This window comes from Ovis aries, chromosome 4 (genome assembly GCF_016772045.2).
Source record: "Ovis aries strain OAR_USU_Benz2616 breed Rambouillet chromosome 4, ARS-UI_Ramb_v3.0, whole genome shotgun sequence".
Classification (NCBI taxonomy): Eukaryota; Metazoa; Chordata; class Mammalia; order Artiodactyla; family Bovidae; genus Ovis; species Ovis aries.
The window spans coordinates 100,824,163-100,935,645 of record NC_056057.1 but is presented as its reverse complement, the minus strand read 5'-3'; the positions used below and the strand labels follow the sequence as shown (position 1 = coordinate 100,935,645).

At 39.5% G+C, this 111,483-nt stretch overlaps 2 protein-coding genes across 2 annotated transcripts; both read right to left on the bottom strand.

Annotated features, from left to right (window-relative positions):
- Positions 1-3,007: 3,007 nt before the first annotated feature.
- Positions 3,008-19,096, bottom strand: STMP1 (short transmembrane mitochondrial protein 1). The gene is made up of 3 exons (XM_027968844.2): positions 18,996-19,096; positions 6,235-6,288; positions 3,008-4,874 (listed from the first exon to the last, which is right to left on the bottom strand). Exons 1-3 carry the CDS (start codon positions 19,008-19,010, stop codon positions 4,800-4,802), a joined length of 144 nt encoding a protein of 47 aa, XP_027824645.1. The 5' UTR covers positions 19,011-19,096; the 3' UTR covers positions 3,008-4,799.
- Positions 19,097-21,794: 2,698 nt separating this feature from the next.
- NUP205 (nucleoporin 205) lies at positions 21,795-100,245 on the bottom strand. Its single transcript, XM_004008088.6, has 43 exons — positions 100,201-100,245; positions 92,913-93,055; positions 91,511-91,682; positions 88,854-88,998; positions 88,309-88,468; positions 87,671-87,899; positions 85,300-85,464; positions 81,610-81,785; positions 78,943-79,059; positions 78,601-78,738; positions 76,908-77,058; positions 75,230-75,435; positions 74,055-74,237; positions 73,041-73,091; positions 72,309-72,518; positions 68,679-68,778; positions 68,105-68,242; positions 66,857-67,046; positions 65,763-65,883; positions 63,391-63,472; positions 62,964-63,128; positions 62,511-62,635; positions 58,830-58,944; positions 54,307-54,456; positions 53,655-53,726; positions 52,926-53,083; positions 52,401-52,481; positions 50,934-51,125; positions 50,156-50,423; positions 49,956-50,054; positions 42,595-42,743; positions 41,451-41,642; positions 40,107-40,228; positions 38,136-38,274; positions 36,502-36,628; positions 32,254-32,330; positions 29,949-30,077; positions 29,597-29,723; positions 25,907-26,073; positions 23,911-24,034; positions 23,331-23,459; positions 22,709-22,782; positions 21,795-22,151 (listed from the first exon to the last, which is right to left on the bottom strand). Exons 1-43 carry the CDS (start codon positions 100,226-100,228, stop codon positions 21,999-22,001), a joined length of 6,039 nt encoding a protein of 2,012 aa, XP_004008137.2. The 5' UTR covers positions 100,229-100,245; the 3' UTR covers positions 21,795-21,998.
- Between the last annotated feature and the right edge of the window lie 11,238 nt (positions 100,246-111,483).

Here is a 111,483-nt window from a genome sequence, read left to right as displayed (position 1 = left end):
CTTTAAGTCAGACAACAAGGCGATGCACAGATAATTAATAAGATGCTGGCAGTACAAACAAGCAAAAGGAGAAAGAAAAGGTGACAGAGAATTAAGTTGACTTCAGACTTTCTTGGTGGCCCAGTGGTTAAGAATCCACCTGCCAATTCAGGGGACACGGATTCAATCCCTGGTCTGGGAAGATTCCCCATCCTACAGGGCAACTAGGCCCACAAGTCCTAGGCCCGTGCTCAGTAACAAGAGAAGCCACTACAATGAGAAGCTCTCACACAGCAACTAGAGAGAAAGCCTGCACATAGCAACAAAGACCAAGTGCAGCCAAAAATAAATTAAAAAAAAAAAAGAATTCAGTTGACTTAGAATGATTGGCCCCTGTTCAGCTATTTGAGACCCTGACTCACTCTGAAACAGAAAGCAGAGCAGCTCCAAGAAGCTGCTACCATGTCCATCAGGCGGCTAACACTCTCGAGCAGTCAGTTCAGAAAGGGTGTTTATTTTGGTCTGGTCAGTAGACCGAACAGCACCGTTCTGTCCCCAGACCACAGACTCAGTCCAAAGAAGCCTGCTCATTCCAGATATGACTCACGAGCGTCAGCTGTGACTCACAACTGCTTGTCTTCTAAAATCGCTCTGCTGCTGGACAGGACCTAACAGCTCTGCTTAGTCGTGCTGTCTTTTGCAAATACGTTAAATTTGATCCTTCTCTTCTCATATCACAACTCTACATGGGTGGAAAAGCTGTAAACGATCATCTTATACAGCTCCTTTTATAGCTGATGAAACTGAGAAACAAAAACACCAAGTAGAGTTGCATCTTATTCTTGATTATACATCAAATTCTGCTTAAAGTTGCCTCGGAAATTCCTTTAAGTCACCCATGAAGTACACAGTATACAACCTTTTATGTTAGAATTCACATGAAACAAAGACTCGTGGGCCATTTTAGTAAGTAAAAAAGAGCTAATTTTTTCCTCCGTTGTCAGAGTAGATCTCTTATTTAGCTGAACCCAAATAAAGCAGGTGGCTTCATATTTAGACACCTGTGTGAAAAGTGCATCTCAACACTAGGATCACTCTCAGGCGAGAGAGATAACTGAACCACTGTTAAGACAGGGAGCTGAGAGCACCCAAGAGCTCAGGCAGCTGTCCTGGGGCCGCCGTCACTGAACAAATCTGAGCACACCGCCTGCTCTATTTAACAGGGCGCCTTCCGCTTGGCCCAGTCTGGTACAGCTGTACGTGTAAGAGATGCGCTTTCCATATGCGGGCACAGGACTCAGGTTTTGCAATGTCCCACCACACCCAAGGCACTTTCCACAAAACTTCACTATTGGCCTGTTTCTCTCCCATGCCATCTGCTAGGTCTTCAGTGCTTGACTATGTGGCATCCAGATTTAGGAAAGGTATAAATAGAACATGTGAAAATCCAAGTTTCACAGACTCCCTATTAAGACCAGGCAACATCTCAAAGTATTTCCCCTTCACTGTCCTGCTCCTTTCCACGAGGCAAGGCGTTAACAGACAGTGGGGAAAAAAAGAACTCACTCATCTGAGTAAGGCTGGGAAATGCTATGTGCAAAGTTCAGGCCGGGGAGCTGAAGAAAAGTCTCCTTTGCTTCAGCACAGTACAGAGTGTTCCGTCAGGAGGAGTAACAGGGAAAGTATTTAAAACGTGGGAGAGTTTAGCAGAAAAGCAAACACAAGTACAGTATCTAGGGAGTGAACCACTCGGAGGAAATGAAAACATCATGCATGTTACACATGCTCCATGGACCCGTTAAGTACAGACAACTGGAAAACCCACATATCCTAACTTTTCTCGAGTCGCAGAAATGAAAATTAAGTAAATGAGTTAGAAAGAAGCAAATAAAACTGTCCCTTTAAACCCAAAACTGCTTAATTATCACTTAATTAACACTAAACCAGAAGAGAGGTCTACAGACATCAGCTGGTAACTTCAATTCATAAAATACAGTGCCAAGTAAGGTTCTTTTGGTTTTTTCTTTCTTTGGGTATTTTGTTTAGGAGGTTACAGTTTAAGGATAAGGTTTCTAGTTCAATGTATTTTTTAGGTTCCCAACATCAACCTGAAGTCTTACTTTTCACACATGAGTAACTTTAGTAGTATTTTATGTAATCCTCCTTTTAAGGTCAGGAGTAGCAGAAAGTCTCCTTAAATCACAACAGTGATTTTCAAACTTTTTAATAAGAAAACAAAGCCTGTCTCTCAGTGGTTCTTCCCATCCCTCCACTGCTTTGCGAGGCAAGGCTCTCGACACAACACCCAGGGAGCGCACCAGCCAGTGCCGTCATTACCGCCACAACATCCCCTAAAATCCGTGGTGGTTCTGGGCTCCTCCAACACTGTATCTCAGTGAAGACAACCCTGCCTGAGAACTCAAAGCTCCTTTTCACTCCTGCAAGGACCTAAAACTAGGAGAGGGGCTCTGAAGGGTGACCAGGAAGTCAGCCTGTGTTCACTGTGGAGCAGTTTACATGGTGAAGGTTATTTCCCGGATGGCTCCCACTGGAAGAAATGATCCCCCTCATCAAGGTTACGTGTCACTTCTGATGGGAAGCTCTAAGTCCAAATGAGTTTCACTTACAACATATAATTATAGAGACCTAATACTACAACATCTAAGTGACCCTCGCCCCCAAAGAAGCTGGTCTGGGAGAACACATCCACAAGTAACAATGTTCCATAGGTGATTAAAAAAAAAGAATCTGTCTTTGAAAATGGTTCTCTAAGTTTGTGGCATTTTGAATATTCTCAAGGATGGTAAATCTCTCTCCTTCAAGATTGCAGTTCACTCTGCTAAGAATTCAGTCATTCAAGAGCAAACCTTGTAAGCCAGGTGGTATGATCAATGTGGATACTATAGATTTTCATCAACAAAGCGAGTGACCAAAGAATAGTAACAAATTTTGCACAATTCATAGACTTTTGCTCCAAAAGTGAGTGCAGGGGGAAAAAAAAAAAAGTATTCGGACCCAAAGCAACATGTTTGGAGTAGTATCTGCTATTTATTGGATAATTTGCAAAGCACTGCACTACACATCACACACATTATTTCAGCTGTTTCTCATGAAAGCCCGCTGAGGTAGGTACAGAGAATACAACAGTTTCAGAAAAATAAGCTGCTTGCCCCTGATCACACTTCAAGGGAGAAGTCAGTCCATAATACGATCCTAATCTGTCTCACACACCAGCGCAACTCAACAGGGACAAAACTCATCTCCATATATGAAAGATCCATGTTTCCCAAGAGAAGCAGAATCACTTCATTTTATCATCACAGTAACAGTGGCATCACTGTCTGAAAAAAAGGTCCCTAAGCCATTCTTCCAGTTTACTGACTCTGCTAAAATGTCTTCAGAAATGGCATTATCAGTGAAGCTGCTCAAAAAGCTCTCTGAAACAAAACGCCCAGTGAGATGGGACTTTATTTATATTTAGTGCAAATTACCCTTCTAGGACTTCAGGATGGAGCTATCCCCTGCATTGACAAGTATAAAAACATCAGGTTTAACGTCACCACTGTAGTAGCAAGACAGGGAAAAATTTAGCATTTCTCAGGAGTGGATTAAATACATTATAGTATATTTGCTCAATACAACCTTATGCAGCCAAAAAAAGAAAGCAGTTCTTTGTCCCTTCCAGACTGCCATGTAGTGATCCCCACCGGGGAAGACTGTATACAGCTTTTTATCATTTGTATAAAAACCCCCATGTATGTGTGTGTATTTAAGCACAAAATCTTTCTCAAAAGGACACAAGAAACTAACGACAGTGTCTGACTCCAATGAGAGGAACTAGGAGCTGGAGGATAATACAAATCACTTTCGTATTGACCCAGAGGAAAGTTATGTATTTAAACATTTTTTCACAACTAAAAAATTTTATGGACTGATTATGTGTTTGAAAAATTATAAAACTAATGTCTGATTGCAGGAGAAAAACACCAAGTCTTATGAGAATCACTCTAAAGTTATAATGTACACACTTTTTAAATGTAAAAATGCAGAAAATTTCCTTTATAGACAATTTCTCATAGATCTACCATGTGATGTCAAAGGTACCTGTAATCCCATTAACTATGATTCTCATGACTGAAAAGAGATAGATCAAATACATCTAGAAAAAACAGGCACACTAGATTATGAATTCTACTGAAGACAAAGACCATTATTTTAAATACTTTTAAATTCCCCAATTCCTGATAGGATTCTCAGAACACAGTTTCTTGGTTAATGAATAGTAAATTGATTTATTGGTGAAATTAGCAGCTATGGAGCTTCCTGACGATATAAAATCAGTGGATAATTCACAGAAACTAGCTTCCAGATTTTCATTTTAATTACTACTGTGAAACATCATTATTCAGTACCAAATGTTTAAAAACCCATTATAATTACCAGACTCTGAAATACGCATCATTTGGATCTCATCAACTACACAAAACTCATCCATTTTTCTTTTGAAAAAGGTAGTAGAAATCCCAAAGAATAAGGGAAAGACTACTAATTAAAGGTATGATAACTAATCGAGCACCATGATTTCATTCTCAGGACCTCCCAAGAGGCTGGAAGGAGGAAGGGAAGAAGTGAGGATGTTGGAGAAATAAGGGTTGCTCTTAACTTCTGACCCCTTTTGTGCTGTGAGGCAATGCAAGGTCTAGCGAAAAAGAAAACTGCGGAGGCTAGAGATTAAAACAAAAGCTTTTGGTTCAGACGGTAAAGGAGGCCCTGGAGAACAGTAGACTCAGTTTATCCAGAAGGCAGTGCTGCAGTTGGTTTCAGCAACTAGGGGGTTTCTTCTTGGCGTCCACGTCCTTTTTAATTTCTTCAAGTTTTTTAGCCAGGTTTGGTATCTTTAAAGAGAAAAGAGAATATCATCATTTTATGTCTACCTAGTCAGTATTTTTTCATTTCTCTTCCTCTAAAGAGAAATGGTTTAACTTTCCTCTAAAAGAAACCTGAAAAACAGTGGTGTTTCTTAGCCTCATAACTGCCTAAGAAAGATCCCAAAAGTGCTAAGTTAAAGCAGGCTCCCTCCCCAAAAGTCAGACCCTGAGTTCTACTTTTATATACCCACTGAACTCCCTCAATCCAGTGCCAAGCAAAGTTGTTCAGTTCAGTCACTCAGTCGTGTCCAAGTCTTTGCAACCCCATGGACTGCAGCACGCCAGGCCTCCCTGTCCATCACCAACTCCCAGAGTTCACTCAAACTCATGTCCATTCAGTTGGTGATGCCATCCAACCATCTCATCCTCTGTCGTTTCCTTCTCCTCCTGCCTTCAATCTTTCCCAGCATCAGGGTCTTTTCAAATGAGTTAGCTCTTCCCATGAGGTGGCCAAAATATTGGAGTTTCAGCGTCAACATCAGTCCTTCCAGCGAACACTTAGGACTGATTTCCTTTAGGATGGACTGGCTGGATCTCCTTGAAGTCCAAGGGACTCTCAAGAGTCTTCTCCAACACCACAGTTCAAAAGCATCAATTCTTTGGTGCTTAGCTTTATGGTCCAAATTTTCTTTATAGTCCAACAGGTTGTACATGTAAACAATAAATGTGATGTAACTTAATAAGCACCTGCCTAGAAAACCACATGACTCAAGTTTAAGGATGACAAAGCTAATTCCCTTTGTCACACTAAAAACTTCACTACAAATCAAGTTCAAATCGTGTCTTCTTTCCTTGTCTCCTTAAAACAAACATTACATTTCAGGGTTCCCATTCATGGACAGCTGTGTCACCCGATTTTCAACTGACACATCTGTAAGGTGAAGCTAACGCAACTCCCTACTGCACGGAATTCTGTCCTTACATGTGTAGCACTAAATGGATCCACCTCCAAACTACTCAGTCACCTCTACAACCGGGCAGCAGGGACTGGAAAGACTGTCCAGCGAAGTCTCACTCCACGTGATTTCCCACAGAACTGTAAGAGCCCAACAATGTTACTCTGTGCTAACAAACATAGCACACAGTCACCATGAGGCCACCTGAACTGATGGGATTTTGTTCTCTTAGGGTGAAATGTAGGTCAGGTGCTTCTGTGAGTTCTAGTATTTTCTCAGACAATGGAAAATCTTTCTATAACATTCAGGACTTTCCTCTCAGACCTATGGACCATCTTGTTTATGCTAGAAGGCATACTTTACTTCAACAAACACAAGTCACTATACACTAGGTGCGTGGAATCAAGGAAGACATGAATATGGTCACTTACGTCATAGTTTTGAGCCAGATACATTCCCACCACGTTGCCAAGAGTAAATCCAAGCTGTAAGAATAGAATAGGAGAGTCACACTGGAGACTGAGTTCTGTGCCAACCAGACGACACAGACAGTATTCTTACCAAACCAGATGACATGGAGAGTATTCTCCTAAGGAACTCAGGACAGTTAGAGACCTCAGTGCCCAGTCCAGAGGAGTGCATAGCATGAAATTCACATCTTTCTTCTATAAAATAGGCATGGAAATATCCTCCCACAAGGTTAAATAGTATATGGTAGAACTATATAGACCTTACAAAGACTTGGCTGTAAGTTCTAGAAACTCAAGCCAAAATCTGATTTTTGTTAAGAGCCACAGTTTGGTATTTTTTTATTGGGGGGGGGGGGAGTGATTATGAGATTTGTTATTTCTTGCTACATCAAGTAAAAAGTATGCAATTTTTAAAAGTACCCAGCTAAATCATAGAATTTTAGAAAATGAAGGGATGTTCACAGTTCAAGCTCTTCACATTTTAAGAGGCACCTGGTCTAAGACATGAAGTAACTTGTTCAGGGTCTTTTATCACAGGAGCACAGGGCAACCTAAAGCAGATTCACACTCAAAAACTAAAATATACAATGACAGAAAGCAAGACTGTCACACAACTAAGAGAGCATATGGCTTAGCTCTCTGGCATGGGTGGAGTCTGATGGGCAGGGCACTTAAGACCTGCAGAGACCACAGGTCCCCTAACCAGCTCTGAATCCGTGGCAAGAGACATGCACAACCTTTAGAGAACTCTAGTGTTTATCTCACTGGGTGACTATCTTCCTCAACAATAACTGCTTCATGAAAATCCCTTCACACCAAAAGAGCTTCAAAGTTCCTTCAGCTTGGAGTTTTAATGATGATCTATAATTTCCTGGGATCCACACCCCCACCCTGACCCCCGCGCCACCTCACTGGGCTTCCTTGGTGGCTCAGATGGTAAAAAATCTGCCTGCAATTCAGGAGAGCCAGGTTCAATCCCTGGATCAGGAAGATCTCCTGGAGATGGGAACAACAACCCACTACAGCATTCTTGCCTGGAGAATCCCATGAACAGAGGGGCCTGGTGGGCAACAGTCATGGGGTAGCAGAGAGCTGGACACGACTGAGCATCTAACACTTTCACCCAAAAATTTAAAATGTCCAACTGAACACCTAACTTCTAATTTTATAAATTTGAACTTGCAACTGATTTTTAATTATTTTCTTTAGTCACTGTTGCTCCTAATAAATACACAGCTGAGGTTAACATAGAAAAATAAAGCATCGTACTTAGCACCAGTGGTCATATACGGCATAGTGGAATTGTCTTCAAGGTGGAGACGCATATGGGAGAGAGAACACAGCTGGATCCTTACTAAGCCTTAAGCTTACTAAGCTTTAAACACCCATAATTTAAATGCGTTTGTTAGTAGGAAGCAGAAAAGAGACTATCAAGTCTAAACACAAGACTGTTTTCTGAACATTTGATTATTCAAACATAGCTTGTGAAATACTTTTACCAACGTGGCACCAAGAAGCCAAATGATTTTTTTCCACACCTATGGGTTGAAACCAGGTAGTAAGAGGTTTTCCAAATCCAGAAAGAAACAGTATTAAGTTTGCTTTAAAAGGGGCGGAAATCACCTAAGAATGTTAGCTCTAACACCAAACAGAAAGAAGGTTGAAAAATTTCAAGAAAAATAAATTTTGGTTCTACCACTGATCTAGCTGTGTACCTTCAGGCAAGACACTTAACTTCCTTGGTGCTATGCTGATTTGAGGCTCCTGACTTATAAAAAATTATACTAACAATCTTCCTTCCAGCTTCAAATTTCTAGGGTTCTTGGTTCTTACCAAGTGTGTCTCAAAATAAATAAAGCAAATCTAAATATGATTTCATTTTGGCAATTTCACTAGCACCAGGGCGATTAACAAACAAAACAGTTATTTGAAACACAAAACAAAAATCATGGGTCTCTAGACCAGTCATGAGTCTCTGGACAAGTCATCCAACTCCAGTTTCCAAATACTGCTGTGTCTACCAATGGGATATGGTAAAACTACATACACAATGTAAGAGAGATGGAGCACATGAAGAGCAGCTGCAGGAAAATGCATGACAGTAGAAAAGCATTTGTATGTTGTTCATGGAATACTCGATAGGCAAGTTTAGAGAGGTAAGAAATTTTAATCGGAATAAATAAAGGATTAAAAAAAATAACATCTGTATCTGAGTAACGGTGACTGAGAAGTTAAGACCAGAGTCAGAGCTCAGGTCACGAATGAGCCAGAAGCCTCTCCACTGCGCAGGAATGCTTAACTTCCTCCAGGTCAAGACCTGGAGGCCTCCTCAGGGGTCCATCTGGATGGCTGGATGCTATCACCACAGCCCACTCCCCGCTCCCCCGGAGCACCCCTGCAGAGGTGTGCCTTCCTCCCAAGCTCAACACTAAATACATCATGATTATGTCCTTTCTGCAATGATTCTGAGACTCTAGGAATATGTAGCTGCTTCTCACAAACATATTGGGCACAATAAATGGTAAAACACCAGAAGTTTGGGGACTGAGGCGTGCCATGAGCAAAGCTGCACAGAGGACAAATGGGTGAGAAGAAATCTGAAAAAACATCCTCCCAAATACATCTGGCCTCTAAAGGTTTTGATTGAAGGATTGCAGTCCCTTATATACCAAAAATCAGTTTCATATCCAGCCCTGTGAAAAGATTTCAAAATGGTCTCTTTTCTTAAAGAATTTATATGATGTACAGAAAGAAAAGCTACACACTAAGTACAATAGTTATAACAACAGACAGGAGGCTGCACAGGACCTTGAATGTAACAGATGCATGAAAAACCAGAACTGGGTCATGCATTAAGTAACAAAATGAATGATACAGAAGTGCTTCTTTTAAGAAACCATACCTGAAAGAGATCAGTGTACCTCAACTTGTTATTAAAGGCTCTACAGATGCTAAGGAAGTGTTAAAATTTACACTGGCAAGGGAAGTGACTCTGGAGAATCAAGGTACAAGACAGGAATGACAATGCGATGACCTGAATAAAAGAAATAGGCCCGATGAGATAAGAAGATTTGAACAAAAAATGGAGAGAAATACCAGTATAGAGAGCTGGGTGGAGCTAACTGATGGACTTCAAAAAACAAGCAAGCACGTTTAGTTCTCATGTAAAACAGCAGGAAACGACTGACTGCTCTTTACCAGCAGCAACATGATGAAAGCACCATTCTGTCATTCACCTGACAGCTGTACCCAAAAACAGCTGAATAAATAGAAAGCAGAGAAGGCAAGCAAACATGAATGGTTTTCCTTCTTAAAAATCAAGATCAATAGAATAAAGGGTCCAAGAATAAACCTTTACATTTATGGTCATGTGATTTTCAACAAGGGTGCTAAGCAGCCAATGGGAGAAAGATGGTCTTTGCAAGGAATGATGTTGGGCCAACTGCATATCCACATACAAAGGAACAAAGCTGACACCTACTTAACATCACAAACAAAACTTAACTCAAAAGGGATCAAAGACCTAAATATAAGAGCTTAAACTATAAATCTCTTTTAAAAATGGATAAATCTTACTTTATCAAAATTTCAAGTGTTTGTATTTCAAAGAATACCAAGACGGTGAAGACAACCACAGAATGAAATATGCGCACATCATATATCTGATAAAGGACCTGTACTCAGAATATATAAGGAGCTCTTGACTGAATGATAAAAAGACAACCCAGTTTTAAAATGAGCAAAGGATTCGAAGAGACAGTTCTCCAAAGAAGAAATACAAATAAACAGCCAACAAACACATGGAAAGATGCTCAATGTCATTAGTCATTAAGGAAATGCAAATCAAACCCACAACAAGGTGCCTCATTACATCCACCAGGATGACTTGAATGAAAAAGAGGAGCAAGTGTTGGCAAGGAAATGGAGAAACTGGAACATACGCTGCTGGTGGGAATGTAACATGATACAGACACTATGGAAAAGTCTTGCAAATCCTCCGAAAGCTGAGCACAGTTACCATTTGATCCACCAATTTCACTTTACGGTATATAAGCAATAAAACTGAAACATGTATCTACACAAAACCTTGTACATGAATGTTTACAGCAGGAGTATTCATAATAGCCAAAAGCTGGGAACAACCCAAATGTCCATCAACTGGTGAATGAATTGACAAAATGTGGTGTATTCGCACGATGCAGTATAGCCATGAAAAGGAATGAAGTATGATCCATGCTAAAACATGGATGGACCTTGAAAACACAATGCCAAGTGAGAGGCGGTCAGACAAGACCACATATTATATGATTTCACTACAAGAAAAGTCCAGGACAGGCAGATCCAGAGAGACACAAAATGAGTGCTTGTCCAGGGTTGGGTATGAGGGGAATGAGAAATGAATGCTAATGGTATGGAGTTTCTTTGGGAGGCAATGAAACATAGTTGTTGTTTAATCACTAAGTCATGTCTGACTCTTTGTGACCCCATGGAATGAAGTGTGCTAGACTTCCCTGTCCTTCACTATCTCCCAGAGTTTGCGCAAACTCACGTCCATTGAGTCAGTGAGGCCATCCCACCATCTCATCCTCTGTCACCCCTTCTCCTCCTGCCTTCAATCTTTCCCAGCATCAGGGACTTTTCCAATGAGTCAGCTCTTCACATCAGCTGGCCAAGGTATTGGAGCTTCAGCATTAGTCCTTCTAATGAATATTCAGAGCTGATTTCCTTTAAGACTGACTGATCTTGCTGTCCAAGGGATTCTCAAGAGTCTTCTCCAGCACTACAGCTCAAAAGCATCATTTATTTTTCGATGCTCAGTCTTTAGTCTGCCACATCCATACATGACTACTGGAAAAACCATAACTTTGATATATACAGACCTTTGTCAGCAAAGTGACGTCTCTGCTTTTTAACACTCTCTAGGTTTGCCAGGGCTTCCCTTGTGGCTCAGCTGGTAAAGCATCCGCCTGCAGTGCAGGAGACCTGGGTTCAATCCCTGGGTTGGGAGGATCCCCTGGTGAAAGGAAAGGCTACCCACTCCAGTATTCTGGCCTGGAGAATTCCATGGACTGTATAATCCATGGGGTCACAAACAGTAGGACACAACTGAACAACTGTCACTTTCACAGGTTTGCCATAAATATCCTTGCAAGGAGCAAGTGTGTTTTAACTTCATGTGGAGCCCACGGAAATAAAATGTCACTACGTCCATGTTCTCCCCTTCTATTTACCATGAAGTGACAGAATCGAATGCCATGACCATAGTTTTTTTTTGAATGTTGAGTTTTAAGCCAGCTTTTTTCACTCTCCTCTTTCACTCTTATCAAGAGGCTTTTTTCAGTTCCTTGATTCCTGCAATTAGTGGTATCACCTGCATGTCTGAGGTTGTTGATATTTCTCCCAGCAATTTTGATTCCAGCTTGTGATTGATCCAGCCTGGCATTTCGCATGATGTATCCTGAATAAAAGTTAAATAAGCAGAGTGACAATATACAGCCTTAACTTACTCCTTTCCCAATTTGGAACCAGTCCATTGTTCCATGTCTGGTTTTAACTGTTGCTTCTTGACCTGCATACAGGTTTCTCAGGAGATAAGTAAGGTTAGATATAAAAATCAGATGGCGGTGATTCTTGCACAAGTCTGTGAACATATCACTAAATCCTACACTTTCAATGGGTGAACTGTATGGTTTGGGAACTAGATTTCAAAACTATTAAAAAATAAATAAAGTAAGATTTGGGACTTTCCCGGCGGTCTAGCGGTTAGGACTCCACCCTTCCCTTACAGGGAGGCAAGGGTTCAATCCCTGGTTGGGGGACTAAGATCCTGCATGCACCACAACCCAGCCAAAACAAACAGTAAGAATGGGTAGAATATCAGCTCTATGGGATAAAACAGAGGACACCAAAGACAACTTTGAGGTTTCCAGATTGGACAAAAGTTTAAAAAGAATGGAAATGTCAGATGAAAAAATGAGGACCATTAGACTAAGGCTTTGTTTTGTATATGACAGGTCTATTGAAAATGTTGTCTTGTCAATTTTTTTTTAATATATAGACACATGAAGGGCTTAGTTACAACACTGTATCTCTTAACATAAAGAAGCACCAAGTCTTAAAAAGTAGAGCCATAACTTTGATGCAATGTGACTCCTCTCAATGCTGCTCAACTCCTGCCCCCAACAAAAAGTTGCTATGTGTGTAGCTCCATAAATAAAGCTACAATTTTTATCTGGAAATGGTTACTGGCAATAATCCAGAATGAATACTACCTGACATGTCTGAAATAAGACCTATTAAATTACATTTTCAAAAAGTACACACCTAAACCAAGTTACAACATAGAATCTGAACCATCTTATATTTGCCGAGAAGGATTTACAAAATCTAAAAATAATCTGATTGTGTTTAGCAAATATAACTAGCATTCAAAGGGAAGGGAAAGTTGCTCAGTTGTGTCCGACTCTTTGCGACCCCATGGACTGTAGCCTACCAGGCTTCTCAGTCCATGGGATCTTCCAGGCAAGAGTACTGGAGTGGGTTGCCATTTCCTTCTCCAGGGGATCTTCCTGACCCAGGGATCGAACCCAGGTCTCCCACATTGGAGGCAGATGCTTACCATCAGGGAAGCCCATAAACCTAAAAATGTTTCACAGTCTCAGATGAAAAAAACTACACACTGACAAGAAAACCAAAAGTATACATTTATCTTACATTAATAAAAAAGTAAACTGACAATTGTACTTCTCAAGCTTAGTCTCAGCTACAGAAGCTATCAGAGGATCTCTCCGTTCCAAGGAAGCAGGGAAAAAAGTTACCTTTTTTGTGCCTTAGTCTTTTAAACACTCAACACTTGGTGAAGAGATAATCATCAATTATGTTTAACAACTGCTTCAGTAATAATAAAACTCAAATTCTATCCCCCTCTACTAACACTACATAGAAGTACATTTTTAAGGTGTAAGCTAGGTTTTATATTCAATACTTTTCCTTAAAGAATGAATAAAGAAAAACAACCCCCAAGAAAAGCTATTAATTCTTGAATTGAACCAGTAAATTAAACAGGGACGTTCATGGAAATTAGCCAGTAACACTCTGAAAAGCAGGGCATCAGGTAGAACTGGTCTGCCTATTCTCAAAGAAGCTAATTCAAATATTCAAATATCTTTTGAATATCTGACAAGAGTAATCAAGCAAAAAAGGAATATCTAATTATGAATAAATGAAATCAATCCCAAAGTACTAAGTGCCATTTGCTTGGGAGATCTAACTATAAAGTATGTTTCCTCTTCCTGTGAACTTTATGATCTAGTCTAGAAAGACAAGACAAAATAAAACAGTGTACATCAAGATGCAGTAAACAAAACACAGCACATTAGCAAATGATCTGAATGGGCCACACAGACTAAATGCCTTGCGTTAGAAATCTAATCATATTAACATATTAAAGGAGAAAAGTCATGATCACTAGATGAGGAAAAAGCACAATAAAGTTTTATTGCCTATCTCAATAAAAACGCCTAAGAAATAGAAGTGAGTGAGTGAGTGAAAGTCGCTCAGTCGTGTCTGACTCTTTGTGATCCCACGGACTACACAGTCCATGGAATTCTCCAGGCCAGAATACCGGAGTGGGTAGCCTTTCCCTTCTCCAGGGGATCTTCCCAACCCAGGGATCAAACCTAGGTCTCCTGCACTGCAGGCGGATTCTTTACCAGCTGAGCAACAAGGGAAGCCCAAGGACACTGGAGTGGGTAGCCTCTCCCTTCTCCAGTGGCTCTTCTTGACCCAGGAATCAAACTGGGGTCTCCTGCACTGCAGGTGGATTCTTTACCAACTGAGCTATCAAAAGAGTTCCATGAATCCGTTAGAAAATATCAGAAATACAAACATCCTACTAAAACCTGAGAAGCATTTCCACTCAAAGCAGAAACAAAACTAGGATATTCACTCTACTTCTGCTCCAAGTCCTGACTTGAGAGTGAGAACAGGAGAGCGGGAAGGAAGAACTGGAAGAGAACACAGAACTGTCGTATTTGTCTTCCCTGGAAATGTGAGCGCCTTCATAGTACTGCCTTCCCCAAGTCACTGCGAAGTGAATCTACAAACTACTGGAGCTAAAAGGCAGACAAGGGTGCTAGATACAAAATCAATATACCAGAATCATTAGCATTTCTATACATCAGCAACAACTAATTCAACAATGGTGAAATTGGGTCATCCTAAAACTAACTACCCTTGCCTAGTTTATGATTAACCAACCTCTTTATCCAAAACTTCATTCCTGGCAACTCAAGACTCTCACTCTGAGTTTGCCCATGTGTCTATCCACACATACTGTACTCTTTTTCCTCCTAATCAACACTTGACTTGTTTCACTACAAAAAACAAATGAAAACTTCATCCCATTTTCTTGTCCCCTCTGACCTCAACCCTGTGCTAAATGAACACTAATCAACCAGTGTTAGATGACTAAAGTTGCTGCTAATGCTATCATTAATAAAACATGGCCCTACTGTATATTACAGGGAACTACAGTCAGTACCTTGTGACAAACCATAATGGAAAAGAGTATGAAAAGGAATGTTTATGTGTGTATATGTATGGCTGAATCACTTTGCTGTACAGCAGAAATTAACACATTATAAATCAACTGTACTTCAATAAATTTTTTTAAAATAGTATTAATGTACTAAAAGTGCTACTGCCAATAACATCATTAATGTACCAAAATTGTTGTTGTGCATAACATCACTAATATACAAACTCAGGTTCCTTCTCCAGGATAAGATGAGCTAACAGACTCCTGAGTCACAGGCCACAGAACTGTAAACCAGGACAACCCTGATGCCAAAACTACCACTGAGAAAGGTCACAGAAACATCACAAGACAATGACCCCAGCTTCTTTGTTCTTCCCCTTTTAAAAGCCTCAATCTCAAAGACCAAGCTGGAGCAGATGTGAGCCTTGTCTCCCACTCCCTTGCTTGGCGCCTTGCAATACAATCCTTACTTTGCAGCAAACACTCTGTCAGAGTTTATTTTTCTGTACAGCAGGCACACAAGCCCTCTGCTCAGTTATAATGTAATGATAAAAAGGATGTCACATGAACCAACAACAAAACTAAAAAGCACCTAGGCATACTAGGCAAGACTAAACACAGTAAAAGTGAAAAAAAAAACCAACAACACTAGGCAGAACTAAAAAGTACCTAGGAAAAGCAAGACTATCACTAAGAAATTAAAAACAAAACAAACAAAAAAAGCCCTGATGAAAGACCCTAAATAAATGGCAAGATGGAGCACAACAACGTAAGCTTTCAAGAGTAAAGTCATCAGGATGGCTTGTGGAAAAGGGCGGGAGTTGGGCCACCAAGAGGAGCTGTGAAGGCAAAAAGGAGGATAAAGGGGAAGCGGGACGACGTGACAGCAGGAAGGGGGGAGGGCAGTGAGATTAGCCCAGCGACCCTCAGAGGACGCATGCTGCAGGGCGGTGGGAAAGGAAACCTCAAAAGTCAAGTGAAAGTGGTTATGACTTGATGGGGAAGGACACGGGGACCAGCCACAGGTTCTGAGCACGTGAATAAGACCATCCTGGCTGACTACTCTGGCAGCTGCGAGACAGGAGAAGACCAAGGGTGTCAAGGGAAACACAACGAACCAGAGGCAACAGCCTTGCTATTCTACAGCTGATCAGATTATACTGGGAGTGCTATGTTTAAAAAAAAAATTCAAAAACCAGAATATTCAAAGAAGGATGACCACGAAGAAAGAGTGGAGGAAATAGACACAGACAGCCTAAAGACAAGACTGGTGGGAGAAGGGAGTTAGAGAGCAGCACCAAGGTAATGCTCTTACACAGGTAAAAAAGGTCGTCATGTGGACTAGAACTGCTTTTTAACATCAAAGAGTAGAACCACGTAAGAAGACACTGACCAAAAGTGAAAGAGAACCTGAGAAAACGGAGAGCCTGCTGTAACTGGAGGTGACTGAATATGAACTGGATGCTTCCTCAGAAGCAGACACTTAAGCACTTAAGTCTTAAGACTTATTCAACTAGAGAATCTAAAATAACTTCTCTAACTCATACCTACTAGGCTAGTGCAGCCAGTCCAAGGATGGAAGGAAGAAGACCTGCTCTACCAACCTGGCAATGGAAACACGAGACAGAACTTGTCCTAAGGTAAGTAATGAAGACTTGATGGCTTAAAGCAAAAATAACTCTTACTGAGTGCTTACTATGTGCAAGGCAGCATTTTAACTCCTTTTCAGGAATTAATTCATGTTCTTCACAACCCTGCTAAAGCAAGTACTATTACTGTCCACTTTATGTTGGGGAAACTGAGGCACAGAGCAGTTAAGTAACCTGCCCAAAAAATACACAGCACATAAATGTGCCAGACACAGCAAGTAAATGAGATGAAGAATGAAGGAGAGAACTAAGTCGAGATTATGTCAATATTTCAAGTTAATGAAAGCCAGGGCTAGGGGAGAAAGAAGTTAGGTGTGGAGTGCGAGGTGGGGAGGGAAAGAGGTAAAGGGTCCTCCACGTGTTGGGTCTAAGAGGATTGGACAAGAGATGTTCAGGAGGCAGCTGATGACGGGGAACTGAACTCAGAGCAAAGGACTCAAGGTAGTTTTGGAAGCGGTCAACGGAGTGAAGACAACAGCGTGACAAGGAACATGCCCCTAAGGGTGTTGAAAAAAAGAAAGTCAAGGTCTGAGACCTGAGAAACACCCAGAAACCAAAAGAAGGGAACAGCAGCCAGTACAAACCGGAGAGCTTAGATAAGGCAATTTCCCAACTGGTGCGCCGAGATACTGCTCCTCCGGGCCCTTGGAGCAGCCAGGACCCGGGGCTTGCCACCTGTACTCTATGCAGTTTCTTCCAGAAAAACAAGTCCCCGGGTGGTACACTGGGTAAGAATACTGAAAAGCGCTGAGACGCGGGATCCAAAAGCTGGGGCAGGACGGATTAAAGAGGAGGAGTAAGAGGAACAGAGGCTGCTCCTGCGAGAGAGAAGAGAACCAACGCATCACCCCATGAAAGTACAGAAGGCAGCACACACAAACCACCAGCAGAGCCCGTCACACCAGGCTTCCCTCGAAAGGCTTCCAAAGTTTCCTTAAACCAAACCGTGGTGACACCATGCTGCAAGGCAGGAGGCCACTGCAGTGAAATCAAGGCGGAAAGAGGCGCCAGGACCACAGGAGTAAGTTTCAACATGTGAGGGATGGATAATGGGCAAATACTGTAATTCAAAGAGAAAGGAAGAATGAAGAGAACATATTAATATAAGCAACACAATCAGGTGCAGTGGTTCTCAAATGGTGTTCCAGGAAATGACAACTGCTGGAAACATCTTGGAGGGTTCCAAAATGGGTGGTGACAATACGCCCTCAAAGATACTTACTTGTGACTATCCCATCACTTTCCAAACCTGTTCCAGCACCATCTTTCTGAATCCATGTCCTTCCAGTTACCAGTGAGCTACCACTGAAGTAGGAGACTCAATGACACCATCTTACACTTTGGGGCCCATACTGTTTTTAACCTGAGAGCTTCCTACAACTATAAGGCAGTAATTATTTCTACTGACTCCTAGTCAGGGCACTGGAGAAACTTCCAGAGGTGTAGCCATGTCCTGGTTAGGCAGTTTACTGTCAGGGATACCCTCTTTCAGTCTATAAGACTGAAAAATCAACTGCCATCTCAAAAAGGACAGAGGGACACTTTTTCTTCTTTAATCCCTTTGATAATATAACAACTGGAACGAACACAACATTGTAATTATTCTCCAATAAAAATTGAAAAAATTAAAAAAAAAATTATCCCAAACTTGGAAATAAAACAAAAGGACAGCATCTCGTTTCAGCATGCTGGGGGAAAAAAAAAGAATGTAACATTTGGGAAAGTATCTCATCCCAAGAGTACTCAGTTTCCATGAGCCACCTGGAAGGTTTTCAGAATACTCCACTCTTATCATTCAGAGTTTAAGAATCAAGTTTTGAAGGCACAAAAGCCTGGGAAGAAAGACTTTCAGGCTGAAAATTGGCAAGTCCTCCTGAAACCTTCAACAAGGCAATCTTTGCCAGAAAACCTGTTTCTGACTTAAGGAGAGCCATGAAAAATAATTTGCTTACTCACGGTAACACTCATTTTTCCCCAGAATGAGCATTCTGGAAAAATTACTTGTTCACCAAGGCCTGACTCACGTATGTCAGCAACCAGCCATCCTCAGTCTGGAAGCTATAAAAGGTCTGAGGAGGGCTCCCTCGGTCTCTTAACTCCGGCGGCTCACGAATTTCGAGTTCATTCCTGGCCCTCCTGTGTTCTCAAAGATGGCAACCAGCAGGGCTGCAAGCCGCGGACAGGGTACGTGTTTAAGTCGGGGGTGGGAGGGCCGAAAAGTCATTAAGGAGCCTGAACACGAGGAACGCACACAAAGCACGCGTGGCCCATCACACAACAGCTTGAAAAAACACCTATGCTCTGACTCCTCAAAAGTTTTAGGGACTTGAACGGCGTCAGAAAAATGTTGGTGAAAGGATATGAGTGAGGCAGAGCAAAAACACCCACAGCCCACCCGGACAGGCGATGGGCAGGCGCCGAGGTTTTCGGGACCCACGCCCAGGACCCCCCAGGCCGGCACGAGGCGGGGGGCGTCCGGAGCCCCCGAGAGCTCTGGGCCAAGCTCCGGCTCGCTCCTCGGCAGCTCCACTCACCAAGAACTGGAGCATAGTGTCGGCAAATAGGGCGCGAACAGCGGCTGCAGCTCCGAGGGCCGTCGGGACCTGCCTCCCCCGGCGCGATGGGCGGCGCCCTCAGCCAACTTCCGGTTCACGCCCCGCTCCGCGCCTCCCGCCTTGCTTCACCCGGAAGCTATCCTGGCCCCCTAGTGGAGCGCCTGGGGATCACCTCCTGAACTGCCTGTCTGGCGAGAGCGCGCTGTGGCCTGGTAGGAGCAAGTCCCGAGGGCCAAGCCAGGCTGGAAGCTTTGAACATTCAGATTCTAGAGCCCAGTCCTCAAATATCGCTTCTATGGACCTGGGTCGGGGCCCAGTAGTCTGTATGATTACCGGCATCCCAAAGACCAGTCTGAATTCCCTGACCTAGAAGGACCACAGGAGGTCTTTGTTCCCATCCGCACAGGCAAAGCAAAAAATCACCGGTGGAGTTTTTGCGGCATACTCCACTGGGACTTCCCAAGTGGCGCTAGTGATAAAGAAACTGCCTGCCAATACAGGAGCCTCGAGCTTGATCCCTGGGTGGGAAGAAATGACAAGCTGCCCCAGTATTCTTGCCTGAGAAATCCCATGGACAGAGGACCCTGGCAGGCTACAGTCCATGGGGTCTGTAAAGAGTCAAACCAATTTACTGACTAAACAACCACAGTTTATCAAAACTAAAACCCTAATAACTAGGAAGAACGTACTCACCTCTTTTTGATTTTCTAATTCCAGCAAACGAACACAGTAAGAGCAACACATTAAGATCCTATATTTGTCTAGTATTGTTGAGAAATGGGCTTCCCTGATAGCTCAGCTGGTAAAGAATCTGCCTGCAATGCAGGATAACCCAGTTCAATTGCTGTAGGGAAGATCCCCTGGAGAAGGGATAGGCTGCTGCTGCTAAGTCACTTCAGTCGTGTCCGACTCTGTGTGACCCCATAGACGGCAGCCCACCAGGCTCCCCCATCCCTGGGATTCTCTAGGCAAGAATACTGGAGTGGGTTGCCATTTCCTTCTCCAATGGATGAAAGTGAAAAGTGAAAGTGAAGTTGCTCAGTCGTGTCCCTGACTCTTAGCGACCCCATGGACTGCAGCCCACCAGCCTCCCTCCATGGGATTTTCCAGGCAAGAGTACTGGAGTGGGGTGCCACTGCCTTCTCCGAGGGATAGGCTACCCACTCCAGTATTCTTGGGCTTCCCTTGTGACTCAGCTGGTAAAGAATTGAAGAATAGATCATCTGTGCTCCAAAAAAGGATTGAGGAATAGGTGACCTACACTCCAAATGCTTAAAAAAAAAAAACCACCATCTAAAATCTTCTCTCCTTCGCTTTGCTGAAGAGCACAGGCAACATCCACCAGCCTCTCTCCCAGTGCCCCAGGGAACAATGCTGAGTCAGACGTGCGCCCTAAGTGTTAGCCTCTCCCTGTTATATTTATTACACAAACTGCATTTCTCGTCAGCCTTTAAAGCAATATACAGTGCAGCGGCAGTTCTTCCAGCTTCTCTTTTCCACACACTTCTCCACTGCCCCAACTTCTGATCCCCATTCTGCTATTAATTTTGGAAGAAGTGGTGGTAAAACAAAATAATGAAGCTCAGTAAATCCCAATCTGTCCAATGGAATGCTTCACATATCAGAGGTTTATAAAATGCTTTGATTCTGTGCCTCAGGCTCTTTCCTGATATTTCTGTGTTCATGCCTGTGTGCAACATGATAAAGCTTACCATATGCCTGATTAGTGGAGCAACAGTCAGGTTTACTGGAAAAGGAAATGGCAACCCACTCCAGTATTCTTGCCTAGAAAATCCTGTGGACAAAGCAACCTAGTGGGATGCTGTCCATACGGTTGCACAGTTGGACACAACTGAAGCGACTTAGCATGCATGCATGCACTGGAAAAGGAAATGGCAACCCACTTCAGTATTCTTGCCTGGAGAATCCCAGGGACAGAGGAGCCTGGTGGGCTGTCGTCTATGGGGTAGCACAGAGTTGGACATGACTGAAGCAACTTAGCAGCAGCAGCAGCAGTCAGGCTTACTATGTCTTGGACCAGTTACTTATTCATTCACATCCCTCTAAAAATGCTCTTTATTAACAGGATGCTTTGCAGTTAAAGATTGATGTTTGTCAGTGTTAGGCAGTATATTAATTTCAAAATATAAGAATGACAAAGTCTTTTAAAAATGCCTAAAATGTCATGGACATTTTATTAAGGAAAAAAATTACAGAATTAAGTATTAATTTTCTGCCACTACTTGAGGGTCAAGACTCTTTCCCCTCTCAGCAGTCTCTTCTATATACTGGGCTGAAATTACTGGTGACTGGAAAGTGGGTCATGGACTTTCAGATCATGTAGTCACATGCACATAAATACTACCAAGCAAGGAATAAGAATGCTAACAGCAGTCACCCTATTAACCATGTGTAAAATACAGGTAGATGATTAATTTGAAAAATTCCATAATTATTTTAGGGAATAAATGCAAGTGATTATTTCATCATTTACATGCAGGAAAGAAAAAAATACCTTTAGTAAAGTGATGCCTTGACCCTGAAACATTTCTGTAACACACTGTATTGAGTATACTTTTCTATTAAAAAAGCATTATCATAAAATGTGTAATATGGCTACAAAGGAAGGAAAAATGGAGGTTTTTTAGACTATGCCTTTAATTTGGCATTCAGAATAATACACCTGGGAAAAAACCAGCACTGGGGAAGGACTGTTTGTTGAATTCCTGATAATGCTGACCATTTTCTAGATAAAATTTCAAGAGACTGACCACGTGGTTTGTTTTTTTAAAAAGTTTTTTTTTTTTTTTTTTTTTTAAACTAGTGAGCACGGCACCAGGCAAAGAAGTTTACAGAAAAGAAGTCCATATATAAAGAAAGAAATAGCAAAATATCTTCTGGTCATAATTTAGAAGGAAACTATAAAAAGGAGACAGGTTTCCCCAATTTGTCTCTTCCTCAGGAGAGTATAAGCACAGGCTCTCAGTTCCGTGATATCCTCAGCAGGCCTCGGATGCGTCTGACAAGAGCTTGTATGAAACTATATCGAGATCGCACTTTTGAATACAATCCTTCAATGTCCAGAAGTTTCTTCTGTAGTGATTCTCCAAAAGCGCTGATAGCGTCAGCTTGAAGCTAGAGGTAACATGGGTAACATTTCATGATTAAGAAATCTAAAATATTTCTTTTTCTTTGTTTTCCTATTTAAAATACCTTTGAATTTTTGTAATGTGATCCTTTCTCAGATGCCAGATTAACTCAACATTCACATTTTCCACCTTGAAGTTTATTGGTATGATAGTAACATTTTCCCTTCTTGTGTAAGTATATACAGTTTTAAATTTGCTTTAAATTGCAGTAACTATTGATATATGGAGTTTCCAGATCATAACACCTATTAATTACTGAACTCTTACTACTTTCTAGGCACTGCCCTGGTGTCTCACACATGAAGCCCTCATTTAATTCTGACAAAACACTTCAAGGTTGAATTATCACTTCCATTCTGAGCTGAGGAAATGGAGGCTCAGAGGCTAAGTAAGTTGCTCTGAGTCACATAGCTATTAGGTTGCTATCCCAGAATTCAAATCAGCTCTTTGCATGCAACTGTGAAGACTATTATCTTACTCACATACCAGGCTTTCCCTTTGTACTTGCAAAAAAAGAACAAGAGTATGAGAACAGAATGTTACCTGGTCTATATCATGCTGGCTCACTGTAGTTAGCCCACTTCTAAAATCCAGATTGCTTTCCGAAGCGAAGGAATCTAGAGATAAAAGACACGGTCAAACTAGGTTTGCAGGTGTGTCTCCTCCACAGAACAGAAGAACCCAATGACAATGAACCACAGTGTCTGTGACCAGCATAGGTCAAAGCTGAGGACTCTCTTTTAGCTTTCAATAAATGGAAGCCCCTAGGAAGCATTTTGATGTTCCAAGCCAGGGTTCTCAAGCTTTCCTTCTGCTTCCTGCCACTTAAGGGATCCAATACATGCTCATCAGTCACAAAAGACCCCTTTAGCCAAGGCTGACCCATTTCCACTCCTCTCGACCAGAGGACTCTAGACCTGCGTCAGCCATGCGAGAAGCTGAGGAGCAGCTGAAGACAGCCTCTAAGATGCTCTTGTGCTCTGCACAATCTCCCATGGACAGGAGGGAAATAAAAAAGCTAGCTATGCTTAGTAACTAAGTAGTTACTTAGTTACCTAGTCCATACTTTGTAACCAGAGCAGGCATCCGTTAAGTGTAACTAGTTTTGGAAGGTGCTGAAGTCTGTAGGCATCTGTGGTTCACTAATTTTCAGAATGAAGTTTACCTTGTAGCCTTCTGCTTTTAAATAAGGACCTGGAGGCAAATAAGGAATCCTGAGAATCGGTGGGTGTGCAGTGTAACAAGTAGTACTCCAGATGGCGCCAGAGAATAAACAGGCAGGTCTCTATGATGACTACAGGGGAGAGGCCAGATTCAAGGAAAACAATCTCATCACATGACTTTCAAACCAGTTTCTGAGACTGCACCATTCCGTGATGTACCCACAGCTTCAGTCTAACAAGCTGGTTGTAAGGTCTCTCCAGAAAGCAGCAAGCTGTGCTGAGAGGAAGGAGATCAGACCCTCGGGCGCAGTATAGTAGAGCCTTCAGTGTCCTTATCTCCTGTCTGGACACAAAGTATCTGCATATATTATGAGGATTACTAGTTACTCTAAAGAATAAGAAAATTTTTTCCATTTAGAAATATGTCAGGCATTTAACTAGAAAAAAATAATGGTAATAATGTCCCTTTCCATTTGGTTCTGATACCCAAATAATATGAGAATAAGAGTTCCTACATTTGAAGATTCCCTTAGAGGTCACCCTTCAAGCACCCTGCAGTCTCGATGACTGCATTAAGGATACAAGAACAAAGGGAAAGCAGTTTAGCTCGATTGTTGATCAGCTTCACCAAACGCCGTCTTGCTAGAACATATTTCTGGGCAGTGGAGATTTTATCAACACCAGCAGGCATCACTGACTGACACAACTTAAAAAAAAAAAATCAAACACAGTATTAAGAATGACACATACTGTAACAAAAATTTAACGGAAATCTACTATAAGCAGTCATTTGTGATAAGTTCTGTGAAAAACATTCAAGTGAATTTAAACAGCCTTGCAGACAAGAGTTTAGCATCTAGTTAGGAAGCTAGTAATTTAAAACAAGAGCCAAAGAAGCAGTTGAATTCATAAACGAATGTTCATCTGTGGCTTTTTGAAAAAGTCCAGTCCCTCAAATAGATGTTTCCAATCTGTTGATGGGCCAACCAACCCTGAATTTCTTGTCAAATTAAAACAAAACAAAACGAAACAGTGCATTTTCAAGCAGCAAATGCCACACTGCCGTGGAGAATATCTGTAACAGCCATTGGGTACCTTCTGAAGAAACTACAGATGAGACTTGTAGAGCGTAACAAATGTACCATCATAAACCAGAAGCTCCCCTGGTCCCTCCCCGATCTGGCATACCTTCAAGCACAACAGGTCAATTTAACCTGCAGGCCCTGGGTGTGGCGGCAGGCGTGCTGCGGAGGGGCTGGGGAAGTGCCACGTGCTCTGTTGTGACAACGCAGCTCCTTCTTGCGAGTGCCAGAGTCACCCGTAAGCCACACACGAAGGGGAAGGGCTGCTGGGGGTAAACCACTCACCTTCGGAGATCACCTGAGCCCACTCAGTAACACCTGCTCCCATCTGTACTTGCTGGCTGTGTGGCTTTGAGTCAACTATACCCTCTTTTCGGAGAAGGCAATGACACCCCACTATAGTTCTCTTGCCTGGAAAATCCCATGGAGGAGGAGCATGGTAGGCTGCAGTCCATGGGGTCGCTAAGAGTTGGGCACGACTGAGCGACTTCACTTTTGCTTTTCACTTTCATGCATTGGAGAAGGAAATGGCAACCCACTCCAGTATTCTTGCCTGGAGAATCCCAGAGACAGAGGAGCCTACTGGGCTGCCGTCTGTGGGGTTGCAGAGTCGGACACGACTGAAGAGACTTAGCAGCAGCAGCAGCAGCAGCATACCCTCTTTCAGTGCCTCAGTTTCCACATCTCGGAAAGAGGAGCAGCAACAGTATCTGCCTCATGTATTCAGGTGGCACGTGGAGCTCAGGGCTGGGCACATCATGAACTCTGATGCTCCCTAGAGTTATCAGAAGGATGCAAAGAGGGAGTGGGCTCTGACTAGTCCGGTGGGTGACATGCTATAATTTAGAAAACCTGGTGTGAACCAGGAATGGCAAAACGGATCAACAACCAGGCTGCCACACAGGACGCCAGGAGGCTTCAGCACTGGCCACAGATGTTTTACAGTTCAGCTGTGCCAAATGGAAAGGAAGGCGGGCTGCTTAGGGAGCAAGCCCAGTAACTCAGCCTCTTCAGTTACAGTAAGTGCCAGGGAATAGTTCTGGGTCGTTGAGAGAAGGTGGTCAAGTCTGACAGGCCATCCCATTTGTCTGAAAAATTCACTTAACAGATACTGAAGTTGTTGGAGGGACAGAGACATCTTACCTAAGGAAATCACTTCTAACTGAAAAAGCATCTGCAATAGAAACCTAAGTTTCTCAGCACAGATGTTTACAGTATAAATTACCAAATTTTATTCAAAGGCCAACTGCTTTTAAGCAGGTGGTTTTCTTGAACAGGTGCAACTTTCGGTTGGTCACTCAGTCAAGTTTCTACCCTTATGAAGTGTGGAACTTAGGTGAGGGACTCTTCTTCAAGCCACCAGAGAAGAGTCACTGGAGTTCCTTTTGTCTCACTGGATGCAGCATCTTTACCTATCGTCTGACACTGGTCTCCTGCCTTATCAGGAAAAGCAATGGTTTCTCAGAAGTCTCCATTGCCCATTATAAGATTCGTACCTCTTTTATCTCATCTGGGGGAAGCTGCTCGACGTTCTGTAGCTTGTTGACACTCCGTCGATGACTGTCGTAATAGCTGAAGAAATCATTAGCGCTCTGTCTTAGCAGGTAGACGATAATGCCCAAACCAGGCAGGTGCCAGTATGGAACCACTGGAGCTTGGGTATCTAATGGAGTTGATAAGAAAAAGAAAAACCAATGTTCTACCTACAGCCATTTTATATGAATTTCAAATGACCTGTTTTTTTTTTTTTTTTTTTTTAAAAAAGGAAGGCCCAGGAATTTAAAGGCATGTAAACTATTATTAAAAACAATCCAGGAGTACTTTTAAACACCACTAACAGTTCAAAGATGTGGTTAGGAGCTACTGTAATGAGGTAGGTACATAAGGCTAGAGCCTTGAGACAATAAGTAAGTCTGGCTGATGGACACTGAGAAGACTTACCCTTTACTGGGTGAAGACCTCTTTGAGAACTCTATGGAAGCTATAAGCCTATACACCCATCTCTCTACCACCCCACCACCCCATTTGCACAGATACAGCTTTGTTTCCTGACCCCAGGTGAGTAAGTCCTGCTTCACCCTATGGCTTTACTTATATGGATTCATTTCCAGTCTGCATCTTTCTGGCTGCTGAGTTCCCAGCTCAAAATCATTCTTCCAAACAGACAAGCAGAATACTAACACACAGCTAAAAAACAGATGACAGAATTTTTAAAGTTTAATTCTTCCACCACAATAGTTCCATTTGGCTAGCAAAACAAAATGATCTGCCTTTTACGGGACCACTTTCTGATGAAAGTGGAAAGGAACAATGTGATGCTGGAAAAACTGTCTGTAGAAGGAAGAAAAACTAGAGAGCAGAAACGTTATTCTAGACATGCTTTGCGTGGTACAAATAAAGCAATTTCCTCTTGCAACGAAGGGATTTCTTTGAGAAACACCTTAGTAATTTCAAGTTTAATTTGGAGACAAACTTTGCTTAATGGCCCCAACTGCCATTGGGTACATGAGTACTGAGGGAGAGATCTACACTTGCTTCCTTCACTGCCATCTCCCTGAACTTTGCTCCAAAGTCGGATCTCACAGACCGTCTTCACATGGAGGGAAAAAGAAGAGTCCTTTGTCAACGGATTTTGCCTAGACTCATCTGATTTGCCAGGTCTCCTCTCCCAGTCTTCAGTAAGGATGTGACCATCTCTATGACCCAGGTCATCACAAAAAGCCTTCTCCTAGTGAAATTAGGAATGCTGGTCCCTGGATAACATTTGTGAGACCTCGACTTGGTAGGAAACTATCCACAAATGCGATGGTCTAATGCTGAGCATGTTTCAGATTTCTTCAGGAATTCTTATACAATAATTTGCTCCAGTCTAGAAAATATTCAGAGGCACCAGACTTAGACATCAGGTGAGGATGGCTCATGAGATATTTAATTACAGAAATAGATTCTGCACGAAAGAGAATGAGGTCAAGGAAATAGAATTGCTACAGGAAAGGGTCCCTCGATCACAAGGAACAGTAAATATACCAGAGGATAACAATACTAGAGCAATAATAAAAATAACAATAGCTAACACTGATATTGTGCTGTCAGGCACTGTTCTAAAGCACTTTATACTCATTAACACATTTAATTCTTACAATAATTCACTAGAGGAGACCTTGTTATTACTTCTACTTTATAGACAAAGAAACTGAGTCACAAAGAGCTAAGTCATTTTTCTTAAGTCACTTGTAGAACTGGGATTCAAATCCAGGCAGTTCATCAGCAGGCTGTGCTCTTAACCCTAGGTTAACCACTAGGTTAAACTGTATCTCTGTTACTATTCTAGAACCTACTGAATACCTACCCATTTATATGTCTAGAATTGGCAGAGAAGAATATGCTTATCAGTCCTTAAAAAAGTCTGAAGAAAAATAAATCCAAATTTATGTGGTCAATTGATTTCTGACAAAAGCTATCAAAGTAATCAAATAAAAAGATAAATATTTTCAGCAAATGGTACTAGACCTAGACACAGGCTCATCATTAGTCATCAAGGAAATGCAAATTAAAACCATAATGAGATACCACAACACACCCAGTACAACAGCTGAAACTTAAAAAGTTGGATGTGGATCAACTAGAACTCTTTACACGGCTGGTAGAAATACAAAATGATTTTCACTTTGTAAAACAGAATGGCAGTATCTTACTTAGTTAAACATATCACACAAGCCAGCAATTGCGTTCCTAGGCATCTAATCAAGGGGTATGAAAACACATCCACATTAAGATCTATATCCAAATATTCATAGCAGCATTATTCACAACAGTGAAACATCTGGAAATAACCCAAAAGTCTATCAACTAGTGGATAGATAAATTCATATGGAATACCAGCCAGAAATAAAAAGAACAAAATAGTAATGCACACACGAGTGGATTTCAAAAACACTGAGCTAAATGAATGTCAAAACACAAAAAAGACTACATGTTGTAAGATTCTATTTATATGAAATTCTGGAAAAGGCAAAATAATAGACACCTTGACCAAAGGGTCAAAGGAAACAATCAAATGCAAAGGACAAGAAGAAACGTCAAAGGATGAGGGAATTATTCTCTAGTTTAGCTGTGACAGTAGTTCCACACTGCATAAAATTACAAAAATTACTCAAACGGTCCACCTAAGATGGGTGAACTTTGTTGTATTTAAATAATACTTTTTTTTTTTTTTAATCTTTAATTCTTACATGCGTTCCCAAACATGACCCCCACCTCCCCTCCTACAACATTTTATACCACAAGCATGCTGCACCCTACGTCAGACATGGACTGGCGATTCAATTCTTACATGATAGTATTCATGTTAGAATTCCCATTCTCCCAAATCATCCCACCTCTCTCCTCTGAGTCCAAAAGTCCATTATACACATCTGTGTCTTTTTCCTGTCTTGCATACAGGGTCGTCATTGCCATCTTCCTAAATTCCATAATACTTTAATAAAATTCTCTTAATCCTACTACCTAGGACATTTATAACAGAGTAAGACAAACCCTAAAATGATTCTCAGAAATCTCAAATAGAATGTTTCTTGAAATTACCACCAGTCCATCACAAACAACCACCAAGATCCAAAAGGGCTTTTGGCCTTTGAATGTCCCATAGAAAACGGCTTTAACCAATCCATAATCCTTCCTTAGATTCCTAATCTTCCCTACTGGGTCATAGGGAAATCACAGGCTACATGAGCCTACTAAGTATCTAAATTTTACTGTGCGATGGTATGGCACATACCATACATTGGTATCACACAAAATCCAACTGAGATACTAAAAGTTCAGTTTAACATGATTTAACATATAAACTATCTGCAATATTTTCATACTTCTCACCTAGCTAGCTTAGTCTCCAATCCCAGACTCTATGGGATCTCACACACTATATAAAACTATACTCTCCCTGCATGGCTCTTCCAGATTCATTCTCAGAAAATCTAAAATTTCTCTATTCTTTCAAGCTCTCCAGTTGCATCCACAGGTCTGACAACAGTACCTCCTTATAACTTCTTCTTAAAGAATTTGATTTAAAAATTCCCATTACTGGTTTAAAAAAAAAAAAAGGTGCACCCTACTGGAGCCAAATAAAGGTTCTCATAATCCTAGCAACTTAATTCCTCAAATACAGAAAGAAAGCAGCAGCTCACCTTGTCGGGGCCCATCTCTGTTAATGGTTTCTGAAAGGCTAGGGGTGAAGAGACACACAGCATGCTGGAAGGTAGGGGAACTCTGTAACATGAGGGACTGGCAGTATTCCATGACATTGGCACAAATCTGCAAAGCGAGAAGAGCAGTAACAAAAATATTAGCTCCCCAAATGCCTCATCCAGAGATGTGAAGGAGAACAGATGTGAAGGAGAACAAAATTAAGAGCAATTTGTAAAATTACAACAAAGTCACAAATCAGTTTTAAAATTATCCACGTGTATTGTTTTTCTCAAATATTTCCAGAAACGTAAAAGCCTTAAAGAATAGCTACATGACTGCCACTCCTCTTACCTGCTGCATAGCCAGTTCAACTTCATCTTTCCTGCTCACTCTATCTCCCTCCACATTATCATCTTGAAATTTAAACTGACGCAGTTTGTCGGAGCCACCAAAGCGACTTAGTAGTCCTAAGCACTGGCGCTGAGGAAGGAAAAGACAAAACATGAGCAAAAGTTCACATCTAGCTGGATGTGTTTAAAGTTAGTGACCTCTCTTTCTTGAGGGAGATAAAGAAAAACTCAGCTCAGAGGAGAGTTAAATCCTCTTTAATGTTTATGATTTCTGACTTCCAACTATGTCAACTATAAGTTAATAATACTAAAATTCATCTTTTTGCAAATGTATTTACTTGGCAGACAACTCATTAAAAGAATATTAATTTTTTAGCAGTTAACTGTCACTAAAGTCTAAGTGTTTGCCCTAAATTTTTTGTATCATACCAAATAATTCCTTAGTAGACACCCATTAAATAAACACCAATCAAGAAACACTGAGAAGCAAAATGAGATGGTGAACAGAAGCAGATCTGTGATCATTTTGTCTACCAAGGCTCAAATTTAAAGGCTCTGACTCCTGTGGCTTCTTCTGGAGATGTCATCAAGGAGGTGGGAAAACAGAGGTGACCTTAGCAGATAAAATGCAAAGGTCATTTTGTTTGACATGTTGGTACTTTTCACCTGAGAATACAATTGTTCCTACAGTTCTCAGCAGGAAAGGACAAGCTTCACAAAATTGGCAGTATGTCCAGAATCAGAGATGTGGGTTCCAATTGCAGGCACATGACTTTTTGCTATTTGTCCTGGGACTAGTTACTTAACTTCTTCAAGCCTCTGTGCTCACATTTCTAGAGTGATAATAGCAATTTTTCACCTTGAAAATTATTATTTGGATTACCTGAGACACTGAATTATATTTAAAGTGCTTAGTATAGTGTTTTGCACACAGGATGTGCCCAGTCGCTCAGTCGTGTCTGACTCTTATGACCCCATGGACTGTAGCCCACCAGGATCCCCGGTCCATGGGATTCTCCAGGCAAGAATACTGGAGTGGGATGCCATTCCTTCTCCACTGCACGTAGTAAGTGCACAATAAAAATATGTTTGAAACACTGGTATTATATATACACACACACCTATATACACATATATACCTACATATTATATAATATCTACTTTAAACTCACGTTAGAGTAAGTTTGGATAAGGCAAAACAGACTAAGGAGACTGTAATATAAATTCATTTTGTCAAAACAGCTGTATCTATTTTTAAAACTTACAACTGGCTGTTTGCTACACTGATAGATAAAACAGACGCAGCAACACACTTCCAGAGGCCACCTTACGAAAGATGCATCAGAAATATTTTCATCCCCATCAATTAATATTTTAGAAGACTGAGGGAAAAAACCCAGAGTATTCTGGTCTGGTTACAGAGAACACAAGCCCTTCTGGAGTGCTATCTTGACAATGACTCAAAATGTAGTACTTACATACCCTGGGTCCCAGAGATAACAGTAATATTACATAAAAAGGTATACACTAAAAAGCTGATGACAGCATTTTTCTTTTGGAAACTTGAAAAACAGTTCATGAAAAGAGGACTGGTTATGACAATTACTGTATAAAAACAATGGAATATAAATTCTATTATATAAATATAATTCCTCTGCGGCCCCCAAAAGTGAAGATGTCTAGATCAAAGCAGGCCAGGAGGCTCCCAGAAGGACTGTGATAAAATACTGAATTGATAAGCTATCTACTATGTTTAAATATATTAAAAGGAGATTAAACAACTGGAGGAGAGTTTGACAATAAATCAGAAGTACAAAAACCAAGCAAATAAAAAAAGCAACAATTATTTACTCTAAGGAAAACATAATGTTTAGAAAAGTAACATATGGTCCATCCATGGCTTATTTATAAATGACATTTACACAGTAATAACAGTATAACACTAAATGTTAATCTAATCAAAATTATGACATGATTTGTTGAGTTGGGGGTAGGGGCATGTTATGAGAGATACACATATCATATGGAAGGAGTAAAGAGATCTAAATTCTTATCCTCTTTGATGGAAGGTCAATAGATGATTCTTAAAATTGGAAAATCAAATAGTAGCAACTTGAACAAAATTATTTAGAGATATGAGAGACTCAATTAAAACCATTGCTGGGTTTACCCAAATTAAGGAAGCTGTATAAGGAGGATCAGAGAGGATTGTTGTATTTTATTACAAGTTTTACTACTGCTCTTTAAAGATGTAAGAATCAATTTTTTTTATTTAAAAAATAAAAAAGAAGTAAAGAATCAGCTACCTGGAATCTTCCAATATGTCCCTGTAGCTCCATCAGTGATCCTTCATTTACATCAACATCAAGTTCACTTAGTATACCTACAAAATTTAGAATGTTTTTAAATGTAGCTTTGTAACTGACAAGATATAGACATTAAAAAACTAGGAAGAGTAGTTTTACTCTTTCACATTCTTTAATGCATAAATAGACAGACTCTGCCATGAAGGAGGTTTGAGAAATACCTTACAACTTTACAGATTGTTAAGTGTACCACCACACGTTCAGTCATATGCAAAATAAATCTAGATTGGATCAGAGATTCAAAAGTGCATTTTAAAAAGTCTTTTGAGAAAAATCTATTCTTATTTATAAATATAAAACAAAATTTTCTAAACTCCACGGTAAATTACTTTCTCATAAAACAGTTCAGAATAAAAAACACTAAGAATGAAATGCATTCCTTTTTTAACTCTTCTATGCATCATTTGATTTTTTTCCTCTTCCCTTAAGCAAAGTATAACTTACACATACAGAAAAAAAGCTTCCATTCAATTTTTCAGTTTGGGCCCACTACAAAATCCTTACATTAAGCTGATCAACCTTTTATAGTACCATGGATTTCCCTTATTTCTAATGAGCCCTCCAAGTAAACCCATGGGTCATTATTCCCATTGGTTTATTTCTTTGTTCCATTACTGCAGCCATACAGAGAACCCAGGTGACCCTGTCCTAGCCACCCTAACTTTCCATGTGTTTTCACAATCCTTTTAACCCATTTCCTACTTCCAAGCATATGCTCCATAGCACGTACCCCAGAACCTTATCCTTTGTTCCTCATAATGACAAGCTCTCCTCTTTTCAGATTTCCAAGCCCATCACAAACTGCAGAGGACACTCGCATCCCCTGGCAGGTGCTGTCATGCTACCTCAGCTGCCCTCCACTGCTCCACTAGATCCAATCCCTTCCCACCCTCCACCTCTACTTGGAGTCTGCTCCCAAATCACTTTATTTAATTACTTTCTAACATTACTCTGCCATAGAGGATTTTTCCTCACTATTTGAAAATGTGTTCAGGTCTCCCTTGTATGCCAAAACAAAGCAAAATCAAGCAAAAACTTCATTAATATCAAATTCTTGAAATATTTTTTCTATATTTGTTGTTTCTGATTCTTATGCCATCCTTTTCCATTTTAATTCCTTGAGAGTCAGAGTTTGCACTTAACACTATCATGGAACTTTGGCTTTTTCCTGTTTCTCTTTAATTTTTCTTATCTCTTCAACCTGCCTTGCTGTTCCTCAGTTCTTTCATTCCTCCTGCTGCCTCTATTTAAAGACAAGCAATTTTTACATTCCTTTTTTTTACTGCACCACGAGGTATGCAAAACTTCCCCAACCGGGGATCAAACCCGTGTCCCTGTAGTGGAAACACAGTCTTAACCACTGGACCACTGCGGAAGTCCAATTCTCAGATTCTTAAGACTTCTGCTACAGGGGACCTCAGTACTGTGGACCATATGTATCACCCTCAACTCTAAAACACTTTACAGAATATCCATGGGTCACAGATAAAAAATTAACCTCCTGATAAGTAGTTGAGAAGGTACAACGTATCTGGTACTGGACTAGCATTTTAAACAAAAACATAGGATGAAATTGTAGGATAATACAAAACCATATATGTAACCAAGGGCTGAACTGGGAGTAGGGTTAACAGGAGCATAAATTCTTTTCAAAAATGATTTCGAAAAAATAGGAGGTACTTGGCATTATCTTTTAAAATTATTTTAAATAGTATATACCAAGTCTACCAGCTCAAATATACAAAAATGTATATGTAAACACACACATACAAAGTTATTAAATGCCACACTATTTGAAAATTTTAAAAAGACTAGAAACAGTCAACATGTCATAGAGCTCTGGATAAATACCTCAGAACCGGAAAATTGTTCTGCCAATTAAGGAGTGAGGTGGGAACTGTATATGTTGATGAAAAAAGATCTCCAAGACATAATGCGCACAGGGGGTGAGTTATAGAGCAGTGTGTATAGTATGATTTCATTTTGTAGGGAGGAAAAAATTTTTACACCACATACAGAGAAACTGCCACAAAAATAAAGTACAAATTGATAACTGGTTCCTTTCAGGAAGCAGGGTTACGTCAGAGTGCTTTTACTCTATTTTATTTGTTTGAATTTATCATGAGCATGTTAAAATGCACTGAGCTTTTCTGAGTGTAATTTTAATATGGTGACAGGGTCAAATGCCACTATCAGCAAAATTCAGAATGTTTCAAGTATTTTTAAAAAGTAATGAAAGGCAAATTCATCCAAAAAATCACCTTGCCAGAGTATCTGATAAAAGGCTCATGGCTTCTGGATTAAGATGGCAGAATGAAGTAGTATCACAGAATGTCCCTTCTACAATCAACCTACGAATAAATGAAACTCACCAAAAAAAGGAAAGAAGCCACCTTATACCACAAATACTGAAGAATAGTGGTGGTTAAGGGAAAAAAAAAAGATTGAAAAAATTCCAGGTGAATAAGTAACATGATTCATCGCACGACCCGCATCCCAGCCCTCAGAAGCAGTACGGGGGAAAGAGGATAAGCCAACACTCTTGCAATCTACAAAGAAACATATTAGACTGATGATGTAAATTAAGTAATCAGGAGAAATCCAAGTAAAAGCCATTAGGAAGAGAACCACTATACAGCACTATGGGACCACAGTAAAGGCAAGAAGGGTGGCCTGCCTTTGCATCATTCAAGGCCACCGGAATGAACTGGGGAAATGACCATAATAAGCACACAGGACTAAAACACGACAAGGTGAGGCAGAGTTGACCCTTGGATCTCCTCAGAATGTGCACAGGCTCTGAGTACCTTAACAAACACTGCTCTCGGCCCTGCCAAATTCTCCTCCTCCCAACATAAAGGGTTTAGGCACAGATGAATGTCCAGAGAGGAAAAATCTTTGCGGGGTCATTGCAGCAGAATCAGGGGTTGGCCTCAGGCTTCTCCACAGCAACGTAAAATTGGAGGTAGAACAGCTGAGTAGTTAAGTGCACAGGCTCAGAGGCCACGGTTCCTGGAAAGCCCTACAGCGTTATCCATGGGACTTGGGAGAAGCAAACCTCTCTGTGCCTCAGTTTCCTCACCTATAAAAGGTGGATAATAAAGGTTCTAATTCTCAAGACTGTTGTGATGATTAAATCAATTGACATGCTAAGTGTCTAAAATACTACCCAGCATATAAATGCTTAAAAATATGAGTTATTGTCATTAATATTAGGCCATGCTGTCATTCAATAAGGCAGTCTTCAGATGCTCACAAACATTAGAGAATTCAAGGAATATTGTATATTTTTTCTTGGGGGAGAGGACCTGAATACAAATTAAAAATTCCAAGAGATAAATTAAAAGAAAGAACTCAGAAATGGTGAAGTTGTAAGAGGGGAAAAAAAAACAAAACTGGTGCATTTCTATGAGTCCACGTAAATAAACAAGTAAAATTAACTAGCTGAAGGTATTATGGTTCCAGAACTGAATGAAAATTATGTTTACTTCACTAAGTAAAAATACAAATAAACATAACATGAGGGTAGAAGAAGTGTAAAATAACTCACACTTAATCTTTCACAGAGTTAGTTGATTCTGTCTAAAATTCATATGCATTAAAACAAATTTTTTAAATGACCAAATTATCTTACTAATTTATCATAATCTTTTCTTAATCATAGCAATCTTTTAAGAACTAATATCTCTTGTAAGAACTAACATCTCTTGTACACCTGTATTAAAAGAAAAGTCTGTCTAGAATTCATCAGTGTCTTCAGCTTCTTGTCAACTAGTTTTTCATCTGTAAAGTTTATGTAAAATTAAATAGCTGCTTTCTAAAACTGCATACAAAAGGCATCCCATTTTCATATATTATCTCTATATGTCTGTTTCTTTCCACCATGCCCCCTCACCCACCAATACATACATACACATAGGACACTGGTTAAAAAGCTACTTACCAAAAGTTAACATCTGGCAATTTCTAGATAGTGGGATTTGAGTGTTAATTATTTTCTTTAAGTTTCTGAATTTTTTATACTGACCATAAACCATTTTTACAAACATATGACTTCACAAAAGGTAGTTAACTTTGTTAGTTCCAATCTCAAATAAATCATATATAGCTGCAAAGTAATAACAACCTCATTCTACTAAGTGTATGTCTATAAAGCCATTGTTTAAAAATTCAACATAATCAACTCACCAGGAAGTGCTGCTTTACTTATAATTCCCGTCAGCAGAGCCAATTCCTGCAAAGACCCTGCGCTAATGTCCTGACAGCGCAGAATTGCTTGTATGGTATCTGAATGAGAAATGAGAAACTGCAACACCTACCAAGGAAAAAAGAGAGGGAAAGGAAAAAACAGAGGTGGAAGAGTAGAAAAGTATATTATAAATTTATACCCATCAGTTTAATAACACTGACGCAAATAATTTAACGTAATGAAGAATATTAGATGAACAGTTATCCTTTGCATTTACACAGTTTATTTTTCCAAGAAGCCAACATTCATAAGAAAGCTCAAAATAAGGATTATTTCAAAGTTTAGAAATTTAACACACTTAAGAGCTATTGCAGAACAGTATAAAATAACTTGGAATGACTGCATGAAAACTATTATCTGACCCATATTTTATTTTTAAATTTTTGTCTAAATGGATCTAGAACATGAATTTAAAATGAGTGTGTATAAAAATGACTTCCTGAACTCAAGCTGGCGCTATGACACGGGGACAATCACATAAAAGCTTTTGTCTAACTCTCCTTTCGATAAGGTGAAAATAAAGGCGAAACAAACCTTGACCTCCAAACTCTGCCCTTCCAGCTTAGCGTTCAACAGTGTCCCATCACAGAGGACTCTACTCTTTTCACACCCAAACATCTTCTCAACTAGATTACAAATGCCTCAAAGGCAGGGACTACACCACAACAGGTTGAACATTTGAATCTCTCAGGAATTATGCCCCTTTATTTCAATATAGATTCCTGGCCTCAGCCCATCATTGTTGGACATGTAACTCAGTAATCTGTATTTTTTAAAGAAGCTATTCAGGTAATTCTGCTATGCTCAGGGTTAAGTCTGGTCTTATTTCACATCTACTAAAAAATATTAATGTCAATAAAGTAGAAGACAGAGTCTTTGCATGTTAAAGAACTAACTCAAAGGCCGCATATGAAAGGGACAGAATGTCACCAAGACCAATGCAGTATAAAATCAGGTGCCACACTAGAAACAGCAGCATTCTACCTTGGTGAGGCAAGCCTAAAGACTGATGGCAGGGAAAGCAGATAAAATCACCATAAATCATTAAATGGACACAGTTTCTGAGAGTATCGTAAGAACAGAGCAATACAATAAAAAAAGCAGACTCATGAATGATAAGCCTAACTAACCAGTGAAACGCTAAATTGTATATTGCATTATTAAATAAATAAAGAAACATATTTTTGAAGATTTCCCTGAAAAGCACTGAAAATAATATCACAACTAAATGTAGCATTACCATCTATCTTTTGTATTTTCTGTAAGGCCTAATAAAGTGTATAGCATTCTCTAATAAATACGCGGTTAAATTACATTTTAGAAGTCAGCTTATTTCTATCACAGTAACTGCATCCTTCTATAAAAACAACTGATTTAGACCCCTTGCTTCCCATCTCATTATTCTATTAATTAGCTATAACATTTCATTCAAACAAGAGTACAAAAAAACCCCAATGACGTTAGGAGCAAAGTACATGGGGCCTAAGGAAATTCATGTGAGTGGTCCATCTTCTGCATTGGTAAAACAAAGCTTTTGTACCTGATGATTTTCTGCACTAAGGGCTCCTCTTACCTGCCCTGCTGCCTGCAAGTGCTGAGCCATGCTGGACGTAAGGATGACTTGGCACAAGCGAAGGGCCGGAAGGAGAATCTGGCGGTATCGGTCTCCTGGGGTAGGGATGAACACTGGGGGGTCCCTCATGCCAAACACGCTTGATTCATATCCAGTCAAGGAGACAGCAACAGTCCAAGAGTTAAGGCACATCCCAACAGTCCCTGACCGACCCATGGCAAATAACCACAGTGACTGATTAAGATGAGACGCTACTAACGAGGACTCTGTATCCCACATGTACAGTGAAGACAGTTATGTGAATCTTGAAAAAAATCTTAGAAGACAAAATTCCCCAAACATACTTATTCTACTCTAAATGTTCCCTTAAGCCATAGAAACTATGAGTGAGAAACAGTCACAAAAGTTGCTTTCCCCAAATTTCCCTCTCATGTACACAAAGCCAAAAAGGAATCTACATTGTCTATTATATAAAATAAAACAAGATTTTAAAACCTAAAATGAAGTTGTAAAATAACTTAACCTTTAAGTTTAGGTCTCAGAACCACTGTATTAATAAACTATTTGCTTACTGTGAATACTTCTATTTAAAATTTTGGACCCAAAAAAAATGATCGCCTGTTGAGAAGGGAACGAAAGCAGAATATGGAAATAAAAAGAGATAACAGAAAGGCTTTCCAAAGATGGGCAATAATGACACATCATGAAGGGAGGAATATAATGTAATCCCCTTCACCTAAGGTGAAAGTAAAAACTCACATGTTTAAAACTTCAGAAAGTGATGTTAATTTTTCTCGAAGTAAAATATGTCTATAGCTAAACCTGAAAAACTCAAAACATGCAATTTGGTAATGGATCTTTTGAAAAAAATTACTAAAACTGAAATAATGTTATTTGATAGTAGGTGGGTAGGCTATATATAGGCTTAACAATGTTGGAGCCACGTAGACAAAAAAGAAAAAAACATCCACATTCAAACCCGACTGAGAAATCTGCTAGTTTGGAACTTAAAATAATTTCATTTGAAGCTTTCAAATTAGCAAGCAGCTGGCAAAATGTTAAAATGAGAAAAACATAAAATATTACTCAAGTCATCAAGAAAAGAAAATCCACCACAAATTATAATTTCATTACAGGACTTTAAAAGACAAATGGAAAATATATACTTCCACTAAACAGAACAATAAAGTTTGGGAAAGTAACATCTACTAACAAAATGCTCTCCCATCTTCCTCTTACATCACTGCCCTAACATAAAAAGCACTCGCCTCCCAGGCGATGCTAGTGGTAAAGAACCTGCTTGTCGGGAATGTAAGATACACATGTTCAATCCTTGGGTCAGGAAGATCCCCTGGAGGAGCGCATGGCAACCCACTCCAGTATTCTTGCCTGGGGAATCCCGTGGACAGCAGAGCCTCGGGGCTACAGCCTATGGGGTCACAAAGAGTCAGACACGACTGAGCACGCAGACATGTCTCTACTCACTTTCACCCTGACCAGGAACTTCCATTTATTAGCATCAAATGGCAGGGGGGTATGACCAAACAAAACCATCAAGATGAGAGTGCTAATCAAACAGAATTATAAAGGGCAAAATTATGTTTGAAAATCTTTTTCCAATCCATGAACATGGTATATTTCTCCATCTATTAGTGTCCTCTTTAATTTCTTTCATCAGTGTTTTATAGTTTTCTATATATAGGTGCCAGTCTATGTCTGATGCAGGATGCAGCATGCTTGGGGCTGGTGCATGGGGATGACCCAGAAAGATGTTATGGGGAGGGAGGTGGGAGGGGGGTTCATGTTTGGGAATGCATGTAAGAATTAAAGATTTTAAAATTTAAAAAATAAAAAACTAAAAAAAAATAAAATAAAAAAAAATAAAAGACCCCCCCCCAAAAAAAAAAAAAAATCTTTTTCCTTAATAAACCTTTACTGGTAACTTAAAAGCCAAATGATACAGACACTTACCCCTGTGGGTCCATTTCTGGGCGCATGTCATAGACTTGGCACTGTGCCAGCCTCACAATCACGCCAGACCTCAGCAGCTCTAAAGCACCCTGCTGAATCTTGGCCACTCTTGTGAGAAATGCCTAAGAAGTTACAGAACAAAATTCATCAGTACAGAGATTGCAGTCACGGGTCTCATATAAAAATGAGGCTTTCTCATAGCACATTTCTTAAGCTGAAGTATAGTTGATTTACAATGTTGTTTTTATTTAATTATTGGCCACACCCTGAGACATGTGGGATCTTAGTTCCCCACACCCCCTGCGCTAGAAGGGAAACTCTCAACCACTGGACCACCAGACATGTCCCCATGATAGCACATTTCTAATCTGTAATCACTGGTGACTAGCTAGGAAGGGGCACATTATACCCCTATGGCTTCCCTTGTGGCTCAGCTGGTAAAGAACCCGCCTGCAATGCAGGAGACCTGGGTTCGATCCCTGGGTTGGGAAGATCCCCTGGAAAAGGGAAAGGCTACCCATTCCAGTATTCTGGCCTGGAGAATTCCATAGACTGTACAGTCCATAGGTTTACAAAGAGTTGCACATGCGCGAGCGACTTTCACTTTCACCATAAGATCTTCGTGAGGAATAAATGGTACAGCGTATCTGAAGTGCCACACAGGCCTTGCATGGGTTACGCAGTCAAGTAAAATCATCACATGGGCTTATGGAGGGCAGGAAAGGCTGTTTTGCTCACAGATGTATCTCTACTACCTCACACAATACCTGGCACATAACAGATATTTACCAAATAATTGTTGAATAAATGAAGGAGGGAGGGAAAACAGAATTAATGAACAATCTAAGATTTTAGTGCTTCTCTTATTGCGACATTTGTGGTATTCTTAAGCAGGAGGAAACAGAAACTAAAACAAGATTTGGAGGAAAGGAAATTAAATATATACAGGAGATTGAAAAATCCTGTGCTTAAAGTAGAGCCAGCACATGTACAGTGGAACTTCATCAGGCAACAGGCACAGGCTGACTTTCTTCGGGAAGGACATGCATGCTCACTGGCCTCCTCAGGGAGCACTGAGTGTCACACGGCTCTGGCATCACCAGCAACAGTGAGTGAGCAGCAGTCTCAGCACCCAGCCAGCCTTCATAGGACCGTTTCAACTCAACTCTGCACGCTCAGAAGACGCATTCCTAGCACATGTACCCAAACTTAAAACTCCTCAGAAATTACGCATGTATGATAAAAATATTAGAAACGTAGGCCACATTCATTTTCTTTAATATAGCTTTAACTTCAACAGGAAATGACCTGCTGATCTAACCTCAAGTGAACATAAAGCCTTACCATTTTGGATTCATAAGTATAAAGGGCTTTTAAAAGGGGAGGCTGTGGAGTGAGCAGGCTTTGCAAAGTACGGTCATCTTCTACCAAGCTGTCTACAAGCACCTTCAGATAGCCACTGTTAGACAGATATAGGAGCCACTGCTGCTGCTTATCCACAGAGACAATTCGATCAAGGAGAGCCAGCGCCAGCATCTGAAGGAAGAATAAATCAAAGTCCAAAATGTGGAGATGGCTACCAAGTCAACAGCAGTAACTCCCTTTACCTGGAAACATTTAAAAGTTTTCTTACAAGGAGAACTGTTGCATGTAATACAACCCTCTCCTTCTTTTTTGAGAAGTTGAAAGCTATGTATCCAGAATCTTGATTTATTAATAAAACGAAAATGTTCAGGGTAAAGCTACATTTCTGAAACAAAATCTAACATTAAAATAATAGCATTAAACATATTTTAACAGAATCTAAACATTACTTGTTGGAGGAAAGGAGGAAATTGATTTTTAAAAATAGCATTTTTCCCCTGCTGTGAAGTGTTACATGCTCACTATAGAACACACACACAAACAAACAAACAAACAAAAATATGGAAAATACAGTATCTGATAAACAAGACCACTTTGGCCTATTTCTTCCCAAATACTGTTTTTTTAACATAATTAAGAGCACACTACATGATTCAAATGCTACGTGATTTTCCATCAGTAGGCAATTATCTTCTCAATATATTATCACCAGTATGACAAAACATTTTAAAGATACATAAATGTAAGTAAATATAAATACTTCTCAAAAAAGCAGAGAAAGATATATTCAATATAAAAGCTATTTATCCCCATTATATTCAAGGATCTTTATTAACCAGCACCTCTGCTGTTTCTACCAGTGTAAGGCAAATCTCAAAATCAGCAAAAAGATTATTCTGAGGGCCCAGTCTGAACTAATAAGGATTATGAATGTAAGTGAATGAAACATATGAATAAACAAAATATAAATTCCAAATTAGAGTAAATAAGAAAATTCACTAAAATATATTATAAAAAATAATTCCCAGTATATAATATCCACCTGAAAAGTTGATCCAATTTATGCCTTAATACAAAGTCAAAATATCTGTCCAAGTACAATACTGAGCAGGAGTTACTGTACCCTTCCAATCTCATGACCATCACAAGCATCTCGACAGACCACTTCCATGAGGGCGGCACCATAGCTCTCGATGATGGCTATGTTTTCTCGCTGTAATTTACTAAACACATCTTCAGGGGCAGTCAGCCTTTCCCACATGGTTTTCTTGGCTAAAGGGTTACAAGAGAAGACATATGACACACTCCAGCAAAAAAATAGCTTGCTAACTGAATAATTACACCTTACACATTTCCATTAATGCCTGCGCACAAAGGCCCATCAACCAATGAGTCTGGGCAGGTAAATTTCAAGAACACAATGCACTATTCCATGCACGTACACTGAGATAACAATGCTATTAGGAAAAGGAGAAACTATCCTTAAAGAAATCAAAACGAATTAGAGGCTCCAGGAGAACCAATTCCTGTATTTGTTCTGCTAATTGATCTGGTTTTATTTTTTACTGAGATCTATGAGAATTTGGCTACAAAGGATTAGGTACAAAGTAGACAAAGATCTACTTCCAAAAAGCAGGTATTTTATTCTTTTATACTTTTTAATTGAAATACTTACTAAAAAGGAAAAGGTATATTCATTATGAAGACAACTCAAATTTAATTCAAAGTACAATGATAATTAAAGATAGGATTATAAACTTTACATAGATTTCTGAAAATCTTTTAGAAAAAAGTTTCATAAATATACTACATAAAGCAATATAGCCGAAACTAATCTTATGATTTTCCCCAACTAGGATGATGGCATCAGTTTTCAAACTGAGGAAAAATTCTTAAGACAGGGTGCTCAGAATGGAGAATAAAACAAAGCAGACACAATCATGAAAAATAAATAATGCCTCAATGCGGTCTATATTTCACTATAAAGTCTGCAGCAGGCAAATCTTCAGAGTTTTAATGATACTTTTTCCCTAGAATATTTTAATCACTACTTTAGTTTTATTTTAGTCATATTTCATTTCCAATAGTGCCAAAGGAGGGTATGAGATTATAAATCTTCTCAATCATGTCACTTCCTTAGGTCATCTGATCCCATCTAGTTTTCTATTTCACCTCCTTCCATTCTCCACTTCTACACTACCACCACACTAGCCGTTCTGTCCCTCAAACTCAGCACTTACTTCAGTCTCAGGATCTCTGCACTAACTGTTCTCCATATTCTTCCCCAGATCGTAGCTTGGCTACCTCCTGTCTTCACCATTCCAGCCTCTATTCAATATCACTTCCCCAGATACACCCAATACTCCCTCCTCCCCCAACCCCCACACAACATATCACAGTACTATTTTATTTTCTCCACAGTACTTATTTGCTAGATTTACTAAAATGTTATTTGAGGGGGAGATGGATTTCCATGCTTGTTCCCTGTCTCCCCACATCAACCACATCGAACATAAGCTTATTAACAACGGGATTGTGTCTTGTCTACTTAGCACATGAGTAGAAGCTCAAATATTAATCATTGACTGATCGATGGCTTAAAGGAAAGTTTAGAAACTCTGCTCCAGAGAGGCCATCAGATGCCCTCAGGGGGTTTGTTCCATGGTGAGTGGGTTCTCAGGAACCTAGTCTGAGGAGATACAGCTTCTCCTGTTCTACACACAGAACTGCCACAAAATTATGTGAGTCAAGAATTTGGGCAAGTCTGAAAGCCATCGCTTTACAGGTGTAATGCTTTTTAGCCATGAATTCTTTAGTTCAAACATTCTGATTGAAATGAGGATAAAGAGATGCTGGCATATCACTCTAGAGATTCTTCCCCAAAACCCCTGAGGAACCCCTGCAAGAACCTTGGGGCCTCACAGTGAAATCTGAAAAACAAGGGATTGAAGAAGACCAGTTAAGTATCCAAGAAATATTTGATTTCAAACTGTGAACAGATCTCAGAGTTCCAATATTACTTATTGACAGCACTACCTAGAAATTAAAAAAATCTGGTAACAACAAAGTCCTACTGTATAACTCAGAGAATTATATTCAATATCCTGTGATAAATCATAATGGAACATCGTTCTTTTAAAAAGGCCTTTCTTTAAAATCCTTATCTTTTAAGAGGATAAATTAATTCATTAGAAATCACCAAAATGATTTCTTCTACTCAATCTGTCCCTTCTTCCAACATACCATATAAATCACTGTCACACATATTTTCCTAAACTACGAACTTCTTATCAAGTTACTCAAAAATGTTAAATGTCTATTGCTTAATTCTACTAGCTCTAACACTATAGTTTCATTTTCAAGGTCGTTAATAATATGGTCCTACCATCTCAGATTGGCTTAATCTGCTATCAACCCTCTCCCCTGCTTATGGCCTGATTCTTTACTCCCTCCTAGTTTGGGCCTTACTGAAAAGCCCCCCATTTCTTCTTATGTAAATGCAACCCGACCAGAAAAGTCCAGCAAAATCCTTGATTTCCTTTCTCCTCTTAAATCCTGTAAAACTTATAATTTATAATTGGGGTTGGCAAACTAAGGCCTGTGGGCGAAATGTGATCTCCCACCTGTTTTTGTAAATAAAATTTCAATGTAACATAGCATATGTCTCTGGTTGCTTTTGTACTATAATGGCAGAGTTAAGGATTTGCAGCAGAGAGCATATGGCTTGCAAAGCCTAAAATAGTTACTATCTGGTCCTTTACAGAAAAAGTTTGCAGGCATCCACTTTATATCATCCAATTTAAGACTTACTGTTTCATAAGCACATATACTGCCATTTCTACTAGGATATAAGATTTTATGAAAGCAAGAACCCAATTCATGCTTTCTGGAACAACTTAAAATAATAAACCACCAAATGATTACTAATTTTTGTTTGTATTGTGAAAACTAGAAATAAGCTAAGGGCCTAAAAATGGGTAGGGCATTTGCTACATACCCGTAAGTGGCAAAATCTATAGAGGCATTAAAATGTTATTAACCGAGAGAGGGAAAGCTCATAATATACTAAGTAGAAAGAAAAAGGAAGATACAAACCAATACAAAAAGACGGTTGGCTATAACCAAAATGTCCTGATAGCTATCTTAGAAGGGTGGAGTGTGTGACTTTCCTCTTCCTTTCATTTATTGGCATGTCCTAAATTTCCTTCAATCAACACTTATTTTTAAATAAAAAAGAAAAGCTAAATGCTATTTTTTAAATACCTGATTATTTTTAGTCAGGTTCTAAGGTCCTAAGATCTGACTCCGGTTGTAAAACAAAAGGACTGGTGAGAAATGTACATCTAAATTCACATTAAGCAAAAAGTTTGCACCTACTACACAACAGCTGTAGTAGGTATTTTTAAGTCACTTATTGGAGTTGGATGCAAAAGAACAGAGTCAACAACAGGCAAGATGCTCTATGAAATCCTTTCAGTCCCACTACTTCATGACTAAAATCACAGGTGTACTTGTACTATGATTCTAGATCATATTAACACCTAGACCATAAAAACTGAAAATCTCATGATACGATTCTCAAAAATTTAGTAACAGCAATAGATCATCTTTTCTAGTCTCCTTTAAAAAGATGACTGGATACTACAATTTCATAAACAAAGAACAACAAGAAAAATCTGATCAAAAGTCACAATAGCCCCAAAGAATTATGAGCAGAGCAGAAAATTCATCATTCTTATTATAATTTTTCATTCTTATTTACTGAATACTATCAACTTGTCAAAACTAAAGAAAAAGAAAAGCCAATTTAGAAGAAAATAGAACATATGAGAAAAACATAATAGAACTACTTAAAATTGCGAAAACAATTTTAAAATAAAAAATTCAAACTGACATCTTCCCTACAGCTCATCAATCAATTATAAATTAAAGTTGAATGATAAGCTCCTAGAAAATAGAAAGTTAAAAACGAATCTGGTTTAAAGCAATAAAATCCATTTTATGGAAATTAGAACAAAACAGTCAAACAGGGCTAATCTCAGAGATGAAACTAAAGAGGATGCACCTCCACACTGAGCTGTCAACATAACTTTATAGGTTGGCTTTATCAACTTCTAGTGAAAACATTAATCTGATTAAAAATATGCTGAAAATATATATCTTTGTCATTATCAATCTATTTTTAAATGTGAAATATTTTTACAATACTAGAATATAAGAAACAGTTCAATTAAAAAATCAAGAATATAATAATTGTGGTTTATATTAAACATTTAAGCTCTGGTCAGATTATCCACTTTTTGTTTCTAGTGGTCACTGGTAGAAAAGAGAGAAAATAAAAAGTGAAAAGAATGCAGAGAGATATTTATGACAATAATAGCTGTCAGCTAACCCCCAGGAATTACATATGCAAAAGCAATGTCAGATTTCAACTACACTGTTCTTAATTAGGGAAACATGTAACATTCTCCAAATAATTGTCAAAAAACATATACTTTGGTTCCTCCCCAGACGTACAGCATTGGCAGCTCAAGGCGATAGGATCCACCCATAAGGATTTTCAAAAAATTAACTGTAAGTTTAAGAGACCTTTGAATTTCCTTTTCCTTAAACAGTCTGCTCATATCTTCTGCTCATTTTTCTGTTGGGTTATTGATTTGTACATGTTCTTTACTTATTAGAAATTATTCACGCATGATATAAGTTACAAATATATTGGTGACATTTTCTACCAAATAGAGTAAGGAAAAACTACAGATTATAAAAAGATAAAATAAAAAGATGAAGATGTGATGTCCCAAGGTCAGGAGAATTCTGTTACAAATTGAGAAAACTGAATTCTAATTCTCAGATGTCACATACAACTAAGTCACTTAACCTCTCTAAGTCAGATTCCTATTTTACCAAACAGGGAAAATGTCTGCCCAGTATTCAATATATATGGTTATGTAAAAATAAAGTAAAAGTGGTATGAAAAACTAAGTATGTAAACATTAAAATTCACTTTTGGTTTTAAAACAACAGCAGGTATGTACAGTATCTTTCACAACAATGTGTGCTAACAGTTTTCAAATTTAATATTTCTAATTTGAAAATTAAAAGTAACAGTATCTAGAAAATACTTTGCTACCTAAAGCAAGTCAAAATAAGCAGTAATTATGACTAAGAAAAAAACTAATTAAGGGATAAAACTGCTCCAAAAATAGATCATTTGAAAATTAAAAACAAAGGAGAATTTTCTTTTATGGTCACACTGCTTTTACCACATCTTGGTAATAACTTCTTATAAAGCATGTTATAAAGCTCCACCTAGTGGTTCAGTGATGATTTTTGCCAATTCAACTAAATCCAATGTTAAAATTTTTGTAAGTCAAGAGGAAAATGGGGGAGGTATGCTGGCAGATTATCACTCTTAAAAAGCTCCTATTTGTTCAAAAACTTTCTCTGAAGTATCATTTTTAATGACCTAAAACTACTTTTGTGCATTATTTATGCCAGTAGGACATTCCCATAAATGCACGATTTGGCTATTACTACCTTTTAAGGATATTATACAAAAAATATAGCCAGTAAAGAATAATATGAGATAATCTGAGTCTTATACACAGACCGTATAAGAATAAAAGTGTTTTTAAGAATCTGTATACAAAATAAATATTTATGAAGGTTATAAGAAGGTGCCTATGACAAGTTCTTAAATATCACTGTTAAGTCTGGCAGAGTATAAAATCTTTTGAACAGTTAAAAACATTTTCCAAACATGGCAATCAAAGAATATATATAATTACTCTTACTTTAAAATGCTAATTATATGGGAATTCTGTGGTGCTCTAGTGGTTAGGAATCCATGTTCTCACTGTCAAAGGCCCAGGTTCAATCCCTGGTCAGGGGACTAAGATGCCACAAGTGAGCAGCATGGTCAAAAAAGAAAAAAATAAACACACACACATACACACACACACACACACACACTATAGTTTACAAAGCCTCTATCATTATTTCAAATACGTAGACCTTCTGACCAAGAAATTCTACTCCGTGACATTTACTCAAGAAAACCTTCACCTTAAGTACAAGAAGACTTATGTATGCTATTGATGAGAGTTTAAACTGGTAGAAAGCCATTCGGTAGAATCTGTTGAAATAAAAATGTGCATCCTCTTTCATATGGAAATTCCACTATCAAGTATCCTTCTTGAGAAATATATAGTCATATAAAAGAATATTCAATGCAGCATTTTTGTAACAGTAAAAAATTAGAAACAATTTAACTACTTATGAATGAGGCAAATGATTAAATAAATGTTACTTCTATACTAAACTAAAGAGCCTCTTGATGAAAGTGAAAGAGGAGAGTGAAAAAGTTGCCTTAAAACTCAACATTCAGAAAACTAAGATCATGGCATCTGGTCCCACCACTTCATGGCAAATAGATAGGGAAACAGTGGAAACAGTGAGGCTTTATTTTTGGGGGCTCCGAAATCATTGCAGATGGTGACTGTAGCCATGAAATTAAAAGACACTTGCTCCTTGGAGGAAAAAGCTATGACCAATCTAGACAGCATATGGTTTTTCCTGTGGTCATGTATGGATGTGAGAGCTGGACTATAAAGAAAGCTCAGCACTGAAGAATTGATGCTTTTGAACTGTGGTGTTGGAGAAGACTCTTGAGAATCCCTTGGACTGCAAGGAGATCCAACCAGTCCATCCTAAAGGAAATCAGTCGTGAATATTCATTGGAAGGACTGATGCTGAAGCTGAAAGTCCAATACTCTGGCCACCTGATGCGAAGAACTGACTCACTGGAAAAGCCCTTGATGCTGGGAAAGATTGAAGGCGGGAGGAGAAGGGGACGACAGAGGATGAGATGGTTGGATGGCATCACTGACTCAATGGAGATGAGTTTGGGTGAACTCCAGGAGTCGGTAATAGACAGGGAGGCCTGGTGTGCTGCAGTCCATGGGGTCACAAAGATTCAGACACGACTGAGCGATTGAACTGACTTGACTTCTATACTGCGGAATGACAGCTATTTTAAAAGACATGTACTGTTAATGGGACCAGAAGTGAGCAGGAGTTACAAAAATATGTAAGCTAAAGTCGTATTTGAAGGTTTGTGCTTACACTACTTTTGTACTCCTGTCACTTTTTTTCCTTCTTTTCTAACTTGGCTGCCCCAGGTCTTGGCTGCAGCGCACAGGCCCTTTAGCTGCAGCATGTGGGCTCTAGTTCCCTGACCAGGGATCAAACCTGGGCCCCCTATATTGGCAGTGCAGAGTCTTAGCCACTAGACCAACAGGGAAGCTCCTATTGCCACAATTTTACAAAACTAAACATTTTCCTTTGACTTTATAGTAAGTACTTTAATGATTCTGTAAAGACTCATTTATTATAGCTTTGCTTAGCCAAAAGGTGAAAAGGTGATTAAAAAAAAAAAAAATTTGAAGTAACCAATCTCTAAACACAGAAAAGATTAGCACTTACCCACTTCTAAGGTATCTGGCTCATCCGGCCTCTGGGCAATCTGCAAGTAATAAAGCAGGGAGCCATACAGGTGTGTCCTTACTCGCTGGAATCCACCACCTAGGAAGATACAGCAGAGTAAAAATCTTTTTTCAAATTAAAGTTAAAACAAATACGGAAGTTGTAATTTGTAGAAAATTTAAACAACAACAAAAAAAAACCTGTCTTCAAAATGAAGTCTAACAGTTTCTTCAATATGATGTGAAGCGAAGAATCTCCAATAGAAGCAAACCCCACCACTGGGTTCTCTGTGGGCGGAGGCGAGGTGAAAGAGCCATCAAGAGTGAAAGCACAATGGACCTCTCCAGGTCCCAAGACTAAGGGTTGCTTCTGCTCTGTGCGAACGGCTTGGCTTAGGTGAGCGGTCAGGGTGAACACAGCACCTGCTACCACGGGCATTAATTCCTGCGCTGCTTCATCATCCAGGATCTTAAAGCAGAAAGACAAACCACAGTGAGGGCCCTGCTTTCAGCTACAGTCATTAACATGTCTCACACACAGCTTTTCAACTACCACAAGATTTTTAAAACGGAATTGTCCTATTCAAAGATAAAAGCTAATACATAGAAAGAAATTTAAATAGGATGCTGAGTAAAATGTTCTTAACCAGAAGGGAGCCCTAGCAGAATTCGCTAGAGGTTTTTAATGGAAATTAACATAATGGCCTCCCCACTAGAACCTCCCATTTAATAGGTCTAGGGTAGGGATCTGCAATGTAGATTTTTTAAAAAGCTCCCTAGGGAATTCTGACACACACTCTGGTTGAGAGCCATTATTGTACAGTTATAATAAAACTTTCCTCAAGGAAAGTTTTAACACTGGCGTTGCTCAACTCTATTGACTCCACATCTAAAATGGAAAAACAGGTGGGGCAAACTATATATTTAAATGGGATCAAAACTTGTTCAGCAGCATACAGTAATTTAGGAAACATGTCACCTTATCATGCACATCTTGTAAAAGATCACGAATAATCAGTTGGCGATCCTCTGCTTGGATGAGGTCCTGGGGACAGGCTGTCAGGATAATTTCTACCAGCTGCCGCCATGACTCCAGAGCATGCCGTTTTGCATGAAGACACTGCAACAATTTGTTTCTTCCTACCACGTACTGGAGTATGGTGCTGATTTCCTACAGCCGCAGAAATTGAAGTGCAAGGTTAACACTTAGACAAATAAAGTCTTACCAATAGACCACTATTTTTAACCCTGTCAGTTAATCTGAAAACATTTACAGTATCCTCTGGAAAGCTTCCACATGCTTGCTAAACAGCAGATTAACTTTTTATGTTACACTGGTGGCCAGAATATTATTATTTTTCATAAAAAAATAATAAAGCTCTGTGTGTGTGCATGTATGTTTAAGATGGGTGGCAGAGGTGATGTGGGTGGAAATGAGTTTTTCACCCCATCTTCTTTCTTCTTTCAACTGTCTATTATACTTACTCTGTAACACTGCTGCTGCTGCTGCTAAGTTGCTTCAGTCGTGTCCGACTCTGTGCGACCCAATAGATGGCAGCCTACCAGGCTCCCCCGTCCCTGGGATTCTCCAGGCAAGAACACTGGAGTGGGTTGCCATTTCCTTCTCCAATGCATGAAAGTGAAAAGTGAAAATGAAGTCGCTCAGTTGTATCTGACTTGTAGCAACCCCATGAAATGTAGCCCACCAGGCTCCTCCATCCATGGGATTTTCCAGGCAAGAGTACTGGAGTGGGTTGCCATTGCCTTCTCCGACTCTGTTATACTAGAGCTCCCTAAAACCCAAGTTTGACATCACATTTTCTCGATGTGTCTTCTATTTGTTTGCCTCTGGCTTTGGCCTAGCCAGCTGTGTTTCCACATATGTGGTCCTTCCCACTCAATCTCTGACCCATATCTCCCCATTTGTGATGACTCTTCCCTCACTGACTGGGAACAAGTAAAATCTATTACACAATATGAAAAGGTTGTAAATCCTCAACTAGCTTAGCAGAAAGGATATGATTTTTATTCAGGCATCCAGACATTAACTTCAGTTCAGCTTTTAACATTACAAAGTCAAAAGTGAAAGACTCCATTCCTATCAGATCCACTTCTCAATTGTAAAAAGCATAATCAGAACTCTAAAAGAGGCAGGATCCAATCATGCCTGTGAGATGATTAGAAAAGTTTGTGCTTAATTTGCATGTAAAACACATATTAGAATATCTTGGGTCATGCTGGCTCAGTGTGACAAACTCCACTGTGTATTTGTGTATATGAATAGAGCAAAATGTGAATGCTTTTAACAATAATAAAATGGCAATGACGAGTGACTTTTAATTTTTAAGTTGTTTCCTAATAATGAATTAGAAGTCAGTTCGCTGTTTTATCATCTAACTGGTGATTTAAGTAGCTTAAGGAGTTAAAAGGTGTCAGCAGGGCTTACATCCATCAGGAGAGGTCTTTGTCCTATGGCTGCCATACCCTGAAGGGCGTTCACTTCGGCCACAAGAACTCTGTGAAGCAGCTACATAATTGAGAGAAGGGAGAAAAATAAGATCATTCCCGACACTGGTACAACAATAACTTAGCAGTTACTTTAAACTGCCCTAGAGGGGAAAGTTTCAGAGAGTAGTACCAAAGAGCCTCTGTGGCAGGAAACTTGGTCCAAATGCACAGGATATCTTCTTCCTACTAGTCAGGTCATTACCACCTACCTGGTAGAGAGTTAAATAATTAAAACCACCCTGAGTGACAGCTGGGTGGCATGATTACTAACACGAAGGAGATGGGAAACCTAACAGATAAAATTAGTGCGGGCTATTCAGTTTTCTTTCACTGCTGCTTGAAAAGTGTAAACCACAGTCTAATAAACCAACACCTCTATTAGAAAAAAAAAAAGTTATTTTTTCCTAATGACTCAAAGACTGTGAACCACTTGATACTTCACACACTCTAAAGCAATGCTCACCTTGACATTGCAGACTGTCTGTCCCCGTAAATTCTTGTGTTCACAGTTAGCAATAACTTGTTCAATCTGGGCCCGATCAAAGAAATCCAACTGCAAAGGCTCAGGAATCTCCTGACTGAAGTCAATGGAGTCGAGAATATTGAGAATTTTGCGACGTACTAGAAAAAATGAAAAGTCGTTTTACTTTAGCTGGGACATTGAAGAGAAAAGCAAAGCACAGTACTCAGCTCACTCTCAAAGACAGTACTATATCTATGTTCAGAAAGGGCCTCAGTCTGGAAATTGAAAATTGTATTGAAATCTAAATTGGATTTTATTTCTAACACATTCATTTGCAAAAATGTTTTTCCCATGCTATCATCTTGCTATAAAAAGATTTTTTTGTTGACAAATAATTTTCACATAGCTTTTCAACATCAGTCCAGAATTTGCAGATACAGGCATTAATTACCTCCTAAAATTTTAAGCAATTTAATATATACATATCTAGCTTCCCTTGTAGCTCAGTCGGTAAAGAATTTGCCTGCAGTGCGGGAGACCTGGGTTCGATCCCTGGGTTGGGAAGATCCCCTGGAGAAGGAAATGGCAACCCACTCCAGTATCCTTGCCTGGAAAATCTCATGGACAGAGGAGCCTGGTGGGCTGCAGTCCACGGGGTCGCAAAGAGTCAGGCACTACTGAGCGACTAACACTTACTTACAAATTTATTACAGATTCAAAGAGCTTTACCTTTTGTAGAAGTGTCAAAGTGCAGGAACCCAGAGACAGACCTATTTTCATCTTCCATGCCTCCTTCCCCATCTGTTGGAGCATCAGGAATAAAAGATCAGAAAAGAACACATTCACAAAATTTATTCAGAAATAACAAATATCAGGTTATTATATTTCTATGTCATTGTTTCTAGGTCAAAGAGCCCCTTGCAAATGGATAATTAAAATGCACAGATGATGAGAACTTATCAACAACATTCATCTAATTCTTTCTGTTTCTATCAGATCCACTTCACAATTGTAAAAAGCATAATCAGAACTCTAAAAGAGGCAGGATCCAATCACACCTGTGAGATGATTAGAAAAGTCTGTGCTTAATTTGCATGTAAAACACATATTAGAATATCTTGGGTCATGCTGGCTCAGTGTGACAAACTCCACTGTGTATTTGTGTATATGAATAGAGCAAAATGTGAATGCTTTTAACAATAATAAAATGGCAATGATGGGTGACTTTTAATTTCGTGTTCTGAAGGGAAAAAATCCTAAAGGCAGAAAGAACATGCTTGGCCTACAATCACAGACTAACCATAAGATTCAGATTTGCACTTGCATTCACACAGCCCAGTCAGCAGCACGGCAACACAAATGCCAACATGCAGATGTTCACCTGAGTAGGGTTTCACTGGCATGTCATCCAGCAGGAGGTGGAGGAGCCTCTGGGTGTGTGAGCGCTGGCGATTCAAAGAAGTTACCCTTAGTTCTATTGAGGCAGTCTTCATCAGCCATGACATCTGGTTCAGCATAGATATTTCATATTCTGGAATTTAAATATATATGTTTAGTTTCCCAGTATACGACACAAAATCAGAACAGACATAGTCTGTAACTTGTCAGTATTTTCCCATGCAACATAGTCAATAATTTATGAAACTATGCACCATAATAATTTGCCACTCTATAAGATTAAAAAAGAAAAAACCAGATGCCAAGAGAAAAAATAAGCCAGTGTATGTCTATGAAAGCTAAGCAAAAGCAACTGAAGAACAAAAGAGAATCAAGTTTCTGTTGCTAGAATAACTTCACACAGATCTAGAGAATTCTGGATCTATCATAGTTTGACATTAATAGGGAATTTAATACTTAAAAAGATAATCCAAGTACTTTTCAACTATTTATCTTGACAAAAAAAGACTATCATAAAATCTGATTTTTATTTCAGAAAAAAATACATTTTAAAAACTAAAATAAATACATAATTTGCATAACTTTAAAATGCATAATTTTCTGCTATCTTGAGATGATCAATGCCGTTTTGGTCTAACATATAGTTAGGACTGGGAATCACTTATACAATAAAAGTTTTTGAATCCAATATTATTATAATATGCCTGGCTTTGAAGTCTTAAATTATGAGTTTTATAAACATACAAACACTGCTACTACTGCTAATAATAATAATTACAAGCAAAGCTACATCAATATTTAAAAAGTAGACAGCAAGATAGGCAAGATAGAAATTCTTTTTTCCTATTAGGAATAAAAAAGGGTTTCTTAAAAATCTTGTTATAAACAATATCTTGGGGTTAAAAATAACATATACTGATTATGAAAATGAAGTCAAACTCTTCTGCCATTAGGTAATTCCCAATCTCTCACACCATACCCTAAGAAGTAAAGCAGGGGCTTCCCTAGTGACTCGGTGGTAAAGAATCCTGCTGCCAATGCAGGAGACACAGGTTCCACCCCTGATCTGGGAAGGTCCCACATGCTGAGGAGCAACAATGCCTGTGCGCCACAGCTACTGAGCCTGTGCTCTAGAGCCCTGGAGCTGCAACTACTGAAGTCCTGGCACCCTAAAGCCCTTGTTCCACAAGAGAAGCCACCTAGTGAGAAGGCCCCACTCACCGCAACTAGAGAGAAAAAAGCCCTCCCAGCAATGAAGACTCAGCACAGTCGAAAATAAACAAGTGGAAGCTTTCTAAAAAGTCCTTAAGAAGCAGAGTTGACAATTACCAGTAAAGGCAACTTATTATGAAATCTGTGAGCCTAGACTTCCTAAAACATAAAGATGATACAAAATAAACTTTTAAAAAACCTCAATAAAATGATCACTGGCTAGATATAATATAAACTAAGAAAACTGTTATAAATTGATCAAAAAGAAAATTACATAAAATAGAACCCTATAAAACACAGGAAGCCTGGATAACTGTGCGACCAGGTCAATAAACTAAAGGTATAGTTTCTATCATAATTAGCTTCCTATTTTTCATTTCAAGACCTGATCATACACAAGAAACAAAGCAAAACACAGATTTTTACAAAACAATTTCACTCAAAAAAAAAAATCTCTGAAATCTTACATAAGTATTTTCTTATCCCTTAAACACAATTTTAAAACTCTGATAGTAAAAATTCCATCCTTAACAGGCTATTTGAAAATAATTTTATGCTGACAGTTAAAACATCAAGTTTCTCAAGCACAAATTACAAAAACAAAACAAAGGAACACAGAAACAAAGTAATAAAATGAGGACAGAATTCCACAAATGCTAAAACTGCTATCCCAGTTCAGATCAGTTCAGTTGCTCAGTCGAGTCCAACTCTTTGCGACCCCATGGCCTGGCAGCACGCCAGGCCTCCCTGTCCCTCACCAACTCCAGGAATTTACCCAAACTCATGTCCACTGAGTTGGTGATACCATTCAACCATCTCATCCTCTATTGTCCCCTTCTCCTCCCACTTTCAATCTTTCCCAGAATCAGGGTCTTTCCCAATGAGTCAGTTCTTTGCATCAGGTAACCAAAGTATTGGAGCTTCAGCTTCAGCATCAGTTCTTCCAATGAATATTCAGGACTGATTTCCTTTAGTATGGACTGTCTGAATCTCCTTACAGTCCAAGGGACTATCAAGAGTCTTCTCCAACACCACAGTTCAAAAGCATCAATTCTTTGGCACTCAGTTTCCTTTATAGTCGAACTCTCACATCCATACATGACTATTGGAAAAACCATAGCTTTGACTAGACAGACCTTTGCCGGCAAAGTAATGTCTCTGCTTTTTAATATGCTGTCTAGGTTGGTCATAACTTTTCTTCCAAGGAGTAAAAGTCTTTTAATTTCATGGCTGCAGTCACCATCTGCAGTGATTGTGGAGCCCCCCCAAAAAAGTCTGTCACTGTTTCCACTCTTTCCCCATCTATTTGCCATGAAGTGACGGGACCAGATGCCATTATCTTAGTTTTCTGAATGTTGAGTCTTAAGCCAACTTTTTCACTCTCCTCTTGATACTGTCATCAAGAGGCTCCTTAGTTCTTCTTTGGTTTCTGCCATAAAGGTGGTGTCATCTGCATATCTGAGGTTACCAATATTCCTCCCAGCAATCTTAATTCTAGCTTGTGCTTCATCCAGCCCAGCATTCCACATGATGTACTCTGCATATAAGTTAAATAAGTAGGGTGACAGTATACAGCCTTGATGAACTCCTTTTCTGATTTGGAACCAGTGTGTTGTTCCATGTCCAATTCTAACTGTTGCTTCCTGACCTGCATATAGGTTTCTCAAGAGGCAGGTCAGAAAGTCTGGTATTCCCATCTCTTTCAGAATTTTCCATAGTTTTTTGTACTCCACACTGTCAAAGGCTTTGGCATAGTCAATAAAGCAGAAGTAGATGTTTTTCTAGGACTCTCTTGCTTTTTCCATGATCCAATCGAAATTTAATCTCTGGTTCTTCTGCCTTTTCTAAAACCAGCTTGAATATCTGGGAGTTCACGGTTCACACATTGGTGAAGCCTGGCTTGGAGAATTTTGAGCATTACTTTGCTAGCATGTGAGTGAGATGAGTGTAATTGTGTAGTAGTTTGAGCATTCTTTGGTATTGCCTTTCTTCGGGATTGGAATGAAAACTGACCTTTTCCAGTCCTGTGGCCACTGCTGAGTTTTCCAAATTTGCTGGCATATGGAGTGCAGCACTTTCACAGCATCATCTTTCAGGAATTGAAATAGTTCAACGGGAATTCCATCACCTCCACTAGCTTTGTTCGTAGTGATGCTTTCTAAGGCCCACTTGACTTCACATTCCAGGATCTGGCTCTAGGTGAGTGATCACACCATCGTTATTATCTGGGTCGTAAAGATCTTTTTTGTATAATTCTTCTGTGTATTCTTGTTACCTCTTCTTAATATCTTCTGCTTCTGTTAGGTCCATACCAGATGTCCTTTATTGAGCCCATCTTTGCATGAAATGTTCCCTTGGTATCTCTAATTTTCTTAAAGAGATCTCTAGTCTTTCCCCTTCTATTGTTTTCCTCTATTTCTTTGCACTGATCACTGTGGAAGGCTATTCTTATTCAAATGGGTATCTTTCCTTTTCTCCTTTGCCTTTAGCTTATCTTCTTTTATCAGCTATTTGTGAGGCCTCCTCAGACAACCATTTTGCCTTTTTGCATTTCTTTTTCTTGGGGATGGTCTTGATCCCCTCCTCCTGTACAATGTCACGAACCTCAGTACATAGTTCTTCAGGCACTCTGTTTATCATATCTAGTCCCTTAAATCTATTTCTCACTTCCACTGTATAATAGCAAGGGATTTGATTTAGGTCATACCTGAATGGTCTAGTGGTTTTCCCTACTTTCTTCAAGCTAAGTCTGAATTTGGCAATAAGGAGTTCATGATCTGAGCAAGTTAGCTCCCAGCCTTGTTTTTGCTGACTGTATAGAGCTTCTCCACCTTTGACTGCATAGAATATAATCAATCTGATTTCAGTGTTGACCATCTGGTGATGTCCATTTGTAGAGTCTACTCTTGTGTTGTTGGAAGAGGGTGTTGACCAGCGTGTTCTCTTGGCAAAATTCTATTAGCCTTTGCCGTGCTTCATTCTGTACTCCAAATGTGCCTGTTACTCCAGGTGTTTCTTGACTTCCTACTTTTGCATTCCAGTCCCCTATAATGAAAAGGACATCTTTTTTGGGTGTTAGTTCTAGAAGGTCTTGTAGGTCTTCTTAGAACTGTTCAACTTCAGCTTCTTCAGCATTACTGGTCGGGGCATAGGCTTGGATTAACTTCTTTATCATTACTGGTTTGAGCATAGACTTGGACTTGTCAAATGCTACCCCAAAATGTTATAAAATTAAAATCACTCAACATAGACTTTATATATTTGTTTTAATAGTAAGGGAGAAACATGTCCTACCTTTGTTAGAAAATGGCAAATGCTGCAATTGAGAAAATAAGAAGTCCTGGCTGGTTCTCAAGTACCTCATAGTAGGACCAGACGTATCAGAGCATGCACATAACTGGTAAATCACCTACAGAATTACAGTAACATAAGAAAATCCCCAAATCAGCTTTTTATATTACAGATTTTAATAAAAAGGTTGAACTTAAATCTATTAAGTGGAAACTAAGAACCATAAACAACTAAAGCAAAAAGGATAAACATATGTATACATAAAACAAAAATGCAGAGTAACAAGCAGTTCTTAGCATCCTAACTCAAAATATACAAAAATGCAACTGGAGAATGCTAAAAACATTCTTATAGGACTAATCTTAAAATCACCCTAAATATATTAACATATATACATGTAGTTTAAAAATAAGTTTTAGTATTTTAACTATTATTAGCAGCAAATTTCTCAGAAGTAACTTCTAAAAACCAAGGTTATATGTTAATTAGTTGCTATAATTGTTGGGATCTAAGACTATGCCAAAGCTTTTGACTGTGTGGATCACAATAAGTTGTGGAAAATTCTTCAAGAGATGGGAATACCAGACCACCTGACCTGCCTCTTGAGAAATCTGTATGCAGGTCAGGAGGCAACAGTTAGAACTGGACATGGAACAACAGACTGGTTCCAAATAGGAGAAGGGGTGCGTCAAGGCTGTATACTGTCACCCTGCTTATTTAACTTATATGCAGAGTACATCATGAGAAACGCTGGGCTGGAAGAAGCACAAGCTGGAATCAAGATTGCTGGGAGAAATATCAATAACCTCAGATCTGCAGATGACACCACCTTTATGGCAGAAAGTGAAGAAGAACTAAAAAGCCTCTTGATGAAAGTGAAAGAGGAGAGTGAAAAAGTCTGCTTAAAGCTCAACATTCAGAAAACAAAGATCATGGCATCTGGTCTCATCACTTCATGGGAAATAGATGGGGAAACAGTGGAAACAGTGTTAGACTTTTTTTGGGCTCCACAATCACTGCAGATGGTGACTGCAGCCGTGAAATTAAAAGGCGCTTACTCCTTGGAAGGAAAGTTATGACCAACCTAGATAGCATACTGAAAAGCAGAGACATTACTTTGCCAACAAAGGTCCGTCTAGTCAAGGCTATGGTTTTTCCAGTGGTCATGTATGGATGTGAGAGTCGGACTGTTAAGAAAGGTAAGTGCCAAAGAATTGATGCTTTTGAACTGTGGTGTTGGAGAAGACTCTTGCGAGTCCCTTGGACTGCAAGGAGATCCAACCAGTCCATTCTAAAGGAGATCAGTCCTGGGTGTTCTTTGGAAGGAATGATGCTAAAGCTGAAACTCCAGTACTTTGGCCACCTCATGCGAAGAGTTGACTCACTGGAAAAGACTCTGATGCTGGGAGGGATTGGGGGCAGGAGGAGAAGGGGATGACAGAGGATGAGATGGCTGGATGGCATCACCAACTCGATGGATGTGAGCTGGGAGTTGGTAATGGACAGGGAGGCCTGGTGTGCTGCGATTCATGGGATCGCAAAGAGCCGGACACGACTGAGCAAGTGAACTGAACTGAACTGAAGAATCCCCTGTGAGAATTTAATCCTATGTATTTCCAAAGAGCAATGGTTCAGTATTCACCAATTCAGCGTTCTCGTGACTTTATAAAATTAGTAATAACTGAATGTAAATTCAATATAGATCTAGAAACACAGTCTTAAGAAAATACAAAACAACAAAGCATAACTAAAGACACTGAGTAAAGCAGAGTAAAAAAACTGGCAACAACCTAAGTGTAATTTATATTGTAGCACATAGAAAGTTTCTCCCCTCCCTCGGGGGGAGGGAAGGACGCAAAATTGTAAATATATATTTAATATATACAAGGAAAAGACAGGAAGGGAACACAAGGTAAAGCTCAAATACTTGTAGACATATGCTTGTCTTTCAAACAGCTTTGATATATTCTTTTTGACACTATAAATACTGAACTTCTCAAAATAAAATCAAGTTATTCATATTAGATGGTAAGTTAAGAAGATAGAAGAACAGATGCTCCAAGATATGGGGGAGGTAATACTGCTCGAGGGAGAAGGACAAAAAAAGTGAATTCCAAAAGCATGACAAGCTACTCTACAGGGGTTTGCCTGACACCCTTCCTAGTTTCCAAGACCAAGTAGGAAAACTCTCCACTGTTCAAGAAAAGACAGCAAAGACACAAGGCTCGGGGTCAGCTCTTCCCTCAGACGGCCCTGTGCTGCTGGATGATGAAGACGTCAGTAAGGCCCAGAGTGTTTCCCTTTCACATCATTAGATTTATTTTTAAACAAGCTCTTCTTAGAGGTTCAATTTTTTTCTGAAACACAGTGAAGTATAAACCTAGAGGTAAAGGATGCCTCTTTCGTTAACAACAGAGAAGTGCTTCTTGTTAAAAATGCAGATTCTGACCCAGAAGGGCTGGAGTGGGGCCTGAAATCCTGCATTAATAAGCTCCCAGGAGGTGACGCTGCTAATGTGGTGCACATTTTGAGTCACAGAACGTATGTATTAAACTGACAAATCTGTTGGTTTAGACATGATTTGTTTGGCTGGTATAGTGTTTAGGAAAGCAGAGGATCTGACAAACCAGGGTCTGCAATCCAACAGGGGAGAAATGAGCAGGGGCTGAGTAGCAGGGTAGATGGTCTCCAGTCTGCTGGATTCTCCTCTCCCCCAGATCCTCTCCCCACCTATTTGTCTTAAATCTGGTTTTATTCACTTCTTACACCTGCCTAACTCCTTTAACCCAGATGATTAACCTTACCAATTTCTTCTACCTAAGTACATCAAAGTCAGTAACACTATGCTAAAATATACATCAAGTTTGTTCCCTCATTAAGGGAGTCACAGGAAGACTGAGCTGTAGTACTGAGAAGTGAAGTTTGGAGAGACAGAGGATAGAAGAAGACAGTAAAGAATAACAAAAAGAAAAATAGAAGAATAACTAAAATCTCAGGTTACTAGAAGTTAATGATACATTTCTTACCATGAAAATGAGAATCAGGGTGTCACTTAAATTGAGAAATTAGTTGTATCTTATAAAGTCTAGTTCCTAAAATACTTATGATATAAAGAAAACAAGAAATAAAAGAATAAAACACAAGTGAAACAACAGTTCTCACTAAAGTTAAACTTACATTTATTTGACTATCTACCACCTTACATATAGCTGTATGTATAATGCTCATGGTTCTTAAAAAGTACTTTCACTTACATTCTTGCATTCTCATTAAAGTCTCACAATAGCCCATTTCACAAATTTAAAAACTTGAGAGAAGTTTCCTGGCAGACCCAAGGTGACTTAGCTAGTTAAGGGGCAGAGATAGGAACCAGAGGTCTTCTGACCCTAATCCACTACTCTCTCCACCAAACAGAAACAACTTGAAACACAGCATCCTTGGAAAATTTCTGTATCAGTGCGTCTAAATCCATCCCTTATTTTTCAAGAGATCAATGTACAGGATCTTGTAGATCTATAAGATTTTGAGTTTGTGCTTTTTGGATTTTATCCATAAATGAAAGACTGGCCAAACCGCTAGATGAACTCATTTCAACTTAGTCCTACTGTGGTACTTGCATATCTGCGAAGGATTCGCGCATAAGCTTCTGCTCACGGGTGCTACAAAGTCCAGCCCTCTGCATACCTGGTAACACAGCTCAGCGAGTTGAGGGGATTCCTTCACTGCCAGTGGGCCGGTTCTCCCTTCAGTTCCCTTCTCCAAGATGTTCAAGATGGCGTGAAGGCAAGTCCGAGGACAACCTAACACTCCTGCATGAAACCAAAAGAAAATTTAGCTTCTCTTTTCAAATTTTGGCATTAAAAACCTTAGAATACATTTTATAAAACTTAAAGTTTTGTACACATACACTCTACTGTAAATATCATTTCAAACACTGATACAGAAAATTTGTTACATACTAATTTTCCAAGGCTTAATTTGTCCAGACTTCATCTAAATCCCCCCAAAATCAACCTGTCACATAATTTTTCATACATTATTTCTTTCAGTGAATTATCCCATGAGCTTAGAATTCAATACATAACCATTTAGTGACAAATATGAAAAAAAAAATGGCTGTGTGTCTTGTGGCGATACCTGGGTCTTGCAGGTTTGTGGTACTGACAGGTTTCTTTAATTCAAAGCCCAGCAGATAGAGAGCGAGATTGGGTGGATTGCGTTCCAGAGAGGTAATGAGAAGATTCAAGATGTGGATTCTTGTTTCATGACGGATTCCAGCTAATTTCTTTTCAAGTTCTGAGCCTAAATGTGGAAATAACAAAGCAATAAAAAGTTACCATGGGTCAAACTGAAAAATATAAAACTTGTATCTCAAACCTCAGATGTTTTCTTTAGCTTTAGTTTACTTGATTAGCTATTACATTAAGTTCAGATTTAAGAGGTTCCCCAAAAATCTTATTTACTGTTACGCTAGCAAATTCTCAAAATTCCCTTGTCACCACTAGACATTCAACAGTGTTTTTATTTACATAAAATAAAAAATACACGTTAATCTAAGACATACCCTCTTCTAGACGTACAAATTCTTCTGTATCTTCACTATCCAAACACTCTACAAAACCAGCCATCAGCTTCTGACTTACACTCTGAAATCATATAAAGATTTTAAAATGACAATTTATTAAAAGGTCCTCAGTATTAGAGAAACTATGATAAATATGATATATAATTATAAATGCTTGGCTATAAAGACAAAAGGCAAATCTGCTCCAAGGAAAGTATTAGGTTTTAGCCACATTTTTAATTAATATAAAACTCAGTTCCTTAACTGAGTGCCATTTAGCTTGCTATAGAAGTAACTAAAGAGGACTTCACTGGTAGAACAGTGGGTAAGAATCTGTCTGCCAATGCCGGGCACACAGGTTCGATTCCTGGCCCAGGAAGATCCCACAGGCCATGGAGCAACTGAGCCTGTGTGCCACAGCTACTGAACCCGCTCTAAGGCCCATGAGTGGGAACTACTGGAGCCTGTACACCACAACTCCTGAGCCCACATGCTGCGACTACTGAAGTCTGTGCACCCACAGCCAGTGCTCCACACCAAGAGAAGCCACCGCAATGAGAAGCCTGTGCATCACAATGAAGAGTAGCCCCTACTCTCCACAACTAGAGAAAGCCCACACAAAGCAGAGAAAACCCAGCAAAGCCAAAAATAAGTAGAGACAAATGATTTAAGAAACAAAAACTTAAAGTTTACTGCCTTTAAAACTTGCTTCATTAATTTTCTTTCCCAAAGAATGAAACTAGTTTTTAAAAACAATAACATTAAATTGCTATTTCATAACCTCTTCATTATATACTCTATGCTATTGATCTTAACTAAAATATAAAATAAATTCTCATTTTTTCTCTTTAGAAATGTATTACTTACACCAGTTTTATATTTCTGGGCTGAGAGATTAGATACTACTCTATCTCCTTTAAGAACTCTATGTATGTGTGTGTGTGTGTACGCTAAGTCATGCCCAACTCTTTGCAGTCTCATAGACTATAGCCCTCCAGGCTTCTCTGTCCAAGGGATTCTCCCCAGGGATTGAACCCATGTCTCCTGCTTGGCAGGCATATTCCTTACCACTGAGCCACCTGGGAAGCCCTTAAGAACTCTAGCAGGATACTAAAACTGGTAATAATTCAAACTCGAACACCAATGAACTGAAAATCTGCATCCAAAATCTTCTAATTAATTATGTGGCTTCATGAACTTCCTCCAAAAACCAGACTAGACATCTAAAATTTACTATAAATAGTGGTTCTCAACCTGGATGGTACTGCCACTCTAAAAGGCCCTTAGAATTATATGAGAGCATTTGAGTCTTCAGGCCAGGGACTGCTACTCAAAGACAGTGGCAGGGGACCAGGGATGCTAAAAGTCCTGCAATTTGAGAGACAGTTACACTAAAATGAAGATATGTCCACCCAAAATGCCAGAAGAATCCCTGTTTCCAAATACCAAAACCCAGTAATATTCTTCAACTAGCTAGTGCAGTGATTTCAGCATGAAATATGTAAGGGGAGGAATGTCTATAAAGAGAAAGAAAAATAACAGATTCTCCAATTATAGCTATTCAGTGCATAGAAAGAGAACTAGACTGAAAGAAGAAAACATCTACAACACTCTGCTGCTGCTGCTGCTGCTATGGGGTCGCACAAAGTCGGTGAAGCAATTTAGCAGCAGCAGCAAAACACTCTGCAGTGTATCACATGAAGTGACAAAATTGTGGGTCACCAAAAAGCCACAGAGGCTTCCCTGGTAGCCCAGTGGTAATGAATCTGACTGCCAATGCAGGAGACACAGGTTCCACCCCTGTGTAGTGGGAAATCCCCTGGAGAAAGAAATGGCAACTCACTCCAATATTCTTGCCTGGGAAATCCTATGTACAGAGGAGTCAGGCATGCTACAGTCCACAGGGTCACAAAGACTTGGACATGAGTTAGCAACTAAACAACAGCAGCAAAGAACAACAACAAAACCACAGAAGCAGACAACTCACAGCAGTGAAATCAAAATCGCAGAGGCTCACTCAGCACAGAGGCCACTGAGGAGGAGTGAAACAAAGGATGCAAAAAACAAACAGAAGTGCACTTACAAACCCATCAGCCCTTTAACGTGCTTCTGGAAGCTCATTAAACGGTCTCAGTAGGCCATACAGTTACACACTATAATAAAGAGTATAACTGCACACTACACTATACATATTAAGAGTATCCCTGGGAATGGTATCATCGCCAAACACAAATCACAGCCCAGTACATGGGTAGGCTTTCATCCATCATATACAAATATACTTACTCTCAGAATCTTCCCACATACAAGAATAAGATGTATTCTGGATGTACCAAAAAAATAATAAGAAAAGCAATAACAAAATCAGTTACCTGGTCATGTGTGAAATCTCCAACCAATTTTATCTGAATATTGGAATTGCAAGAGATACAGCAGAGGATCTTGGCACTTTCAAAAGCCAATTCTGGATTAGTATTGCCATGATACAGGTATCTTTAAAACAAGAAAACATTTGAGGAACAATGTGATGAAATTTTTGCTTCTTACTATATACATACTCAATACAGAACATTCACAACCAGGGCTCTCCTACCCATACTGCACTTTTGGTAAGTTAGACAAAGGTTTCCCCTTCTATCAATAACTAGATGTAACCTGTTATGGGGGCTTCACCGGTGGCTCAGTGGTAAAGAATCTGCCTGCAATGCAGGAGACACAGGAGACCTGGGTTCAATCCCTGGGTTGGGAAGAACCCCTGGAGGAGGGCATGGCAGCCCACTCCAATATTCTTGCCTGGAGAATCCCATGGACAGAGGAGCCTCGCAGGCTACAGTTCAGAGTCACAAAGGGTCAGACACGACTGAAGTGACTGAGCAACCTTGTTATGGATTGAATCGTGCTTCCCCAAAATTCACATGTTGATAGCCAAACCCAAAATGATCTTATTTGGAAACAGAGTCTTTGAAGATATAATTAATCAAGTAAAGATGAGACCATTGAGGAGAGCCCTAATTCAATGACTGATAGCCTTATAAAAAAGGGAAAAGTAGACACAGCCACACACACAGGGAGAATGCCATGATGTAAAGCTGAAGGCAGAGACTGGATGATGTGCCCACCATTTACAGAACACTGCCTTGCCAGCAAATGACCAGAGGCTCAAACACAAACAAGGAAAAGTTTGCTCCCCAGCCCTATATTCCCCAAACATCCAACTTCCCTACAGGAGACAATATTAAGATGTCATTTTATACTTGGAAATATTTAGGGCACAAAATATATTAGAAGAAAAAAGAAATTACAAGGTTCAGAGTCATTAAAATCAGAGACACAAAAGAAGACAATAATAAAATGAGACCAAAAAAATGCTTACGTGATGCCTTACGGATCTGATCAGATTTGGACATCAAAGTTAGAATGCCATCTGATTCACATCACCATTTCTCTACCTACACACGGAACTCACCTGGCGATGTTCACCACGTTATCCGCCTTCTTGGTTCTGGGATTGATTCCTTGCAATAGCTGTTCTAAAGGAGAGACGATCAGAGCCAGCTGACTCTCTCTTAGCAGATCCATGAAGAGGTTTTCCTTCTGCAGAGTAAGATTGAGAAGTGCAAGGCAATGCTGCACTGCTTTCTCGAGGTGCTTCTTCCCTACAGAGCAAAATCAAAGTTAGGGAGTTCTACATGAATCTTAGAAACTCAGAATCAGTTCTCAGGAAAACAAGAAAAAGGGTAAGTTCCAGATTCGAAAAGTCCTCAAGTTTTCAAACCTTTAGCAGTTAACGTCATAGAACTGCTCACTCAGACAAGTCACTGTTAACTTTTGTGACTCAGATTAGTTTAATGCAATGGTTTCTCAGTAATTTTTCCTGCATTCTTTCCTTAATTATTTAGAGCAGAGTTCTCAGATGGGAGTGAGTCTGGCCCCAGAGGACATCTGGCAATATCTGGAGACTTTTGATTGTCACAGCAAGGGATGTAGTACAGGCATCTAGCGGGTAGAGGTCTACAACACACAGGACAGCCTCCACATCAAAGAATTATTCTGCCAAAAATGCCGGTGGTGCTGAGGCTGAGAAGCTGATTTAGAATAATACATAACCACAGTGGAAAATCTGGACAATAAAGAGGCAAAAAATATAAACAAGGGCTACATATAGTGCCACCTCTCAACTTACAACTCATGGGCTCTGGAGTCAAATCACCTAAGCTCAAATCATAGCCTTGACCCTGGAGAAAGATGTGAAGCCCCTTCATGCATCAATTTCCTTATTCATTAAATGGAAATAATATCATCTACCACACAGGCCTTTCATACAGGTTAAATATATTAATACATGTAATGAGCTTTTAAAATTGCCAAGTGCATAGTAAGCACTTAATAAATAAATAATAATAAGTTATAGTAATAGTAAATGAAATTTATTGATCATATACCACGCCTATAGTAAGTGCTTTTACAAACACAATGGAGAAAACAAAACAAAAAGTACTGTAAATTTAGAGATGTTACAGTTGTAGGAGAGAACTATGATTACCTGCTCTCACTTTTAATTTACTTTCATGGTATGACTCACTAAAACACTGTGGATACAGAGAAAATCTTATGGTGAAAAGAAGTTCAGAGGTCATCTACTTCAAAGCTTCAATTTATACACGACAAAAACAGCAGAACTGTTTTCAAGCTATAAAGACATTCAGGCACATACCAGGGAAAGGAGCATAGGTATCAAGCTGTTTAACACCTTCCTCCAGTAAACTAAGGGCAAGCTCCAACATCGGTGACTCATTCAGAAGGTGATACATCAGACTAAATCCTGGCGGCTTATAGGCTATTATTTCTTCTCCTAAATAGAACATAACATAGTCCAAGAGATGGTGAATTAGTGTTTTTGTCACACCCTTTTTTATGATACATGAGATTTGTAAATTAAACAGTATCTAAACAAGTGGAGCAAGCTTCAATTTAGAGACAGTAACACAAACTATATACAATGGTTATTTCCAAAAGGGCTGATCTGCACATAGTTGGTTCACATGGTACACTGATATGTAACTCATTAATCTGTAGGCAATGTCCTTACTCTTACATTCAGTGAAATTTTACTTTATTTTCTCTTGCTTAGAACAATCAAAATGACTAAAACAATGTAACAAAACATATAAAATTATAATTTAGTTTATAACCAGAAGTAATTTACATCTTATGTATAGTAATTTATAAATTATAAACAGGTGTATAAACAGCTGACACCTTGTTTGAAAGTGACAGAATTAAATTACCTTGTAGTTCCACAAACTGATCCACAAAATCTTCAAGTTGAGGTTCATAATCTCTGAGCAATTTATAAAACACCTCCAAAACAACCTCAGCAACTTCCCACTACAGAAAGACACAAATATTTCAGTAACAATAACAGATCAAGGTGACAGATTGGGTAAGTTTTTCATCTCTCTCACTTTCTTCCAGAAAATGTGTGAAGCCCCTTTTCTACTTTGTTTACTCGAAGCAATATAGAAAGCCCAATTCATTCTGCTTTGTTTTGCTAAAGGACAGTGGACTGGCTAGTTTTTCAAGGTAAAACAGGTATAAAAGAATTAGTAAAAGAACCATTTCTAAAAAAGAAACATTTCTACAGCAGATATTTGAGCTTTGTCAACAAATCTAAAGCACCCAATATCTATCCATACAGGATTCCATTTATAAGTTAAAATTTATAAATAAATTTAGTTCATAAATCTAGTTCAACTTATAATGAAAACCATCACATTTGAACACTTCTCCAAAAGCATCAAACATTCAGTTTCTCTAAGGATCTCAGCTGGGCAAGATCTGAGAAAACATCTCATCAACTCTTATTTTGCAGGTGAAGCAAGTGAAGCTCAGAGCACTGACTGATTTCCCGAGACCATAAAGCTTGGCAGCCAACGTGCTGGAGGCCCAGCCCCATACTTCTAACTCCCAGAGCAGTGTTCACACCTCTAGCCAAAGTTAAGAATCACTGGTAGGCTTCCTCCAAATGACCTCATCTTCACCTCTTTGTTTAAAATGCTTTTAAAAGCTATGTAACACCAAGGAAAAATATTTATGCCAAAGAGAAAATACACTGTACAGACATAACTGTACAGACAGTAAAATTAAACTGTTCAAAAATATCTACTGCATAAAATTTTAATAAGGCTGAGTCTAGTGACTGTAGATGGTGGTTTTTAAAATTACTACTTTAGTCATTATTTCCACTGAATATAATTTTATCAAAGCTGACCTTTAAAACTAGGACTATGACAATCTTAATTTTAAATTATTTTGTTTAATTACTCATTTTTCTCTATTTTCTAAATTTTTCAAAATCATTTATTTAAATAAAAAAATGTTTATCACCACATGATAATGGACTTTAGGATTACTAAATATATATGCTGCCTCAAACACTGCTTATATTTATTTATCTTAAACCAAAGCACTGTTTTTGTGACAAGTTAGTGTTCTAAAATACAACAATATAAATTAAACCTAAAAAAGACTTTCTAGTGAAATAAATTCACAAAATTGAGGGAAATTTTCTTAGGGTAATATGCTAGGAAATCATTGGTAGCTGGAAGAGCAGCAGTGCTAGAAATATAAAAATGTATGGGGGAAAAATAATAAGCACAGAAAAAGAGTAGCTGACTAAAGCTCTAAACCCTTAGGTCATACTGACCTTTTTAAGAAAAAGCAAGTAAGATATTTAAAAGAAATGCCAAAAAGTATCAGAACATTTTGTTGAAGAGACTGCAACTGTTAGCATCCATTATCCATCTGAAATGACTTTTATTAATAAGGCATGACTGCTATTAATGCTTTCATCTAAAAAGGTAATACTAGGCCTTTAGTAAAACATATACCTCTGTTGGTATTGATTTTTAACCACATGAGAAGCAAAACTTATAGACCAACTGACAAAAAATAAACTTCAGCTATCTGGGACTAAATATTAGAAACAAACTATGTCCAATAATATGGCAATGAAAAATAAGCTGTGTGAGTGAGACACAAGTAATGATTATACAGTTATTAAAAAAACTCTTCTCAAAGAATCTTTAATAGCATGAAAAAAATCCTCATAATACTATGTTTAGTGGCCAAAAAGGGATATAAGCTAATGTCACTAATTATCTCAATTTAAGTAGATATGCAAAGGAAAAAGAAAAGCAGTTACCCCTTCCTTCGGTAACAAGATTATGGGTGATGTAATTTCTTCACGTATTTTTCTGTATTTTCCTAATTTTCCTAATTTCCCAAAGTAGCATGAACTAAATTATTTTATAATCATTAATACAACAAATAAACCCAACAGGTTAAAAAATGGCAAACTATAAAAATAAACTAGAAATGTCCCTCTAAGGTATTCTGTCTGCGAGGGTATTCTGTGAACCAATAAACAGTATTATAGACTAAAGTGAATTACGTCAGAACCTGAAAGGGTCTCTTACATAGCTTAGTGGTTATGAGCTTGGATCTGGAATCAGAGTCCTAGGTTCAAATCCTGGTCCTGGACCTTAGGCAAGTTCCTGAACTTTGCTAAGCCTCCATCTGTAAAATGGGAATATTAATAGTACCTGCCTCGCAGTAATATTATAATTACATAAAATGACATATACAAAAGCCCAGTTGTGAGGGTACTACAACCAGAGCAAATATGAGTGTGAATGTCAGTGTTCCCTCGGCCTCTCTCCAAGGCTTGTATATCTCATGAACCACAAAATGCCTTCCCACTAAGCCAAGACTCCACAACCCAGAAGTGCTACTTACTAACCAATACTAATTGGTGTGTAAGTTAAAACTTATTTCAATCTCTAACCTAAACATCCCAATAAAGGATAGTGTGTTTCCAACTGCCAAAGGTATATCATTTTTGGTTCAATTTTGGTCAAAATTTGTTCAATTAAGGATTTAATGACTATGACTTCATATCAGTTAAATTGGTGGTGACAGTTGGTGGTTCAGTAAAGTCATGTCCTACTCTTGCGACCCCATGGACTGTAGCCCACCAGGCTCCTCTGTCCATGGGATTCTCCAGGCAAGAATACTGGACTGGGTTGCCATTTCCTTCTCCAGGAGATCTTCCCAACCCAAGAACCAAGCTTGGGTCTCCTGCACTGCAGGCAGATTCTTTACTGGCTGAGCTATGAGGGATGCACACATTTTTTTTTGGTATAACCAGACTCAAATCTGAAAATTAAATGAGGAAACGGGGGAAAAGTTGACAGAAAAACTAAGAACAGAAATTTAGAAAACAAGGACTTCTGAGGATAAACAGAAGAAATCAAACTTACGTGGCAAAGGTACACATCCTGCTTTGAGCACCAGATGTGTTCTTGAAAATGCATATTAACCCCCATTTCTTACACTGTACTGTATTTTATAAAGCAAATAGTAATACTCTCCCCTCTTTGAGACCATGATCAAAGCATTATTGTACATAAAGCCAGCAGTGTGCTTCTGTTATAAATCAATTAAATTACTGATCACTACTTTGGTTTGTTGTTTTTTTAAGTTTTTTATTTTTTTAATTTAAAAATCTTTAATTCTTACATGTGTTCCCAAACATGAACCCCGCTCCCACCTCCCTCCCCATAACATCTCTGTGGGTCATCCCCATGCACCAGCCCCAAGCATGCTGTATCCTGCGTCAGACATAGACTGGCGATTCAATTCTTACACGATAGTATACATGTTAGAATGCCATTCGGTTTTAATGCTTGATGTATTTTTTAATACATTTAAACCAAGCAGACCATGGATATGTCAGTTTAAGACTATAAATTTTACTTTCAAAAGCTAAAATGAATTTATAGCATCTCATACCTCTAATAAAAGAAAAAGAAGCAATAAAATAAATAAAGAAACGAAAGTTTTTCTCTGAACATAACCTTTTCAGCTGCTCTCCTGTAAGCCCTTGTGCGGAATCGGAGAAACACGGAATCTCGTAGGAACTGCAAATAAGGGTCAAAACCGGGGGGCCGCAGCCCAGCACCCAAATTAGAAGGAAAGGAGCTCTCCACCAGGATACTAATTAACTGGCAAAAGGCACGAGTCAAAGGGTATTCTTCACACCGGGATTCTATTTCATTTAGTTCCACCTTCCAAAGAAAAACAAAGGAAATTCAGTAACATAAAACCACGAGCTTTAAAGTGCAAACCACTTTTCAGACTTTAACTCATTATTACTGGTATAATATCACACTCAAAGACCCACAAAGACATTACAATTTTTTTATTTAGAGGTAAAGATACAAAAGTTAAAAACAGATATCTTAAATGTTTCTTTTAAAAAAAGAGGAAGGGGGCTTAGAGAGAAAAAAGGAAACTTAAACAAGTAAATTTGTACTTCACAGCTGACCCAAGTAGCCGAATTAAATTCAGTTCAAACCAAACTTTCAGTCTTGATGGCTGCCACTAACATACTTTTCCAGCTCTGAAACCAAAAGTGTTTTGATCTCTTTCATAAAGTTTCATCTGCATTTCAACACAGAAAACCCTCAAATGAAAACACATCAAATTTGAAAACTACAGAAACATGATACGGTAAGAATATATTTTTCTTAGTCTTTTAATCATGTGAATGCATGACTACAGAATTTAAACTAAAAGGAAACTTTTACCTCAATACCAATAGCTTGCCTCTGGCTTGGAACCCGAACGGTCTGCAGTATCTTCAAAGAAGGAGAAGAATGCGATGTTAGGAGCATTCCTCATTGACATGAGTTTGAGTAAACTCTGGGAGTTGGTGATGGACAGGGAGGCCTGGCATGCTATATAGTCCATGAGGTCACAAAGAGTCAGACACAACTGAATGACTGAACTGAACTGAAGCACTTAGGACAATAATAAGTACTCACATGCTTCTGAATGAAAAAAATGAAGTATCAATACTAAAAGAAAAGTGGCCCAGCTTCCCAGCACATATCAACTTTCTTCATTTTCATTTTTATAAAGCATCATTAACATCTTCAAGACACATATGTTAGAAATCAACTAGAATACTGCTCCAAAACAGTAGCTTCTACCAATGTGTCAGAATCAGTCTCCCTTATCTCATATTATTTTGAAGACAAATGCATGTCCCACCTAACCATTTTCCTAGAAATATCTCTATAGAACACATTCTTATTTTCCTTTGTTACTCCATCATTTATAGAATAAGTCCATCTTGACATAAAAATTCCAACAGGGCTTATATCTAAAGAAATAAGAATTGATAGGACATTTTACTCGACTGTTTTAAGACAGGAAGGGTCACAGAAGGAAGCAGTTAAAAAGAAAACTAGGCATCCTCCACATTTAATGAGTACAGGTGACTTCTGAAGGCTTATCACAGGCTAGTACCCAAAGACAGACTTGAGGAATTCTGTCCATTTATTAATCTTACACATACTGAATAACAAAGTCTTAAGAAAAATGCAGTCTCTAGTAACCTGGTGAAGTTGTCAACTGATCCAAGAGAAAAATCCAAGTCTGTTAGTTTCTGAAGTTACGCTTGGTAACAAAATCATAACTTTCTATTCAGGAAGTTCACGGTATACTTTAAGTTTCAAATAGATGCACTTGCTTGTTCAATAGTATCAACACTCACTTCCAAACTGTAGTAATGTAAATAAGAGAGCACACAGTACTACCTGAGTGTATTCTAACGACTGCCAGAGAGAAGCAGCAATTTCAGGAGATTTTCCGAACGCTGCAAGTGTCTTCAGTAGTTCGGCCTTTAGTACAGGAGGGATGCTGCACTGCAGGAGTCCCAGAATCACCACCACGGGCGTCCACTGAGGATGCTCACAGAGTGCCAAACGAGCATTTTCACTCTGTGAATTGAATACAAAAAGAACAAACAGGCTTCGCATGTTTAAAAGCTAAGAAAAACGACCAGTAAAATCATCTAAATTGCTAACACTTACACTGAGTATTCACAGGCTCAATTAACACATACTAAAACAGAGCGAATGCCTGAACTCTACCAGTAGATCAAATCAGATCACAAGTTCAGTTAGTATAAAGAATGGAGGAAATAGCCTTTACTGAATTACAGCTCTAAGACTAGAAAACAATATATACAAACAGAGATAAACAGTCTTCCAGGGCATAAATCTTACCTAGGCATTTTAAATCCTTTCTGGAACAATGTCATATATAAATGAGAAAAATAGCTTGTCCTTTTCTGAGAAGAAAAATAGAAATACACACACACACACACACAGTACCAAGTATCACTCCAATTTAATTCAACAGTAAATAATTACAAACTTTATGTTTTGACTTTGAATAATGTTTAGCATTACTGGAAAAACCAATAAAGTTAGAAGACACTATTCCTGTTCTTCTGAGAGAATGTCAGACAAAGGAACTTAGCTTTGCACTAGCGAATAACAGAAATAACCAGAAGAACAAATGGGACCTAATTAAACTTAAAAGCTTTAGCACAGCAAAGTAAACCACTAACAAAATGAAGACAACCTATATACAGAATGGGAGAAAATATTTGTAAATGAAATGACCAGTAAGGGATTAATACCCAAAATATATAAATAGTTCGTACAATTCAACATCAAAAAATACAAACAACACAATTTGGCTATTATTTTCATACACGCTTCTGGCAGTAAGCAGGGAATACCACAGCCTTTAAAGATGAAGAAACAAAGGACTTAGAAGAACAGAACGCCAAATATAAATGCTAAATTTATCGCTTATAAGCTTTAAGCATTATTAAGAAAACTTGGGGGCTCCTTAAAACGACACTGTGTTAGAATACAAATAAAATTACCCTGTACTCACATGCTGCGGGTGGGTTACCTACCCAAGTAATGATGGTAGATGTCAGCTGCAGAAAAGCAATCAACCCATCTTGCTCCTTCTGGGTGATACCACGCGAAGGGAGGTGACGGTACTGGACACTATCTGCACTCGGAAGATCTTTCCGGAGGTGCTCGTGGTAAAGCATCAGGGAGTGAAAGAAATGTTCCCAGGAAACAGGACTGCCACCTGCTCCCTGAATATTTTCCACTGTAAAGAAACAGCACAGAATTTCCTTTCAAAACTGTCTAAGTACTTGCTTGGAAATGGAGGGAGAAAATAAACATAAAACAACACATTTTGTTTGCCTTTATCCTAGATATGTTGTGTGTTGAAAATCGGTTAGAAACCCTCTGTAAACTAGAACTCTGGATTAATTTTTCCCTGGGACTAAGACATGGGTGGTGCCCATGCAAGTACAAAGGTAAATTACTCTGGACGTCAGGTGCCCTGCCCTGCGTGTGCTCAGCCATGGCCAACGCTCAGCAACCGCATGGACTGCAGCCCACCAGGCTCCTCTGTCCATGGGATGTCCCAGGCAAGAATACTACAGTGGATTCCATTTCCTCCTCTAGGGGATCTTCCTGATCCAGGGATCGAACCCACATTTTCTGCACCTCTTGCACTGGGAGGCAGATTCTTTACTGCTGAGTCACCTAGGAAGCCCTGGATGTCAGTTACCTACTTCTAACCCAGGACGTTTCTCCATGTTGTCATCTAACTATTCAGGGCTGCTTTTCCCATGAGCAGTTCCCAAATGTTGAGCTTAAATTAAATTCCCAAAGAGAGAGATAACTACAATCTTGATTTGCAGATTACATACTAAGCACTGAGAGTAAAGGCCTAGCAGACAAGACAAAGAAGCCTTAACAAAATGGTCAAAACCCCAGTCTTGGAGTCAGGCAGATCTCAATTATGGCTTGCCTATGCCTTGTGACCTTAAATTTCTTCACTTTGCTAAACCTGTTTCCTCAAATGTAAAAATGAAAGTAATCTACCTGACAGATGTCTAATAAATATTTTTCTCTTCCCTTTTGCACTATCTTTGGTGTGGTCGGTGGTTTAGTCACTAAGTCGTGTCCTACTCTTGCAACCCCATGGGCTAGAGACCACCAGGCTCCTCGGTCCCTGAGATTCTCCAGGCAAGAATACTGGACTGGGTTGCCATTTCCTTCTCCAGGAGATCTCCCCAACCCAAGAAGCGAACCCAGGTCTCCTGCACTGCAAGCAGATTCTTTACCGACTGAGCTATGAGGGACGCACACTTTTTTTGGTATAAGCAGACTCAGACCTGAAAATTAAATGAGGAAACTGGGGAAAAACTGAGAGAAAAACTAAGAACCGAAATTTAGAAAACAAGGACTTCTGAAGATAAACTAAAGAAATCAAAGTTATGTGGGAAGGGTACATACCTTGCTTTGAGCACCAGATGTGTTCTTGAAAATGCATATTAACCCTCATTTCTTAAACTGTACTGTATTTTATAAAGGAAATGGTAATACTCTCCCCCCTTTGAGACCATGATCAAAGCATCATCATACATAAAGCCAGCAGTGTGCTTCTCTGTTATAAATATAATGTATACGCCCAGTAGAACCCAGCACAAATAACCAATATGCTTTAATAGATAGAAGGATGCTGAATGTCATGACAAACTTAGAAAACATCTAGATTTTTCTTACCATGACTGCTCCCATTGACTTTGAGCAGGCTGAAACAGTAGTGGGCACACTGGGGCCCATTGGCCAATCCCTGCAGCATCTTCAAGTAAGGAATATAAATAGTTGGAGGCAACAGGTCGCCCATTTGCCTAACAAACTTTGACAAGACAACCTGAAATACGAAAAAGCCAACAGTTTACATAAAGCATAGCTTAACTTTAAGCCAACATGGACTAGCCAATAAAGACTACATATGAACCAAAACTAAGTACTCTCATTTAACTTCCCCCAAGACAAAATAATCTGGAATTCTATTTACGAAAAACTGCATTTCCAAGTTTATCATTAGTAACTTAACGCAACTACAGAATATCTTTGTGAACCCAACGTACATCTAAGTGCCATAAACACGAGCGACTACTCATATTCTAAATATGTAAAACAATTGAAGAATTTACTCATCTAAAATTAACCAGCAAATTCAAAGATATACTTAGAACCCAGAGTTCCTAACCCCAGTAAAACTGAGTACAAAGATCTAGGAACCTGGAAGAATTTTTGATAGTAACCTAAACATACCGTTTTATCTTGCCGATATATGTTTCTATACTCCTGTTCTCTAAGTCCACTTCTTAGGTTTCTCTTTTCTCCTGCTTAAGCCTTAAATCTATTATCAACAAGTAAATATATTACTTAGACTAATTAGTTGGAACCCGAACCAAAAATGTTATAGATCTCTGGAAATTTTTGTTAAATATGTTGCGTTTAACAATGATCTTATGATCATATAGAAAAATATCCTTATTTTCAAGAGATATTAACTTAGCCAGTGAGAAGTGAAAAAGTCATGCTGCCTATAATTTACTTTAAAATAACCCAGCAAAAAAAAAAAAAGCAGTAGAAATAACAAGAGCAGAAGTAAACACAGCAAGATGTTAACAGCTATTAAATTAAGATACTGGGTGTTCACTGTAATTATTCTCCCATATGTCTGAAAATCTTCATAATGGAAATTACTTTAATCTCTAAAAAATTTTAATAAATCCTTCCCTGAAATACATTTTTTAAGTGAGGAAAAAAGTGAAACAATAAATATAAGAAATACAGTTTAAAAAGGGGCATCCTGACCTTTGACTCTTAGCAAAAATGAAAATATAGTACATGGCATGAAACCATTTAAAATAGAAAACTGCAAAAAGATGAAGACAGATATAGTGATCCCTCTTATTTGCTAATGCATAACATATTTTAAAAGTTAATATAGGATAGAAAATGAACTTTTTCCTACATTATCTACTGACTCATAGGCATTTTGGCATTAATTATAACTCCTAAGCCTTTTTCCTTTAGTGTCTGTACCTCTCCTATCTTACCCAACTTGCTAAGAAAGATGGATATTCATTGTTATGTCTATAGAGAATAGAATAAGCTAATAAATATTAATTTTAATTAGTCACTTATTTAGTGACTACAATGAAACTGGACAGTTTTCTACATCTAATGATTCAATACATAGCTAGTATCTAATAAAAGGCTGACTGTAGAAACTTTGAAATGATCAGATCAATTTAAGAGTTTCCATTTCCTTAAATAAGTATAAACGCCTAAAGGTTACAAGTGTTCATTTTGCATGAACAGCAATAACATGAGGAAAATACCATTCTTCATGTTTTTCTGATTTCCAAGGTAAAAAGCAGGAAAACCAAGAGCTCACCTGGCGTTGAGGGGGTCGCTGATGAGCCACCCCAAGATAAGAACCCAGGATAGTAGAAGTCTGAAGAGGCTCGGACGGACACCAGTATTCTAGCGCAAGTTCCAAATTGAAAGGATTCTTTTTATATAGCTCACCGATCTGCAAAGTGTAAACAAAAACTGTGTGAAAATGTCTGTAACTCAAAAACTACTTTTAAATAAAAAGTTGCATTTTATTGAATTCACCTGCATGTTTAAGATATTAGGCCTGAAACTTTCCAAAGGTAGGGAAAAAACTGAAATTTTCCAAAGTTAGGGGAAAAGTAATGGAGAAAGGGAGATGATGATCCAAAATAAAACTTACCAAGAGCATTAAGTGTTCCAGATCCCTTCTAAGTGAAATGGGGGGATCGTTCCCCATCTGCATACTCATGTGAATCATTCGAGCATCTTCATCGGCTCGATTCCTCAACTGCTTCACCTATGAAATTTATTACGGGCAGTTCATAGTAAATGTATTATATGGGTTAACAATAATGAAACAGAAAATCAGGCAACTAAGTTATTACATAAAAGAAAAATATTGTTTAAATATCAACTCCATTTTAGTTGTGGAAATGAATATACCAGGAATTTTATTACAATATTACTATCTATGATTTCTAAGATCTTAAAACTCAATGCAATTTCCACTATAGATAATTTAACTACAGTGTTTCTCAATTACTGACATTTTGGGCAGGGCACTTCTTCACTAGGTTGAATGATTCTGAATATTACAGGATATTTAGCATTCCTAGTACTACTTAGTAACTACCAATACCAATACTACAGTCAATATTAGTCTAGACTAATAATTAGGAAAAAGTTAAAGCCTTAACCTTTTCTAAAGCTTCATTTCCACAAATATAAAATGAAAATATTTCTTTCTACTCCAAATTTCTAGCATGTTAGTCTATCATGTCCTTCAAGGCTGATGAGTTCTGAAGTTATCTGTTAAATTCTCCTGGACTATTCTAGTCTAAGTGAGCTATCCTTAGCCTAAAAAAGGCACAGCAATTTACTGTCTTCACCTTCGTTTACTTCCTATTACTATATATATTTTTCTGTGTGTATCTTATTTCTCCAACTAGACAATATATACATTCTTTGCTGGCAGGGAATGAGTCTCCTACTTATTTGTCTTCTTCACAATTCCTAGCATAGTTACGTGGAACACAGGAGAAACTCAATGAACACTTGATTCATTATAGCATGAGTAAGCACTGAACTAGAGAAGGCACTGACACCCCACTCCAGTACTCTTGCCTGGAAAATCCCATGGATGGAGGAGCCTGGTAGGCTGCAGTCCAACGACTGAGCGACTTCACTTTCACTTTTCACTTTCATGCATTGGAGAAGGAAATGGCAACCCACTCCAGTGTTCTTGCCTGGAGAATCCCAGGGACGGGGGAGCCTGGTGGGCTGCCGTCTATGGGGTCGCACAGAGTTGGACACGACTGAAGCGACTTAGCAGCAGCAGCAAGCACTTAACTCTTTGTTTGCTACCATTCCAGGTATTTTTTCCACTTGTGTTTTTTACGATGTATCGCACCAGAACTCCACATCAGCATTACAAGTGTAGCCACTTCAGGTGTTTCCTCATGCATGCACACACGCACATACAGAGCAGTTTTATAGGACTTTACTAACCTCAGATACGCAGATGACACCACCCTTACGGCAGAAAGTAAAGAGGAACTATAGAGCCTCTTGATGGAAGTAAAAGAGGAGAGTGAAAAAGTTGGCTTAAAGCTCAACATTCAGAAAACTAAGATCATGGCATCTGGTCCCATCACTTCATGGCAAATAGAAGGGCAAACAGTGGAAACAGTGAGATTTTATTTTTTTGGGCCCCCAAATCACTGCAGATGGTGATTGCAGCCATGAAATTAAAAGACGCTTACTCCTTGGAAGGAAAGTTATGACCAACCTAGACAGCATATTCAAAAGCAGAGACATTACTTTGCCAACAAAGGTCCGTCTAGTCAAGGCTATGGTTTTTCCAGTGATCATGTATGGATGTGAGAGTTGGACTGTGAAGAAAGCTGAGCGCCGAAGAAGTGATGCTTTTGAACTGTGGTGTTGGAGAAGACTGTTGAGAGTCCCCTGGACTGCAAGGAGATCCAACCAGTCCATTCTAAAAAATCAGTCCTGGGTGTTCATTGGAAGGACTGATGATCAAGCTGAAACTCCAATACTTTGGCCACCTCATGCAAAGAGTTGACTCACTGGAAAAGACCCTGATGCTGGGGAGGGATTGGGGGCAGGAGGAGAAGGGGACTACAGAGGAGATGGCTGGATGGCATCACCAACTCTATGGACATGAGTTTGAGTAAACTCCGGAGGTTGGTGATGGACAGGGAGGCCTGGCGTGCTGCGATTCATGGGGTCGCAAAGAGTCGGACATGACCTAGAGACTGACCTGAAACTGGACTCTCTCTTTTACTTACTGCCACAACTTCCTTGGCACAAAATGGCACAAAGAAATATACTATGAAGGAACTGTCTGAAATGGCTCTAAGAATCCCTTTCTGGAACAAAGCTATAGCTCCAGCACTTTATTTAAATGTAACCTCACACTAGAGGTGGGCAGGGCCCCTGGGCCCTATTATTTAAAAAAAAAAATTAAAGAAAAAGAAAAACTAACCTTTGCATTAGTTTCTTAAACCCATTATCTCTATCTATGTGGAGGTCCAGTTACACACTATAATTAAGTGTTTAAACAATTATCTATAAAACTGGAGATTCTCCACTATGCATGTTTCAAATCATGTATAAAAAGCATTAAATAAGGCAACCTTAACACTGATTCCTCAGGATAGCATGGAGTTAATAATTTTCTCCCCACAGAAGCATTTTCACTTGCTTACTACTTTCTCATTATAAACCACTCTCAATGTCAAATATTACTTTCTTTTAGTTTGTTCTCAGTTAATGAGTCTTATATTATCTTCTACCACTCTTACTCACCCTACATTATTACACTTACCTTCATTGGCATAAGTGCCAAGAAATCTGTAATGAGATTGTGGATTCTACGAATGTAAAATTCTTCCTGATAAAAGTTTTCTGACACCACTACAGATTCAGTGAGGAACAGGAAAACGTTGTCAGCAATTGCGAGCTCTGCCATTGCTTCATCTGCTTCTGTGAATTCAGCCAGAGCTAGAAATGTATTTAGAAAAATAGCACATGGAGAAAAAGTTACTAGATTATAATACCTCATAATACTCTATTGATAATTCAAAATTCAGATCTCTTCTCAACCTTTTGTTTGTGTATATTTTGAGTTACACACGAAACAAGATAGTGTGTAACTGTAATTGATTAATAAACCCCAAAGAACTACCAAAAATGTGCATTAGAAAAACCATCTGCTCTTCACAGTAACATTAAGAGTGATTAAAAAAAAAATAAACATTTAACAGATGTATGATGTAACACAAATGTAGTCAGAAAGCTATTATCAAAATGTTAACAAGTTTAAATGATGCCAAGGCTTTAATCTCAATGAAATGAACTGGATCATTCAGCAAAAGCCTTCAGTCGACAAGTGAAAATCAAAAACATGGCCACTTAAGCAACTCTATTAATCTGGTAAACAAGTAGCAAACTCTGAAAACCTAAATAAATCTTAACCTAAAGACAAAGTGGTCTATTTGTAATATTTTTAAGCTTTGTACTTGGAAAACTTTAAACAGATAAGTGAAAAAAGAGAAAACAAGTATAATGAACCTCCACATCCCCAACACCTAGCTACAATATTACCCCTTTACGATTAACTTTACTCATTTAGATCTCCATGCATTCTTCCTCTGCACTTAATTAAGACTGAAGCAAATACCAGACAATTTAACACTACACTTCTAAGTATACAACTCAAAATGGCACTTAAAAAAAAGGAAAAAAAATTAACCACATATGTAATGCCATTAGTATTTTGCCACATAATTCAATACCAAAACTCCAGTCAGTGGTCAAATTCACAACTGTCCCATAAATGTTATAAAAGATTTTAGTTTTGTCTTTCTGCTTCTTCTCTTTAGGGCAATTTGTTTGTTAGAATCTGTATCCAAATAAGGTCTACACACTGCAATTAACTGATATATCTGTAGGCTCCTCTTACATCTTTTTCATTTTTCTCTTGCCCTTTATTCTGATGAAAAAAACTAAGTCTTATACTGTAGCATTTTCCACCATGTGGTTTAGCATTGCATCCCAGTGGTATAGTTACTATATTCCTTTTCCTCTGGTTACAAACTGATAAGTTTGATCTTAAGCAGCTTAATTAATTACATTCCATTTTTTCAGTAAAAGTATATCAAGGGTGATGCTGCACCTTTCATCGGAAACTACATTGCTGTTCACTTCTTTCAAACTTTAAAACTGCTGGTAATTTTGTGATAATCTGGCTTTGGAAAATAACTGTTAAATAGCTTATTCTGTTTCACTGTCATAGAGACCACATATAATCTGTTACTTAAGGTCCATTTTCAATGCCTTGGAATAGATATAAACCAGGATATTCTCAACCACAGGAAATGATATTGGTTGTTTTTTTCTTTTTTTGTTTATGGACTGTTTGGCATTTTGAAATAAAGCCTGTATATCTACCCATATTATACAAACTCCTTGAGAACAAAACAGTTTCCTAATTATTTATTACTACTACTAATAATTACTGAAATGGTTAATTAAATATATAATAACAATAATAATTAGTTCCAAGTCTTCACTTGAATTCTGAAATACTAGAATTAAGAACTACTTTTTAAAGACTACTTAGGTAATAAAGTACACTAATATCATAATGTAAAATGAGTTTTAATGTTTCAAAACAGTATACAAAAATTTTATAGTTTAATAAAACTCAAAATATACTTATAAAATAATGTAATAAACACATTTGATAAAATTTACAGATGTCTATAGTAAAAAGTAGAAACCAATTCTTCAAAATTCAGATCTTGGTAAAACTTGTCTGGATTATTTCAAGAAACCACCACTTCTGCAATATAAGATAAGTTATTCATTTTTTCTAGTAATTTTTAAAATATAAATTAACAGAAAAAAATTTGTATTTAAAATGTTCATTCAAAAAAAAAAAATGTTCATTCAGTCAGTTCAGTTGCTCAGTCGTGTCCAACTCTTTGCGGCCCCATGAATCGCAGCATGCCAGGCCTCCCTGTCCATCACCAACTCCTGGAGTTCACTCAGACTCACATCCATCGAGTTGGTGATGCCATCCAGCCATCTCATCCTCTGTCGTCCCCTTCTTCTCCTGCCCCCAATCCCTCCCAGCATCAGAGTCTTTTCCAATGAGTCAACTCTTTGCATGAGGTGGCCACATTAGAATGTCCCTAATTTCAAAGATTATGAAAGGATATGAGCATGCAAAACCAAAGAGATTAAGTAGCCAAAGGTCTAGGGCTTGAAACCAGGTCCACATTCCTAGACTATTCTTATCTACTATTCAGTAATGAAGCACAGCATATTCTATGTGCCTCTCAAGATTAGGGCAATGGTACAGTAATTTACAGTATATGAATTTAATTAACTATCACAAAGCTATTTAAAGGTACATAGGGTCATTTTATGCCCCAAAAGTACTGAAATAAGACTTATAAATGAAGAGGCAAAGTTAAAAAACAGAATTTGTACATGAATGTAAACATCTAATTAGCTTTTTATCAGCTTTAATATAAAAAACACTCAGCCAAAGAAAAATCTGTAACACAGAAAAAGCTTTCCACAGCCCACCTGGGAACAACACGAGACTAGTGAGCAAAATGTTCTGCAGTCACACGATTGATAAGATACCGGAATCTGCTGACACTCTACAACTAGAAAACTGACATGCATGCTCAGTCACTCACTCGTTTCCCACTTTTGCGACTCCAGGGACTATAGCCCTCCCACCAGCCTCCTCTGTCCCTGGGATTCTCCAGGCAAGAGTACAGGAGTGGGTTGCCATTGCCTCCTCCAGAGGATCTTCCCAACCCGTGGATCGAACCCATGTCTCCTGTGTCTCCTGCACTGACAAGCAGATTCTTTACCACTGTGCCACCTGGGAAGCCCATGGACTGTAAATTTTAATAAAACCTTTCCAAATTTACCATAAAAACCTACAGAAGGGACAATTTCAGGGGCTTCAAATGACAACAAAAGCTTATTTCTCATCCTGTTACAGTAAACCACTAGTATGATGATAAACCACGTGTATGATGAACATACACAGCAGAAGAGGATATGCTACAGTAGAAAATTGTTAGAAGTCAGAATTCCACATCCATTACTGACTGAACCAAATACCTCCTAATACATTGCATTTAAAAATCATGTTAGTTTTTAATCTGACACAATGTGAGAAAAATGTTTGTGAACAAACCCAAGAAGAAAAAGTTAAAATACATATATGTATGTTACACTGTCATTTTCAAATTTCAAACTTTTAAGGAAAAAATAAGCTAAAAGAGAATTATCACTAGCTACAAGAAAGGGAAAAAAATTTTTGAATAGTTTCTTTTGAGAGACAAGAAAAAAAGGAAAAGATTCATTCACCACAATTCTAAGTATCTCCCTAGGCTCATGTTTAGACACGTGAAATGTCACACCTTTTCTGAAATAGTAAATGCAGATACGTCGTTTCTCATAAGAAAATGACCTACAAGTGGTTTACCTGTCACATCAGGCAGCTGGGATATCCCCCTCAAGGCCAGGGCCCAGGCAAGTCTCACTGTGGCCTGCAGCCCTGGCAGCTTCCAAGGCTGTGAGTCTTGAAGGCGAGAGTGAATCGTTGCAATGTATTGTCTCTCTGTCAACAGTGGAAGTTGATGAATCATATCTGAAAACAAAAATAGACACTATACCAAAAAATAGAGAAAATTTCCACTTTTGATGTATAGGAATGATATCTAAGAATAAGAAAGTCAGAGAATCCCTATAAAAAAAGACTAATTAAACATTAATCTTTGAAATAAGTACACTATTGCAAAAACTGTACACAAACTAAAAATGAAAGAAATGACAATAATCCTAAATTTTAGTTTCATTACTTTCAGTGGTTTTTTTTGTTTGTTTAAGTGTTCTACTAACAAATTTGAAAAAAGTTAAACAGCCACTCATTTTTTTCTGTGCACAAATTCCAAAATATAAACCAAGGTTAAAGATTAAAGAACAATACTTTTATGAGATATATAATAGCCTGAATTTAAAATATTAAAAAGAAAACCCTAATCAAAACAAAGCATGCCAATTGCAAACATGCATCTAGTCTGATTATAACATAAATGAAACCACCAAATAATTAAGGTATTTTCAATTATACTAAGGGACTTCAAAAAAGCACAAGGTCCCAAATCTAAAATAGTGGGAAACATCACTGATCACCTACGAATTTTATTTTACTTCATTGTTTTCTTATATTTTGTTTTGATGTCATTCGGTGAATAACTAGTTCAGTGGTTCCAGGAAGACACTTAAACCAGGAAGAACACTTCCTTTAATTTTCTGTATTTTTAAAGTTTATGTCTACTATTATACATGAATTAGTAATTCTCTACTCCCGTTAACAAAAGATTTCAACAAGTAATTAAGATGAGATAATCAAAATAAGTACCCTAAATGAATATCAAGCCTATGAAACTTCCCAGGCATTCATTCTATTTAGCATTTCAAAGTTCCAGCTTACAAACTTCCATTAACACAGCCAACATCTAGACTTAATTCTGTTTCATTTCATTCAATACAGGAAATCTGACCAATGCATTAACTGGCAGCGTTCCTATGAGTAGCACAGGTCAATGGACATGAGTCTGAGCAAGCTCCAGGAGATGGTGAAGGACAGGAAAGCCTGGTGTGCTGCAGTCCGTGGGGTCGCAAGAGTCGGATGCGACTGAGCGAGTTAACAATGAAGCACAGGTGCTGCTTGTGATGTGACATGATGTATCAGCCGACAATTGACTGGAGGTACGGGATAGCTGTGTTACATAAGCCTTTCCTAATGGCTAGGGATGACCTCCAAAGACGAATGGGAACTGTCTGTGCTCTTCACATATCTAACGAAAGCAGACTGGGATGATACAATAAAGAGCGGACAGGGGATAACTGTTGGAATAATTACAAATATTTGTGACATTAAATGGGCTTCCCAGGTGGCGCTAGTGGTAAAGAATCTGCCTGCCAAGGCAGAAGACATAAGAGAAGCAAGTTCAATCCCTGGGTTGGGAAGATCCCCTGGAGGGCGTGGCAACCCACTCCAGTATTCTTGCCTAGAGAGTCCCATGGATGGAGGAGCCTGGCAGTCAAAAGGGTCACAAAGAGACGTGACTGAAGCGACTTACCATGCACGCATGACATTAAATAGCAATAATCTTCCTTTGTCAGAATCATTCTTAAGATCCTCTGCTCTGAGCAATAACTGTTTATAAGGTTGTTTAAGTTGTTTAGTCGCTAAGTCATATCTGACTCTTTTGTGACCCCATGGACTGCAGCCTGCCAAGCTCCTCTCTCCATGGGATTTCCCAGGCAAGAATACTAGAGTGGGTTGCCATTTCCTTCTCCAGGGGATCTTCGCAACCCAGGGATCAAACATGTATATCCTGCATTGCCAAATGGATTCTTCACTGCTGAGCCACCAGAGAAGCCTGTTTACAAGGTTAACAAGAGAAATTCTACCTACTTCACAGAAAACAACATCAAAGATGATATGTTACTAAAAATTATAGTCATCCTCCCGTAGAATGAAAGGTTTAAAACGTGAATAAATAACAAGCACGTTATGCATGCATAATTCACAAACACACACTGCAAATCCTTTAGCCACTCTTCTATTTCAAAATCCCAAACGATGAAAGAAACATCAAACGGGGTTGAAATTACTTTCACAATGTGATCTTATATCTAAATATTCAAATATGGATGAATTACACACAAAGGAATAAACTATACAATTTATATTTTAGTTAGACTGTCACCTTTCTTAAATGTCATCTCCACAATTAAATCTGATTTTTTAAAATAAATGTATTAATGGATAAAAAGTTCACTACCATCACGTTCCTCTGTGCTTTCTTCTATAAAGCTGCTATCGAAGCAGTACAAAAGTGCCATAAGAAGACCCAGGTTCACTGCATCCAACGAGCCATTGGCCTCAACCGTCACTCTTTCCAAATGTCCAATAAGGAGGAGAGTGTCATCTTTGCCTAAAGGTGACTGGCAAGCCCAGGCGAAAAGGCTTTCTGCCAGAGACTGCCTGCACTCCTTGATAAGATCAGAAACCTAGAAATCAAGGTGAAGGTGAATGATTATCATTATAAATGAATTACTATGAAGCCTAATCTTATTCCAAAGTGTCAACCATCTATTATAAAGGTGAACTAAATAAATGTATCTGAGTCCATAAGTGACCCTAAAATCTCAACTCTGCAAGTCTGAACAAATCCTAACTCCAGTTTCCTCTACAGGATAACCGATTTCTTAAAGGCCTCACTCTAGAAACAGTGCTAGCATGGCACATAGTGACTAGAAAGAGGTTGAAACAAGTGCAAGTCAATTTCATGAACTGACCACACTTCAATATGTTATTAATTTTCCTACGCATGTATTAGAAGAATGTTCTGGTTGACACGACTTTTCTGCCTTCAAGATTTGACACAGACAACTATGAACTGACGCATCAAACACTTACCTCTTTCCGATGTTTTTCACTACCCAAACCTCTCTCACGCTGCAGTTTCTCAAACTCATTGTTAACATCAATCTGTGACACCAGAGTAAGAACTTTGTAAGTCAATCCTTGCTCCATCAGCTCATCAGTAAACCGTGTGGTCATAGAAACCAGCTCCGGACTGTGATAAAAAATCAAGTTACAATGAATGATAGCATTTAAACTTCCTCATCACATGGATATAGCAAATACTCTTTTGACAATAATGTTGGATAACTGGAAACAACCAGGATTAGTTATAACCTAGCTCTTTTCATTCTTTGCAGATCACTGTATTTCAGTAAACGTTTAACCATAAATAACTGACTAATATTTCATTTGTAAATGAAATAAAGCAGGTTTAAACTGTTGCATTATTCCTGGCACAACAAGGAAGGGTTCATTACTCAACTTATGTTATACACTTTACTTCAATTATACATACCAAAGAGAAAGTTTTGTTTCTAAAATTATAATTCTTCAAGCAATTTCTAATTAAGCCCTGAAATCCTAGAATGCAAACAGACCTGAGTTCAAGGGTCCATGTCTTTCCTCGTCGGGACTGTACCAAGGCTTTCAGGGAATTTGCAATGCACCGCTTTCCATCCCAGTATAAAAGAACAGCTACTAATCCTCTGGTGAGGCCAGGAAAATGTGGCTGTTGGTGCTCTCCTGGAAAAGGAAGTTGAGAAATAATTTAGGAAGCAAACATGTATGTGTTTAGGTTGCGACAAAAATCATGATATCAATGCTCAGTTCAAAGAAATTATGAAATCTCAGGGTCATGTATGGATGTGAGAGTTGGACTGTGAAGAAGGCTGAGCGCTGAAGAATTGATGCTTTTGAACTGCGGTGTTGGAGAAGACTCTTGAGAGTCCCTTGGACTGTAAGGAGATCCAACCAGTCCATTCTGAAGGAGATTAGCCCTGGGATTTCTTTGGAGGGAATGATGCTGAAGCTGAAACTCCAATACTTTGGCCACCTCATGCGAAGAGTTGACTCACTGGAAAAGACTCTGATGCTGGGAGGGATTGGGGGCAGGAGGAGAAGGGGACGACAGAGGATGAGATGGCTGGATGGCAGCACCGACTCGATGGACGTGAGTCTGAGTGAACTCCGGGAGTTGGTGATGGACAGGGAGGCCTGGCATGCTACGATTCATGGGGTCGTAAAGAGTCGGTCACGACTGAGCTGAACTGAACTGGAGGGGCCCTACCTCAGGGTTTAAGGGCCTCTACTTCAAACACCTATCCATTGTTTTATTCTCTTTCAGATAAAATCTTTCAAATATTAAGACTCTTCCCCTAGTAAATTAAGTAACCATTTCTTATGTTTCAACTTTTACTCACTCTTTTGCACTACTCCCCTCTGCGTAAATTCTGCTTTGTCTTTTCTGAACAACCTTGCCCACAGCTTCATTTCCTATGGTTTTCTTCTGCCCTTGGCCCAGACACTCCTACACTCTCCTCCCTTCTCTTCCCCAAATTCATCTCACTGCCTCACAGTTCTTACAGGCGACTTCTTCTGTCTGGATGTCCTTTGTCTTCCGAGTGAGCACCTACTCCACCTGACAGATGCCTAATTACTTTCAACGACCACTGCAAGCCTCGTGATTTCTGTGGATTTCTCTACAACAACCTGAGGTCAATTTAAACATCTCCCTGCTGGGCCATCCCCAAACTTTGCATTAATGCACTTAATGGGTCACAATTACTGGTTTCTATGTCTTTCTCAGTTATTAGACTATCAGAGACTGAACTGAACTGAATAACTTCACTTATAATAACTTATAAGCTAGTTGAGGTTTTATTCATCTTTATATCTCTGGAATCTTAACACGGTGCCTGACCCATAATATGCACAGGAAAAATATTTGGTAAATGAAGTTTTGAATTAAACTCACAACTGGAGCATGCCCAGTTAACATCTCCATCACAGAATGGGAAAATGACCTTAGTCATTCTCAATATCTTACTTCTTTTAATGCAACCTTAGGTCAAAAGCCAGATATTATTCTGGCAGCTGCATGGTTATCTTCAGACATATTAGACTGTCTTTCAATTAAAATGTCCACCTGGCTTCTTCACATGGCTCCCCAGCTATGATTGAAATGAACTACTTATTTTACAGAAATTTCAATCTTTTCTCTATATAGCAGCAGGACAAATAATTTCAGTTTTTCCAGATTCTATAACTCTTATGCTTAAAGCCCCTGCCAACAACTTCCCACTGCAATTGGAATAAAATCCAAACAATTTTCACAGCCTGCAAGACTATGATCTGACTCCTTTGATGTCCTTGCCCTCTTTCACTCTCGCCCTAATTCATGATGTTCTGGCCACTGTGGTCTTTTCGTCCTTTGGCAGGCCTCTGCTCTCACCTCATGCTCTGCAATCCCTGGAACACCCTTCCTCAACAACTCTGGTATCTCGTCATCATATAGGTTCCAGATCGAATGCTCCAGTCTCAGAGAGGCCTTCCCTTAGTATACTCCTTACAGTTCCCTCTACCAGCCCCCATCTCTATCCCGCTGCCTTGTTTTACTTCCTTCCTAGAACTCAGTATTATTGAAATTATCTTATTCTTTACCTAGGAACTTCCCTTGTGGTTCAGATGGTATAGAGTCTGCCTTTAGTGAGGTAGACCTGGGTTCAATCCCTAGGTCGGGAAGATCCCCTGGGGAAGGAAATGACAACCCACTCCAGTATTATGCCTGGAGAATTCCATGGATGGAGGAGCCTGGCAAGCTATAGTCCACGGGGTCGCAAAGAGTCAGACTCGACTGAGCAACTTCACTCAGTCATGAATATTCTTTACCTATTTATTGTCTGAATCACCCCCTCAAAGAGAAACACCAAAAAAAGCAGTGACCTTACCTTCTTACTCATTGTATGACAAGAAATGCTCTGTGCTATAAAAACGTCTGAGATGCAGTCAGCTATTCTTTGCGAGTCAATGACAGAGAAAAAGTCTATCTTAAAACAGTTAAATTTCCTTAAACAACTCTGACCACTAAACTAAAGCCTTCCCATTAGTCAAAGATAAACAAAAGGCAATACTGTGATATGAAATAAACTGAATCTTTAGAAACTATTGTGGAATCTAAATGGTGTAATATTTGAAATCACAAGTGAATAATTTTATACGTATGTACTGCCTTACCATAGGTTAAGTGTCAACTCACCAGCCAAAAGAAGTTCAACAGCTGCCAGTTCTCCAATATCAAAAAGGTCACTGAGGATAAACGCCTCTTTAATGAGCTGTTCGGGAAGAAGTCGGGTTCCCTGTTGACCCTGAATGGCAACTCCCTCTGTGCTGGCTTTCTGAACCTTTTCATGTTGTTGAACGTTTTTTGGCTACAAGAGTAAAAATAAATAAATAGGATCATTTCATGAAAATGGCACATGGAACCGAGGTGTAAAACTGTTACCTAGAGAAGTTCATTCACAAAGCAGTCTGGTAAGACAAACAGTATTTCTTATCATATGATCTACAGTTAGAACTTTATGAGGTAACATTTTACATCCCTTTCAACTTTTTACACTCTGATTACCTTCTCAATAACTATTTCTGCTCAACTCGGAAAGGTTGAGAAATCACACAAAACAGCATCCAACTTTTCAAGTGTCTAAGGAACTTTCCAATCATATCTTTAAGAAGTATAAAAGCAATGAATCTTCAAGTGGAAGACAGCAAATGGAAATGAATTGCTGAATTAAATAGGAGGATTAATGATAGTTTGTTAGTATGTTATTTTAAAATATAGTCTTATTTGCAAAAACATTTACCTGCAAATATTTAACACATAACATAGTACAGGATTACTTGATGGGCCATAAAATCTTAGGTATTTCTACACTGAAAAAGGCCATATAGTCATTTAATCCACCTTCTCTATTTGCAGAAGGGAAAAACTCATGCCCAGAGAAGTCAGGTGGCTTGCCTATGGTCACACAACTCTTCAGTGGGAGAGCCAAGACTGGAACTCAGTTCAACTGGCTCCCAGGCCAGGGCTCTTTCTGGTAAGACAAACCCATAAATAGCTCTTAGATGGCCTTGCTAGTGTATAAAGAAAACTGTCAAACAGCAGGGAAAGGAGTTTCCAAATATGAACCCCCCACTGCTGAAGTAATCTACTCCTCATTGAAAAGTATGTCAAGATGCAGTGATTAACGATATGTAAGAATTAACTCATTCAGTTAACACAACTTACACAACGTTATAAAGAATTAAAATGTTGAAGTGTACCTGGAAATAAATAAAATAATCAACCTTACTAAGCTTAGATGGATTAACTGCAAGTTAGAAATTCCAAAAAGGCTTCTATTTCCGGAATATGTAGACCTTCCAAAATCGTATTCAAATACTATCAAGATACCTGCTAGCTAGAATTAAAAGCTATATTAACTTTCATGGAGAACAGAAAGAATAATTGCTCCTAGGAAATTTCCATCTTTAGAAAAAACTTGAATCAACAGACTAGAACAAGTAACATATTGCATTTAAATGCATTAAGAATTTACTTGCTCCTTCAATCTTGAAAGGAAAAAGCAAATTCAAGAAGCAAAAAAAAGAAAATCTCCTACAGGGTTTTTGAACAATGAGATGAAGTCAGGTTTGTGCTTCTTCAAAATCATGTCAAGGAGATGGACCGCTTCAGGTTGTCTTCTCCAAAGAGCATTCCCCACAGTCTGCCAAATGTCTTTGTAAGGGCCCCACAGACTAGCGGCTTAAAGGAAAAATAAATAAAATCAGCATCAAGTAGAACATACATTTGGAAAAGAAGGCAAAGTTATTGTCTACACATTTTAGTCACACTCACAGAAACTTTTAAATATAAGGAATTATATATACAACCCAAACATTAATATAAAAGAGTATTAGAATTCACAAGCAATAACACAAACATCATTTTACCCACCTTAATATAAAGTAAATCCTGATTTTAAACTGAAGCATTAGTGGAACCTGGTTTTGTCACTTCATTAGTTATGTGACATGCAGTGAGAAACTAACCTCTCTGAATTTCAGTTTCCTTATATACAAAATAGGGACATCACCTGCTTCTTACGGTTGAATCGACTAAGAATAAACTAAGTAAAACACACAACACAGTGTCTGGCATATCACAATCACTCAATAAATGTAACTGCCTTTCCTTCCCTCTCTATCATCCAGAGGAAAAGCAGGAATGGGAGGAGGAGGAACCGGAGTCTGTAAAACTTAGAAGCTGAAAAAAAGTATTTTACTTTGGCTGGGACACTAGCTGTTAAAAAACAGCACAGAAATACAGAATTCTTCTGTAAACTCATTTAATAAAGGATCACATTTTTCTTTGTAAAGATACTAAGAATAAGAAGTAATACTTACAGAGCCCTTGCTATGTGCTACTAAGTACGGTTTGAAAAAAATGACACAGAAGCCCAAAGTTTCTGTTTGCAAACAATCAGACATAGTACCCCTATATGTTAATAAAGACTCTGAAAGGGAAACTAACCAAAACCAATCACTCACTCAACTGATGCACTAACTATAGCTCAAATCGTGAAGAGTGGGCTGCAAACATGTTTAACTGATATCTAAGAAAACACAAATCCCACTAAAGTCACCAGACAGTCAGAAAGACATGCAAGATAACTGTAACCTAACTAAGTGCATTACAATCTTATGAACAGTGTTGTCAGAAGGCAGCAAAGTACTGTGCAAATTTTTTTAAAGGGATGTGCAAGAAAGTAAAAGTCGCAAAGTCATGTCCAACTCTGTGACCCTATGGACTATACAGTCCATGGAATTCTCCAGGCCAGAATACTGGAGTGAGTAGCATTCCCTTCTCTAGGGGATCTTCCCAACCCAGGGATTGAACCCAGGTCTTCTGCATTGCAGGTGGATTCTTTACCAGCTAAGCCACAAGGGAAGCCCAATGTGCAAGACAAGGACAGACTAAACCAGTCAAGCTAGAGCATTCATTCACTGTACTGAGGACCTTCCATGTGCCAGGGACTATACAGCAAGCAGAACAGACAGGATCCCTGGGCTTATGGAACTTATACACTGATGAGAAAGACAGGCATTAAATGAGAATTCAAAACACAACTAACAGTCTAATGAAAGGTATGATGAAGAAGCAGAGTCCTATGAGAAGATACAAAAGGAAGCATCTAACTTGATGCGATGGGCAGGGAGGAAGTTGTGTGTCAGGTCTTTGCTATGGGGATGTGAGAGAATGGGGATCACTTGTCTCAACCTTACATAGAGAACAATCACCCAACTCCCAGCTTTGCTTTTCCCATCTTGACTCTAAACTTGCCAATCTTCAGATGGAAAACACAGCATGTCATATAAACTTTCCAGAATAAAATGAGGACCCACGCAGATGTACTTCCCACTAAAGATCAATTAATTGACATACTGGTTTACATATCTGTCTGAGGGTGAGTAGAGAAAATAAATTACTGGCATCTACTCGACTCTGGATACTACTAACAAATATCACAGCTCCAGGCCTGCTAAGATGAGGACCCGACCCTGGATCCTGGTGACTGCCTATGAGGGGCCAGCTGGATGGTGGCTACCTGACTTCCCTAGAGATCATTTCCTTGGCTCTTTCCAGCTGCTGAGGACAGAGCAGGTTTGAGCCTTGTCTTCCTGGCCAAGATGGAACTTTTCCCGTTAGTAAATGGGCAAGTTTCAAGTAGTAGATGACAAAATGCATGTATCCTCAGTCAGACTCTCACTCGTGTCTGATTCTTCGAGACCTGGTGGACTATATCCCTCTATCCATGGGATTCTCCAGGCAAGAATACTGGAGTGGTTGCCATTTCCTTCTCCAAGGGATCCTGCCAACTCAGGGATTGAACCTGCATCTCCTGCACTGGCAGGCAGATTCATTACCACTGAGCCACATGGGAAGCCCCAGAAGACAAAATAAACCTGGACAATGGTGTGATGGACAGACTAACTAGAATATGAAGCGTCAGGACCCAAGGATGATCGGTAGGTAAGTTACTCATGAGGTAATGGAACCTTAAGCAGGACGAGGGCAGGAAAACAGAAAGGTGAGAGCTGTTGATAGAGTCAGAACTGGCTCCTGACTGGCACAGGGTATGAAGGAAAGTTATCGAAACTGACTTGTAGGAACTTCCTAGTGGTTCAGTGGGTACGGCTCAGTGCTCCCAACGCAGGGGGCCCAGGTTCATTCCTTGGCCAGGGAACTGAGTCTCACATTTGGCAACTAAGACCCAAAGCAGCCAAATTAAAAGAAATAAATAATTTTAAAAAAAGAAAACTGACTTGTTGGCAAATGTGAAAGTCACCTTACCACAAGTATTTTTAAAATCTGACAAAAAGCTAACAAAAATAGACTGTCTGTAAAAATAATACTTAATAGAACCTCTGATGAACGAGTCTTCGCAGTATATACAGCTTAAATAAGTTCAGTGAATTCTAGAGAAAATTCTACTTCCCTCCTTTTATGGGAAGGCATCCAATAACAGATCAAAAATCCCACCTATTCACTCATTCATCATGGACTAGGTATGCATAAGCTCGCAGTGTAGTGGGAAAGCACATTTCCCACACAGTCACACTTCAGGGCAATCTCCAATATGGAGTAAGGGCTATGACAGTGAAGCACCCAGGGCAAAGACCCCACAACAGAGGAATGTGACCTTGCCGGGGAGATCAGGGAAGGCAAGGATGCACTGAGCAAGAGATGGTTATTAGGCTGAAATGCGAAGGATAAAACGGGGAGTGGAAGGTGGTAGACATAACACTCCAGGAAATAAGGACAACACATGGGTTCCCAAGGCAAGAGGAAATGCTGCATTCTCAAACTGCTGAAAATGCCAAGAGAGCCAGAGTACCAAGAGGGTTCACAAGGGGGACAACTGGCACACCATGCAGGGCTGACTAGCTCCTGCTAAGGATTTTGGTCTTACCCTTGAAGATCAGTGAGAAAAAGATCTCACATGTCTGCTGGACTTACTGAAACTGAAAAGCATGTAAAAGTTGACAGCCGTTCAGGAAGATGGGAACAGACTAGAGAGGCTTCCCTGGTGGCTCAGCAGGAAAGAATCTGCCTGCCAAGGCACAAGATGCAGGTTCAATCCCTGCATTGGGACGATCCCCTGGAGAAGGAAATGGCAACCCACTGCAGTATTCTTGCCTGGGAAACCCTGTGGACAGAGGAGCCTGGCGGGCTTCAGTCCATGGGGTCACAAAGAGTCTCATGCAACTTAGTGACTAAACAGCAACAAGAGACTAGAGTGGGTGGAGGAGGAAAAGGTATGGAAACAGTCAGTGAACACTGCTGAATGTTTGAAAGATCTGACTGTGAAGAGGAGCAAGAGGACAGTAACTGGGGTGCGGCATGAAATCAAGAAAGAGGGCACTTAGTGGAAAGAAAAGGAACAAGACACAGAGGCAAATCGACAAGAGGAGGGAGTAACAGGGATAAGGCTGTAAAGGGTAGGCTCTACCTTAGACAGGAAAACAGGGAAACTGACTCAAGGGTGTAGCTATACCTACCTTTGTAGGTTTAAGGGTGAAAAAGGAGTTCATGCCTTTTGGCTTCTTTCTGTGTGACTAGGAGACTAAGGGATCAGTTGGAGGTTAAAGATTTGATGAGCGTGGAAAAGGTTTGAAATAGACAATGCTATGAACAGGACAGGGGTGACCAGACAGCCCTCCAAGGATTGTCGGTGTTAATGGCTGCTTACTCACAAGCCTATAGGTCTGCTCAGCCAGGCTGATATGGGTCACAATACTAGTAAACCACGCAGCTGAAACTCAAGCATAGGTCTTTGAACTCTACAATCTACTTTTTTCCCTTTCTACAATTCTAAGATGTTTAAGTTTTTTCTTGAACCATGATTAAAAAGCACATAGCATAGAATTTTCCATCTTAAATGTTTTTAAATATGCAGTTCAGTAGCATTAAGGGCAATCATACTGTTGTATAACAGATCTCCGGAACTATTTCATCTTACAAAACTGAAATTTTGTACCTGTTAAACAAGCCCCCATTTCCCCCTCCCCTCAGCCTCTGGCAACCAACATTTTTTGCTTCTGTGAGTGTGACTACTTTCAATCCCTCACATAAGTAGAATTATACAGTATTTGTCTTTGTTACTGGCTTACTTCATTTAGCAGAAAGTCTTCAAGGTTTATTCATGTTGTAGCATAGGACAGGATTTCCTTTTCAAAGCTGAATAACATTCCATTATAGATGTACAGACCACAGTATTTACCCATTAACTTGTCAATGGGCATTTGGGTTACTTTCCTGGACATCTTTTTTTTTCTTTTTAATATTCTCCTGGGACTTCCCTGGTGGTTCAGTGGCTAATACTCCACACTCCCAATGCAGGGGGCCGGGTCTGATGTCTGGTCAGGAACTAGATCACGCATGTCACAACTAAAGATCTCACATGCCACAACTAAGACCCAGTGTAGCCAAATAAATAAATAAGTACATATATATATATATATATATATAAAAAATTTCTCCTGACTCAGCTCTTAAAAATGTTTCCTTTCTACGTGGTCAATTAAACACTTCTGCCACAAGACATTATTATACAATGTATACTCTTTGCAGCTGTTGGCAACAGCATTTTCCTTCAATGATTTATGTTTAAGAATAGTAACTTACAATGAGTATATACTAAAGAAAAGTATGCTGCTAAGTCACTTCAGTCAAGTCACTTCATTCGTGTTCGACTCTGTGCGACCCCATAGAGAGCAGCCCACCAGGCTCCCCTGTCCCTGGGATTCTCCAGGCAAGAACACTGGAGTGGGTTGCCATTTCCTTCTCCAATACATGAAAGTGAAAAGTGAAAGTGAAGTCGCTCAGTCGTGTCTGACTCTTAGCAACCCCATGGACTGCAGCCTACCAGGCTCCTCCATCCATGGGATTTTCCAGGCAAGAGTACTGGAGTGGGTTGCCATTGCCTTCTCCAAAGAAAAGTATATAACCACACGTATAACATGCAAGACTTGTTTTAAGTTTATATCTGGGTGGGAGGACAGGACAGCAATATTAGGAAAGTAACTTCACTGCTAACATTCAGATACATGAAAATACTATGTAATGAAATGAATTAGGTTTTGCTTAAGTAGGGCTTCCCTGGTGGCTCAGACCGTGCAAAACATCTGCTGTAATGCAGGAGACCTAGATTCAATCCCTGGGTCAGAAAGATTCCTTGGAGAAGGGAATGGCAACCCACTCCAGTATTCTTGCCTGGAGAATTCCATGGACAGAGAAGCCTGGTGGGCTGCAGTCCACAGGGGTTGCAGAGTCAGACATGACTGAGTGACTAACATTTTCACAAGTAGGTTCACGTAGAAATTTAAGTATCAAAGACTGGCTTCCAGTTGGGGGCGGGGGGAAGACTGGCTTTAAATCATTAGCTGTATAACCTTCAAGTAGTTAAGCACTCTAAGACTCTTATTTCCAAATCTGTAAAATGATGTATTTAATACCAACCCCAGAGCTGTATAAAAGGGACTAAATGAAAGCACAACTCTAGGTCTAGTGCCTGGGAAAAGGAGGTGCTCAATAAACAGAATTCATTATTACAAAATAATTTATCATAGTGGTTCTGGAAGGGTTTGACTTACGAAAGTCAGATTTAGACAAGTTTTCAAAAATATCAGTCATGTGAAAAGAATAAGTGAAAAGTGAAAGTGGCTCAGCAGTGTCCGACTCTTTGCAACCCCACGGACTATATACAGTCCATGGAATTTTCCAGGCCAGAATACTGGAGTGGGTAGCTGTTCCCTTCTCCAGAGGATCTTCCCAACCCAGGGATCGAACCCACACCGCTTGCAGGCGGATTCTTTACCAGCGGAGCCACCAGGGAAGCCCATGAAAAGAATGTATAAGCAACAAGAAAAGACGGTACAGAGACGGAAAGAAAAGGCGCCCAGAAAAAGAGTCCTCTAGAGTGAAATGCCCTACAAGCATTTACCACACAGATGAGCTCTTAACTACCCATGAAGCTCAGCACGGCTTAATCAAGGTATTCTAAGCAGGAAATTATTCATTTACCAGGCACGTTCCGGACGCCACAGCACTTCTGGCATCCCTGGCCCGCCCGCTAGGCGCCAGCAGTGCATCCCAGGAATTGTGACAAGCAGAATGCACCCACTCTTTCAAACGCCCAGGTGGAGACACGGGGGGTGGGGTGGCGGCGGGTACGCGCCCGACTGAGAACTGACAAGAGAACCCAAACCGAGTCCTTCAAACTTTCTTCTCTCTCTTCTAGATTCTGCCCGTCCCCGACGGTCTACTGCTCCAAGAGTTCAGGAACATCCAGGCACGGGCCACAAAAGCCAAGCCGGGAGTCACGGCCCTCTGGACCACCTTCCGGATTGCAGGCTTCATAACCAAGGGACCTCGCTTTCTGTAGAACTACCTATCCACCCACCCAACCTAGAGGAGCCCCAGAGACTATTCTGAGGTGGGAGTTTTCATTTTAAGCCTGCGCTCGTGGCTGAAAAATATCTCTGGTCTCCTGGCCCCACTGAAAGAGACTTGCAAGTCCTGCAGGAATTCGGGCCGCAGACACATACTGGGATAGGGAGTGGAAGGCACTAGACTAGGCCCTGGTTATGAGAACTGCCCGTCCTGTTCCAGTGGTCCAAGCCTCCCTGTCTCGAGCCTTAAGACCCAATTCTAGGGCTAGAGCCGCAGTGCCGACACGCGCCATTCAAACTGGGGAGGGGCGGGACTCCAGCCCCGGAGCTAAGGACAAGCGGGCACTTATGCACAAGTGGGGTCCTGGACTCCGAGAAAACTCACTACCTGGGTCTCTCCTAAAGGACGGGTCAGCACCCTGCCCACAGCTTGCATTCTGCCCCGGCCGCACCTACCCGAATTTACCGCCAACAGCGTCGCCATCTTGGAGGCGCAATAACGGAGCCCTCCTGCCGCACGAAAGCCCCAGAAGAGAGCGAGGCTGCCCGGGGCGACGCCTGATCGGGAAGGTACCACGCTGTCCCTCTCGAACTGCACTCTCGACCGACCCAGGCGTACGGATACTCGAAAATCTGCTCTGAGTCACAGACATCAATTTTCGCTGGGATTATTCCCATTCAAGTAAAGGCGAGGGCAACTAGTTCGGAGACGCAGGGTCCTCGAGTTGACGTCCATCGTGCAGTGCATTTTGGGACTTGTAGTTCAGTTTCTAATGATTCCAGTAGGTTAGCTAGGGACTTCCCTGAGTCCCATGATTAAGACTCCGTGCTTCCACCATAGGGAGCTCAGTTCGATCCCTAGTCGGGGAAAGAAGATCCTGCGTGCCACGAAACTCATCCAAAAGGAAAAATAAATAAAAGGAGAATGTTTCCAAAAAAAAAGTTAACTGAACAGAAAAAGATTAGTTATTGAAATGACACCCACTTATGATATTATGAAAGCTGTAAATTCAAAAATTCTACTTTAAATCTTCCTTGCATCACTCCCTTACTTTGGGGAGTTGAGTGGGGTGTACGGTGACAAACCTCAAAAAGCAACTTGACCGGTTACAAACTAAATTTTCATTACATTTCATCTATATACCAAGCATATTGTGTGAATACAGTTGCATGCAATTAATCATAATTTTTTCTTATGAAAATTTCAGATGTGTACAAAATTAGAATAATGAATGCTCAGCTTCAATAACTGGTCAATTCCTGTACCTCACCCCCAACATGGGAGATTATATTGAAGCAATTTCCAAACATATTTCATAAACACCAAATATCTTCCTGCCTGCTGCTGCTGCTAAGTCGCTTCAGTCTTGTCTGACTCTGTGCGACCCCATAGATGGCAGCCCACCAGGCTCCCCCGTCCCTGGGATGTTCCAGGCAAGGACACTGGAGTGGGTTGCCATTTCCTTCTCCAATGCATGAAAGTGAAAAGTGAAAGTGAAGTCGCTCAGTCGTGACCGACTCACCTCCAAATAGCCGGACCTTCTTTTTCACTTGCTGAATTTTAGTTTGCTAATTTTCAAACTAAAATACAGTCTTTACCATTTGCTATCACATGCGGAGAAGGCAATGGCACCTACTGTAGTACTCTTGCCTGGAAAAACCCCACGGGCGGAGGAGCCTGGAAGGCTGCAGTCCATGGGGTCGCAAAGAGTCGGACACGACTGAGCGACTTCACTTTCACTTTTCACTTTCATGCATTGAAGAAGGAAATAGCAACTCACTCCAGTGTCCTTGCCTGGAGAATCCCAGGGATGGGGGAGCCTGGTGGGCTGCCGTCTATGGGGTTGCGCAGAGTCGAACACGACTGAAGCGACTTAGCAGTAACAGCATCCAGATATTTATTAAGAATTTATCAAACAACAAGGCACTACTGTATAGCACAGGGAAATATATTCAATATCCTGTGATAAAACATACTAAAAAAGAATATGAAAAAGAAGGTAGGTATATATGTGCATAACTGAGTCACTTTGCATCTGCTTGCAATGCAGGAGACCTGGGTTCAATCCCTGGGTCGGGAAGATCCCCTGAAGAAGGCAATGGCACCCCACTCCAGTACTCTTGCCTGGAAAATCCCATGGACGGAGGAGCCTGGTAGGCTACATGGGGTCACATGAGTCCGACACGACTGAGTGATGACACCTTACTAGTAGTTAATACAACATTGTAACTCAACTACATTTCAATAAAAAATAAATTTAAAAAAGAATTTGCTTAAAATATGCCAGATATTTATTAGAAATATTTATTAAGAATGTTGTTGTTGTTACATTATCTCACTTAATCCCTGAAATAATCCTACTAGGGAAACATAATTATAGCTACTTATCTCAGAGATGTTTTATGTACCTTACAACCTCACTTTCTCGACTCCTCCAACATTTCACTGAGTTTGGGAGAAATTAGAATTTATATTCCCATTTCACTGTTGGAAAAAAAAAACAAACAAATAATTTAGACAAAATCAGAGAGTATGTTGTTGAGAATAGCAAACATTCATTCTTTAGAATGAATAATATGGAATGACACAGTGTACATTAGGTGGAACACAAAATTCAGTGGTAAATTTTTTGAAAGTCATTGTCAAATAGAGACAAATGCCAGATTGCAATAAAAGTGATTTTAAGGCGAGAAGGGGAAGAGCAAATGAAAAGGTGAAGGGATTTTTCCTGAAGTTTATCACGAAAGTGAGAAGAACTTTGAGCAGAAACTTGGCAGGAAGTAGCATTCAAAGATTTTCTTTCTCAGCACAACTATTATGAGCCTTCCCCTCGCACTCTTTAAGCCCACACATTTCCCTCTCGGTAGATCACTCACTTTCGATGAAGGAACTCTAACTCTTTAACTTCCTGCAACTCCCCCTCGCCCATCATCTCATGTACAAGCAGGCTCTCATAGGTTTCCTCAATCCATAGCAATTGGGGTATTGGCATTATAACTCTCCTAAAACTGTTCTCAGTATGGTCACCAGTGCTTAATTGTCAAATCTCACAAGCACTTTTCCAAATACCATAGATATTTTTTTCTCCCTTGACTCGTGGGGTACCACTCCTCCTGGTTTTCCTCCTGTCTTTATAGTTCTGTTTTTAATAGTTCTTTTAAAATCTCCTTTATGGCCTTCTCTTTCTCTTCTCATTATTAAATGTAGTTCTTCTCTTTTGGTCATTCCCAGCCTGGATTCTTTTTTTTTTTTAATGTTTATTTACTTACTTATTTGGCTGTGCCAGATCTTAGTTGCAGAATGCAGGGGTTTTTTTTTTTTAGTTAAAGCATGCCAACTGTTAGTTGCAGCATGTGGGAATCTAATTCCCTGACCAGGGATCAAACTTCGGCCCGTTGCACTGGCTGCACAGAGTCTTAGACTCTGGACCATCAGAGAAGTACCCCACCCCCCACCAGCCTCTATTCGACCATTCTGCATACTTCTGGGAAATCTATGGCTTCTTACAGCCACCTGCTTGCTGATGAATTTTATATCTTTAACCTGGCCCTCTCTCCTAGAATTCAAATTTGTATATCCAACTAGTCTACCCCACACTTTTACTGATTGCCATACAGGCATCTCAAAATTAATTGATCCAAAGCTTAAATGAGCACTTTCTTTCATAAAACTCAATCACTTGTATCTACTCAGTTGCCAAAGTCACAAACTTGAGAATCATTCCATATTCTTCCTTCAAATGCCATATCCTATTCATCTTGCCTTGTAAATGTTTCTGAAGCCCTTTTCCTCTCCTCTGCTCCCTGTGCCGTTGTTGCATGAGACCTCATCATCTTATATTTGCTATTTCACAATAGCCTTCTCACTGGTCTTCCTGATTTCCATCTCACCCATTCCCATGGTCTCACAAAGTTATATTCAAATACTCACATCAGGTGCTTGAAGTGAAAGTCACTCAGTCATGTTCGACTCTTTGTGATTCAATGGACTATACAGTCCATGGAATTCTCCAGAATACTGGAGTGGGTAGCCCTTCCCTTTTCCAGGGGATCTTCCCAACCCAGGGATCAAACCCGGGTCTCCCACATTGCGGGCAGATTCTTTACCAGCTGAGCCACAAGGGAAGCCCTAATCATGTGCTTGCCCTAAACAAAATTTCTCAGAAACAAACAAAACTTCTTAATGCCCTAGTCCCTAAGGGTAACATTGGGAACTTCTTAACAAGGCACTCATGCCATGTCCTGATCTGGTTCCATCCTCTCCTTCAACCTCCCTAGCCTTTTTCTTCCTCAAGTGCCCTTTTTACTCTAATCACTCTCAAGTATTTGTTATCCCCCAGGTACAACATGCTTTCTTGTACCATGTACTTGTGCAACTAGTATATTATCTGCCTAGAATGTCTATCTTTCCTTCTCCGTCCCTCTGTGGACCACCCACCAAGTTATCACCACCCACAACCCTGAATTCAAGGCATTATGTGATCATCTGCCACACTGATGACTCGCTTGGACCAAAAAAGTACAGTGTAAGTAACATTGAGTGAGTTCCAAGTTTAGCATCTGAGAGGCCTTGCTGCTTCCACTTTTGCTTTCTTTTTTCTTTTTTTTTTTGCTGCTCTGAGACATCATGAAAGGAAATCCCTCCTTGAGAATGAAAGACCAGGAGGAGAGAAGTCTAACTAGCCTCCAGCTATTCCAGCTAAACCAGCCAAGAGTCTAGACTTGAGTAAGGTCATCTCGTATCCTCTACTCCTAGTTGAACCATCACTTGACTGCAAATGGGTAAGTGAGTCCAGCCCACATTTTGGAATCATGAGCAAGTAAAAGGCTGCTGTTTTAAGCCACAGTTTTGTGGTTTGTTATGTTCAATAAACAACTGATTTCCTCCCAGAGAGCACAACTATGTCTTTTTATATTTGCATTCCCTTCTGCTGCCACATCCCTAGCTTACAGTCACAACTCAGGAAAAAACAATCTGCAGAACCTGGTGCTTCCAAGATCTACTGGCAGGGAGAGAGGACACATACACGCAATTGTGGCTGAGAGTATAGAACCTACAGCTAGGCTTCCTGGGTTCAAATTCTTACATATTAGCTGTGAAACCCTCCTTAGTGGCTTAGTTTTCTCATCTCTAGATGGGGGTGATAAGATGAGCTTCTACATTGCAGAGTCCTTAAGAGGCTTATTTGTGGGAATTCCCTGGTGGTCCAGTGGCTAAAACTCTGTGCTCAAGATACAGGGGGGCTGGGTTTGATCCCTGGTCAGGGAACTAGTTCCCATGCACCACAACTAAGACTCTATGCAGCCAAATAAATAAAAATAAATATTTAAAAAAAGAGGCTTATTTGTAAAGTGCTTAGATTGTGCCTGACCTTAAGTGCTATGTGAGTGTTTTTTAAATAAACTTTTGCTAAGGCAAAATAAGTGTAAGTGGAGGTATAGTCAACTACTTCAGTTCAGTTCAGTCGCTCAGTCATGTCTGACTCTTTTGTGACCTCATGGACTGCAGCATGCCAGGCCTCCCTGTCCATCACCAACTTCCCAGAGTTTACTCAAACTCATGTCCATTGAGTCGGTGAAGCCATCCAGCCATCTCATCTACTTAGGAGGAACTTAACCAAGTTGTTGGAATACACCACAAACATGAAAGCACCCAGCCATTGAACAATTTGTGATTTATCTAGGGTGAGGGGTAGGACTGTGTCCTAGTCTAACTGATCTGTTATTTGTAATTTCCTTCCTTGTTCCAATTTATTGAGTTTTAACTGTACACACAAAATTCTTTGAAATCTTAAAATAAGAAAGGTTAATTCTTTTTTATACATACACCATATTAGTTTCAGGTGTACACCATAATGCTACAACACGTGTATGTACTGCAAAATGATCGTTCATAATAAATCTTGTTAATATGGTCACCATGTTACAGATTTTTTTCCCTGCGATGAGAGCTTTTATGATTCATTCTCTTTAACAACTTTCAAATATGAAATACAGTATTATTAACTATGGTTAAGAAAGTGAAAGTGAAAGTAAAGTCACTCACCCCGTGGACTGTTGCCCACCAGGCTCCTCTGTCCATGGGATTCTCCAGGCAAGAATATTGGAGTGGGTTGCCATTTCCTTCTCCAGGGGATCTTCCCAAGCCAGGAATCAAACCCAGGTCTCCTGCATTGCAGGCAGATGCTTTAACCTCTGAGCCACCAGGGAAGCCTGGCTATAATTCAATCCCCATGGCTTATTTATTTTATGACTGGGAAATGTGTACCTTTTGATTGTCTTCACTTCCACTCATCCTCCAACTTCTGCCTCTGGCAACCACCAATCTTTTCTTTGTTATGTATGAACTTGGTTCCATATGGTTTGGGGTTTTTTGTGTTGTTTCAGGGGAGGGTTATTTTTGACCATGCCACACAGTTTGTAGGATCTTAGTTCCCCCACCAGGGACTGAATCTGGGCTTTCAAGGCAGTGAAAGCACTAAGTCCTAACTACTGGATCACTAGGGAAGTCCCAAGATTTCCTTCTTTTTAACAGCTAAATTATATCCCATTATATATATATAATATAAAGCATTTTCTTTTTCCATTTATCCATCAATGGACATTTCAGTTGCTTCTATATCTTTATAAAGTGAAGTCGCTCAGTCGTGTCCGACTCTTTGAGACCCCATGGACTATAGCCTACCAGGCTTCTCCCTCCATGGGATTCTCCAGGCAAGAGTACTGGAGTGGGTTGCCATTTCCTTCTCCAGGGGATCTTCCCAACCCAGGGATTGAACCCAGGTCTCCCTCATTCCAGGCAGACACTTTTTAACCTCTGAGCCACCAGGGAAGCCTATATCTTTATAAAAGGAACCCAAATTGGAAAAGAAGAAGTAAAACTCTCACTGTTTGCAGATGACATGATCTTCTACATAGAAAACCCTAAAGACTCCACCAGAAAATTACTAGAGCTAATCAATGAATATAGTAAAGTTGCAGGATATAAAAGCAACACACAGAAATCCCTTGCATTCCTATACACTAATAATGAGAAAGTAGAAAAAGAAACTAAGGGAAGAATTCCATTCACCATTGCAACAAAAAGAATAAAATACTTAGGAATATATCTACTTAAAGAAACTAAAGACCTATATATAGAAAATTATAAAACACTGATGAAAGAAATCAAAGAGGACACTAATATGATGGAGAAATATACCATGTTCATGATCAGAAGAATCAATATAATGAAAATGAGTATACTACCCAAAGCAATCTACAGATTCAATGCAATCCCTATCAAGCTACCAGTGGTATTTTTCACAGAACTAGAACAAATAATTTCCCAATTTGTATGGAAATACAAAAAACCTCGAATAGCCAAAGCAATCTTGAGAAAGAAGAATGGAACTGGAGGAATCAACTTGCCTGACTTCAGGCTCTACTACAAAGCCACAGTCATCAAGACAGTATGGTACTGGCACAAAGACAGAAATATAAATCAATGGAACAAAATAGAAAGCCCGGAGATAAATCCACACACCTATGGACACCTTATCTTTGACAAAGGAGGCAAGAATATACAATGGATTAAAGACAATCTCTTTAACAAGTGGTGCTGGGAAAACTGGTCAACCACTTGTAAAACAATGAAACTAGATCACTTTCTAACACCATACAAAAAAATAAACTCAAAATGGATTAAAGATCTAAATGTAAGACCAGAAACTATAAAACTCCTAGAGGAGAACATAGGCAAAACACTCTCCAACATAATTCACAGCAGGATCCTCTATGATCCACCTCCCAGAATACTGGAAATAAAAGCAAAAATAAACAAATGGGACCTAATTAAAATTAAAAGCTTCTGCACAACAAAGGAAACTATAAGCAAGGTGAAAAGACAGCCTTCTGAATGGGGAGAAAATAATAGCAAATGAAGCAACTGACAAACAACTAATCTCAAAAATATACAAGCAACTTATACAGCTCAATTCCAGAAAAATAAATGACCCAATCAAAAAATGAGCCAAAGAGCTAAATAGACATTTCTCCAAAGAAGACATATGGATGGCTAACAAACACATGAAAAGATGCTCAACATCACTCATTATCAGAGAAATGCAAATCAAAACCACAATGAGGTACCATTTCACACCAGTCAGAATGGCAGCAATCCAAAAGTCTACAAGCAATAAATGCTGGAGAGGGTGTGGAGAAAAGGGAACCCTCTACACTGTTGGTGGGAATGCAAACTAGTACAGCCACTATGGAGAACAGTGTGGAGATTCCTTAAAAAATTGCAAATAGAACTGCCCTATGACCCAGCAATCCCACTGCTGGGCATACACACCAAGGAAACCAGAATTGAAAGAGACACGTGTACCCCAATGTTCATCACAGCACTGTTTATAATAGCCAGGACATGGAAACAACCTAGATGTCCATCAGCAGATGAATGGATAAGAAAGCCGTGGTACATATACACAATGGAGTATTACTCAGCCATTAAAAAGAATACATTTGAATCAGTTCTAATGAGGTGGATGAAACTGGAGCCTATTATACAGAGTGAAGTAAGCCAGAAAGAAAAACACCAATACAGTATACTAACACATATATATGGAATTTAGAAAGATGGTAATGATAACCCTGTATGCAAGACAGCAAAAGAGACACAGATGTATAGAACAGACTTTTGGACTCTGTGGGAGAGGGAGAGGTGGGATGATTTGGGAGAATGGCTTTGAAATATGTATACTATTATGTAAGAAACGAATCGCCAGTCTATGTTCGATACAGGATACAGGATGCTTTGGGCTGGTGCATGGGGATGATCCAGAGAGATGATATGAGGTGGGAGGTGGGAAGGGGGTTCAGGATTGGGAACTCATGTACACCCGCAGCTGATTCATGTCAATGTATGGCAGAACCAATACAGTATTGCAAAGCAAAATAAAGTAAAAATTAAAATATAAATAAAAATTTTAAAAATAAAAATAAAAGGTTTTTGTAAATAAGATCGCAGTGAACATGAGGATGTATAGAGCTTTTCTGGACAGTTAACTCTTATTTGGAGTCCAGGGAAAATTACATGAAGAAAATGGCACTTGAATGACAGATATTAGAATTTTACATGGTTGCGAGAGCATATGGGGCTGGGAGAGGGAACAGATCAGTGAAACAGTGACAAAGCCCAAGTTTTCATATTTACAGATCTGTAACAATTCCTCTGGACAGGCCTTAGACATTGAGGTGAGTTTCAAGTTCTGAGATTTTCCATATCCAGCCAGTGAGGATTCCAGATATGATAGATTCACCATCATGTTTGACCCCAGTCAGTAGCCAGCTGTGGAAAGTTTGCAATGGCAGAACTATTAGCCATGGGACACTGGCAGAGGAGGAAACAAATCTTCCCAAGATCTTCCCTGAGAGAGTCACAACCACCATGCAGTAAATGACTCTGTGTAAAAGCTTCCCTTCAAAGGCAGAATTATTCCCATCGCCTCCTAACTGGTCTTCCTGCTGCCAGTCTCACTCATGCCCACTTCATCTTCTGCACCATAACCAGAGGGACCACTTCATCCTCTCCCTAAAACCCTTCTAGTTCTTGTCAGTGCCCTGAGGGCAAGTCCACCCTTCTTACAGTAGTTCAGTTCAGTTCAGTCGCTCAGTCGTGTCCCACAATTTGCGACCCCATGGACTGCAGCATGCCAGGCCTCCCTGTCCATCACCAACGTCCAGAGTTTACTCAAACTTATGTCCATCAAGTCAGTGCTGCCATCCAGCCATCTCATCCTTTATCGTCCCCTTCTCCTCCCACCTTCAATCTTTGCCAGCATCATGGTCTTTTCAAATGAGTCAGCTCTTCGCATCAGGTGGCCAAAGTATTGGAGTTTCAGCTTCAACATCAGTCCTTCCAATGAATATTCAGGACTGATTTCCTTTAGGATGGACTTGTTGGACCTCCTTGCAGTCCAGGGGACTCTCAAGAGTCTTCTCCAACACCACAGTTCAAAAGCATCAATTCTTCGGTGCTCAGCTTTCTTTATAGTCCAATTCTCACATCCATGCATGACTATTGGAAAAACCATAGACTCGCCTAGATGGACCTTTGTTGACAAAGTAATGTCTCTGCTTTTTAATATGCTGTCTAGGTTGGTCATAACTTTTCTTCCAAGGGGTAAGTGTCTTTTAATTTCATGACTGCAGTCACCATCTGCAGTGATTTTGGAGCCCCCCATAAAAAGTCTGCCACTGTTTCCACTGTTACCCCATCTATTTCCCATGAAGTGATGGGACCGGATACCATGATCTTAGTTTTCTGAATGTTGAGTTTTAAGCCAACTTTTTCACTCTCCTCTTTCACTCTCATCAAGAGGGTCTTTAGCTCTTCTTCACTTTCTGCCATAAGGGTGGTGTCATCTGCATATCTGAGGTTACTGATATTTCTCCCGGCAATCTTGATGGCAGATTTGCTTCTTCTTACAGTAGAACACAAGACAGTTGACGATCTGGCCCCTTCAGGCCTCTTTACTCTCACACCTCCTCCCCTAAGGCTCTTTAGTGATGACTGTGGTTACTTAGATACAGATTCTTAGCTCCTCCAGCATACACAGTAGTCCCTTCTTCATGGAGTATTCCCTCTGGCATTTTGATGCTTTCGAACTGTGGTACTGGAGAAGACTCTTGTGAGTCCCTTGGATAGCAAGAAGATCAAACCAGCCAATTCTAAAGGAAGTCAATCCCAAATACTCATTGGAAGGACTGATGCTGAAGCTGAAACTGCAACACTTTGACCACCTGATGCAAAGGGCCGACTTATTGGAAAGGACCCTGATGCTGGGGAAAGATTGAGGGCAGGAGGAGAAGGGAACGACAGAGGATGAAATGGTTGGATGGCATTACCAACTCAATGGACATGAACTTGGACAGACTCAGGGAGATAATGAGTGATAGGAAGGCCTGGTGGGCTGCAGTCCATGGGTTTGTAAAGAGTCAGACATGACTTAACAACTAAACAACAACAATTAGAGTCACAACTTTTTGCCTCTGAATCCTTGTTGGCATGATCTTCTTCTTCTAGAATATCTGTAGCCCCTTCACCTAGTTACTCTTCTCAGGTGTCACTTCCTCCCATGGAACTCCTACCTCAGCCTGGAAGATATGCCCTCCTGTGCTCTCCAGTAATGTACTATAATGTCCCACAGGTTTGTCAGTCCTTCTGGACAGAAAGCTGCACACAGAAAAGGAGAGGCACCCAGGAGCCAACAAACATTTGTTGAATGAATAAAGGTGAGGAGAGGTCGGGCTGCTGTCTTCCACTCATTGCCTAACTATACCATGGGCTCCTTGAAAAATGGCTCCATATACCACCATCTCTCTTGTAAGTGCCTGAAAACTCCAGGAAAAGAAGGCTGGTCCCTCTTTTTCCTGATGCATGGATTACCAATACAGACCTGAAGGGGATAGCGTTCTCCATACTCCCCTACATGAAACACACCAGGGCACCAGCTAAGGAACTAGCTGGCGGAATCCCCTTGCGATGGACATGAATCTGAACAAACTCAGGGAGATAGTGAAGGACAGGGAAGCCTGGTGTGCTGCAGTTCACGGGGTCGCAAAGAGTCAGACATGACTGAGCGACTGGACAACAACAACCCTTTCAGTTTTCCTATCTAGATATGGCGGGAACGTTGGTCCTGACAGGAGGCATACACCACAGCAGTGCATGGCATGGAAAATGAAAATGAGCAG

Coding starts and splice junctions, on each gene's coding strand:
- STMP1 (XM_027968844.2), bottom strand. Junction 4,875..6,234: donor ATCTGGCTCAAAACTATGAC/GTAAGTGACCAT, acceptor TTCTCTTTAAAG/ATACCAAACCTGGCTAAAAA.
- NUP205 (XM_004008088.6), bottom strand. CDS start 100,228: ATGGCGACGCTGTTGGCGGTAAATTCGG. Junction 93,056..100,200: donor GCTGTTGGCGGTAAATTCGG/GTAGGTGCGGCC, acceptor TTTTCCTTTAAG/CCGCTAGTCTGTGGGGCCCT. Junction 81,786..85,299: donor CCAGCTGCCTGATGTGACAG/GTAAACCACTTG, acceptor ATACATTTCTAG/CTCTGGCTGAATTCACAGAA.